The sequence below is a fragment of the Capra hircus genome, chromosome 17 (genome assembly GCF_001704415.2).
Source record: "Capra hircus breed San Clemente chromosome 17, ASM170441v1, whole genome shotgun sequence".
Taxonomy (NCBI): domain Eukaryota; kingdom Metazoa; phylum Chordata; class Mammalia; order Artiodactyla; family Bovidae; genus Capra; species Capra hircus.
The window spans coordinates 37902250-38046428 of record NC_030824.1 but is presented as its reverse complement, the minus strand read 5'-3'; the positions used below and the strand labels follow the sequence as shown (position 1 = coordinate 38046428).

The following is a 144179-nucleotide window of genomic DNA, read 5'->3' as shown; positions in this document are numbered from 1 at the left end:
TTCAGTTTAGTTCAGTTTCTCAGTCATGTCCAACTCTTTGCGACCCCATGAATCGCAGCATGCCAGGCCTCCCTGTCCATCACCAGCTCCCGGAGTTCACTCAGACTCACATTCATCGAGTCAGTGATGCCATCCAGCCATCTCATCCTCTGTCGCCCCCTTCTCCTCCTGCCCCTAATCCCTCCCAGCATCAGAGTCTTTTCCACTGAGTCAACTCTTCTCATGAGGTGGCCAAAGTACTGGAGTTTCAGCTTTAGCATCATTCCTTCCAAAGAAATCCCAGGGCTGATCTCCTTCAGAATGGACTGGTTGGATCTCCGTGCAGTCCAAGGACTCTCAAGAGTCTTCTCCAACACCACAGTTCAAAAGCAGCAATTCTTCGGCACTCAGCCTTCTTCACAGTCCATATGAGGTGCAATATGACATCTTTTGCTCTTTATAATCCAAAATAATAGAAGCTTTTAAAGGAGATTTTACTGATTTATGAGATTTTGATGTAGTATGTGAAATCTAGTTCATCTCTCCCTAAATAATCAAGAGTCTGGAGTGACATCAGTGAGACTGTGAATAGGAGATTTCTAACCAGATCTCTACCTCCTTCCCTACAAAAACCACCGATTTTGACAATCACCCCCAAAGAAGAGGGCTTCCCTGATAGCTCAGTTGGTAAAGAATCTACCTGCAATGCAGGAGACCCCAGTTCAAAAGATCTGTTGAAGAAGGGATAGGCTACCCACACCAGTATTCTTGGGCTTCCCTTGTGGCTCAGCGAGTAAAGAATCCGCCTGCAATGTGGGAGACCTGGGTTCGATCCCTGGGTTGGGAAGATCCCTTGGAGAAGGGAAAGGCTACCCACTCCAATATTCTGGCCTGGAGAATTCCATGGACTGGGTAGTGCATGGGGTAGCAAAGAGTTAGGCACAACTGAGCAACTTTCACTTCACTTCACAAAGAATACATTATAGGAGTCTATACATCCAGCTAAGAAGTTCTAGCACACTGTGAGAGCAAAAGAGAGAAAAAGAGACCTGGAGCTGGACCCATTAAAAAGGGTAAAGGAAGAATTTCAATTTACCCCTGTCATTTCTCCCCCAAGGAGGCACAACTCCTTGCCTAGAGATCCACTGACCTTCAGTCTCTCCTGGAGGTGAAAGGTGACAGTGTGTGAACTCCTAGCTTCCCTAGTTGTGTAGGATGCTGTCAAAGGGACCCAGAACACCGAGGGAATCTGCATGACTGAGGGACAGAGATGGGGAACACCACTGTAATATCACGTATCATCAGGAAAACCCGCATCAAAGCCATAATAAGACATCACCTCAGACGTGTTAGGATGCTATCCTCAAAAAGACAAGAGATAACAAATGTTGGTGAGAATGTAGAGAAAAGGCAACCCTTGTGCACTGTTGGTAGGACTGTAAACTGAGGCAATCACTACAGAAAACACGTGCAGCAATGAAGACTCAGTGCAACCAAAGGAAAAAATAAAAAGTTATCAATAAGAAAATTAAAAATAGAGCTGCCTTATGATCCAGCAATTCCACTTCTGGATAAGTATCTAGCAGAAATGAAATCACTATCTCTAAGAGATATCTGCATTCCTATGTTCACTGTAGCATTATTAACAATACCCAAAATATATAAGCAGCCTAAGTTCTGTTGAGAGATGAAGGAATAAAGATAAAATAGATAGATAGAGATATTACTCAACCTTAAAAAGAAGGAAATCTTTCCATTTAAGACAACACTAATGAAATAATAATTCAGAGAAAGATAAATACTATAGGATCTTATTTGTGGAATCTTTTTTTAAAAAATGTCAAACACATAGAAACAGAGAGTAAAAAGGATGGTTACCAAGGGTTTGGAGTGGAGTCATTGAGAAGATGTTGCTCAAAGGATACAAACTGTCTGTAATAAGATAAGTGTTTAGCATGGTGACTATAGTTGATAATACTGTATTGTGTACTTGAAATTTGCTGAGAGTAAATCTTAAGCATTCTTGCCACACACACATGAGGTGATGGGCATATTAATCTGATTGTGGTGATCATTTCACCTTGTATATTTGATATCAAATCATCACATTGTTCCTTTTAACTGTATACAATGTTATTTACCAATTATACCTCAATAAACCTGGGGAAAATATAGAAGGATAGAGTGATAGGGCTTCCCTGGTGGCTCAGATGGTAAAGAATCCACCTGCTATGCAGAAGACCTGGATTCGGTCCCTAGGTCAGGAAGATCCCCTGGAGAAGGGAGCAGCTACCTACTCCAGTACTTCATGGTCAACGGAGCCTGGCGGGCTAAGTCCATGGGGTCACAAAGAGTCAGACACAACTGAGTGAGAAACACTTAACAAACCTGGGGAAAATATAGAGGAGTAGAATGATAGTAACCTCAAAAAAAGGATCATGGTAGAGGCACAAAAAGTTCTCATAAAAATACAGGAGAGAGTAGAGAGGATTAGAGAAAATGTGATATTTTGTCTACAACTTAAATATTTGAGAACTTGTTGTTGGAAAGAATAGAAAGAGAGAAGGCAGAGGGTATTTTGGAAAATTAAACAACAACTAGAGCAAAAAGAGAAAACAGTTAATAAGGGAGTCCAGGAAGCAGTAGACTATAGCCAGATTTGCTGCTAAGTCGCTTCAGGCATGTCTGACTCTGTGTGACCCCATGGATGGTACCCCACCAGGCTCCCCCATCCCTGGGATTCTCCAGGCAAGAACGCTGGAGTGGGTTGCCATTTCCTTCTCCAACGCGTAAAAGTGAAAAGTGAAACTGAACTCTCTCAGTCGTGTCCGACTCTTGGGAGAGCCATTAATAGCACGTTGTATGGATTAGTCTTTATCTTACAAACTAGTGTTGGTAAACTTTTGCCCATGGATCTGATTTGACTTTCCTTCTGCTTTAGTGAGTAAAGTCATACTGGAAAACAGCTATGTTCATTGGTTTAAGCATTGTTCATGACAGCTATCAAACTATGCATGCAGAGTGAGTCGTTGCAACAGGCATCTCATAGGCTGCAAAATCTAAAATATTATCCATCTGGCTCTTCACAGGAAGAGTTTTCTGACCCTTGCTATAGACGATGGCATCCAAATGAAAACTTTTGAAGAGTAATCAAGTGGGCCTTAGGAAATATCACTATGAACTAAACTAGTGGAGGTGATGGCATTCCAGTTGAGCTATTTCAAGTCCTGAAAAATGATGCTGTGAAAGCGCTGCACTCAATATGTCAGCAAATTTAGAAAACTCAGCAGTGGCCACAGGACTGGAAAAGGTAAGTTTTCATTCCAATCCCAAAGAAAGGCAATGCCAAAGAGTGCTCAAACTACTGCACAATTGTGCTCATCACACACACTAGCAAAATAATGCTCAAAATTCTCCAAGACAGGCTTCAACAATATGTAAACAGTGAACTTCCAGATGTTCAAGCTAGTTTTAGAAAAGGCAGAGGAACCAGAGATCAAATTGACCACGTCCACTTGCTCATTAAAAAAGCAAGAGAGTTTCAGAAAAACATCTATTTCTGTTTTATTGACTATGCCAAAGCTTTGACTGTGTGGATCACAATAAACTGTGGGAAATTCTGAAAGAGATGAGAATACCAGACCACCTGACCTACCTCCTGAGAAACCTATATGCAGATCAGGAAGCAACAGTTAGAACTGGACATGGAACAACAGACTGGTTCCAAATAGAAAAAGGAGTACATCAAGGGTATATATTGTCACCCTGCTTATTTAACTTATACACAGAGTACATCATGAGAAACGCTGGGCTGGAGGAAGCACAAGCTGGAATCAAGATTGCCAGGAGAAATATCAATAACCTCAGATATGCAGATGACACTACCATTATGGCAGAAAGTGAAGAAGAACTAAAGGCCTCTTGATGAAAGTGAAAGAGTAGAGTGAAAATGTTTGCTTTAAGTTCAACATTCAGAAAACTGAGATCATGGCATCCGGTCCCATCACTTCATGGGAAATAGATGTGGAAACAGTGTCAGACTTTATTTTTGGGGGCTCCAAAATCACTGCAGATGGTGACTGCAGCCATGAAATTAAAAGACACTTACTCCTTGAAAGAAAAGTTATGACTAACCTAGACAGCATATTAAAAAGCAGAGAAATCACTTTGCCAACAAAGGTCCATCTAGTCAAGGCTATGGTTTTTCCGGTGGTCATGTATAGATGTGAGAGTTGGACTATAAAGAAAGCTGAGTGCCAAAGAATTGATACTTTTGAACTGTGGTGTTGGAGAAGACTCTTGAGTCCCTTGGACTGCAAGGAGATCCAACCAGTCCATCCTAAAGGAGATCAGTCAGTCTTGAGTGTTCATTGGAAGGACTGATGTTGGAGCTGAAACTCCAATACTTTGGCCACCTGCTGAGAAGAGCTGACTCATTGGAAAAGACCCTGATGCCGGAAAAGATTGAGGGCAGGAGGAGAAGCGGATGACAGAGGATAAGATGGTTGGATGGCTTCACTGACTTGATGGACATGGGTTTGGATGGACTCCGGGAGTTGGTGATGGACAGGAAGGCCTAGGGTGCTGCGGTTCATGGGGTCACGAAGAGTCGGACACGACTGAGCGGCTGAACTGAACTGAATAAGTAAAGTATTTGATGAGGTTTTTTACTAAAAATTATTTTTAGAAAGATAATTCATATAAATAGAAAAACATATTGAACATTGTGGTTTTATATATACTATTTTATTTAAAAACTATAGAAAATAAATGTTAATGTATAAATCCATTATTTTTTCTACTACATTGCCTCAATAAATATGTATGTTATCTAGGGGGAAGGGGTTGTAGCATGCCCATTTGCAATATATATATGTATATATATATAATTTTACTTTAGCAAAAATTAATTCACTGAAGAGTTGAAGAAGATAATTCATTTTAGTGGAAAATGAACTGGGGAGGTGACTGGATAAGAGATTTAGAAAATAAAAATTACTCTTGGGGAAGAGCAGCTTCCAGTGGAGTCCAGAAAGATGTCAATAGTATGCAAATAGGCAGAGGAATAAACTGAGAAAGAATTTGCCAATGGAAATTGGATAAGAGTCTTGAAAAAAAGTTAGGATGTTGAAGGAAAATCATCCCTACGACAACTTTTTCTAGAGTTTGCTCTGGATTTATTGAATACTCTGATGCTTGAAAGAACTGCTTGTAATAGCTGCAAAGTGTTAACATTAATTAAAATTTCAAGGGCTGATGGCTGATTTTAGTTACTATAAGGATTGCTCTAGTTAGCCTCATTGTCATGAGAAGAAGAAAGCTGATGAATCTTAAGCAATCTTTGACAGGAAATTTGAAAAGAATATTAGCACAGCTCAACAAACCATGATCATGAACAGCTTCCTCACAAACATCATCACAAAAACTGAGATGAATAAGATTTTGATTTTTAAAAAGATGTTTATACTTCAATCATATTTTATTCTGATAATAATAAATGCACATTGATAAAAAAAAAAGGGAATATGAGCAAGAAAGAATCCCAGGATCCAAAAGAACCACTGTTAACATTTTAGAGTATTTCTTTTCAAATACGTTTCTATTCATTTTTTGTTGACCAAAAAGAAATCATATCACACAATCAACTTGTATCTCACTTTCTCCACTTACGATTTTGCAAAAAAAAAGTCTCCAATTTTTTATTTTAAACTCTTTAATGATATTTATTAACACAATAGTCATCATTTCAGTGTACTATGACCTAATCATTCCCCTACTCTGGCTCATTTAGTTTGCTTTCAATTTTTGTAATTATACAATTGATGATGAACATTATTATGCCTGAATCTTTAATGATATTTAGAATTACTTCCTTAAGACAGATTTCTGGCAGTGAAATTATGAGATGAAAGGTTATGAATATTTTCAAGCACTGTGATCCTTTATGCCTTTAGTTGTGGTGGTGATTACATGGATACATTTGTCAATGTGGTACGATTACTATCTGTGCATTTTACATTATGCAAATTATACTTCATTCAATTTGACTTTTTAAAATAAAAGGCATAATTATCAACTCAGGAAAAATATTCAATAGCCTCTTGGAATAAAAGAGATCATTTCTCTTTGAATGAATGGTGTAAAATAGAAAATTCTTAACTATAGGAACTGGTGAAAAAGCAGGACATTTTCCCCAGGAACCAACTATGTGATAGCTCTTCTCATAGAAACAGACAATATTCCTCAGAAATAAATAATGACTGACTTACAAGGGGACTGAGCAAGTGAGGAGTCCTAAAGCCAAAGATTCATCAGCTTCGTTTTATATCCACCTGGTATTTACATTTCTTATGATTTGAAATTCAAATTCCACAAAGTTATATCCCATGAAATCTCATTTAATAAAACCCATCAAGTTCAGGTTTTATTTAAAATTTGCCTATGGCCTCATTTGTTGTCCAGTGAGAATTGTTTTAAATAATGATTTTAAGTTTAATTTTATTTGCAAACAAAAATGGGAGTTAAAGGAAGGAAGAAAGGAAAAGTTTGCTCAGTCACATTTGCAGTGTTGTGGTCTGAGAGTTACAATCAGAAATCAATGGAAACTGGTTTGTGATTTTTTTTCCCCCTTTTCCAAACACATTGCCTCATTCATTTAACTCCATTACTAATCCTATTTGAAGTTTTTTCTTGATGTGCTGCACCAAAGACTTTGGGTTTCTCTTTTCTAATCTAGAGAAGGAAAGTTCTTTAACAATGACGTAACTGAAATATTTTCAATGACGTTCTCAATACAGTAAGATAAATATAAGCACATTTTTCACAACAGAATCATCCCAACGTTAAGACAATTCCCTGGTGACATGGAAATTGCATTCAATGAAGTGGGAGATTGAGAAAAATAAGAGAATATGAACAGAACACTGTTTTAGCCTCTCTGGCTTCTTCTCCCCTATGTGTTCAAGTCAACTGAAGAAGAAAAACGAAAACAAAGAGTAAAAAGGGGTTTCAGCGCCATGTCTTTTATAAATAAGTAAAACAAGCTGTTGGAAACCAAGAATTGAGTGTTGATAAGTTTCAGATATGAACTGGTGTTTTATGATCTTTAAAATGCTAAACTGTATTGACTGTTCTGTATACAACTGGCAACAAAGGATCACTGCGTGCATCTGCATTTGAAGTCATTACTACTGAAGTTTAAAACTGCAGTACGCTAATCCTTCTCTAGGCAAAGTAGATGTTAAGGCACATCTTGGTCTTAGAGCATCCCCACCTACTTCATACTATTTTTAATTATCATTCTGATTCACTCAAACAACCTAGATGGCTGAACTGTTCTGTATTGGACTGTCAACATGGATGTATTTGAACAGAAGTTCACACACAACCACAAATAAAAGGTTTTTGCACCTTTTGGTTTCCTAAAACACCACTATACAAAATTGACACGTGTCACTGAGATAAAGAGAAATATAGTATGGAAACCCTGAAGATATTGTGTGCCTCTTAATTTTTAGCACGTTGACAGTAACATATTTAGTAATTTAAATGTTATTCTGACCATTGACATCCAGACCTTAAAGTTATTAATTATAAAGCAAATAGTTTACAAGCCTAGTTGAAAAGTACTTCTGACCTAGAATAGAAAGATAAGATTGTGGGCATCAGAGCAGCCTGAGAAGCTTCTCAGACCAAGAGGAAGGAGAGTCAGGGAGACTAAATGGAACCAGGCCGTGTCTTTACCTGAGTGCCTGTGCTTAGTGTTTATGAATGACGTCACTTTAAACGTGTTTTTGAATTTTAGCAGTGTTTATTGTGTGTGAGGGCTTCCCTGGTGGCTCAGCGGTAGAAAGTACCACCTGTGATGCAGGAGACTGCCTGAAATGCAGAAGACAGGGGTTCGATCCCTGGGTCAGAAAGGTCCCCTAGAGAAGGAAATGACAACCCATTCCAGTATTCCTGCCTGGGAAATCCCATGGACAGAGGGGCCTGGAGGGCTGCAGTCCATGGAGTCACCAGAGTCTGACACAACTTAGTGACTAAACCACCACCATAGTGTGTGGACCATACTACACTTATCTTTTTCTTTAGGAAAAAAAAAAAAAAAAAAGAATATTTATTGACTACATTGAAGAGAAAGTTCAAATGCAAGAATTTAAAAAAAAAATACTAAATTTATATTTTCCTATTTAAGAAACCAAAAATTGGAAACCTTCCAAAGGAGTCAGGAATTGGTAATATAGATTTAGGCATAATATTTTGAAAACATGGCTGTAACTAAAAGCAAACTGAACCTTTAGTACATGTCTTTATCACAGCCTTTACTGTGAAGAGTTGCTTTCATTATTTTATTTTCTAAGCCACTTATTTAATTAAATGCATCTGCCAAGCTAAAGAGAACTTTAAAATTGTAAATACAGACAAGGTTGAAAACCTCAGTTTTTCATCAGGTGTACTTTATCATTCTCCCCATATACAGGCTTTATGAAAAAACTGTATCTGGATGATTCATCCTCTAATGTCTTATTGAGAAATTACCTTTTCTTCTTTTTCGGAGAAGGCAGTGGCACCCCACTCCAGTACTCTTGCCTGGACAATACAAACACACATTTGTTAAAATATGTACAAGATATATTTTTCTAGGTACTTGTGCAAAGCTCTCACAATGAAGCTTAGTATCTTGTGAAACAGGTCACTAGAACAGTTCTTACAAGCTGCCCTTGTGATCTGAAATCCCTCAAAATGACTACACTTTAATTTATCCTGAATCAACATAGTTCACTGATCCCAGCCTCTTTTATTTAGCTAAATGAGATTTTCTTTAAAGATTGAAAGTCCTTTTTAAATTTTTTTTTCACTCATAGCAATGTATCAGTGGTCCTGAACAGGCCATTCTTGACCCATGTTGTACCACCATCTTTTGCAAGATACAGTCCATCAGGATGGAAAATTTATGCAGTAAAAAATTACAAGCTAGTCATCATAGATCCAATATTCAGTTCAGTTCAGTCACTCAGTTGTGTCTGACTCTTTGTGACCCCATAAATCACAGCACACCAGGCCTCCCTGTCCATCACCAACTCCCAGAGTTCACTCAAACTCACATCCATCGAGTCGGTGATGCCATCCAGCCATCTCATCCTCTGTTGTCCCCTTCTCCTCCTGCCCCCAATCCCTCCCAGCATCAGGGTATTTCCAATGAGTCAACTCTTCATGTGAGACGGCCAAAGTATTGGAGTTTCAGCTTCAGCATCAGTACTTCCAATGAACACCCAGGACTGATCTTGTTTAAGATGGACTGGTTGGATCTCCTTGCAGTCCAAGGGACTCTAAGAGTCTTCTCCAACACCACAGTTCAAAAGCATCAATTCTTCAGTGCTCAGCTTTCTTCATAGTTCAACTCTCAAATCCATACATGACTGCTGGAAAAACCATAGCCTTGACTAGACGGACTTTGTTGGCAAAGTAATATCTCTGCTTTTCGATATACTATCTAGGTTGGTCATAACTTTCCTTCCAAGGAGTAAGTGTCTTTTAATTTTAGGGCTACAATCACCATCTGCACTGATTTTGGAGCCCCCAAAATAAAATCTGACTCTGTTTCCACTGTTTCCCATGAAGTAATGGGACCAGATGCCATGATCTTAGTTTTTTGAATGTTGAACCTTAAGCCAACATTTTTACTCTCCTCTTTCACTTTCATCAAGAGGCTCTTTACTTTTTCTTCACTTTCTGCCATAAGCGTGGTATCACCTCCATATCTGAGGTTATTGATATTTCTCCCAGCAATCTTGATTCCAGCTTGTGCTTCCTCCAGCCCAGCATTTCTCATGATGTACTCTGCATAGAAGTTAAATAAGCAAGGTGACAATATAAAGCCTTGACCTACTCCTTTTTCTATTTGGAATCAGTCTGTTGTTCCATGTCCAGTTCTAACTGTCGCTTCCTGACCTGCATATAGGTTTCTCAAGAGGCAGGTCAGGTGGTTTGGTATTCCCATCTCTTTCAGAATTTTCCACAGTTTATTGTGATTCACACAGTCAAAGGCTTTGGCTTAGTCAATAAAGCAGAAATAGATGTTTTTCTAGAACTCTCTTGCTTTTTCCATGATCCAGCAGATGTTGGCAATTTGATCTCTGGTTCCTCTGCCTTTTCTAAAACCAGCTGGAACATCTGGAAGTTCATGGTTCATGTACTGCTGAAGCCTGGCTTGGAGGATTTTGAGCATTACTTTACTAGTGTGTGAGATGAGTGCAATTGTGCGGTAATTTGAGCATTCTTTGGCATTGCCTTTCTTTGGAATTTGAATGAAAACTGACCTTTTCCAGTCCTGTGGCCACTGTTGAGTTTTCCAGATTGGCTGGCATATTGAGTGCAGCACTTTCACAGCATCATCTTTCAGGATTTGAAATAGCTCAACTGGAATGCCATCACCTCCACTAGCTTTGTTCGCAGCGATGCTTTCTAAGGCCCACTTGACTTCACATTCCAGGATGTCAGGCTCTAGGTGAGTGATCACACCATCATGATTATCTGGGTCATCAAGATCTTTTTTGTAGAGTTCTTCTATGTATTCTTGCCACCTCTTCATAATATCTTCTGCTTCTGTTAGGTCCATACCATTTCTGTCCTTTATCGAGCCTGTCTTTGCATGAAATGTTCCCTTGGTATCTCTAGTTTTCTTGAAGAGATCTCTAGTCTTTCCCATTCTGTTGTTTTCCTCTATTTCTTTGCACTGATCACTGAGGAAGGCTTTCTTATCTCTCCTTGCTATTCTTTGGAACTCTGCATTCAGATGTTTATATCTTTCCTTTTCTCCTTTGCTTTTCGCCTCTCTTCTTTTCACAGCGATTTGTAAGGCCTCCTCAGTCAGCCATTTTGCTTTTTTGCATTTCTTTTCCATGGGGATGGTCTTGATCCCTATCTCCTATACAATGTCACGAACCTCTGTCCATAGCTCATCAGGGACTCTATTAGATCTAGTCCCTTAAATCTATTTCTCACTTCCACTGTATAATCATAAGGGATTTGATTTAGGTCATACCTGAATGATCTAGTGGTTTTCTCCACTTACTTCAATTTAAGTCTGAATTTGGCAATAAGGAGTTCATGATCTGAGCCCAGTCAGCTCCTGGTCTTCTTTTTGCTGACTGTATAGAGCTTCTACATCTTTGGCTGCATAGAATATAATCAATCTGATTTCAGTGTTGACCATCTGGTGATGTCCATGTGTAGAGTCTTCTCTTGTGTTGTTGGAAGAGGGTGTTTGCTATGACCAGTGCGTTCTCTTGGCAAAACTCTATTATCCTTTGCCCTGCTTCTTTCCGTACCCCAAGCCAAATTTGCCTGTTACTCCAGGTGTTTCTTGACTTCCTACTTTTGCATTCCAGTCCCCTATAATGAAAGGGACATTTTTTGGGGGTGTTAGTTCTAAAAGGTCTTGTAGGTCTTTATAGAACCATTCAACTTCAGCTTCTTCAGCATTACTGGTTGTGGCATAGGCTTGGATTACTGTGATATTGAATTGATTGCCTTGGAAATGAACAAAGATCATTCTGTCATTTTTGAGATTGCACCCAAGTACTGCATTTCAGACTCTTTTGTTGACCATGATGGCTATTCCATTTTTTCTAAGGGATTCCTGCCCACAGTAGTAGATATAATGGTCATCTGAGTTAAATCACCCATTCCAGTCCATTTTAGTTTGCTGATTCCTAGAATGTCGACGTTCACTCTTGCCATCTCCTGTTTGACCACTTCCAATTTGCCTTGATTCATGGACCTGACATTCCAGGTTCCTATGCAATATTGTTCTTTACAGCATTGGACCTTACTTCTATCACCAGTCACATCCATAACTGGGTATTGTTTTTGCTTTGGCTCCATCCCTTCATTCTTTCTGGAGTTATTTCTCCACTGATCTCCGGTAGTATATTGGGCACCTACCGACCCAGGGAGCTCCCCTTTCAGTATCCTATCATTTTGCCTTTTCACACTGTTCATGGGGTTCTCAATATTGGGTGAATCCAATATTAAGTATCACTAAAAAATCTCCAAAAGTATTGTCTCATAGTTCATGCAAAAGCTGATTCCCTAGATAATAGTAATTATGAAAAATGAAGTACCAAATTCTAAAAGGTGTGTCCTTGAGAAATAAATGAATGGATTTCTCTTTATAATAAACAAGAACACAGATTCTTTAAAATAGGTTATTTAATAAGATTTCCTTCAAAACTAGTTTATTCATACATTTTTAAAGCATATAAAGAACTTTATCAATCAGACTCACCCTATGAAATTATAGTTATAAATGGTTTTTGTTGCAGTTTTTTTTCCTTCAGTGAGGATTTTTAAGGTACTTTGGATTATTATCTAGGAACTCCTCCTCCTTAGCTGACTCACATACAAGCAAAATAACAATTAATGGGTTTTGACACAGAAGTAGGAAAGTGTTGTTGCTACAATTCCGCCTTGTACGTTTAGAAATCTACACTAAAATATTTCACCAGAAAGATTTGATCATCACACATCATCTAGGGCAGTGAATCCCAAGTTTCCTTTGATTGGTTTCTGCAGTTTATCTCTGCAGTAAAACCCAAGAACAGTGCCTCCTGCATAGATGATACTTGACTTAACGTGTGTTCAGGATATGAATAATCCAAGGATTTCCCCTCCCTATGCCTTCCTCATGTGTCATATCTGGGAGCAATCATATGAGATCTGGGATGGGTCTTAGACACCTCTTGTTTTGATATGTTAATGTTAAATGCACAAGTGAGAGAAATGTTGAAGTTCATGAGAAAAAGTTGGGAGATGATGTAGTGAAGTTCCTGAAAAGATGGTGTAGGAACTGGCTTTAAATAGAAGGAGGAAAGCCTGTTTCCACTGGGTAGTTGGATGGAGGTAAACCTTGACCTACTGGCAGGTTTTGTTGGGGGAAGGGACAATGCAGGAAAGAAAGAGAGTTGAGGCGGGATCCGGCTGATAATTTTTATCTGTGATGTATAAAGCTAGCTCATTCTTCTAAAAAATTGTTCAGCTTTGCTGTTGTTCAGTTGCTAAGTAATGTCCAACTCTTTGTGACCCCATGAACTGCAGCACACCAGGCTTCCCTGTGCTTCACTCTCTCCTGGAGCTTGCTCAAACTCATGTTCATTGAGCCGGTTATGCCACTCAACCATCTCATCCTCTGTCACCCATTTCTCCTCCTGCCCTCAATCTTTCCTAGCATCAGGGTCTTTTCCAATGAGTCAACAGTTCACATCAAGTGACCAAAGTACTGAAACTTCAGCTTCGGTATCATTCCTTCTAATGAACATTCAGGGTTGATTGTCTTTTGGATTAACTGATTTGATCTCCCTGCCGTCCTCCTTTCTTGATATATAATTGACAAAATTGTATATGTTCAAAGTTTACACTGTGACACATATATATACATATATACATCAAAACATCATATATATATACAATGATTACTACAATCAAGCCAACTTATTTATCATCTCATACAGTCACCATTGTGTGTGTGGGGGGGGGGGAGTAAAAATACTTTAAGATCTACTCCTCACCAGATTTTGAGTATACAATATACTGTTATTTACTGTAGTCACCATGATATGCATTAAGTCTCCAGAACTTTATTCATTTTTAAACAAAGTTTGTGCTCTTTGACTAATGTCTCTCTCCATTAACGTCTAACCTTCCTATCCCCTGGTAACCACCCATATACTCTTTGTTTCTGTGAGTTTACTCTTTTAAATTCCTCATGTAAATAAGATCATGCAGTATTTGTCTTTCTCTGTCTGGCTAGTTTCACTTACCATAATGTTCTCCATGTTCATCCATGCTGTCATTGTCACAAATGGCAGGATTTCCTTCTTTTTTAAGGTTGAATAATATTCCATTGTGTGTGTACATGTGTGACTGTGTGTACATACACATATAGATACACATATATGTATCACATTTTCCTTACTCATTCATCTACGAACAAACACTTTAAATGTTTCTGTATTTTGATTATTTGAAAAATGCTGCAGTGAATATGGGAATGCACTCTCTGGGATAGTTACTTCATTTCCTTTGGATATATACTCAGAAGCAGGATTATTGGATCATATGGTAGTTCTGTTTTTAATTTTTTGAGAAACTTCCATACTATTTTCCGTAATAGCTATACCAATTTACATTGTCACCACAGCATACTAAGGTTGCTTTTTCTTCACATTCTTAACAACTGATAATGAAGAAAGATGAAGTGATACAATTACTTAAGAATAGTGGAAAATATTTTAAACAGATTAGAAATAGATTGGGACGTGATTTTCAAGTATTATGAATAACAGTATAAAGACTTTGAATTTCTATAACCAAGAATGAGTCATTTCACTTGAGATCTGAATATCAACTGTGAGATTTGCAATTAATAAATCACTGATGATCTTGACAACCATTTTAATATGGGTGAAAGTTAAGTTGTAATAGATTGAGAAGTAATAGAACGAAAAAAAAAATGAGGTGAATTCAGGAAGTGAGGCTTAAATCTATGCAAAACTGCTTGATCTAGAATTTCCACTCCTGGGATATAACCTGAAATCTTTGAGAATTTGGAGTACCTCTCCTTTAATCTCCCCATTCAGGTCCAAACCCGTGGCGTATACTCAGGAAGATCATTAGCCAAATGGAAAGAGAAAACCAATTATATTAATCTGCGCAAGCGTAATATGATGGACGATGTGGGACTGCCTGGTAAAAGCTCAGCAGGAGAATATGACTTGACCTCAGGCCAAATGAGGCCTCCTTTCCTTACACTACATGTTTGTTTAAGGACCTGTATGTTCGGCAGTGCGCTGAGGATGGGAGAGGGGAGGTGCGGAGGGTTAAATAGAGTAAGTGATCATGATAAAGTGGGAACCAGCCAGAGGAAAGAAGAGAGAGACAGAGAAGGAGTCCCTGGGTCTCCAAAACAACCTCTTACCAAACAGGCTGACTGAAAGGACTTAACGAATGGTCAGGGCTGGCTTCTAGAAGCCTGGGAATCATGGAAGTTGGGCCAGAGGACTAAGAGCTTCCGGAAGACGAGAATTACACATAGTTTTGTTTACTCAAATCAATACCTGACACAATGACTATTCACTGAATGAATGAAAAAAAAAAAAAAAAAACTGTCAAAATAGCTATTTCAAGATGCCCCACTTTGACCAAGGAGATGGGAAATATAGTCGGTGCCGGTAATCAACAGAGATGGATGGGTATAGTTGAAGCAATTACTTTCAGTTGCCTTTCATTACAGGTATGACAGCATCTGTTCTGATTGGCCAATGCCTATATTCTGGAGGTTAGTAAATATTTCACACTGTTCTCCTGGGTAAGGGTTTAAGGGGGAAATTAAACTCAGAGGGAAAAATGTCACCTTTTCATCAATATCTCAATTTTTTATTAACATGAATTATCAAATTTGTTATACATTGATTTCTATAGTGATAGTGATATTTAATGTTTTTGAATATTGCTCATTATAAACTGCTTATTCCCAATCTTCAGAAAATATTATTGTTTAATTTTGAAATACAAATTTTAAATAAAAGTAGGGATCATATATACATAAATTGGAGAGTTTTTTTATAAAACCATTTACATTTAGAAATATTCAAGATACATATTAATCAAGATGTATGTTATTCTAGACAATTTATCCTTTCTGCTATATTTTTTAAAATTCTTCAAAGAATGCCTTGATATGTTCTCCATGACTCATAGAGGAGGAGACCTAAATTCATGTTATATTGTCATTTATTCAGCATACATTTTGAGCATTTACTCTGTCCTGCATTGCTAGATATGGAATTTTCCAGGCAAGAATACTAGAGTGGAGTGCCATTCCCTTCTCCAGGGGATCTTCCTGACCCAGAGATGGAACCTATGTCTCTTACATCTCCTGCATTAGCAGGCGTAGTCTTTACCACTAGCACCACCTGGCAAGCCCAATTGCTAGGTATAGAGGATACAGTGACGGCAAATGCTAATATGTTCTCATGAGTCCAATTTGGAAGAATGATGTAGTTCAGATGATTACATTATCAATTCTATATTTTTTGAACTGGAGAAAAGAAGCCTGATCTAAACTTCTGCCTCAAGGAAGGTTGACCTTGGAAGATGACAAGAGAACTGGGAAATAAGGGGTAAACCAGAGTGGAGGGAACAATAGTCCATGTGGAGGAAACAATCTTTGCAAAGACTTTTTGACAGAAAGAATTGTGGTGCTCGCCTTGACTGATGCTCCCCACTCCTGCAGGTTCTACAAATGGTGACCAGTGGCCACCTTTCATAGCTGACAGCAATGGTTCTGCAAGTATGACCCAGAGGAACAACAGGACTGCAAGGAAATGTTGGAATGGACAGACAAAAGTAGACCTATGTTGGGTTTATAAATCATTTTTAAGAGCTCTTGAACAGTTCAGAACTTTAAATTATTAAGTCACATAGATTTAGAAAATGGTTCTAACTGCAGTGTGGCAAATAGAGTGGAGTTAGAACAGAGTGAAATCAGAGACAGTAAGAAAGCAGTTGTCCAGCTAAGAGACTCTGGTGACAATGAAGGTAGACACAGCCCTATGGAATTATTCAATACAAGGAGAGAATCATCCCTACACTGTTTAATCCCGCTTCCGATCTATAACTCTTTTCTGCAATCACTACCAGGTTGCTATATACCTCTCCTCTTGAACATCTTCCAATATTGATCTAAAATAAAATCATATGTATGCTAGTATAACTGAGCCATAAAGTACACAGACTGGATTCAGACTATTAGGTTTCAAATCCACTATCACTTTGCTTGACCATGGGAAAATTTATTCATCTGTGCTTTGGTTTCCTCATTGGTAACATAGTACTAATAGTACCTACCTCAGATAGTTGTGATAATTAACTAAGATAATGTATTTTTAGGATTCAGCACACATCATTGCAGTAAGAGCTCAAGAATTAGATTTTTATACCAATAGATAATGAAGTTTGGTTTATAAAGCTATAAAACAAACATCTGAATCATTTTAGTATCATAGTCTTTCATGATCATTTTAAGAGGAAAGTGAATATTTTACAGTGTATCATAGTGGAATATTTCTTTTCAAACACTAAAACCAAGGTCTTTTCTTTCATTAAAAAAACATCTGTACATTTTTTTATTACCGTGTCCTTGGCATAAATTGTTGACACTGGAATATGTACTTGTATGCCAAAGAACCTGTCTTAACTCTGGATAATTAATGTATTAACATATCCTTGAAAGTTAATTGTATTAATTGTATTTAAAATTCTGACTTTCATCTCTAAAACAGAATGTGAAATGAATATAACTTTAGCTACAGTGGAGAAATAAAAGTTACAACTCTATGATAGTAAGATTATGGAGCTGATTAATTCTTTAGAATATTTGAGTATTTATAAAGTGGGAGCCATAGATAGGATGTTGCCCAATTCAATCATTGTGGTATTAAATGTATTCACTTTTTATTGAAGCAACATGTTTATTATTATTACATTATAGTTTTTGCTAAGGGCTAAAAAACTTCTGCATCATCCTAAGGGACACATTCCTTCATCCTCTCTCTTTAACTTTTATAGATTTTAAGGACCTTGGCATGATAAAAATGATGGTAATCATTATTGGAAAAGCCAATTCAATTATCCTCACCATTGAAAGTGAATGTATAGGTGTTTCAGGGTGTCCTTTAGGATAGTGCAAAATGTTGTACATATATGTTTCTCAATTTCATGAAACTAAATTTAGACACAATCTAGTACTTTATATTTAGTGTTGATTACTCATTTTTATTACTAAAGGAAATAAAATTTCTGGCTATATTATTGTTGATTAATGTTATAATTATTATTCATGACTGTTTGCTTGCTATGAACAGATTATGCCTAATGCTCCTTTAACAAGCCAAAAGATGATTTAACAATAACTGACAATACAATGTATAAATTGAAAGTTAACAAGTGCAGAGGTTTAATTTCCTATAATTTATATTAATTTATTTAAGTTTTTCACAAGAATTTAGTATATGACTATTGAATGACTGTATGAAATAACTTCCAGTAGATTCTAAAGGTACATGTTTAAAAAAAACAACAACTGTGTCCCCAAGGAGTAATTTAATGGCAAAGTACAAACACAACATGACAGCTTTAATGGAACAAGCATAACACGTTTAGTGTAAACACAGAGCAAGGAATAGCTGAGACTGCTGAAGGAGTTCAGGAAAGGTTTCACAAAGAAACTTTCAAACTGAAGGGTATGCAGGAGTGTTTCTGTTGAATCAAAGGTATATTGATAGGGTGCTTCCAAATGTCTGAAAATATCAATATAAAGAGCTCAAGTAACCTAGAATGCATAAAGTGTGTCCAGGGGGAAAAGCTAAGAGATAATTAAGAATGCTAGTGAGATGCCATGTTATGAAGAGTTGTACAAAGGAGCTCAGTTCTTACATAATTTAAAGGCAGTCAATGGGGAAGAAAAACATTTTTAACAAAGGAGCATGATGATCAGATTTTGTCTGTATTCAAGGGGCTACTTTTTCAATAGTGTAGAAGATGGATTGCAGAAGGTTGAGACTTGAAGTAGGAAGAGCAGAAGAGAGAGAAAGAATCTGAACTAATGAGCAATGAGGAGAAGGACGGACAGATATAAGAGATAAGCAGGAGAAAAAATAGAATTTAATATGAAGAGTAAAGAAAGGAAAGCTGGGTGGGGTGATTCCTACATTTCGACTTGGGCAACCAAGTGGATTATGTAGCCAAACAGTAAGAGGGAATCCAGGAGGAGGAACAGATTGGTGTGGGATGAGAAGATATGTTCATTTGAATTAAAATGAAAATATCATGTTGAGGGTATGTTAAATGAGGTTGTTTTTTTATAAAAGTAGTTCTGCGGCTCTCTGCATTAGTCATTGTGCATTTATTTATTCAACAACATTGCAGAGGAATAACAATGCCAAGACAGGGTGATGGGTGGGGGTGGATGGTGCAATAATAAATATGCATGGCCCCAATCCTTAAAAAACGTATAGTTGAGTAGGAGAGTGGCAATAAATTGTGCAAATGATCAGTTTGTGCCTTCAGAAATGTTCAAAAGGATTATCACGAGAATTCAGGAAAGAAAGAGATAATACTTAATGGCCAGTTCCAGTAAATATACTTGAAAAAAAGAAGATAAGATTTAAATTATACTTAAAAGAAGGAAAAGAAGTTTGATAGAAAATTTGGGGAGGGGATTCTAAGTAGAGAGGAGAGAATGAGCAAAGAGTGAAAAACCACATGGAAACATCTTGTGGTTACCCAGCTTGACTGATGTGGAAATTAAAGTAGCAGTGAGCAGTAATTTGGGCAAACTACAATTTGCCCTTGAAAGAGACCAGGGAATTAGGACTTAGTAACAATGGAGTCTACTGAGAATTTCTGAGAAAGGCAATACATGACCTACTAGAACTGTTCTTATTGAGAGTAATTTTGAAGCTGGCTTAGCAGGGAGGCTGTTAAACTGTCATCAGGGCTTACCTAGAAAGAGTAGCTATTACAGAAAAAAAGAAGAAAGAGGAAGACCAATCCATGGGACTTGTCTGATTGTTTGAGGTGAAGAACCGAAATAAATGATGATACCAGAGTGTCATCAACTAACTTTACTGAATGTTTCATAGGGACATTAACTAACACTGGGACTATAGAAATGTATATATATGTTTTAGGAGAAAACAATAAAAGGCCAAGGATGAATTCCTGGAAGCATTCAAATGATGTTGTCTAGCCACCTTTTGCAAAAAAAAACTCAAAGGAAGAGTTAAAGCCTGGATTTATAGATTTGCAGAGTGATGAAAATCAATAATATATGATCTCCAGTATAAAAATAATGATTTTATCTTTCCAAAATATTTTGAATCACCTCTTTATGTTCATCCCACTTCAGGTGCTGAATCCTATAGGTGCAGAACTATCTTTACATCTCAAGCACCTAGAAAGTGAAAGTGTTAGTTGCTCAGTGGTGTCCTTCTCTTTGTGACCCCAAGGACTGTAGCCTGCCAGGCTCCTCTGCCCACAGAATTCTCCAGGCAAACATACTGGAGTGGTTGTCATTTCCTACTCCAAGGCATCTTCCCAACCCAGGAATCGAACCCGGGTCTCCCACATTGCAGGCAACTTCTTTACTGTTCAAACCACCAGGGAAGCCCCAAGCACTTAGAACCACAGTATTAATAGGTGTCCTTGTTGACTCTTTGGTCAGACTCTTTTTGTTTCAATGAACAAAGTCATTTAAACATCCTCCAGAAATGGAAGTTTAATATCAGGCTCAGTAAGAGAGCTGAGGCTTACAATGAAATAGGTAAGAAAGATCCAGACTAGAATTAGGACATATGGGAACTGGAACTCAATTCGAGGCAGCAATGGGGACCTCAGAAGCAAGAACTTATGGCTGTTTCCTTTAGAGACAGGCAATGAATATGAGCCCACTACCTTCTTATCCATTTTTCCTTTTAGAATCATTTTTTGTCTCTACAACAAACTGACTTTATAGTTCTCTTTATACTTTATGCTTATTGATAATTTTTGAATTCTTATACATCTGCTTTAACATAACGCACGATGATCCGTGTTTGAGTTCTCAGGCTCCCTGCATCCTTTTATTTCTAGCTCTTGCTCTTACCTGCCTGATTTTATCTGTAGATCTTAATATCTGCTCCAGAATATTCAGTGTTATTGCCCCAATTATCCCAGTTTTTGCAGAGCTTTTAAGGCTTAGTCACCTTTTAGGCATCCTGGCTAATCGATAAATTTCCTGACTTGAGTTAGCTGCTCGTTCTTGGTCCTGTTAGCTAAGATCATATGGGGATCGGGGTGTCTCATGTGGAAAATGTGGCCACCTGGCGCAATCTGTTCATTACAAGCTCTGAGTGTCATCAAAGTGTCAGCACAAACACAATTTTCACGTTAGACATCAATTGTTCATAGTGCATATTTTTAATCCAAGATGACATATAAATAGCATTTCTGTAAAAGCAACATAGATACATAAAACCATAATTATATTAAATATTAATAATATGGAGGTTAAATAAATTAAAGCAAGACATTCTTCATTGAATACACTTGAAACTTTTAGAAAATTATTATAATGAACTGTTTATTGTTAAGAAACTGCTATGATCATATTGAATTTATAAAGTTAAATTGAATGCAAATTGTAGTGACGTACTCGTTTGATTTTAAAATTGTAAATTTTAAATTGTAAGAAAAGAGTCTTAACTCTGGAAGTTACTTTATTTCCTGTCATATTCTACAGATATTCTTTTATAATTTTATTAATACATGTTTTCTTTATTCATTTACCAAACTACTTCAAGTCAAGCAGTGTTTTCAATTAATATTGAATTCTCCCACAAAGTTTAACATAATTTCAAGTAGACAATTAAAGGATTATTATTGGATGGCTGATCTATTTCAGATTTTATGAATTCAGAGTTTTCAATTTAGATTTAAGAGATTTGACATTTATGTTCATTTATGTACATACATATTATATGTTTGGGCATGCACAAACATGCCCACAAACACACACTCACACAGATGTTATTAAATGCCTATACATTATAACTAATTAATGTTTCTTTCCCCCAAGCTCACTTAAATGATAAAGGAATTTCTGTGAGGAAATTTCACAAGCAAGTGCATATATTTGACCCATTCTTTGCTATCTTGTGCATGCATGCTCAATCATGCCTGACTCTTTTGCAACCCCATAGACTGTAGCCCACCAGGCTCCTCTGTCCATGGGATTCTCCAGGCAAGAAAACTGGAGTGGGTTGCCATTCCCTTCGCCAAGTGACCTTCCTGATCCAGGGATCTAACTCACCTCTCCTGCATTGTCAGGCAGATTCTGTACCACTGTGCTACCTGGGAGGTCCCTTCCCTATCTTGTGCTATTGGGCATTTGATGCTTTTTTCAAATACTTATTTAAAAGTGTTCAGTTCAGATCAGTTAGTCAGTCATGTTTGACTCTTTGCAACCCTATGGACTGCAGCACAGCAGGCTTCCCTGTCCATCACCAACTCCAGGAGCTTACTCAAACTCATGTTGATTCAGTTGGTGATGCCATCCAACCATCTCATCCTCTGTCATCCCCTTCTCCCACCTTCAATCTTTCCCAGCATCAGGGTCTTTTCCAATGAGTCAGTTCATCTTATCAGTCAGCCAAAGTATTGGAGTTTCAGCTTTCCAATGAATATTCAGGACTGATTTCCTTTAGGATTGACTGGTTGGATCTTCTTGCAGTCCAAGAGACTCTAATGTTTAATACTTATACATTATAATACTTATAAAAATGTTTAATTAATACTTATAAAAATGTGAAGATATATAAATAACAAAAGTGAGAGTAAGGTCCTTTAGGTATTTCTGCTGATTCACTCTTACAATATGAAGGAATCTAACTATATTGGTCATTATGCTTTTTTTCTTTTTCACTTATGTGGAATTGATTTATGTCTCTATTAATTAACTCTCAAAGGTGAATAGCATTCTCATTAAAAAAAAGCCAGTTTCACTGTCTACTTTCAGTATGTAAATATGGATACTGAAGATTAGAACCCAATTTTTGTATCATTAAAACATAATTACTTTTTCTTATTTTTTCACTTTTCTTCATGTTAGCAGTATAGTCCAAAAAATAGTGAAATGAGTGAACAAAGGAGATGAACATTATGTTTTTAAATCATTACAATGACCACTCCGAAATAGCTCCTGCAGATGGTGACTGCAGCCATGAAATTAAAAGACGCTTACTCCTTGGAGAAGGAAATGGCAACCCACTCCAATATTCTTGCCTGGAGAATTCCATGGATAGAGGAGCCTGGCAGGCTACTGTTCATTGGGTCACAAAGAGTTGGACATGACGGAACAACTAAGCACAGTACACTGCTGCTTAACAGAAGTGTTTGTTTTCTAAAGAAATTAAGCTTTTTTTTTTCTTTTAGCTTTATGTTTTTATGTATTTGTTTTTGGCCCCACTGGGGCCTTCTCTGGTTGCAGAGAGCAGAGAATGGGTGCCTCTCTTGCCGCACAGCAGGGGCCCCAGTGCACTGGGGGTGCATTGTGTCGTATGGACTTAGTTGTCCTGCGGCATGTGGAACCTTCCCGACCAGGGATCAAAGCCATGTCCCCTGCACTGCAGGCAGATTCTTCACCACTCGACAACCAAGAAGTTCAAGCTCAGAATGTCAGAGAATTTGGGATAGCCTCAGGAAACCTTTTGAATTGCCTTAGTCATTTCAGAATTTTCTTGGTCAGTTCAGAGTCCACCTTCCCACTGATCTTTAAGATTGCAGCTATGTTTTAAGGGATCTCTCAGGGCCCAGATACCATGGAAGAGGAGGCAGTGGGGAAGAGAAAGGGGACAATCTGATGAAAGGCTATCATCTTCTATTCATACCGGTCTTTGCTAAAATGTTCATATTCTCATTGGTTGTCTAGTTATTGGTACATGCATGTTTCTGCTTCTTTTCTAATCTTACTTGAACCCTAATCCAGAAGGCCAGTTATCTATTTATTTATGAACCCTTGTGAGGCATATAACAAACAACTGGTTCTTCCTCACACTACACTGTTCAGTCACTCAGTCGTGTCTGACTCTTTGCAACCCCATGGACTGCGGCACACCAGGCTTCCCTGTCCTTACCATCTCCTGGAGCTGCCCAAACTCATGTCCATTGAGTTAGTGATGCCATCCAACCACCTTGTCCTCTGTTCCTCCCGTCTCCTCCCACCCTCAATCTTTCCCAGCCTCAGGGTCTTTTCCACACCACAGTGGGTTCAAGCAAACTCTGGAGGCACAACACTCTTATTAATTCATTTTGTCTCTGCTACTCTCACCCCTCAGAGCTTCCACTCTGGCAGCCACATGCCCTCTCTGCTTTTATGATCCATCCTCCTCAAGCTCCCTAGGCTTTCCATTGTATTTTCCTATGAAATGAGGCTAAAAATATAGAGCTTAGGATTCACACTCAGGATGCACCCAGCAACTCATTCTCCCCACTTCCATTCTTATTCTCTCATTTCTCCCCAGTTCATAGAATATTTCTTTCCTCTAGAATGGGAAATTTTTCATGTCATCATACATTTTTCCAAGCCTAGGGGCATAAAATTGATGATCTGCATTTTTCAAGTGTTAGTTTCTGAATCTTTGATACCTAAGATATTATACATAGATGTTATACATCAAAAGCTTTTGTTTCAAAAATAAAAACTTTTTTCTCCTTTCTGGTGGAATCATTCCTCCCTGGAGGCAATGGATTTTCACTTTCTATTTTGAATAGAAAATAGGCTTCATAGATAAAAGAAATTACATAGATTGAAAAAAGAGAGAGAGAACAAAAGACACATCCATTGATAATCCATCTGAACTCCACCCTTGCCCTCTGTTTCAAACTGAGTTAGCCAAGGGAGAGGAAGGGAGAGAAGATGGGAGAAAGGAATAATAGGAGTTTAGGATATTCTTATAGTTCTTTTTCTTTGGGTTCAACACAGGCTGGCTCTGTCCTCAAAGCCAGTTTGAGACAGCCCTTTTCCTATGTTGCTAACTCTAGGTTCCGGTAAGTACTCTCTCCACCTGTCCCTTTCAGCCTAGGGAGATAACAGTATGCCATTGTCAACCTCAGGATTGTTGTTTTTAGTCACTAAGTCCTTACTGACTGCAGATGGTGACTGCAGCCATGAAATTAAAAGACGCTTACTCCTTAGAAGAAAAGTTATGACCAACCTAGATAGTATATTCAAAAGCAGAGACATTACTTTGCCGACTACGGTCCATCTAGTCAAGGTTATGGTTTTTCCTGTGGTCATGTATGGATGTGAGAGTTGGACTGTGAAGAAGGCTCAGCACCAAAGAATTGATGCTTTTGAACTGTGGTGTTGGAGAAGACTCTTGAGAGTCCCTTGGACTGCAAGGAGATCCAACTAGTCCATTCTGAAGGAGATCAGCCCTGGGATTTCTTTGGAAGGAATGATGCTAAAGCTGAAACTGCAGTACTTTGGCCACCTCATGTGAAGAGTTGACTCATTGGAAAAGACTCTGATGCTGGGAGGGATTGGGGGCAGGAGGAGAAGGGGACGACAGAGGATGAGATGGCTGGATGGCATCACGGACTCGATGGACGTGAGTCTGAGTGAACTCCAGGAGTTGGTGATGGATAGGGAGGCCTGGCGTGCTGCGATTCATGGGGTCGCAAAGAGTCAGACACGACTGAGCCACTGAACTGAACTGAGAGAGGAGCACTGTCAGGCTCCTCTGTCCATGGGATTTCCCAGGCAAGAATACAGGAGTGGGTTGCCTTCTCCAAGAGATCTTCCCAACCCACGGATCAAACCCACATCTCCTGCATTGGCAGGAGGGTTCTTTACCACTGAACCACCAGGGAAGCCTCAGCGTACTGTATTATATTTTCTTTGCTTCCCTGTATCTTGCCTACACATTTCTGGTTAGCCTCTTTATTATGATCTTTATGGATGACAGTTTGATGTGTCATCTTTTTTTCTTGCCAGGACCTTAACTGATAAGTGGTAGCTTTCCTGGTGGCTCAGAAGGTTAAAAGTCTGCCTGTAATGCAGGAGACCTGAGTTTAATCCCTGGGTCAGGAAGATCCCCTAGAGAAATAAATGGCAAACCACTCCAGTATTCTTGCCTGGAGAATTCCATGGACAGAAGAGCCTGGTGAGCCCCAGTCCATGGAGTCGCAAAGAGTCAGACATGACTGAGCAACTAACATTTTCATTTTTTTCACCATGAACTAAGACAGGGATTATGGAGAGAGGAATCAGTTTAGATAAAAATATAATGAATATAATGTCTATTCCTATCTTCTAGTATCATCTAATCTCTGGAGACACAAGAGTGATATAGTCTAGCCAGCCTCAAATATAGTTGAACTGTTCAGTGTCCTTAAGATGCTTTCAGGGGATTGTCTTGGTCAAAATTACTTTTATAAAAATAGTAAGAATCTCTTGGACTTTTCACTGTGTTGATATTTGCACTGGTAGGTCCAAAAGTGATAGTTAGTAAAACTGCTGGCATCTTAATGTGATTTAAAGGCCATGACACCAAATAGTCACTGCATTTTTACTGCTTCAAGGTATAGTTTAAACACACACAGACACACAGCCAATTTCACCTGAGAATATTTGTTATTGAGCAGTAAATATAATATTTTTCATTAAGTCTCATGGCTGAGTACATGCTGTACTGCATACCAAGTTATGGTGGTTAACTCAATGAAAAACACTTGTGTGTGGTATGAGCTGTAAGTTGAACTGGCCACTTTTTTTCATGGAACACCATTTTTAATTGAAAGAATGACTGACAGACAAGAACAACTGACAGGGTTATTTAGACTTGGATATGTGGCTAATATTTTTTCAAAAATGAATGATGTGAGCCTGTCACTTTAAGGAAACTGAAAAGTGAAGTTGCTCAGTCGTGTTCAACTCTTTGCGACCCCATGGACTATAGCCTACCAGGCTCCTCTGTCCATGGGATTTTCCAGGCAATAGTACTGGAGTGGGTTGCCATTTCCTTCTCCAGGGGATCTTCCCAACCCAGGGATCAAACCTGGCTATCCTGCATTGCAGACAGATGCTTTACTGTCTGAGGACTTCCCTGGTGGCTCAGAGGTTAAAGCATCTGCTTCTAATACGGGAGATCTGGGTTCAATCCCTGGGTTGGGAAGATCCCCTGGAGAAAGAAATGGCAACCCACTCCAGTACTATTGCCTCGAGAATCCCATGGACGGAGAAGCCTGGTGGGCTACAGTCCATGGGGTCGCAAAGAGTCGGACACGACTGAGTGACTTAACTAACTAACCTCTGTAAACTTGGTCAACTTCTGTGATGTCACTTGTGGTGACACTAACAAATTGATTTTTTTTTATGTTATATAACAAAATGTGTTTGCATAACTCAGTGAGTTAATATTTTCCAAATGATCAATTTATGATGTTATAAAATCATGTATGAATAAAACATTAATTCAAAGTTCAAAACAGACCAATTTCTATAGACTGAATGTTTGTGTCCCCTAAAACTGATATGTTGAAACCTAACTTCCATTGTGTAGGGGTGTGGAAGTGAGGCCTTTGGCAGATGATTAGATTATCTTTATATATTTGTGCCCTTATAAAAGAGACCCCAGAGAGATCCCTTACCCCTTATGATAGATAAGGACACAGAGAAAAGACTGTTGTACCAGGAAGCAGGCTCTCAGTTCAGTTCAGTTCAGTTCAGTCGCTCAGTTGTGTCCAACTCTTTGTGACCCCATGAATCACAGCACGCCAGGCCTCCCTGTCCATCACAAACTCCCGGAGTTCACTCAGACTCACGTCCATCGAGTCAGTGATGCCATCCAGCCACCTCATCCTCTGCCGTTCCCTTCTTCTCCTGCCCCCAATCCCTCCCAGCATCAGTCTTTTCCAATGAGTCAACTCTTTGCATGAGGTGGCCAAAGTACTGAGTTTCAGCTTTAGCATCATTCCTTCCAAAGAAATCACAGGGCTGATCTCCTTCAGAATGGACTGGTTGGATCTCCTTGCAGTCCAAGGGACTCTCAAGAGTCTTCTCCAACACCACGGTTCAAAAGCATCAATTCTTCAGTGCTCAGCCTTCTTCACTGTCCAACTCTCACATCCATACATGACCACAGGAAAACCCATTGCCTTGACTAGACGGACCTTAGTCGCAAAGTAATGTCTCTGCTTTTGAATATGCTCTCTAGCCTGCTCACAACTTTTCTTCCAAGGAGTAAGCGTCTTTTAATTTCATGGCTGCAGTCACCAACTGCAGTGATTCTGGAGCCCCCCAAAATAAAGTCTGTCACTGTTTCCACTGTTTCCCCATCTATTTCCCATGAAGTGATGGGACCAGATGCCATAATCTTCGTTTTCTGAATGTTGACCTTTAAGCCAACTTTTTCACTCTCCTCTTTCATTTTCATCAAGAGGCTCTTTAGTTCCTCTTCACTTTCTGCCATAAGGGTGGTGTCATCTGCATATCTGAGGTTATTGATATTTCTCCCGGCAATCTTGATTCCACTTGTGCTTCTTCCAGTCCAGCGTTTCTCATGATGTAGTCTGCATTTAAGTTAAATAAGCAGGGTGACATTATACAGCCTTGACGTAATCCTTTGCCTATTTGGAACCAGTCTGTTGTTCCATGTCCAGTTCTAACTGTTGCTTCCTGACGTGCATACAGGTTTCTCAAGAGGCAGGTCAGGTGGTCTGGTATTCCCATCTCTTTCAGAACTTCCCACGGTTTATTGTGATCCACACAGTCAAAGGCTTTGGCTTAGTCAATAAAGCAGAAATAGATGTTTTTCTGGAACTCTCTTGCTTTTTCCATGATCCAGCAGATGTTGGCAATTTGATCTCTGGTTCCTGTGCCTTTTCTAAAACCAGCTTGAACATCAGGAAGTTCACGGTTCACGTATTGATGACGCCTGGCTTGGAGAATTTTGAGCAGTATTTTACTGGCCTGTGAGATGAGTGCAATTGTGTGGTAGTTTGAGCATTCTTTGGCATTGCCTTTCTTTGGAATTGGAATGAAAACTGACCTTTTCCAGTCCTGTGGCCACTGCTGAGATTTCCAAATTTGCTGGCATATTGAGTGCAGCACTTTCACAGCATCATCTTTCAGGATTTGAAATAGCTCAATGGGAATTCCATCACCTCCTCTAGCTTTGTTCGTAGTGATGCTTCCTAAGGCCCACTTGACTTCACATTCCAGGATGTCTGGCTCTACATGAGTGATCACACCATCATGATTACCTGGGTCATGAAGATCTTTTTTGTAGAGTTCTTCTGCGTATTCTTGCCACCTCTTCTTAATATCTTCTGCTTCTGTTAGGTCCATACCATTTTTGTCCTTTATCGAGCCCATCTTTGCATGAATTGTTCCCTTGGTATCTCTAATTTTCTTGAAGAGATCTCTAGTCTTTCCCATTCTGTTCTTTTCCTCTATTTTTTGCATTGATCGCTGAAGAAGTCTTCCTTATCTCTTCTTTCTATAGCTGTGGATGTGACTGGTGATAGAAGCAAGGTCCGATGCTGTAAAGAGCAATATTGCATAGGAACCTGGGATGTCAGGTCCATGAATCAAGGCAAATTGGAAGTGGTCAAACAAGAGATGGCAAGAGTGAACATCAACATTCTAGGAATCAGCAATGGACTGGAATGGGTGAATTTAACTCAGATGACCATTATATCTACTACTGGGGGCAGGATTCCATCAGAAGAAATGGAGTAGCCATCATGGTCAACAAAAAAGTCTGAAATGCAGTACTTGCGTGCAATCTCAAAAATGACTGAATGATCTCTGTTCATTTCCAAGGCAAACCATTCAATATCACAATAATCCAAGTCTATGCCCCAACCAGTAATGGAAGAAGCTGAAGTTGAATGGTTCTATGAAGACTTACAAGATCTTTTAGGACTAACACCCAAAAAAGATGTCCTTTTCATTATAGGGGACTGGAATGCAAAAGTAGGAAGTCAAGAAACACCTGGAGTAACAGGCAAATTTGGCCTTGGAACGCAGAGTGAAGCAGGGCAAAGACTAATAGAGTTTTGCTAAGAAAATGCTCTGGTCATAGCAAACACCCTCTTCCAACAACACAAGAGAAGACTCTACACATGGACATCACCAGATGGTCAACACTGAAATCAGATTGATTATATTCTCTCCCGCAAAAGATGGAGAAGCTCTATACAGTCAACAAAAACAACACCAGGAGCTGACTGTGGCTCAGATTATGAACTCCTTATTACCAAATTCAGACTTAAATTGAAGAAAGTAGGGAAAACTGCTAGACCATTCAGGTATGACCTAAATCAAATCCCTTATGATTATACAGTGGAAGTGAGAAATAGATTTAAGGGCCTAGATCTGATAGATAGAGTGCCTGATGAACTATGGACGGAGGTTTGTAACATTGTACAGGAGACAGGGATCAAGACCATCCCCATGGAAAAGAAATGCAAAAAAGCAAAATGGCTGTCTGGGGAGGCCTTACAAATAGCTACGAAAAGAAGAGAGGCGAAAAGCAAAGGAGAAAAGGAAAGTAGGCTCTCACCAGACACCAAATCTGTAGGTGCTTTGATCTTGGACTTCACAGACTCCAAAACTATGACAAGTGAATTTCTGTTGTTTCTAAGCCACCCAGTCTGGTGTTCTATGCTGTGATTATTGCAGCCCAAACAGACTAAGATGCCAGTTAAATTTATTATAACAAAATATGAAAATTTTGTTGATATGGATTCAGATGCCATATTGAAACTAAAGTTTTAAATTGCCACCACATGCCAAGTTTTGGTATAGTATAAAAAGAATATTAAACATCTGAAAAGGCTATTAAAATACCTACTTTTCCCCCATCACTTATTTATGGGAGGCTAGATTGTTTTTACATATTTCAGCCAAAACAATGTGCCACAATAGAGTGTGGGCACAGGCAGATAGAAGAGTCCAGCTGTTTTTATTAAAGACGCTTGCAAAATGTAAACACTGACCTCCACCACCATTTTTTTGGAGAATATACTTACTTTTATAAAGTTATGTTATTTCTATTTCAATGTAATGGGTTTACACTGCATTATTTAAACATAGCATATTAACATATTTCATTTCAATTTCTAATAAAAAGATGCTTGCTTCTTGGAAGGGAAGCTATCACAAACCTAGACAGCATATTAAAAAGCAGAGACATCATTTTTCCAACAAAGTTCCGTATAGTCAAAGCTATGGTTTTTCCAGTAGTCACGTATGGATGTGAGAGTTGGACCATAAAGAAGGCTGAGCACCAAAGAATGGATGCCTTTGAACTGTGCTAGAGAAGACTCTTTAGAGTCCCTTGGACAACAAGGAGATCAAATCAGTCAGTCCTAAAGGAAACCAACTCTGAATATTCATTGGAAAGACTGATGTTGAAGCTGAAGCTCTACTTTGTTGAGCTGATGCCAAGAGTGGATTCCTTGGAAAAGACCTGATGCTGGGAAAGATTGAGGTCGGAAGGACAGGGAATGACAGAGGACAAAATGGTGAGACAGCATCACCGCCTCAATGGACATGAGTTTGAGCAAACTCCAGGAGATCATAAGGGACAGGGAAGCCTGGCATGCTGCAGTGCATGGGGGCTCAAAGAGTCGGACACAATTTAGCGACTGAACAACAACATCTGCAGATATAATCTACACAAACACAGTCCTTTAGCTGACTCAGAAGCTATTAAAAGTGCAAAGGTATCCTTAAACAAACAGACAAAAAGAATTCCCAAGAGCTGACACAAAAGTTTTAGAGGAAAAAAACACATGTAAGTGACTGATCAAAACAATCTACACTACAGTTTACTTGGAAACACTCAAGAGTGTCTGTCTGACCTGTCTCATAATATAAGGTATTATAATTTTAGTTCTGCCCCTGATAACAAGAGCGTAACAAAATCTAGAGATCACTTTAACTGACAGTCAACCAACCCTCCCACTTCTCCTGCAAAACTGCAGACTTGGATTTGCTGCCTTTTGCTGTAGCTCACTTTGTCTCTAGCAAAGTTGCATGGGAAAAATATTTACTCTAAGATCTACACATTATCTCCCTTCTATGTTCTCAGTGAGAAATTTCCTCTATTTAAAAATTATTATTGGCATTCCATTTTGGATATACTGACTTTGAAATCCTATGGGAAATCCAAGTAGAAATGTGCAGTAGAGAGCATGGTCAGATATGCGTGGGAGTATCTGTTGGGATGATCCTTCACATACAGACAGTAGCAAAAGTTGAAGGTCTGAATGGGAACATGTAAAGAGAGAAGGGCTTTTCTGGTGATTGAATGGTAAAGAATCCACCTGCCCATGCAGGAGAAGCAAGAAATGTGAGTTTGATCCCTGGGTCATGAAGACCCCATGGAGAAGGAAATCGCAATCCACTCCAGTACTCTTGCCTGTAGAATGCTATGGACAGGAGCCTGTGGGCTACAGTCCATGGGGTCCAAAGAGCTGAACATGACTTAATGACTAAACAACAAAAACAGCAACAACAAAGAAGAGGACAGTGAATAGAACCCTGGAGAACGTCCATGTTTAAAGGAAACACAGATGACAACATATGAGCAAAAGTTTATGAGAAAAAAACAACAGAGCTATAACTTAGAAATAAGGGAATGTTCAACTGTGTTGCTCTGACACGGTAGGACTGACTAAATGAGGAGTAAGGAACTGCTCATTAGGAAGTCATTAAGGGCATAACCAGAAGCAGTTTCGGCAGGGCTGTGAAAGTAAAAGCTAAATGACTAGAAATTTCAGAGAAAATGGAAGGTAGGAAATTGGAAACATTGAACCCAGCCTAACATTTCCAGAAGCTAGGAATTAAGGACAAAAGCTAACAATTCCACCTAGTTGGGCTTACAAGTGAATACTGTTGCTGTTGTATAGTTTCAGTCTTACTATTTGGAAAAATGAGAACTATCAGCTCTACACAAGAAGCTACACAGGCTGTATCAGTATGCTATGTACATATGTATTAGCTACTCGGTCATGTCTGACTCTTTGCAACCCCATGGACTATAGCCTGCCTGGCTCCTCTGTCAATGGGGATTCTCCAAGCAAGAATACTGGAGTGGGTTGCCATGCCCTTCAGGAGATCTTCCAGACCCAAGGATTGAACCCAGGTCTCCTGCATTGCAGGCAGGTATTTTACCATCTGAGCCACCAGGGAAGCCCGTATCAGTATGCTACAACTACTATAAATGACTACCACAAAACTGAAATTGACTTGCTCACAATTGTGGAGGCTCTCGAAGTCCAAGATCAAGGTGCTGACAGAATTGGCTCCTGGTGAGATCTCGCTCCTTGCCTTGCTGACGGACAGCTGCCTTCTAGCTATGTCCTCACAGGCCTTCTTTCTGTTCATACACATATACCTGGTTTCTTCCTCTTCTGATAGGTACAGGATTTGTATTGGATTAGGGCTTCACCCTTATGACCTCGTTTAACCTTAATTATCTTTTTAAAGGCCCTGCTGCTGCTGCTAAGTCACTTCAGTCATGTCCGACTCTGTGCGACCCCATAGACGGAAACCCACCAGGCTCCCCCATCCCTGGGATTCTCCAGGCAAGAACACTGGAGTGGGTTGCCATACTATCAAATAAAGTCAGACTGGGGATGAAAACTCCAACGTATGAACTTGGGGAGGAAGAGGAGACATAATTAGTCTATATAAAGCACACGTGAGGACGTGCTGAGTCACTTCAGTCGTTTCCGACTCTTTTCGACCCCATGGTCTGTGTAGCCTGCCGGTCTCCTCTGCCCATGGGATTTTTCAGGCAAGAATACTGGAGTGGGGTGCCATGCCCTCTGGAGAGCATGGAACCCAAGGATCAAACTCACGTCTCCTGCATTACAGATTCTTTACCTCTGAGCCACCAGGGAAGCCCTATAAACCACCTAGAAAGGTAACTTATATTAAGTGAAGTGTCAGAGATTTAAAAGTGCAGATGAAAACAGATGAAATTGCAGGGTGCAGTGCAGTGCAGAGTTCAGTCATGGCCTACCTTTTGCAATCCCATGAACTGCAGCCTGCCAGGCTCCTCTATCCATGGAATCCTCCAGGCAAGAATCCTAGAATGTGTTGCATTTCCTACTCCAGAAATTGCAGGATAGGAAAGAGTAAAAATTCAGGAAGCATGAGAGCAAATGGACTGTCCAGGAAAATACAATTGGGGTCATGATGAATGAGAGCTTTAAAAAATGTGGAAACTACTTTCATAACAGTAATAACAATAGTAGCAGCAGTGTTACAGAAATAGTATTTAGTAATAATACATTGCTTTGCCTTTATTTAGTAATAAGTTTCTAATGATTATTATTACAAAAAAGTTCCTCTGATGAAAAATGAATCCAATAATTTATTTCCTTTGCCCAAGATTAGAATTAGAAACCTGCTCTCTGGGTTTCTAACTTACTCTTCTGATAGGACTTACTCTTTCACAGACTGCTGCTGCTGCCGCTAAGTCGCCTCAGTCATGTCCTACTCCGTGCGACCCCATAGACGGCAGCCCACCAGGCTCCCCCATCCCTGGGATTCTCCAGGCAAGAACACTGGCGTGGGTTGCCATTTCCTTCTCCAGTGCATGAAAGTGAAAAGTGAAAGTGAAGTCACTCAGTCATGTCCTACTCTTAGCGACCCCATGGACTGCAGCCCACCAGGTTCCTCCATCCAAGGGATTTTCCAGGCAAGAGTACTGGAGTGGGACTAGACTGCAATTTACTGTGTCCTCTTATTTCACAACAAATTACAACTCACTATGTCATTTGATTTCATCAAGGCTCTCCAGATAACATTCAGTGAAGAGGGTGTGTCTGTAGGAAAGGACACACACAATCAAAGAGCGGCTCCTGCAGAGGCATTAGCTGTCTCCTGATGTCAACTGAGGGGACAGATTTGTTTGTGTCACTGTGGTATTGAAAGCTTCTGATGGCTTACAAAGGAACTGGAAACTCAATCCAGTATTCTTGCCTGGAGAATCCCATGGACAGAGGAGCCTGGCAGGCTGTAGTCCATGGCGTCACAAAGTGTTGGACATAACTGAGCGACTAGCACACATACACATACTCAAAGGGGCTCCCCAGCTGGCGCCATGGTAAAGAATCCGCCTACCAGTGCAGGAGATGCAAGAGACCCGAGGTCAATCCTTGGGTTGAGAAGATCCCGTGGAGGAGGAAATGGCAACCCACTCCAGTATTCTTGCCTGGAGAATTCCATGGGCAGAGGAGCCTCGCAGGTTATAGTCCATGGGGTCACAAAGAGTAGGATAAGACCGAGCAACTGAGCACACACACGCATATATACAAATTCAAATAACAGGATAAAATCTGAAATCAAGGATAGAAAAGCAGAGAGATTCAAAGCATATGGAGGTTTTGATGTCTTTGCTGGCTCTGAAGTGGGGGGGTGGTCACACAAAAAGGAATGTGGGTGGTCTTTAGGAGATAAGACAGGGCCTCAGCTGGCTGCTCCAAGGAAATAAGGACCTTCAAGGGACTGAATTCGGCCAACTATCTGAAGGAGCTTGAAAGCAGATTCTTCCTCAGAGCCTACTTCTGACTTAGAGAACTGAGAGACAATAAATGTGTGTTGTTTTGAGTTACTACGTTCAAGGTAATCTGTTACATGGCTATAGAAAACTAATACGGTTATAAACACTCTGGGCCCCAAACATAATGGAATCAGCTTTAAATTTTGTTTGGAAGACTCCATTAGCTTTCCAGGCCTGGAAATATCCCAACTGTGTCTTCCCTCTCTTACTTCGGGGGTCTGAAAGACCCCTTTTCATGAAAGATGGATCCTATTTGTATTTGAATAGTAACTCTGCTTCCTGCCAGGAGAACTTGGGGATGCGGAGAGTCTCCTTTTATTTTATATTCTTTCTGTCCCTTACAACGTCATCTGGCAGTGATCCTGCTGATTAAGTATTTCCAAGTACCTTGTGGCTTTATATGGATTTCTGGGGGATCAATCCATTGGACAAAAGGCTCATCCACAGATTTATTTTTTTTCCCTGAAATAATTCCTTTTCTATTTTGGGCTTCAGCTGAGATGGCTGAAGGATACTGCCAATAAGCTTCTTAGAGGCTTTCTGGTTTGATTGTGATCTGTGAAGCACACCTTTAACTGCTGGTGATTGAATACCCTGAACTTTTGATCTCCCAGGGTTGCAGCAAAAGATTGTACAGTTTTTACTCTCTCCACCCGTTCAGGAGTAATCTCTTAATTTTAGCATCTTTTGCCATCTCTGTTGGCTGTGTGAATGAGTACTCAGTCCCTCAGTCATGTCTGACTCTTTGTGACTCTGTGGACTCTAGCTCGCCTGGCTCCTCTGTCCATGGGATTTCCCAGGCAAGAACACTGGAGTGGGTTGTCATTTCCTTCTCCAGGGGATCTTCCCAACCCAGAGATCTGACCCACATCTCCTATATTGGCCGGCAGACTCCTTACCACTGCACCACCTGGGAAGCCTTCTATAGGCTGAGAACATCTTAAATCAGCACGCCTTGGTTCCTGTTTGCCAAACAATTTCAATTCAATATCCAAGTTTATTATTTACAAATTATACTCTCTATGTAACTACAGGAAACAATTTTCCTAAACTTCCCACTGCTACATAACAAGGATCTCTTTTCCTCTAAATTTCCAGTAATGTGTTCCTCACTCCCTTCCGAGTTCTTACCAGTAGCATTTTTAGTGTCCATATTTCTACTAACAGTCTTTTATCCAGCATAGCTCAGTCAGTAAAGCTTCTGCCTGCAGTGACGAGACCTCAGTTCAATTCCTGGGTAGAGAAGTTCCCCTGGAGAAGGAAATGGCAACCCACTGCAGTATTCTTGCCTGGAGAATCCCATGGAGAGAGAAGCCTGGCAGGTTATACAGTTCATGGGATCATAAGAGTTGGATGCCATTTGTCATCTTTCTTTTCAAGCAGTCTAGACTTTTTCTATCATGTTCTTCCCAATTCTAAGAGCCTCTCTTCACTGCCTCCTTTCAAAATCCCTTCCAAATTTTGGGGCATTTATTATTGTTACATTTTATTTATTTATTGGCTCTATTGGGTCTCCATTGCAGTATGCCAGCTTCTCTAGTTGTGGCAAACAGACTTAGTTGCCCTGAGGCATGTGGAATCTTTGTTTCCCACCCCCCCAGCCCACACGCCCCGCCACCATCAGGGATCGAACCCTGGTCCCCTGCTTTCGAAGGAGAATTCTTAACCACTGAACCACTAGGGAAGTCCCTTGGACATTTGTTACGGAGGCCCTTTTGGTAGCAAAATCTGTATTAGTTTCCTTTTGCTGCAAAATACATGATCACAAACTTAGGAGTTAAAAAAGCATCCACTTAGTATCTCACAATTTCTACATATCAGAAGTCCAGATAGGCTTGAGCAGGTTCCAGGGTCAGTTCAGTTCAGTTGCTCAGTCGTGTCCAACTCTTTGTGACTCCATGGACTGCAGCATGCTAGGCTTCCCTATCCATCACCAGCTCCAGTAGCTTACTCAAACTCATGTTTATAGAGTCAGTGATGCCATCCAACCATCTCATCCTCCATCGTCCCCTTCTCCTCCAGCCTTCAATCTTTCCCAACATTAGGGTCTTTTCAAATGAGTCAATTCTTCGCATCAGGTGGCCAAAGTATTGGAGTTTCAGCTTCAGCATCAGTCCTTCCAATGAATATTCAGCACTGATTTCCTTTAGGATTGACTGGTTGGATCTCTTTGCAGTCCAAGGGACTCTCAAGAGTCTTCTCCAACACCACAGTTCAAAAGCATTAATTCTTCAGCACTCAGCTTTCTTTATAGTCCAGCTCTCACATCCATACATGGCTACTGGAAAAACCATAGCTTTGACTAGATGGACTTTGGTGGCAAAGTAATGTCTCTGCTTTTTAATATGCTGTCTAGGTTGGTCATAGTTTTTCTTCCAAGGAGCAAGTGTTTTTTAATTTCATGGCTACAGTCACCATCTACAGTGATTTTGGAGCTCAAAAAGATAAAGTCTGTCACTGTTTTCATTGTTTCCCCATTTATTTGCCATGAAGTGATGGGACTGGATACAGTGATCTTAGTTTTCTAAATGTTGAGTTTTAAGCTGACTTTTTCACTCTTCTCTTTCACTTTCATCAAGAGGCTGTTTATTTAGTTCTTTGCTTTCTGCCATAAGAGTGGTATCATCTGAATATCTGAAGTTATTGATATTTCTCCCAGAAATCTTGATTCCAGCATGTACTTCATCCAGTCCAGCATTTCTCATGATGTACTTTGCATATAAGTTAAATAAGCAGGGTGACAATATACAGCTTTGACATAATCCTTTACTGATTTGAAACCAGTCTGTTGTTCCATGTCCAGTTCTAACTGCTGCCTCCTAACCTGCACACAGACTTCTCAAGAGGCTGGTCAGGTGGTCTGGCATTTCCATCTCTTTAAGAATTTTCCACACTTTGTTGTGATCCACATAGTCAAAGGCTTCGGCATAGTCAATAAAGCAGGAATAGATGTTTTTCTGCAACTGTCTCACTTCTTCAATGATCCAATGGATGTTGGCAATTTGATCTCTGGTTCCTCTGCCTTTTCTAAATCTAGTTTGAACATCTGGAAGTTCACAGTTCACATGTTATTGAAGCCTGGCTTGGAGAATTTTGAGCATTACTTTGTTGGCATGTGAGATGAGTATTTTGGGGTAGTTTTAGCTCCTTGCAGTCACTTTCTAGTCCTAGCACATGACCCTGTCCTTCTCCACAATGGTGGAGGCAACAATGATACATTAAATCCTTTTGACTCCAAGCTCTCTGTATCAAAAAAAAAAAAAAAAAGACAGACTCTATCTGAAAATTGCCATCTATTGTTGGCAATATTGTTTAGTTATATTGTGAGGCTTCAACTGTGATGTTTCATTTCTAGTTAGTGGATAATTTGTGGACATTGGTTCTGATATAACCTCCCCCCATGAGATTTTCAATAATCATTTCTGCTTCATCTGAGAGCAAACCTTGATTAAATATTTTCTTCTCTCCTGGCTCTTGCTGTTGTTATCAAATAACAGCACCTTGTTCCACTTGAATTTCAGGAACTGTGTGAGAATTTCCTTTATGTAACCTGTGTACCTACCTGAAAGTCTTGCTTTCATCTTATCAATTACAGATTATAGACTGAAATGCCAGGTTCTTACTTATGTAACATTTCTAAATTATTCTGGAAGCAAATAATGAATGCATATAAATAAATACAAGGAAAATAAATTTCATATTCATTTTAATTGGAAGTTAGCCAAATTAAACTACCATGTATTATAAGACCTGTTAACATTACAAAGGTTATATTAAATAAGAAATATATCTTGAGAAGACATTGCTGATGTCAGTTCACACCCATGCATGCTCAGTCATGTTCAACTTTTTGTGACCCCATGGGCTATAGCCCGCCAGGCTCCTCATCCATGGGATTTTCTGGGCAAGAACACTGGAGTGGGTTACTATTTCCTCCTCTAGGGGATCTTCCCAAACCAGGGATTAAACCTGCATCTCTATGTCTCTTGTATTGGCAGACAAATTCTTTACCATTGAATAATTACCTACTCAGTAACTATTCAGTAATTATTTTTGAAAAATGTTCACATTGATGTATCTTTCCACATACACCATTTAATTTTTTAATAATTAACTAAAGCTAAGCAAAGACTAAAATTAAGCAAAAATTCTACTTCACTTTCCTGTTAGAGGGAATTTCCTTCAACCACCATAACTAAAGAAGATATAAATAGTTCCTTTTAACCTCCTTAGTTTAAAAGAATTTAATTAGAGATAGAATAAGTTGATTAAAATAAGCAGAATATTTATAGAATTAGAAAGAGAATATTGTCTTTTGTTATATATTAATTTATATATGTAATGTTCCATTCCAAGTCAAACAAATCATCCATCTCTGTTCAACTCTGATATTCACATTTTCTGAGGATTAGCTCCTCGAATTCCTGTTACGTGGAGTAAAAATATAACTTCTTATAGCTACAAAAATTAACAGTGAAAAAATGTCAGAGCAGATGGACATATGCTTTTTATCTTTTGACTGTATTCTTGTTTATTCCTTTTAAGTGGCACATTGAATTTAGGGGAAGATGTTTAAATCAGAGTTTCTTAGTTTTTAATCTTGAGTCCTTGGACATGGAACAGCTTCATTCCTTTAAATTTAATGCAGACTTGGTGTGTATGTACATTTTTTTTTTCTTCTGGTGAAGAGCTTATGTTATTTGTCAAATTCTTAACGATTTTTGTTTGCCGTACTTAAAAGAACATGACCATCCCATCCAAAGAGTCTTTTACCCCACCCCCCTGAATCTGGCTTTGTGAATTTCTTTACCTATAAAATATGGCAGAAGGGACACTGGGTGTTTTCCAGAGCATGGCTTCAGAGGTATTCCAGATCCTGCCTCAGCTTTCACAGAACTCCATGGACATTTTGCTGTGAAGAAGCAATGGAGAAAGTCACTTCATTCTTTGCAGCCAACCTAGCTGGTGACTCAAACATGAGTGAAATCAGCTGAATGCACCTAAATGAGGGAGTGATGGCGATTTACTCCAGTTCTCTTGCCTGGAGAATCCCATGGACAGAGGAGCCTGGTGGGTGACAGTCCATGGGGTCGCAGAGTTGGCAGGACTGAAGTGACATAGCACACATAGCACAGCAGAGATCAGCAGAGGATCCACCCGTTAGATCCAAAGAATTGTGAGAAACAATAAATCAGTGCGATTTTAAGCCATCATTTAGGTTAGGGTATGTGATGTAGCGAAAGATGACTGATACACTGAAAATCTAACACTCCACAAAAAAGCTGGTTTAGAGGCAAAAAGCAAGTTCACCTACAAATCTTTTCACTTTACTACAGAGACTTTTTGAAACGTGCTAAAAAAGGAGGCTTTTAATCAACATTTGATGATGATATTTCTCTTCTACTCTGTAAGTCAAAAGGACTTAGCATTGACTTTCAGAAAAATGCATTACCTCACAGAACTTTTGTAATAAAATATTTTAAAATTAAATTTTATTAAATAAAACCTAAATGTAGATTTAATTTCCTTTGAAGAAGTCAAAGGTTTCCAGGATTATTTTACCAATACAAGAGTTCACAGAGCTGGACTTCCCTGGTGATCCAGTGATTAAGAATCCGCCTGCCAGTGCAGGGGACATGGGTTTGATCTTTCACATGGGAAGATTCCACAAGCCTGAGACCAACTAGAACCCATGCACCACAACTACTTATCCCACCCTCTAGAGACCTTGAGCCACAACTATGGCACCCAAGAGCTGCAACTGCTGAAGCCTGTGCTCGGCAATAAGAGAAGCTACTACAATGAGAAGCCCATGCACCGCAATGAAGAGCAGCCCCCACTCCTTGAAACTAGAGAAAGCCATCACGTAGCAACAAAGAACCAGTGCACCCAATTAAAAATAAATCAGTACGTCAATACAATTTTTTTTTTAAAAGTTCACAGACCTAAACCATACTCAGCTTCTCTGAATATTTGCTCTGCCCCATTATTGCCTGATTTCTCTTTTTTCTTGTTTTTTCCTCTTTGGCATAGAGAAGTAAAAAATCCTTTGGGGCCCAACTGATCTATACCAATCTAGGAGATCTTGTTTTCTAGATGAAGAAGCAATCCACCTGCTTCAGTTCAGTTCAGTTCAGTTGCTCAGTCATGTCTAACTTTTTGTGACCCCATGGACCTCAGTATGCCAGGCCTTCCTGTCCATCACCAACTCCTGGAGTTCACCCAAACTCATGTCCATTAAGTTGGTGATGCCATCCAACCATCTCATCTTCTGTCGTCCCCTTCTCCTCCTGCAGATTGAAAACCAGGATACACCTATGACGTTGCTTTCTTTAGGTACCTAGGAAGCACGTCTTATCATTTTTCTTCATCTCAAATACTTGCAACATTGTTAGTGGAATTTCCTGCCCTTCTTTAAGCAAACATATAGAATCTCCAATCTGAACTTTAAAAAAGTCTCTTAGGCAACGATTCTCCCTCTGAAAAATTTATCATTTTGTATTCACTGGGCCTTGACTAAAAATAATCATATATTTAGACCATCTGGTCTATATCTTCGTTGATCTGTTTATTCCTGATCTGAATACATGCATATAATATGAATTCAAATGTGGTCTAACTTAAATAGAAGGTGATCTCAATTCAGTTGTCATTGATGACTTACAGATAAATGGAGCTGCTTTTCAATCTATCATTTATTCAATTGTCCAGTGACATAAAAATGCTTAACTTAGCTTTTCACATGTATTTTCATTAAAATTAAAAAGGCTTTCAGTTATGAACTCACCATCTGTTTTTATATTCAATTTTCATTGTTAATATCTCTATTAATTTATTATCAGTGTAACAGAAATATTATAATTTTAAGATAAATTTAAGTAAAATTTCCTCCCTAAAGTTCAGAATCTTAAACAAAATAGAATGACTTGATGAATATTAATTTGAAGCAAAATAATCTGATGCCAATAAAATGAAAGAAATTATTGACCCATGTCAAAATTTTTTCCCTAGGATTTAAAAAAAAATCATGATATTTGATTCCAAATTACTAGTCTTCTATCATTTTTCTTAGGAGGTGACATCCTTCCTAGCTTTATTGAACTTCTTCCCCAATCTGCACTGCATAATGAGCCATTTCGATAATGACAGGCATACACCAAAATAATGTGTTTCCTTTTCCATCTGATAGTTTTCTTTGACAATCACCAACTTTGGTTTGCCCTCCTTGTCTGTTTTTTCATTCCTGCTCCAAGAATGCTGAGCATCCCTAGAAAAAGTCACAAAACTAAGCAGATACTACTAATTGTCTTCCTAATGAACTGTCTCTGCTTCTTAGAACAGAACCCTGATTTTCTTCAGGGCAGCAATGTGTCTAGCTAACACAATTTCCCAGCCTACTTTCTACAGTTCTGGTAAATTAGATGTGTGCTGAGAATTACTGGAAGAGTTTTACCTTTCTGATACAGGTGCCATCCATTTCTTATTCCTTAATTCTTCCCTCATTTTCTTCCTGGCCCCAGTGGATATGAGAAGCTGGAGGTAGAATGCCATCTTGAGCCCAGGTAGGCGGACCAACAGTCCTGGTTTACCAGGGAGTAAGAGGGTTTCTCAGCTGAGTATCTTTCAGTTTTAAAACCAAGACAATTTGGTCATCTTACCATGAGGTGACAATGAAGTAAAAGACACTTAGGATAGCAGAGAGAAAGATAAAAGGGTTGAGTACTGCTGAGCTACTTACTATAAGCCATGCTATCAGGCTTTTTATTACACAAGAGAAATAAGCCCTTATGTATCAAGTCATTGAATGTGGGTTCTGTTACATGTGCTCAAACATGATCTCTAACTGCACTCACTACTTTGACACAATCTGGTCAGTTTGAATTGGATCACAGTCCATTTGGATGGTGTCATCCCCAGTTGTGCAGTGAATAGCCTATTCAACTGTAAATGGTGACCCCAACCCAAACTATACTTCGCTAAAGCTGTGACCCTCCTAATGTTCCAACCACGATTCAACCTCACAGACAATGCTGATACACTTCTCAAAATATCTCCAAACCGTAGTCCCAGGATAAAAATTGGTCACTTCTCTTTCCACCTCCTCTGGGCTCTTAATTCACCTGATTTGATTGAAAAATATTCAGTTTTACTATTAAATTTTAAAATTGTTTAAATTAAAATTTTTATTAAAATTTTGAATAAATTATTAATGAGCTTGTTCATCCAAAACAGATATATCTTTCATCTGCCTAAATTTCTTAATAACGTGTTCTTTGCAAAGTATAGAATATCCTAAGAAAAAAGAAACAGAAATGAAACAAAAGCTTTTATTACTTAAGGCCAAGTCTAAACCCAAATGTTTTACTCTTTTTAAATTTTGAAGTAGTCAATATCTAGGCATTCAGAAATTAAATCAACATTATTGAGAGAATGTGCTTCTGATTCAGATCACCCCTGACACACCAGCCCAATTATATGTAAAACTATGCTGGTAAATTGAGAGCACAGCTTCTGATTCTCATTTATTATAAGGCACTTGGCTGGAACCAGATGTTTTTGTTTGAAAGTATTATATGACTGTCTGGCAGGCTAGAATCAGAGATGTTCTTATTGAGCAAAGGCCTCTAATGTGATAAGAAATATGCAGTGGAGAGAAAAGACACCTGGAAATAAATACAAATTCTCATTCAGTCTATATAATTTTAAAAGTCCACTTAACTTCTATCTCACTTCTTTCATTATTTCTCAAAAGGATAGTGTATAGAAAACTGGGATGGTATGAATAATGTTTCGGTTCTTCAGAACTATTTCAATTGCCCAAGAGACAAGATGAAGAGAGAGACAGAAAAGTAATAATGGCAGAACAATAGGATACTCCTTATTTTCACTGGATAGTGTTTTGACTGTGTATTACTAAATAACAAATGACTCTGGGACTTCCCAGTGGCTTAGCAGTAAAGAATCTGCCTGCAATGCAGGAGAGGTGGATTCCATCCCTGGGTCGGGAAGATCCCCTGGAAAAGGAAGTGGCAATTCACTCCAATACTCTTGCCTGCAGAAGCCCAAGGAGAGAGGAGCCTAGCAAGCTACAGTCCATGGGTTTGCAAAGACTTGGGTGCAACTTAGCCACTAATCAACGACAAATGACTCCACAATTTAGAGGCTTAAAACAGCAATCATTTTGACATTTGTCATCATTCTGTGGTTTGACTGGGCTCAACCAGACAATGTTTCCATGGGGCTCACTTGGGGTTCTTTGTGAGGTTGCAGTTAATGGCAGCTGGGGCTGGAGCCATCAGGAGGATCAACTAGATGCTAGCCTGGCTGGATCTCTTTGTCTCTCCATCTGACCTCAAGGTATCTCCACACGGCCTTCTTGTATGGTTTCTCCACATGGTTCCTTCAGTAGGGTAGCCAGACTTCTTCAACAGTGATTCCTAAAGGTGAGCATTCCAAAGTGTGACATAGAAGCTGCCAATTCTTTTCAGATCAAGGTCTGGAATGAATATAACATCACTCCTGCCACATTTTATTGGTTAATGCAAGTCACAGGTCAGACCAGATACAATGTGAGACACCTGTTTAAGGGTATAAATGTCATCAGGTATGGTTCCTTGGGGGCATCTCTGTCCTACCTAGTTTGGACTGGTAGCATTCATACTTGGAAAAAGACATAAAAACATTGCTTTTTTTTTTCAGTAGAGTGGGGATCTATACATGTGGCATTCAGAAAATAATTTTGGATGGTAATTTCAGTATATTTCTAGTATAGCAATATCTCTGGTAGGGTATTTGTTATCTTTCATGGTTAAAAGACTTGGTATATGGTGTACCTCAACCAATTCAGTTCCAGATTTAGGATGGTAGTTACATTTTTCTTTCAGAAGAATTTTTGAAAACAGAGGGGGGTTACTCAAAATTAAATGAAAATATAAATGAATGATCACATTTTAGGCTAACTGACAAGTGCTAATAAGAATTATGTTGTTGTTCTTGTTCAGTTGCTAAGTCGTGCCTGACTTTTTGTGACCCCATGGACTGCAGCACTCCAGGCTTCCCTGTCCTTCACTGTCTCCCCGAGTTTGCCCAAGTTCATATCCATTGAGTTGGTGATGCTATCCAACCATCTCATCTGCTGCTGCCCTCTTCTCCTTTTGCCTTCAATCTTTCCCAGCATCAGGGTCTTTTCCAATGAGAAGATCAACTATTTGCAGCAAGTGGCCAAAGTATTAGAGCTTCAGCTTCAGCATCAGTCCTTCCAATAAATATTCAGGACTGATTTCCTTTAGGTTTGATCTCCTTGCCATCCAAAGGACACTCAATAGTCTTCTCCAGCATCACAGTTTGAAAGCATCAATCCTTTGGTGCTCAGCCTTCTTTATGGTCCAACTCTCACATCCATACATGACTACTGGAAGAACCATAGCTTTGACTCTATGGACCTTTGTTGGCAAAGTGATGTCTCTGTCTGTCTAGGTTTGTCATAGCTTTTCTTCCAAGGGGCAAGCGTCTTCTAATTTTATGGTTACAGTCACCATCCTTAATGATTTTGGAGCCCAAGAATAGAAAAATCTGTCACTGCTTTCACTTTTCCCCCATCTATTTGCCATAAAATGATGGGACTGGAGGCCATGATCTTAGTTTTTCAAACGTTGAGTTTTAAGTCAGCTTTTTCACTCTCCTCTTTTACCCTCATCAAGAGCCTCTTTAATTCCTCTTCATATTCTTTCATTAGAGTGGTATCATCTGCATATCTGAGGGTGTGATGTTTCTCCCGGCAATCTTTATTATTATTATTATTATTATTTTTCCTCCCTGCGATCTTGATTCCAGCTTGTAACTTATCCAGCCTGGCATTTCGCATTAGGTACTCTGCATATAGGGGCTTCCTCAGTCCACAGGAAATGTGGGTTTGATCCCTGGGTTGGGAAGATCCCCTGGAGGAGGAAGTGGCAACCCACTTCAGTATTCTCACCTGGAAAATCCCATGGACAAAGGAGTCTGGCAGGCTACGGTCCATAGGGTCACAAAGAGTTGACTATGACTGAAGCAACTTAACATGCATGCACTCACTCTGGATGTAAGTTAAATAAACAGAGTGACAATGTACAGCCTTGTGATATTCCTTTCCCAATTTTGAACCAGTCAGTTGTCGTTCCATGTAAGGTTCTAACTGTTGCTTCTTGATCCACACACAGGTTTCTCGAGAGGCAGGTAAAATGGTCTGGTATTCCCTTCTCTTTAAGAATTTTTCAGTTTGTTGTGATCCACACAGTCAAAGGCTTTAGCATAATCAATGAAGCAGAAGTAGATGCTTTCCTTGAATTTCCTTGCTTTCTCTATGATCCAACAAGTGTTGGGAATTTGATCTCTGGTTCCTCTGCCTTTTCTAAACCCAGTTTGTACATCTGGAAGTTCTTGATTCAAGTACTACTGAAGCCTAGCTTGAAGGATTTTAAGCATGACCTTACTAGCATGGGAAGTGAGCACACCTATCCGGTAGTTTGAACATTCTTCAGCACTTTTGCCTACAAAAAGGCAAAATAAGAAATACAGATAGCCAGATAAAGCTGACTAGTAAGAAAATTATCAATTACCTTATGGAGGTTATTTGGCATCTAACCTAACAGAGAGAAAAACAAAATGAGCTTATGAGAAGTTAACCTCCCTGCTATAGGCCTCTTGCGCTGCTGTGTTGTTCAACTGTCTCTGCTTCCATCTTCATCATCAATATAATGAGTTCCCTGGCAACGTGCATGGGATGGGAAGTGCGGCATTCCTAGGAGCCTCTGTGACCTTAGAAAAAATGCCTTCCAAGATGAGGTACTCCCACAGACACTTTGTTCACTTTCTTTTTATGCTTTCAAGTATATAATATTTATCTTTCAAATTAATACAACCTACCTCCCAGAGGTTGCAAATACCAAGGCATGTTGGCCTCGTGAGTGACAAGACCTGGAAAAAGACAAAACAAGGTATGCTTCTAGATGACCAGAAAGACTGAGGACAATAAATAAAATAATCCCTCTTATTTACCTAGGAACCTAAGTCAATAACTATGTGCAGCAAATCAAGAAATTAATTGCACTTAGTATTTCATTGTAATTTGGTCAAAGAATGCATAGTGGACATAATAAAGTTACAGAAGTCAACTTCTTAAAATGACATTTAGTATTAGTTTCAGATTACTGTTATTACATCTAATTACTGGTATTTTGGGGGGCTTCCCTCGTGGCTCAGTGGTACAAATCCAGCTGCAAAGCAGGAGACACAGGTTCAATCCCTGTGTCAGGAAGATCCCCTGAGAAGGACCTTCGCAGAAGAAATGAGAAGGAAGACAAGGAAAGGGCAGCCCACTTCAGTACTCTTGCCTGGGAAATCCCATGGACAGAGAAGCCTGGCGGGCTACAGACCCTGGGGGTTGCGGAGAGTCGGATACAACTTAGTGACTAAACAACTGAACAATTGCTATTTTTACATATAAGGATGTAACATAGGAGTCAGGAAGATAATATTGCTGTATCAGTTTCCACTGTTTACAGATATTCAAAATGATGTTCAGAGAATACTTCATGAATGATCTTTGTCAGAAAGAAATATTTGATAAAAAGGTGATGGTGACTCTGTGTTTGGGCGTGGGCTTCTGGAAGAAAAAGTAGGAAAATGCAATTTTGAGAATCCATTAGAGGGACATATTTTAGAGGACCTTAACTTGCTTCTTTAAATTCCTTCTTGTATTGGAGACGTGCACAAGATGATGAATTTTGGATTCATTCTAGCATGTGGACTGCAGGTGTAATTTTGGAGCCTATTGAGAGTTTTTGTTCTAAAAGCCTGTATGATAAGGTGGAGCACTGTAACCACGGCTAGTGAGTCTGGATTTTGCTTGGCTGGGAATTCTGCAAAATACATCTTATTTTGGAGTTTGTTTAATTCTTTGAAGGAAAGGCCTCTACCTTACACATTTGATAAGCACAAAATTATTTTTAGGCTTGTCTTCAAGAACAGGAACAAATACAGCTGGCAACAGTAATTTAAACATGTAAGACTCAAATAAGCATTCTTTTAAGAAGGGTATTTAAGAGGGCAGCCACAGCCGGATGTTCCTATCATTATGCTTACTCTGTCAATCAAAGACTTTCTATAGTCTAGTACCACGTCAAGCCCAATTAACATAACTAACATAACTTGCGCAGGTTTGTGTAAACCAAGCACTGTTATTAATAGCAGTATTAAAATAACCTGGCATGGGTTTGGTAGACCTTCATATTTATTTCCAGCTTCTGCCATGGTCATGTTTAATAGTGTGTGAGATACATTAGCAATGAACAGAGTTCTTTAAATGTGTGGGGAAACCTGAAAGACGGCCAGCAATAACTTTTTCCGGATTCTTTCCAGATGCAAAATAACTTACCCCTTCCTTTCAGGGACAGTGAGCAGGATACTAGCTGAAAAAACAAAACTCAGCTTGATAGGAGAGACTGCTCATTTGCTTTAATTGTGCCCAACTCTTTGTGATCCCATGGACTGTAGCCCGCCAGGCTCCTCTGGCCATGGGATTTCCCAGGTAAGTATACTGGAGTGGATAGCCATCCCCTTCTCTGTCAGGGGATCTTCCTGACTCAGGGATTGAACCTGGGTCTCCTGCATTACAGACAGATTCTTTACTATCTGAGCCACCAGGAGAGTGGTCTAACTCCTGGTCTTGGGAGTAACCAGCGAAGCTTTCAAGCCTGCTGATCCTACCAGGTACTTGGTGTGCTAGTCAGGTGTGCCCTAGCCTGCTGCTGCCACCTTAGATGTTCATGAACCCCCCAGGCTGCCACTTCTGAGAATCAGTGGTAAATGCAGAAAAGTAAAGTTAAGGTATGTCTGAAACATGCGAAACAGAGACTGAATCACCCTGTAATAGAGCATATATCAAGACTGAATGCTCCTGTACAATCAAAGAGTTCTTTAAATTTGTGATAGAATCTGAAAGACTGCAGTGATGTTCTTAATTACTTTGTCACAAACTACTATGTATAAAATAGATAAACAACAAGAATATATTGTACAGCACAGGAAAATATAGCCATTTTTATGTAATAACTTTAAATGAAATACAATCTATAAAAATGTTGAATATTGTACACCTAAACTAAAATTACATTGTTATATTTAATATAACATTGCATAGCAACTCTATTTCAATTTAATAAAATGAATTACTCTGTAAATCAACCTGAGTGACCTACACTAATTAGAGGCCTAAAATGAGTCCTTTAAATTTTCACAGCATTTTATTTAAAATCACTGAAACTTTAAAATCAAAGTATTTGTCTTCCGCAGCTTTTTAAAGAATTGTAATTACAAAGATTTTAAATAGGAAGAACTGAAATTTTTCTCTACCAATCAAAGAAGAAATTAAATGTATTACATGACTGTACAAATATTGTAAAACACCTAGTTTTCAAATTTATCGATGGGCTTTGGAATATCTCAACTTGTAGGGAGAATCTTTTGATCCAGTTAAAAAGGTGCTGTTTTTAACTGGATAAAATTATATTTTGTATCCATATGGGTTAAAAACCAGAAGACTTATAATTTTGAGATATCTAAATTTAATTGAAGCCATCAACATAAACAAAATTTATATAAGGAGCTTCGTTTTGAGAAAATATTTGTTGAGAGATGCTACTGAAAGTTTTAAAAAAGACATACCTGTAAAAAGATTTTAGCTGAAAAATTTGTACATTTCAATATAAAGAATATAATAATAATATATTTTTTAAAATCAGAGCTTGCTTTGAACTTACTAGGTACCTTGGTACTTAGAAAATTTTCAACTAAAAACATTATGGTGTAGAGATTATCATTCTGAGTGAAGTCAGAGAGAGAAGCAGAATCATCGTATGACATCCCTTATGTGCAGAATCTAGAAAGACATGATACAAATGAATTTACAAAACAGAAACAGATTCACAGACTTAGAATGAGCTTATGGTTAGAGGTGGGGAAGGATGGGGGAAGGGTTAGTTAGGGAGTTTGGGATGGACAGGTACGTATTGCTATATTTAAAATGAATAACCGACAAGGACCTACTGTAAAGCACTGGTAACTCTGCTCAGTGTTATGTGGCAGCCTGGAAGGGAGGGGGTTTGGAAGAGAATGGACACATGTATATATATGGCTGACTCCCTTTGCTATCCACCTGACACTATCACAACATTGTCAATCAGCTATACTCCAATACAAAATAAAAAGTTAAAAAAATATGTTCTACAGAGAAGCATTCGTTGAAGATGGCAATGACATATTGTTTATGTAACCATGAAGATTTCAGGCAATTTTATGAATAAATTAAAAAAAGGAAAATTGTATTTAAGAAAATGTATTTTTTAGAAAAATACCAGTATTTGGTGGTGGAGAAAGTATGCTAAGAAATCGATTAAAGTATGTGAAAATGTACTGAAAGTAAGTACAAATGCTAAAAATAGCATTCAGGTAATTTATAAAAAGACATTTTGTAAAATCTGGTAGGTAAATACATATTTATGTTTTAATATATATTTTATTGTTACTTTTTGAAAAATAATGTTTAAATAGAACTATTTAGTAACTCTACCAAATATAATTGAACCAAATTTTTGGTCAGCAGATAAGTATACCTAAGAACTACCTAGTTTTGTTTTTATTAGTTCCTTCTGTTCTCAAAAAATATCCCAGCTGGGTCAATTAATAGGCCCACTAAACCATATACAAAAAATGAAAGTGTTAGTTGCTCAGTTGTATTTGACTCTTGGTGACCCCATGGTCAGTAGCCTGCCAGGCTCCTCTGTCCATGGAAGTCTGCAGGCAAGAATACTAGACTGGGTTGCCATTCCCTTCTCCACGGGACCTTCTGGACTCAGGGATCAAACCTGGGTCTCCTGCATTGCAGGTGGACTCTTTACTACGTGAGCCACCATATGACTTTTTTTTCAACAGCGGAGACTTCCACCTTTGGGTGACCAAGACAGTAATTTGGCCACGAGGAGTCTGAAAGAGCTTAAAAAACATCATTGCTTCATATAAAAACTGGTAAAATAAATGGATGTTCTGAAAAGCAAGAATGGCTAGAGTAGTCCCAAGTTACCTTTGCCTTGCGACAGCCTCCCAGACTTGAAGAAACTATGTCTGTCCATTTCTGTAAGTTATCATTATGCCCAACACAGTGGGAGAAGGAAATGGCAACCCATTCCAGTATTCTTACCTAGAGAATCCCATGGACAGAGGAGCCTGGTGGGCTGCTGTCCATGGGGTCGCACAGAGTCAGACACAACTGAAGTGACTTAGCATGCATGCATGCATTAGAGAAGGAAATGGCAACCCACTCCTGTAGTCTTGCCTGGAGAATCCCAGGGACAGAGGAGCCTGGTGGGCTGCTGTCTATGGGGTGGCACAGAGTCGGACACGACTGAAGCGACTTAGCAGCAGCAGCATCCAACACAATACCATGTGTGTAGAAGTCTCTATGTAAGTTGAGTGTGGAATAAAAGAAGAGACATGCTTTACATGCAGGGAAACTTGCTACAAACCTACAAGGGTGTGGAGCGCATAGTCCCTTCTTTTTCAGAAATTTTTCTATTAGGGAAAGCAAAAAGTCATAAAAATGAAATGTGCAATAAACGTTAAAGGAAAAAAAGTCTAAATGAGTCTGAGATTATAGCTTAGTTATTGCTGAAGTATTTAAAACAGCATTCCATGATAGTTAACTGAAAAAAACAGGCTCAGTAAACCAAAAGTTTGTGTAACTTCTCTATTGGACAGAAATTATTTTAATTAATATATTAACAAATAGTTTAATGGAAATGATTATACGATGTACATCAGTTCAGTTCAGTTCAGTCGCTCAGTCGTGTCCGACTCTTTAAATTTCCCCTAAACATATAATTTTACAACCATGAAACTGGAGTCATTATTCCAATGGCAATAATGTATGACAAGTTAAGCGGTAATTAAAACGGCTTAAGCAAAATGCATATCAAAGTTGTATCTTTTTAAAAATCATATTTTATCACTAATTCTGGTGAATTTATACTCTTTGCTTTGTTCCGGGGAAAAACCTCAGAATTTGCAACAAGTGCATTAAAATTAAAGGTCAACAAACCTCAACTGCCATAGATAGCCTGAGAATAAACAGAATGGAAGAGTAAGCATAAGTACAGTCCATTTTTCTAGTTAAGAGTGACAGCTATACTTCGAAATTCCTAAAAACAGATGGGAGACTGGTTCAGCATTTAAGATAGAAGACTATTTAAATTAATGGAAGCTGGGAGGAGAGCTGATGGTTTTAGCATAAATAATAAAAAAGTTACTACATTTCCTAATCTATTAGTTCACAGTACTTTCCCAGCAGAAATTTGGAATCTAATCCAGGTTCACGTGAATGCAAACTGGCTCATCTAGTTCAAAAGTAACTGCTTGTGGTCAGGTCCTCCAGGGCAGTTCATCTTATTCTGCATTCTGACCTCGATCGCGGTCTTTTTCTCCCGTAGAGGCCTCTGCGAGTAATCAATCTGTCCAGAAGGGAAGCTAGCTGCCTGAGATCCAATAGTGATAGCTTTCAACTAGATCTGATGGAGGCCATGTCCTTTACATGAGGCAAGTAGGAACATAGCCCCAAATCCCTACTATTTTTAGTTTTCACAACCTCCTTCCCCGTCATTACTTGTTTCTTTTAGTCCCAGATCGAGAAAGTTAAACCATCACCGGAATTTAATAGATTGAACGGGGACCGGGATGACTGAAGAAAAGGACCGGCCTGGAGTGCCCTTTGGGGACAAAAAGGTTAAGGGAGTGGCATGGGGCAACTCTCCCAGCTCAAGTGCCCCTCCTAGCAGCGGCCCCAAAAGCCAGCGAGTCCCTCAGACAGGAAGACAAAGGAAGGCTCAGGGCCGAGTGGTGACGGGGTGGGTGGGGGCAGCGACTCGCGTGAGCTCGGGGACGTGAGAACGCAGCCCCCGCCCCCTTCTCCGCCCCCATCCTCGAGAAAGGCGGAGCCGCCAGGCAGCCCTCAGAGAGGTCTCCCAGCGGTGCAAAGCAGCCGGTCCCCAGCGGCCGCACACACCCAGGCACAAGCGGCGACCGGACGGTACAGTGGGGGAGGGGCGAGGCAGGGGGCGGAGCCGGCGGCCGAAGAAAGGCCGGGCGGCCGGGAGGGGCGGGGCCTAGGCAGAGAGGGCGGGGCCGCGGGGCGGGGCGGAGCCGGCCGGTCCCGGGCTGCCTGAGACAGTCACTGCCCTGACGGCGGCGGCGGCAGCGGCGGCGGTTGGCCAGTGGGGGTTGGGAGGAGCACGGCGGAGCTGCTGGGGCAGCTGGAACTGGCAGTTGCCGGGGGCCAAGAGGAGGATCTGGAGCCGGGAGCGTTCTCCGGGCCGGGCTGAGGAGGCGGCTGCAGTGAGAGTTCAGGGAGCGCTGGCGGCGGTGGCTTCTCAGCAAAGCAAGTGTCTGAGACTGAGACTCCGCAGCGGCGGCGGCGGCGGCAGCAGCCGGGACCGAGGTAACCGAGGGGCGGCGGCGGCAGCGGCGGTGCAAACGAGGCCCCACCCTCAGGTCGGAATGTCGGGGGCTGTGGCTGGGCTCGGACCTCACCCACCCATCCAGCCTTTTCAGCCCCGGGCTCCAGACCCGACTTCTCGCTTCGTTCCGCGGCGGGCCGGGCGGGGGCGGGAGCAGCGCCCGAGGTTGGGGGCGCGGAGCTGGACACCGACCCGAAGCGACCCTACATCTAGGATTGGCGAGGACGTCGGGCACCCCTTCCCCCTTCAGAGGACACACCCCGATCTCGGGGCGGGGCGGGTGTCTAGGCGTTCCCAGCCTTCTGGAAGGAAGATCTCAGTGTGGAGGCTGCACTTCGGTCCGTGGCCTCTCCGAGGTGGCCCTCCTGTGGCTCCTTGGGGCCACTGAACCCGAAGGAGGTTCCTGTCGCTGGGAATCCCGGAGTTCCTTTTGTCTATCAGCTGAACTAGAGGCCGGAACTGTAGGCAAACACCCACCAGCTCAAGCCATCTATTCCTTATCCCTTTCCTGCCTGGAAGGATTTCTCCCCAGCAGCCTTTTCTCCGGCCACAGTAGTAGATTTCATGCCTCACCCCCTCTCCGAAACCTTCCTCTTTGGCGCAGAGGAAAGAAGGATTCGCGTAGTACTTGTGTTTGGATTTTATCACTCCTGTAAGCTCACCCCCTTCCCCTTTTTCTTTTTAACCCGTTCCCATTCAGCCGCAACCCTGATAATCATCCGCTAGATTTTGCAACCTATCAACAAAGGAGTGTGGCCAGTCAACAGAACCCTTTGACTAGCTGGTCAGTGCAAGTTCATAGAGCTTCCCTACCTGGCGCTATTCTGCCAAGCTTGTCGGAAAGACCTTTTTGGCTAGAGTTAAGGATGATACTGCATGTGCCTAAAGTCTTTATTTCTCCTTTCTACAGTGAGGTTTTAAAAATCCAGGGTAACTTGATTCAAATGTAGCTGTTTGGGAAGCCTAACTCTAGAGGAAGAGAAATACAGAAAGGAAAATGTAATTATGATTTTGGTGTAGTTATCCAACTTTTTAAAAGTGCCAAAGATGAAGTGTATGAGTTTTTGAGATTACTGTAACTGGATAATTGTATTCTTTGACAAATGAGCTTTTTATCATGTGATATTTTGCACGAAGGTATTTTTGTTTTATTTTAGTTGCTAGTGGGAATTATTGATTACCTAGACATCTTAAACGCAGAAACCTGTGAACAGGTTCATTAAGAATCTATCTTGAAAAATTCATTTTATGAATGCTTTGAATTAAGAAGATGTTAACAGTGGTTTGCCATTTTTGCCACATAAGAGACAGTAATCTGAAACAGTTCCCTCTCTGGCAGTTGTCCAGATACCTAAAACCTGCAGGGTCTAGTACTTTGACTATCCTTCAACCAGAAGTATAGCACTAACAATCTACTGTATAATTTTAATCCCTTTGATAGCATTTAACTGTAATGGATACGTTTTTCTGCATCTAATTTTCAGATACAGAGTTAACGCTGGAAATCTGGAGAAGCATTTTATACAAATTGAAAGACTGGGCTTTCTCTTCAGTTTTCCAGATGTATTGTCTCATCTGCATACTTGAAATATCCACAGTCACATAAACTCCAGATGTAACCATGGAGTTACGCGACCCATCAAGATATAGGAAAAGTGTGGCCAAGGTTCGGAAACAGGCAGTTTTCCACCAGTTCAACAATTAATATAAACATATATTCTCTGCTGATTATCAGGAATAAAGAGCCAAATAAAGTCACACACATTCTGTTGGCAGATGGACTCTGTGGCTGTTGAATTTTACTGTAACTGGTTACTCTGCCATTCAAAGTCAACTTAATATGCAAGTTCTGTCCAAATGGATGTAAAGACCTGTGTTGATGTACCCAGATGCTAGCAAATGTTAACGATAAGAAACCTATTATGACTAACCCTTGGGAAGAGAAAGTCTGCAAAATGGCTCAAACGAGTTTACTGCAGGGGAAGCAGTTTTACTGTAGGGAGTGGGTTTTCCACAAGCTTCAGCATTGCCTCCAGGAGAAGACTAACTGCTGCAACAGTGCTGTCAACACACCACCCCTTGTAATGAATTCTGGGAATAATGCTAGTGTTGTCTCTGGGAAAGGAGCTGCCTGGGGTGTGTTACTGGTAGGAGGGCCTGGCAGTGGCAAGACAGCCTTATGCACTGAACTCTTGTGGCCAAGTTCACCTACAAGCTTGCAGAGAGGTTTACATCGCCAGGCGTTGGCCTTTCATTTCTGCAAAGCTCAGGACTCTGATACTTTGTGTGTTGGAGGGTTTATTAGAGGTCTGGTTGCTCAGATCTGCCGTAGTGGACTACTCCAAGGATATGAAGACAAACTAAGGGATCCAGCAGTTCAAAGCCTCCTACAGCCCGGGGAATGTGAGAGAAACCCAGCAGAAGCATTTAAAAGGTAACAAATAAGTCATGGTCATGGTGTTCTGTTTCTTTGAAAAAATTAAAGTTTTTTTTTTTTTTTTTTTTGGTGTTTTGTATTTTTTCTTAACTTTGCCAGTACTTTTACTCTAATTGTGTATTTGGGGATAATCTGTGGTTGTGAAACACTTGTATACTTTGAATGTTGAAGGAAACAAAATTTAAGCTCTGTATTGTAGGGATATTAATTAAAAGTATTATCTTTTACTTATTTAATAACAGGTGTGAAGCACTGAAGAAACTTAGAGAGGTGTGATATTCTTGCAGACTTTTTAACATGTGAGTGCCATCCAGTAAAACTCAGGGCAAATCTGTTTTCTTCTGCTGTTAGCCATCAAAATCAGGGTCAGAACTGTTATATCATTCTGAGATTAATGAGCAAATCTGTTAGGCAATACCTGTATCACAAATTTGAGATGCCAAGCTTGATGGACAGTGTTCAATATGGAATAATCAATAATGCAAACCTGAATATTAAACTCTACTTTTTACGAGACTTAAGTGTGCACAAACAAATCTTTTCCTCTTGACTTACTACTTTTTCTGGAGGTGCTGTCACTCGTTGAAGAGCTGAATTTTCATTTCCGATAAGTAATTTCATGAATTGTGGATTTATTGAAATCTTAGAAAGTGTTTCGAAAAGCTTAGTCTAAGTCGAACTTTAAAAGTATGTAATTATGTAGTTTGATTGAAATTAGTTAAATAAATTATGTAAAATTTTAATACTTTAAAATATTTAAAATCAAGTCTAATAACTGTATATTTTTGATATATTCTGATCATGAGTAAATCTTTCTCTATAGTAGCAGAGATTTCTTTAAAAAGATCCTTCTACTCAGATCGTTTTCTACATTTTTCCCCCACTGGGTGAATTTTAGTTACTAATTGAAGGTGAATAAGAAGCAGATATACAGCTCTGTGTAAAAACCACATCAGTATTGGCTTTCTGATTGACAGAAGGATCTAATCATTTTGTATTCCCAGTCTGTACTTGGGGAGGGAAAGTCTAGTGTTTCTACTTGTACCATTCTGGTACTCTTATGGTTTTCTACTGGGTCTTTCAAAAACTTGGGTCACTTTCTTTTTCACTTAAGTAGTGAATCAGTGGGCTTCCAAGTGGCTCAGTGGAAAAGAATCTGCCTGCCAATGCAGGAAACACAGGAGACACAGGTTCAGTCCCTGGGCCAGGAAAATCCCTGGAGGAGGAAATGGCAACCTACTCCAGTATTGTTGCCTGGAGAGTCCCATGGACAGAGGAGCCTGGCAGGTTACATTCCATGCGGTTTCATAGAGTCAGGCATGACTGAGACTGAGCATGCACAATTGAGTCATTAAATAAACTAGGTAACCCCTTGGTGGGACTTCCCTGGTGGCTCAGAAGGTTAAGTGTCTGTCTACAATGTGGGAGACCCGGGTTCGATCCCTGGGTCGAGAAGGTCCCTGGAGAAGGAAATGGCAATCCACTCTAGTACTATTGCCTGGAAAATCCCATGGACAGAGGAGCCTGGTAGGCTACAGTCCATGGGGTTGCAAAGAGTCAGACTCGACTGAGCGATCTTCACCGTGACCCCTTGGTATTGGAAAAGCTGTTTTTGATCATTCGTAGAGCTGCATGTTTCTTTGAGACTGTGAAGCAGTAATATAACCATCGTCAAATGCAGACAAGAACATACTTAAAAGTTAAAAAGATAGTTTTACATAGTCTATGACATTAGATGATCTAGATCTCAGCTTTTGGACAAATAGTTAAGATTTTATTGTGGGTTTTACTGGTGTTTGATTGACTTGTTAAATAAATCCTTTGGAGAATTTTAATAGGCATATATTTTATTTAGGCAGGGATAGATGTAATTAAACAAGTAGACAATGGAGCAAAAGGTCCTTATTTTCAAAGAGTTAAACAATATTTTGAGGGAGACAGAGATGGATGTAGTTAATCATAACATGATGGGAGATAAAATGTAAACAAAGAAAAGTAATTGTTTTTTTCGGTTTTGACAAAAGCAATCTCCTAAACCAGGTTGTGTATTGTAACTTTCTTAACATTAACACTGGATAATTAATATTGATGACTTCATATATTTATGTGTGAAATAATTAAATAGAAATTTGATATAGTTCTTCACAGATCTATAAAATTGGGGGAATTTCAGAGTGATTCGGTAATTGATGCTTTTTATCTACTTTTCTTCAGTTTTACTTCCTAATTTTTTTATCCTTTACCTGTAATGATACTGGATACAATATGCAGTGCTGCAAACTAACTTCTTACATGGAGTCACATAGTTAAGTAGTAACTTGTTAATTACCAGTTTTTTGAAATCACATTTTCTTCATGATGAAAGTAACTTCATGTTTAGTTAAATATTCCTACTTTTTTTCTGACATAGTAGAGTAAACTCTGTTGATTCTGAGATTTAGTTGTCAAGAAATTTCTTCTGACATCCATTCATTCATTCTTACAGCAAATGTTTATTGAGAGCTTTTTATGTTTTAAGCACAGTTCAGCTACAGATATTTATTTCGAACTGTCTCTCTGTTAGGTAGAGTTCAGCTATAGATGAATTAGTGAGTAGAACAGACAAAATACACCATCTTCATGGAGTTTTAAGTTGTTAACGCTAACATTTATCTTATTTCTATAAAAAAATAATACTTTGGGTAAATACTTGCTATTGTATAGATGCAGCACACACATTTTAACACTGATGGGATTGGATCATCCGTTAAAGGGAAGGATGAAAGAAGACACATTAATTTCTTATTTTTGTTCTTTTCCATTTTTCTTTCTTCACTGGTTAAAGTGCAAAGCTGTTGTTACTACACTTAGAATATATATATTTCTTCTATTTCTATTGATGGAACTAAGATGACAACCGTTATGTTTTTACTTGTTTAGAGAACCAAACGCTGATTTATTTCGTTCTGCCTCCCGTTTCAGGCTCATATGGGAAAACTTTGCATTTTCTGTTGAGTTGACTTTTCTAGAGTTAGCGGTAGAGTTTCCTAGTAGTCCTATAACCGTAAAACAAATTCTAGTTGTTTTTGACCAAAGGATCAAGTTAAGGAATGAGGGAGGGGTTAGTGGTTTTAGATCCTGTGATTGGTTCAGAAGCACAATGAAAGATGGTTATTTTTTCAATCAGAAAACTTCTTTCTGAGCCTTACTATCATGGTCCTTGACATCCTCCTCCCCGCACCCCCCCCCCCCCACACACACACACAAGGCTAGGGTCTTTTTGGAGAGATAGATGGATGTGGAGTGGAAGTACAAAGCTTTGTTCCTAGTAGATATTATTTTCTTTTATTTCTGATTAACAATAGGCAAGGCCAGATGTGAACTTTCTGTGTGATGTCAATTTTCCAAGTTGGGTAAAAAGATTTTGTTCTTTGAAACATTGATAGTCGCAGTAGTGTTAGTCGCTCCGTCGTGTCCGACTCTTTGCGACCCTATGGACTGTAGCCCACCAGGCTTCTCTGTCCATGGGAGGTATCCAGGCGAGAATACCAGAGTGGGCTGCCATTCCCTTCTCCGAGGGATCTTCCCAACCCAGGGGTCAAATCTGGGTCTCCTGCGTCGCAGGCAGATTCTTTGCCATCTGAGCTACAGGTAATGTTGATAAGAATTATTGAACATCTTCAGTGGTACCCTCAAATTAAGTATAAATGGAATAAAGTTGTGATGAATTAAGGATGAACGACTCTAAACTTTGAGAGTTTAGCAGAAAAATTTTATGAAAAGTGCTGAAAGGTAACAATGGCTTGTTAGAAAAAGATTGGGAGCTAGAAGACTGGACTCTGACATTTGTTCCTTATGTTGAATAGGAATCCTTGAATAGTGGAATTTTCTTTCTAATTTTTTTATCTCCTTCTTAAACATTTTGTACTTCTTCCCTTATAGCTCTTCAGATTCTTAACTTCTTTTGTAATTACTTATGCATACATGTTTTTTTATCTCCTCTATTAGGCATATGTTTCTTCATAACATTATTCATGGCTGATTAATATTTTATGTTTAGAATAGCACTTTGAACGGCATTTTGCATATCGTAAGTGCTGTTTGAGTATTGTTTGAGTGAATAAATACTGCTACTTACGTATCTAGAATGTGTTTGAACCTGATTGAAGGACAGCTGAAGCTCTTGCCTAAGAAAGGAAATTGACATGTTACATCATTTAGGTGAGTGTTAAATGCAGACCAGGCTGGTATAGTGATTATTAATTTATTAACCTGATGTCTGCTCTTTAGCATGTATGACTGTGGCATTGGTCCAGATAGTTTTACATGGCCAGACGTCTATCTTCAGTCTCAACTGACTCCAAGTGTTTTTGGCAAACTCAACAAAGGGGCACAGGACGGAATGGGACTGGAGTGTGTTCTTCCTTCTTACCCTCAGTGGTGGGGTATTTTCAGGGCAAAATAGTTCCTTTCCATTATCTGTTTTGTATATCTAAGACTACTTATACTCTTAACTAATACTCTTAACTACTAAATCTGATATCTACATATTTACAGAAAGATGTTTAAGCCTAAAAGCTTCTGAATCCACTTTTAGTCTATCTTTAGCCTTAGATGATATATGTTAGTAATTTTTTTTCATTATTAGTGTTTTCTTCTATTCAGAATCCTCTGTCTGACTGTATTCTCTGATGGGACTTTCTCTAGGTTCTCTGTGGCTGTCCAGCAGAGCCTCTTTAGGTCGTCTCCATTGTTTATACTCCTTCAGTAATCTACTTACATGGCTACCAATGCTTATGTCTAACATGATAGCAATCCAGTCTACATCAACAGCCTTTCTCTTAATTCTAATCAACATATATCTTTTCACTGGAGTGTCCCTCACCTACCTTCCTCTGTTCAACCCATCACCTCTTTTAGCATTTCTATTCATAGACACCGATTTATTTCTTAAACAAAAAGTCAGCACCTGCTGTGTGCCAGATGCGTGCTAATGCGCAGATAATAGGACTGAAGTGGTGAACCAAACAGGACATTGAGAAGTGGGGAGAAATACATTGAACAAATAATCACAAAAGTTAAAAAATGCAGCTTTGCTAAGTGCTGAGAAGGAAGGACACAGGCCAGTAAGCAAACATACAATATAAGGCTTGATCGTTATCTAAGTTGCTCCGTAGTTACTCTTATTTTCTAAACCCTTTCTGTTTAAAAGTATGATCATGAGATCAACAATATTGGTGTAACCTGGGAGGTTATTATAAAAGCAGAATCTTAAATTACTGAAGTGAATCTGCCTTTTGAAAAGATTTCAAGTGAATTCTGTGCGCATTAAAGTTTGAGAAGCACTGCTCAGGGTAGACACTAGAGTTTTCTTTCTTTTTTTCTGTTATCTTATGGTATCTCATCTTTTTTTTGGAATGGTTCTTGAATTCTTTTACCCTAATCTAGAATTTTTATTCATCACCTCCTAGGTGCTCTTCTTAATCTTAGCATCTCTGTATTGTGATTCCTTTTGGTAATGGCCAATTAACCAAAGTAAAACAGTGCTTTCTTTAGGTCATTCCTCTGAGCCTGTGATAATGTAAACAACAAATTTAAATTTGTCTACTTGACTTTAAAAGTTCTTTACAATTTGGTTCTGTTCCATCTAAAGTATGTATTATGTTTCCAGACTTCACCAGAACACATTAAGCTCATTTATTCTTTCAGGAAATATTTTTAAGCTTATGAGACAATGTTAAAGTTGATAAGAGATATGAATAAGAATATTCTCATTTTTCTTATTGTTTAGTAAGAACTTAATATACTTAGTAAGAATATGGACCTTTTTGTTTGTTATAGGTTGCAGATTTTTTAAGTTTTAACTTTGTTTTTAGCAATTTTGCTTCAATGGTTTCTATACAATGAAATGGTTTGACTTTATAAAGTAAAATAAGTAAATACTCTTCTTGCCTTAAAAAAGATCTTTGAAGTGTGTTCTGATTGGTTGCCTGTCTTTATCCTCTAGTTATTTTACGACTTTCTTTGTGTTAGCGTGTTAGTCTCTCAGGTGTGTCTGACTCTTTGCAACCCCATGGACTGTGGCCCACCAGGCTCCTCTGTCAATGGCATTTCCCAGGCAAAGGATGCTAGAATAGGTTGCCATTTCCTTCTCCAGGGGATCTTTCCCACTCAAGGATCAAACCCTGGTCTCCTGCATTGCAGGCAGATTCTTTAGCATCTGAGCCACCAGGAAAGTCCTGTCTTGACTATACTATATATAATTGTTTTAAGTTTCAAACCAACTTCTCTTTCGTGTTATCTTAATTTCAGAAATATCCGTATTATTGTTTTCTTTTCTACAACACATGTAATGTAACTAAATGCTGTGCTCAGATGCTTGGTCGTGTCCACCTCTTTGCAACCCCATGGACTGTAGCCCACCACGCTCTTCTGTCACTGGATTCTCCAGGCAAGAATACAGGAGTGGGTTGCCATTTCCAGGGATCTTCCCGACCCAAGGGTGGAACCCACTTCTCTTACGTCTCCTGCATTGGCAGCCGGATTCTTTAACACAGGTGGCACCCAGGAAGCCCAGGGTAGCTAAATAATCTTTGATAATAATGTAGAATTTGAAAATGTTCATGCAATTACTTAATGAAAATAAGAATTAATTAAGAGAATTATATCTTATTTGTGGCTATCTTGAAAAACAATTTGGACTGTTTCAAGAACTTGTAACCTTTTTATAGTTGTGACTCCAGAAGTGAATACGTAGATTCCAGAAGTGAATACGTAGGTATTGCTGTGGATTGAATTATTTGCTTTTATTTGCTTTTGTTCTCTCTATGTATCCTTGGTCTTTCCCACATGATATTGCAGTGCTTCTACTAGAGAAGCATCCTACTCTGCCTTTTGATTTTGGCTCAGCCTTGTGATATGGGGGAAGTTAGTAGATGTGATTCAAACAGAGACTTAGCACGTGCCCGAGTGATTGGGCTGCTCCTCTTCGAGGCTCATCACCTTGAGAAGGATATGTTCTGGCCAGCTAGTTGGTCCCAAGAGGATGAGGGGGATGTGTGCAAACCTGACCCAACTCAAAGCTTGACTCTAAGCCTAGAATACAACAGATGCATGGACACAGGACAAAGTATAAATATTGTTATTTTAAGCTCTTGAGCTTTGAGGTGGTTGTGGTATACCACTCTTGTGGAAAAAACTAACAATCCAAAAATTAAGGAAATGATATTTCAAATAGAAAATCATTAATTTTCATAAAAAATCTGAGAGTCCTCATTGATCCCCCAATTTCACTCCTCCCCTTCCCCGATTCTGTCAGCTACTTCCGTTCTGTTTCCAAGATAAATACCTCAATTTTTCTTCATCTCCTTTGCTGCTACTCCCATATCCCTTGCAGTGATGTCCTAACTGGTCTTCTTGCTGCTGTTATCCCTCTTATCTTCACAGATTAAGGGTATCAGATCTTCTTATTTCTCTGCTTAAAACTTGCAGATAGCTTCTCATTACCTTTATAAGAAATTCTAAGCTTTACATGGTCTGGCCCTTGCCCTAGCCATTGACTTTGACCTGTACTGTTCTCAGCCTTGTTCTTTGTTCCTCATCCTCATTGTCCTTATTATTGTTCTATAATAGGTCACGTTCTGGCCAACCTGTATGGCCACTTGCTCAGATATCACTTAGGTGTACCAGCTTTAATGTTTCCTCCTTGGAGAGTTATCTTTGTCCAATGAGTCACCCCAGCCAATCATTTTCTTAAATCACATCATCCCACTTTGCTTTCTTTCTGTCTTAATTTCCAGTGTCTATCATGATTGGGAATTATTTTGTGCATACTTTGACTTTCTAGTTAGTTTCTGGAATGAGCAGAGTTCTTTTTTGTCTTGTACCTTTATGTCTCTAGGGCTTAGAATATAGCAGAGACTCATTACTTCCTAAATTAATAATTTTGTCACATTGATAATTTGCTCTGAACATATTCAGCTTTGAAATATTCTGTTTTCCTGTGGAATAATCTATACATAAAGATAAAATATTTATAGATGAAAAGTATTTAAAACCAGCATTTTGATGACTTTATATTAGTGTCTTTTATGGTTCATGTTGAAATTAATTTTTATCAAATGGAAACTTTTTAATAACATCAGGTTTATGTTACGTGATGTGAGTCATGTGATGTCACCTTTTGCCTCTCTTCTATAAATCCATAGTTTCATCTTGAAACTCTTATCATTCTTTCAGACATTGTCATTTAAAATTCATATTCACTTAGAAAGGAGAAAAAACTTCTGCAGTTTAAATCTCAGTTAATATGTTTGTTAAGTTGCTACTTTAGGGAGAGAAGCAACTTGCAAAATGGTGGACTTCATAGGAATTGAAAGGTAAACAATAATGTTGCTAAAAGGGAAGAAATTGTTGTAGAAAATAAATTACAGAGGAAATGATACATTGCTCCTGTCCCCAAAGCTTCAATGATACAGGAAAATTAATAAAATAGAAAGACAAACATGCATGTACCTAACTCATTTTGCTACATTTACTCTAAATCTGAGTTTTCTGTTTCTTTAAAAAAAAGATAATCCACATTTGAAGCCAGCAAAGCATCCCATTCTAATTCTGATCCAGGTGACCCCCCCATGTGTCCCATCTGTGAATTTACTTGTTATGCATATGTAGTATGACTAGTTTGTATACATGAGGAGATATATATGTATTTATACATACTTGTTACATGCTTTAGTTCTGTATATTTTTAATTCCATGTCAGCAGTTCTCAAACATTTTTATTCTAGGTCCCCTCTATACTCTTAAAAGCTATTGAGTACCACAAAGAATTTGTTTATGTGGATTATGTCTGTGTATCAATATTTGTTTATTTGAAATTTAAACTAATATTTAATATATATTAACATATTTAATAGTAATAGACATATATTAACATAATATTTTAATGAAAGAATAACTGAATTGTCCATGACAAAAGGAAAAAAACACATAGCAGCATTGTTTTACATTGTTTTGCAAATCTTTTTAGTATTAGGCTTAATAAAAGACAGCTGGACTATCATGGCTGTTTCTGCATGCAGCCTCTGGAAAAGTCCATTTATCCTTGAGAAAGAACAAGAGTGAAAAAGGCAAATAACATTTTAGTTTTATGATGACCCTGATTAGGGACTTCTAGGGATCCCATACTATACTTTGAAAAACATTGTCCTGTATAGATAGTGTTGTATTGCTAGTACTATCCTGCAATATTTTCTTTGTAATATTGTTTTTTGTGTGTTTAGCCGTGTTGTTACATATGGATCTACATGGTTCTCTTTATGGTACGTGTGCATGCGTCCCAAGTCACTTCAGTCTTGTCCGACCCTTTGTGACCCTTTGGACTGTAGCCCAACAGGCTCCTCTGTCCATGAGATTCTCCAGGCAAGAACATTGGAGTGGGTTGCTGTGCCCTCCTCCAGGGCATCTTTGCCACCCAGGGATGGAACCCATGTCTTTTAGGTCTCCTGAGTTTGCAGGCAGATTCTTTACCACTAGCACCACCAGGCAAACCCACTCTCTAGTATATAATTTCATTTTTTATACTATAATTCATTTATTGTCATGTTGATACTCATTTAAGATGTATAGCTTTACAAAACAGTTAAGAACATTCTTGGGTATTCTAGTGTGCATATATATTAAGAATAAAGAAATGAAGGGTGATTCCAAGTTGAATTAAATACTCAAGTATTAAGTGAAATTTTGGATCTTAAGGTGTGTATATCCATTTTCAATGTAGAGATAGTACCAACTACTCTTTAGAATTAAATCAGTTTACACTCTTCTAAGAGTGCATAATTTGAGTTTCCATTACTCTGCTAGATCTACGCTTGCCATATCTTCAGAGTTCTTTATGTGTCGGAAGGTGAATGTGAAACGGTATCTTACTATTTTAAATATCCTTGATCCTGTGCCTTGTCATTCTGCTTGTGTAATTTTTGTCTTGAAATGTACAAAATGAATATAATATCAGTCTTCTCATGATTTCCTTTATAGTTTGGCCTTTGGGGGTCTTAAAATGTAAAAACTTGTTTTCTGCTTGATTGTTCTAGTAGTGCTTGTTGAACGGCTCATCTTTCACTATTGATTTTACTACTACTGCAGTCGGATACTCACATACATACACACGCATGCATGTATTTCTGAGTTCTCTATTCAACTTTGGTTTATTCATTCCTTTGTTGTTTTGTCAAATATGTATTAGATAGCAGGAGTGTACCAGGTGCATTCTTAATACTGGGTTATATTAGTTAAAATGTGCCAAGTATCATTTGTATTTATTGAGCTTATATTTTGAGGGTTGGTGTGGGTAGTTGGTAGAAAAGTGAAAATTTAAGAAGACAGTATATAATATATAGCATATCACTAGATAATAGGTGGTATGTGGAAAATCAAAACAGAGTAAGGATGATAGGAGTGATACACTGAGTAGGTTGGGGCCAAAGAGTTGCTGTTTATATAGGGAAAGTTAGGGCATTCTGTAGGAAGTATCCAGAGTGAGGAAAATTCCAAGTGCAAAGTCCTGTGGTGGGAACCGGCTTGGTATTATCCAAGAAAAACAAAGGGAAACTAAGACACAAGTAGAGATGGAGTTAGGAGCCACGTAATACATGGACTTGGGCTTGGAAGCCGTTATAAGGATAGTCACTTTTACCTTGAGGAGATGAGAAGACATGAAGTCTTTTAAACAGGGTAGTAAAACATCATATGACTTACGGTTTTAAAGGGTCACACTAGCTACCGTGTTAAGAACTGGGGTGGTAAACATGCAAGCAAGGAAACCAGTAAGTGACGAGTGCAGCAGTTAAGGTCGAGAGATAATACTTGAACTTTGGTGAAGTGGTGGAGGTAGTGAGAACTGTTTAAATAATTTTTTTATCTAAGAAGCAAGGTCGGTAGTTGGGAGTAAACTTTGAGAAGAGGAAAGTGTGAAATAGTCCTCTAGGCAAGTGGGGCATGGATGGTTTAGTGCTTTGCCACGTGTGATGTAGGCCCCTGCAAGGGCAATTTTTTTTAAAAAAACAATAGTAACACGCAGCGCAGTATTTGCTTTTCACTCTCATTCTCTTTTGAGGGTATGATGAGGGCCACATGAGGGACTGAGTGCGTAAATGTTCTGACTGAGATTTTCATTAGGATTGCATTGAATTTTAGATTAATTTGTGGAATTTGACCTGTTTGCAATGTTGAATCCCCTAATCCATGAATATGGTACATCTTAACTTACTTAGATTTTTTTTTTTTTTTTCCAATTTTCCTCAGCAGTGTATTATAGTTTCTAGTATATAGGTCCAGTACATCTTGGATTGGATTTATTTTCAACTATTTGATTTTTTTTTTGGTACTGTTGTAAATGATATTATTTATAAATACTATTTTATGTGTTTTTTAAAAGTTAGTGTGTAGGGATTCAAATGATTTTTATATATTGACATTGTCACAAAGCAGTCTTGTGAAGTCCACTCATTAATTGTTATTCTCTAATCACTTTCACTTTTGAAGTATATTTCCTTTTTTAAAAAAAAATTTATTTATTTTAATTGGAGGCTAATTATAATATTGTATTGGTTTTGCCATACATCAACATGAATCCACCAGGAGTGTACACGTGTTCCCCATCCTGAACCCCCCTCCCACCCCATACCATCCCTCTGGGTCATCCCAGTGCACCAGCCCCAAGCATCCTGTATCATGCATCAAACCTGGACTGGTGATTTGTTTCATATATGATATTATACATGTTTCAATGGCAACCCACTCCAGTGCTCTTGCCTTGAGAATCACAGGGACGGGGGAGCCTGGTGGGCTGCTGTCTATGGGGTCTGCACAGAGTCGGACACGACTGAAGTGACTTAGCAGCAGCAGCAGCAGTGCCATTCTCCCAAATCATCATCCCACCGTCTCCCTCTCCCACAGAGCCCAAAAGACTGTTCTATACATCTGTGTCTCTTTTGCTGTCTCACAGGGTTATCGTTACCATCTTTCTAAATTCGATATATATGCATTAGTATACTGTATTGGTGTTTTTCTTTCTGGCTTACTTCACTCTGTATAATAGGCTCCAGTTTGCGATTGGTACAGTTAGAGGTTTAGAAGGTGTGTGTGTGTTGTGTGTGTGTGTGTGTGTGTGCACATGCTCATATTGCCTTCATCATTTTAAAGATACCTTTAGCATGTCTTTTACATCTTCATTTCTGTTGAAAAGTTTCTTGAAGACTTGTTTTTGCTTCTTTGATAATGCCTTCTCTCCCCTTTTTTTGTTTCCTTTCAAGATTTTCTGTATTTGTGGTTTTTTTCTTTGTTTTTTGGTAGTTAGACTTTGTCTTGCATAAGTGTGGTTTCTTGGTAGTTTTTCTGTTTTTGGATTTACTGAGTTTCCTAAATCTGGGGATTGATTTTTTTCATTAGTTTTAGAAAAGTCTCATCTGATTCTTTTTCTTTGCAGACCACAACTGTGTAAGTTGTACCTTTCAAATGAATTCCTCATGTATTTTCCACACTACTCTGTTCTAGCCTTCTTTTCTCATGCGTGGGTATTGTCTTTTGGCCTTTATTTTGAATTTGTTAATTTCATCTTTCATTGTTATCAGGATGGTGTTGAATATACCCAAAGAATTTCCGACATCAAATACATACAGTTTTTTAGTTCTAAAGTGGAATTTTAGTTCTTTGTTTTTATAGATTCTGAGTTTTTTTGGTTTAAATTCTTCATATTTTTCCTAATCTGCTTTTTAAAATATTTTAATTATGGTTAGTTTAGTTTATGCTAACAATAGTATCTAGATTTGAAATCTGTATTTATTGTTTCTTTTTCCTCTAAATTACCAATCACATATTTCTTCCCTTTTTCTGATGAGTTTTGATTGTATGTCAGATAGTGTGTCAAATACTGTAGAGTTCCAGACAATATCTTTCATCGGAGAAGGCTTGCTTTTTTTCTCATTTGGGCAGAGAGTGAGGGGCTGCTGTAAATAGAGCTTGAGCTGGGCTGAGGCTCCTTTGAAGTCTTACTGAGACTGCTAGTTTATTTCTGTCATTTTGTTGTGGACCTTCTCAGCTTTTGATTGAGAGCTCCAAAAGGACAGTTGTTAATTCACTTCTTCTCCAAGAAGTATCCATTTAGTTTTTCGACTTCCTGCCCTTTATACCTTCAAATTCTGACAAACGTCTTGAAGAGGGTGGGTTTTGTGTTTAAAGCAAGTTCCCTCCCTTTGGTAGAATTTTGTCTTCAGCATGCAAACGGTGGGGGACTTCTAGACACAGTAATCCTAGTTCCCCAACCCAGAATTTAGCAGAGATACCTTGGAGAAAACAGTCTGTTGTTAGGGACAATTCAGATTTGACTCTGCTCTCTGAAAGAGAAATGTCTGACCTCTAAAAGTTGGGGTGATGTTATTTCTTTGGCAGAGTCCCTCAGGGTGGCCCAAGTCTGATTCTTCGTCCATACCTAAAATCACTACATGCCCCAAATCAGCAAATGACCCCTTAGAAGAAATCAGCAGGTAGTTTCTTTTTGTTTTGTTTTGTTTTTTTTTTCCTTTTGGATGAATTCCTGTCCTCTGGAGTTCTAATTCATTTTGCTCTCTTGCTTCAACAACCTTCTCATGTCTTTAAAAATGTAAATTTTGTAATGGATAACATTATTTTCTAGCTGTTGCTGTGGGAATTTTGGGCTGCTGCCACCTACTGCGTTATATCTGGCAGTGAAAGTCCCTATGAGGAAAATTTCTCTGGTTCTCTCCTGTTTTACTTGATTTGTGCCTTTGCTTGTTAAGTAACTTCTTTTTAAAATAAATAAAATAATCTTTTATTTATCTGAACATCACAGATTGGTTTTCTTTAAATTCTTTGGCAGTTTTATAAGTTACTTTCATTTGGACATGAACCTATATTCTGATTGTTCCATTTGCTGCTTTTTTTCAAAGCGCTAAGAATTTTGTAATTTTTTCACTCTCCTTTCTGAATCACCATTTCTACCTCTGTTCTCCTTGCTCTAATTGCTGATTGCCCCCACCACTCCCTACCATCAGTGCAGTCTAGGATGATGGTCAATAATTGAGATATGAAGCTCCTACTCCAAGCCTATACAAGTGGTTTTGTAGATTTAGTCACTGACCCATGATCTTTTTAGGTTCAGTTCCTGTCTCCTTGGAGGCTGATTTTTCGCCCTCCCTGCTGCTTCTTAAAAGCCATAGCCCTAGGCGGTAGTCTGTGCTTTTTGTTTCCTTCTTTCATTATTCTTAGGGAGAGCCCCTCTTCCAGCCCCTGGTTTCAGACAGTGAGTCTGAGTCCTATTAGTAGAGGCAGGAGAACTTGTCACAGTTTTTACTTCCACCATCTAATCTCTGGGCTGCCATTGCAGACTTGTTTGACAGGTTGAAGTTTTAGGCTCATTTAGGCTTATAGCATTTTGCATCTTTTCTGTGTCTGATACTTTGAAATGTTTATTTTATTTTTGACTGTGGTATTTTCCTTTTATTTTAATATTTCATAATTCCCTGCTGTATTTTAGCTAATGGGGAAACAGTTCATGAAGTCCCTACAATATCCTGGTCAATGTTTAGAGAGAAATTTCACCCTATATTTTGGCTAAAGTCCTGACCTGATTTTAATTATCAGTTATACTCATGAGATTTCTTAATGAATATATAACATGTGATCCCTAACTGGTTTGAGGTATCAGTTATACCCTATTCCACATTTTCACATGCTTTGATTTATTGGAGGGTAATTTCATTGCTAAAAGAACATAAGGAACAACCTAAGTGTGCATCAATTTAGATAAATGGATAAAGAAATTGTGATACACACACATACTTATAACTCAGCCATAGAAAATCTTTGTGGCAACGTGAATGGATCCTAAGGACATTATGCTGAATGAAATAACTCAGACACAGAAAGACAAATATTGTATGTTTTCACTTACATTCAGAACCTAAAAACCAAACTCATTGAAATACAAATGATCATATTTGTAGTTCCCAGAAGCAGGGATTAGGAGTTGGGGGCATTAGATGAAAGTGGCCAGAAGGTACAAACTTCCAGTTATAAGATAAATAGGTCCTGGGAGTGCACACGCAGCATGGTGACTGCAGTCAGCAATAATGTATATTTGAAAGATGCTAAAAGAATAGATCTTAAAGTTCTCATCACAAGGAAAAAAGATTATAACTGTGAGATAGTGGGTGTTAACTGATCTTACTGTGGTAACATTTTGCCGTATGTACATACATGTGTTATAGTCCTTAAACTTACAAAATGTGGTATGTCAAGTATATGTCTTAATGAAACTGGAGAAAAAGAAAAGTAAGAACCTGGGTCTGTTTTCCTAAGACAAGATATGTTAAGTGAGAATTATTAGTGATTTAGTTTTTCTATTTCACATGCTTTTAAAACATTTGTTTTAAAGCATAGCCTTTTGAAAGAATTTAAGATTCCATTAATAAAATGACAGGCTGTTATGTCAGCATTGTACTTCCAGATGATTTTGGAAAGGTGCTAGGTATATAGGATTAACCTTCTAGGTAAACTTAAAATGTATAATATTTTGATGACGGATTTCACCAGGTAGTACTAAATTTTTATCTATTTTTATTTTTTTTAGCGATTTGGCTATGTTGGGTCTTCGTTGTTGCATGTGGGCTTTCTCTGGTTGCAGCGAGTGGGGGCTACTCTTGGTTGCAGTGTTCCAGCTTCTCTTTGTAGTGGCTTCTGTTGTTGTGGAGCAGAGGCTCTAGGGTGTGTGGGCTTCAGAGCTTGTGGCTTGAGGGCTCTAGAGCACGGGTTCAGTAGTTGTGGTGCACAGGCCTAGCTGCCTCATGGCATGTGGGATCTTCCCAGACCAGGGATCGAACTGGTGTCACCTGCATTGGCAGGCGGATGCTTAACCAGGGGGTCACGAGAGAAGCCTAGCAGTAAGATCTTAGACTTCAGAATTCAAAATGGGTAATTAAGCAATATTGTGTATAATTTTTTAGGTTGAAAAAAACTCCTTCCTCGATTGAATTATCTTTGCAACACTGAAAAATCAGCTTCCTATATTTACACTGGTCTGTTTTTAACTTAATGTGTCATTATGGTATTCTGCAAATACCATACTATTTTTTTTTTAACTTGTAAACTTCATTTTTTAGAGCATTTTTAGGTTCACTGCTTTCTTCTTAAGTGGAAAGTGCAGAGAGTTTCTGTTTATCCCCACACCTTCACACACACAGCCTCCTCCACTATAAACATCCTGCATCACAGTGGTGTGTTTGTTATAACTGATCAGTCTGCATCGACATATCATTATCATCCAAAGTCCATAGTTGACTTTAGGGTTCACTCTTGGTATTGTATATCCAGTTGGTTTTAAGAAATGTGTAATGATATGTATATACCATTACTGTATAGTTTTGTATGGTAAAACTACACAATATTTTACTGCTCTAAAAATCCTCTGTCCTCTGCCTACTCATCACTGCCTCCCTATTCTCTGGCAGCCTGTGAGCTTTCTGCTTTAACCAGTTTTGCCATTTCCAGAATGTTTGACAGTCAGAAATCATATTGACTTTTTTCACTCGGTAATACATTTTAAGATTCAGTTCAGTTCAGTTCAGTCGCTCAATCATGTCCAACTCTTTGTGATCCCATGGACCACAGCACGCCAGGCCTCCCTGTCCATCACCAACTCCCAGAGTTCACCCAAACTCATATCCATTGAGTCAGTGATGCCATCCAACCATCTCATCCCCTGTCGTCCCCTTCTCCTCCCGCCTTCAGTCTTTCCCAGCATCAGGGTCTTTTCAGAAGAGTCAACTCTTTGCATCAGCTGGACAAGGTATTGGAGTTTCAGCTTCAACATCAGTACTTCCAATGAACACCCAGGACTGATCTCCTTTAGGATGGACTGGTTGGATCTCCTTGCAGTCCAAGGGACTCTCAAAAGTCTTCTCCAATACCACAGTTCAAAACCATCAATTCTTGGGTGCTCAACTTTCTTTATAGTCCAACTCTCACATCCATACATGACCACTGGAAAAACCATAGCCTTGACTAGATGGACCTTTGCTGGCAAAGTAATGTATCTACATTTTAATATGCTGTCTAAGTTAGTCATAGCTTTTCTTCCAAGGACTAAGAGTCTTTTACTTTCATGGCTGCAGTCACCATCTGCAGTGATTTGGGAGCCCCCCAAAATAAAGTCAGCCACTGTTTCCACTTTTTCCCCGTCTATTTGCCATGAGGTGATGGGACCAGATGCCATGATCTTACTTTTCTGAATGTTGAGCTTTAAGTCAACTTTTTCACTCTCCTCTTTCACTTTCATCTCTTTACTTTTTCTTCACTTTCTGCCATAAGGGTGGTGTCATCTGTGGTTATTGATATTTCTCCCAGCAATCTTGATTCCAGCTTGTGCTTCTTCCAGCCCAGCATTTCTCATGATGTACTCTGCATAGAAGTTAAATAAGCAGGGTAACAATATACAGCCTTGACGTACTTCTTTCCCTATTTGGAACCAGTCAGTTGTTCCATGTCCAGTTCTAACTGTTGCTTCCTGACCTGCATACAGGTTTCTGAAGAGGCAGGTCAGGTGGTCTGGTATTCCCATCTCTTTCAGAACTTTCCACAGTTTATTGTGATTCACATAGTCAAAGGCTTTGGCATAGTCAATAAAGCAGAAATAGATGTTTTTCTGGAACTCTCTTGCTTTTTCCATGATCCAGTGGATGTTGGCAATTTGATCTCTGGTTCCTCTGCCTTTTCTAAAACCAGCTTGAACATCTGGAAGTTCACGGTTCATATATTGCTGAAGCCTGGCTTGCAGAATTTTGAGCATTACTTTACTAGTGTGTGAGATGAATGCAATTGTGCAGTAGTTTAAGCATTTTTTGGCATTGCATTTCTTTGGGATTGGAATGAAAACTGACCTTTTCCAGTCCTGTGGCCACTGCTGAGTTTTCCAAATTTGCTGGCATATTGAGTGCAGCACTTTCACAGCATCATCTTTCAGGTTTGAAACAGCTCAATTGCAATTCTGTCACCTCCACTAGCTTTGTTCGTAGTGATGCTTCCTAAGGCCCACTTGACTTCACATTCCAGGATGTCTGGCTATAGGTGAGTGATCACACCATCGTGATTACCTGGGTCATGAAGATCTTTTTTGTACAGTTCTTTTGTGTATTCTTGCCCCCTCTTCTTAATATCTTCTGCTTCTGTGAAGTTCATACCATTTCTGTCCTTTATTGAGCCCATCTTTGAATGAAATGTTCCCTTCTTATCTCTAATTTTCTTGAAGAGATCTCTAGTCTTATTGTTTTCCTCTATTTCTTTGAATTGATCACTGAGGAAGGCTTTCTTATCTCTCCCTGCTCTTCTTTGGAACTCTGCATTCAAATAGGTATATCTTTCCTTTTCTCCTTTACTTTTTTGCTTCTCTTCCTTTCACAGCTATTTGTAAGGCCTCCTCAGACAGCCATTTTGCTTTTTTTTACATTTCTTTTTCTTGGGGATGGTCTGATCCCTGTCTCCTGTACAGTGTCACGAACCTCTGTCCATAGTTCATCAGACACTCTGTCCCTGAGATGTAGTCCCTTAAATCTTTTTGTCACTTCCACTGTATAATTGTAAGGGATTTGATTTAGGTCATACCTGAATGGTCTTGTGGTTTCCCCCACTATCTTCAATTTAAGTCTGAATTTTGGAATAAGGAGTTCATGATCTGAGCCACAGTGAGCTACCGATCTTGTTTTTGCTGACTGTATACAGCTTCTCTATCTTTGGCTGCAAAGAATATAATCAGTATGATTTCGGTGTTGACCATCTGGTGATGTTCATGTGTAGAGTCTTCTCTTGTGTTGTTGGAAGAGGGTGTTTGCTATGACCAGTGCGTTCTCTTTGCAAAACTCTTAGCCTTTGTCCTGCTTCATTCTGTGCTCCAAGCCCAAATATGCCTGTTACTCCAGGTGTTTCTTGACTTCCTACTTTTGCATTCCAGTCCTCTGTAATGAAAAGGACATCTTTTTTGGGTGTTAGTTCTAAAAGGTCTTGTAGGTCTTCATAGAACCGTTCAACTTCTGCTTCTTCAGTGTTACTGGTCAGGGCATAGACTTGAGTTACCGTGATCTTGAATGGTTTGCCTTGGAGACGAACAGAGATCATTCTGTCATTTTTGAGACTACCTCCAAGTACTGCATTTCGGACTCTTTGTTGACTATGATGGCTACTCCATTTCTTCTAAGGGATTCTCGCCCACAGTAGTAGATAGGATGGTTATCTGAGTTAAATATACCCATTCCAGTCCATTTTAGTTGGCTGATTCCTAAAATGTTGATGTCCACTCTTGCCATCTCCTGTTTGGCCACTTCCGATTTGCCTTGATTCATGGACCTGACATTCCAGGTTCCTGTGCAATATTGCTCTTTACAGCACTGAATCTTGCTTCTATCACCAGTCACATCCACAACTGGGTGTTGTCTTTGCTTTGGCTCTGTCTCTTCATTCTTTCCGGAGTTATTTCTCCACTGATCTCCAGTAGCATACTGAGCACCTACTGACCTGGGGAATTCATCTTTCAGTGTCCTATCTTTTTACCTCATCATTGCCAGATAGCTCATTTCTTTCTCAGAGCCGATGATATTCCATTGTCTGGATGTTTATTAACCGATGTTTTTTAACCTATGATTAACGTTCACAGAAGGACATCTTGGTTGCTTCCAAATTTTGGCAATTAGGAATAAAGCTGTAATATACATCTGTGTACAGGGGTTTACATGGACATAAATTTTCAATTCATGTGGGTAAATACCAGAAGACACAATTGCTGGTTTATGTGAGAGTATATTTAATGTTCTATGAAACTGCCACTCTGTCTTTCAGACTTGCTGTACCATTTTGCATTCCCACCAGCAATGAATGAGAGCTCCTATTGCTCCACATCCTTGCCAGTATTTGGTGTTATTACTGTTTGGATTTTGGCCATTCTAAAATAAATGTAGCAGTGCTTTTTTGTTTTAATTTGCAGTTCCTTAATGACATATGATGTTGGACTTCTTTTCATATGCTTACTTGCCACCTGTATAGCTTCTTTGGTGAGGTGTCAGTTCAGGTGTTTTGCCTATTTTTAATTGAGGTCATTTGCCAGTGTCTAGGAGGATCTGCCCAGGTAAGCAGAGGTGTCTTCTATGCCTGCCTGCAGATGTCTGTGTCACCTTCAATTTGGGGCTAGTTGGTTTCCCTCTGACCTAAGCTGTCATGGGTTCAAGAAAAGTCTTGAACTTGCAGCTTGTCAGGCTAATTTGTTGTAAGGGTGGAAGAAAGACTTTTATTGTAAGACTGGAAGGTATAGCTAGTTGTCTACATCTGAGAGAGCAAGCCAGAGAAGGAGATGAAACCCCATGTTCAACAGTGAAAACCTTAAGAAACTATTGTACATGTGGTATCTATTAGTATATTCCTTATAATACTTATAGCAGCTTTTAAAAGTTAATTAGCCTCCTGAGAAGGGGCAGTAGGTAAATTCACTGTTTTGAAAACAAAAAAGAGTGAATTTCATTTCAGAATTGCCCTGATAGTCTTTCAGCTGCTTTTTGACCTGGAAATGAGAAGGCCAGCTACAGAAGCATGGTGCTGCCAGTGCTTACACTCAAGATAGAATTGCAAATGGGAAAGCTGTGCAAGGACTTTAAATTAAACTCAACAATGTTAAGAATGTAGTATATATTTTCTAAATTTTAATAATGTAGCTAAGAAATATAGGACATTTAATCACATACATATACAAAGTAAAAACCCTGTAGCTTGCTGGTGCTTTTAAAGATGGTGGTATTCTTTGGATGAATGTGATAACCTAGTACCATTACATTATCTCATTTTGAAGGTTATAAGTATATACATATATAATCACAAACAGAGAAAAATCTGTTTTAGACTATCTAAAGTACTCTGGGCTTTGTGTGTACATACTTTGATGGGATTGTCATTTTATAAACCTGGTAGAAAAAGTGGGTCTGTGTGTCACTTCGTGGTGTAGGTATCTCCATATGGTGCTTTTGTTGAACTAAATGAAAGGAAACTGAAGATGGGAATTTTGAGTCTAGTAGCATTTTTATGTAGTGTTTTGAAGTAGCAGTTTTCCTATTAATTGTCATTCACTCATGAAGCAAACTTTACTGAGTGTCTGTGATGTGCTAATAATGGTTTTGAGTACTGGGCATCTGGCGGCACAAGAGAGGCGTTGTCTGGGGCAGGGGGCAGCATGGAAGTAGAGGAGCTTCACTCCAGCCTTACAGTGAAACCAGTGCATAAGTAATACAGTAAGTTCCTTTGAGAATATGATCAGCAGAGTGTGCAAAACAGGATCAGGTGTTAGGGCGACGGAAGTACATGACAAAGACTATTTAAGACACGGTGATCAGGGAAATGGAGAAGGAAACGGCAGTGTTCTTGCCTGGAGAATCCCAGGGACGGGGGAGCCTGGTGGGCTGCCATCTATGGGGTTGCACAGAGTCGGACACGACTGAAGCGACTTAGCAGCAGTAGCAGCAGATCAGGGAAAGCCTCTTCAGGAATAAACTTTGTGTTGAAACCTGAAGGAAGAGCAGTTCTGCCTGGGGGAGCTTTCTAGGTGGAGGGAGTACAAGTACATAAGACCCTGCCTGGAGGAAAGCTTGGTGTTAGAAGTGATAGGAGAGCAGTGTGGCTGGAACAAAAGGGAGATCTCAGGAAAGAGTCCTAGAACTTTAACTTAAGAAACTAGGGGGGATGGGATACCACTAATTGACATGGAGAGATGAGTGGGGAGGAACTTATTTAGGGTGTAAACTGAAAGAGAATACTTTTTAAAACATGTTAAATCTGAGATACCTGTAGGACATCCATAAGGAGATGGCACCTTTGAGTTTAGGGGTGAGGGCAAAGCTAGAAAAAATTGCTCAACGTTTTTAATGCCATAGATTGACTTCTGGTTTTAACATAACTGAGTGAGTCCTGGGAGACAGTCAAATAACAAGAAAGTAAAACTATCAGAGACCTGTAAACCTCAACCTCAAGATAAATGTAGACGTTAATGCCAAGTGGTGATGCAGACCAAACTGACGGAACATTTTTATCTGCATACCATGAACGTTATCGAGAAGACAAAGGCTCTCCTTGGAACTGGAGACAGGAGACTTACACTGGAAGTTTCCCTGGACCCAGTTAAGCAGAAAGGGAGAATAAAGAGGGCAGGGAAGAATGAGTCACACATGAGCTGTATGTGAGAATCAGACATTTGAGGATTGTGGGGAGGGGATTGTGGTGAGAAAGGCTGCCTTCTGTACATCCCCACAGCGTCTCATCTTAAGTGGCTGGAGAGAAGTTAAAGCACAAACAAGTTGTTCATGCCCATAACTCTTGAGTCATAAGGAGATTTCTTAGAAACCTAAACAGTGGATACACTAGCCCGCAAAGGAAAGTTCTCTTATTGAAGAGCTGTCACAAGACATATACAAATATATCTCAAAAACGGTAGGGAGAGGGGTCTGCAAAAGAAAGCTAGAATGGCTGGAGCAACCTTGTAAAAGGTTTACTCTGCCACCATAGGAACTCTGGAGTGAGTGGGTGAAGACGTGCGTTGTCATGGTTCCCGGGTGAAAGACATGACTGTGGTTTTTGGAATACAGTGATAATACAAACCAAGGTGGGATTGAAATATTTTTATAAAGAAATATTGACAAGACTTAGTGATAAATTGGATCTTGGTTGCTACTGGAATTGAAAGATTAAGAGGAGAGTTGTAGAAAGGATCCTCTGTAAATTTCTGGTGTTCAAAATTAGATGGAGTTTGTCCTCTTCACCATTGTATCTTTTAGAACTTCATTGAGCACATGGAATGCTCCTATACATATTTGTTAAAAATGAATGATATTATTTTAGTTATGAAAAAGTTGCATTCAACTTCAGTATAAACAATCTGAGTAGGAGATGTGTTCCGCTGTGGGATTAAACCTAATAATTTATTCTTTACATTGAAATTTGAGCATATATCAAATGGGACCTAGACTGCAGTTTCTTTGAAAAGTCTTTTAAAATAAAATTTCTGTGTGACAGACTAGATCAAGTGCAGTCTATTTGTGAAAGACATGATGATAAAATCTTCTATAAAGAAACTGATTTTTTTTATATTATGGAAGTGATCGCCGGTTTATTTTCCTTTACATTTTAGCTTTGTTATAAGCATTTCAAGCTTTTATTATTGATAAAAAATCAGAAAAGGAATAGTGAAGTCTTGTTTTCTCAAGTTCCTACTGCCTTTCTGAAGTATACTGAATCACTGATTCACCCACACCCTCATACACTTTATTGTCAAGGAAAATGTTGTTTTTGAAAAAGTGAACTATTTAGGACCAGTATTCATATTAAGGTAAGGAACTGAAACTTGTACAGTATTTTTATTCTAAAACTTTATCTTTCTTCAAACAATATTTATAACCTGTAGTTCTAGTGTTCGGATAATAAATCTTAATATCATAGCCAGTAACGCTGAAAGTGCTCATATGGATGTGGTTTACAGGTGCGTCCTGCTCCCTCTTTTGGGAATGAAGCCACCCCAGCAAAGCCTCTATCTTCTTGTGGATTCTGTGGACGAAGGGTGTAACATTACTGAAGGTGAACAGACGTCCACCAGCTTATCTGGGACTGTGGCAGAGCTTTTGGCTGGTCACCACGAGTTCTTTCCACCGTGGCTATTGCTTCTCTGTTCTGCCCGAAAACAGAGCAAAGCTGTTACTAAAATGTTTACTGGTAAGTGTAATTCCTACCATCTGCAAATGGTTTTCATTGCTGAGCTTAAGACTTGTATTTCTTTCTTAGAGGAGAGTACTCCGTTAAAAATTGGGTCCTTGCTTCTGCTGTTCTCTCAGCTGTTCTGCTCTGTTAGCGATTTTCAACTTTTTAAAGTGGTATTAAAAACAGGCCATAAAATATTTTAAGTTAATTTAATAGTAACTTTATTTTTTCAAGATTCTTTACCTATAACTTCCTTAGCAAAGGTGAGGGCTGCATATTTATGCTGATGTTTCCTGATCGGCTTGTATTTCTTCTAGCTAGACTGCGCATCCTGAGAGTACGGAAAATGCCTCCTTAAAAATCAATGGCAGTTTGTCTAAGACGTTTTTCCTGGTTTTAGAGGAGAGACAGAGTCGACAGCTTTTTAGGGTACCTCTTGAAGTAGATCTTTTATTTTTTTAAACCCTTTTTCGATGTGTGAGAAAGCAATCTATGTAATGTTTAAAAGTACGTGATCAGGTTTTTTTTTTTTCTTTTCTTGTTTCCTGACTTTTTTTTTTAACTACCACAGGAAATCGCTTACTCCTATTAGATTATGTAAAGCACTTTTTTTGTGTGCTGTGGGAATGAAAAGGAGCATAAAACAAGGACCACTCATAGGATTTATAGTGTAATTGGGGAGATAGTAGTTATTGGTTAATTAGCTATATCACTTTAAGATAGTTCTGTACATCTTACATAAGGGTGAAATCTTACTAATTTGCTAAAACGGCCTCCTTTAACCACATTTATTCCCTCTCTTTTCAATTGCCTTGCTAATAATACCTTTTGATTTGGTTTCCATTATGCTATTCTATTTTGTTGTTATTGGAAATTGAGTTGATAAAAGTCAGGAAATTAATAGGATGAACTTGGATATCTGTTAGTATGTCAGGTACAGGTAAAGTTGAAGCCTCTTTTGGTCTATGTCATCCCATGTCTTTCCCTTCTTCATTTGAGGCAACCAGTGTTAGTTTATTTTTGTCCTTTTATCTCATATTTTCATTCTGTCTATTTTTATAATTTACATAAATGAAATGCTGCATACACCATCCTAGCTCTTCCCATTCACTGGCTGTGTGACCTTAGGCAGCTTTCAATACAGTCTGTGCCTCAGTGCCCTCATCTATGAATTGATAGTTATTACATGTTTCTATTACTTTCCTCATAGAGTATTTTTGTGTGTGAGTCTAAGTGACAAGTCTTATTATGTGACTTAGAATAATTCCTAGTACATAATAAGTGCTTCATAAATGTATCACTACTATTGTTATCATTTCACTATATTAAAAAAAATCAAAAAACTAAAACAGTATATCAGAAACAATGTTTTTGAGCCTTGTTTCTATTACTGCTTTTAAACCCAGTTCATTGCTTTTAACTGCTGTATATTATTCCTTCCCATGAATAACTCTCTAGTTTTTCCATTATCCTATTTATGGACATTATTTCAGTTTTTCATTATTACATGAAATGCTTCATGACTGTGCTTAAACATACCTTCTGGCACACATGAGCTGTAAGTTTATATTATAAAAACATATAGAATTACTAGAGAACAGAGTGTGTATATTTTGAGCTTTAATTTTGACAAACTGCTATCTAGTGTGCTTGAAATAATTTGTATTCCTGCCAGCAAAACATGAAATTTCCCTTTTCTCTATATTTTTGTCAGTTAACATTTGTTATTTTCAGATCTGTTTTTTCTGCTATAGGGGATTGTGCTTGATGTTCCCTCTGACTGGAATGATCTTCTGATTCTCAAATCTAACTTTTATTTATCTGCTGCTGCCACTGCTTAGGTTGTTGCAACTTTTAGTGATTCTCAGGTAGACTTTACTAAATACTCTGTGAAAAGTTTTACCCCAGGTGTTGACTCACTCTAGCTATTTGTCTTTAGTGATGTTAGAATAGTCTTTCAGAATACAAATCCACTCGCATTATTGTCTTGGTTCTCACTGACTTCTGATCACAAAATCGAAGTCTCATTTCTTCACATAGTACCTGGAATATAGTAGGTTTTATATATATATATGTGTGTGTGTGTGTGTGTATTCATATTTGTTTTATTCAATTGAGTGAGAATATTTTACTCAGTATTAATTGACCATCACTGATCTTTGCTGCATTTCTAGATTTATTCTTCGTAAGAAAGTTCATTCACTCAGCAGTTTTTTCTTCCAGAAGATGAATTACACAATTGTCTAATAAATCCATATCTATAAAACAGGATATCATCTCCCTTCCAAAAATGAAATTATAATTCCTTTCAAAGAACTTAAAGTGAGTTTTGAATAGCTGTTAACTAGTATGTTTTTAGGTTGGTTTGAATTTTATTAAGCTGCTTTATTTTAACAGTGCTGAAGTTTTGTTAACGTGGTTTAACCAAGTTGTATCTTCAGATTGGAGCTGTTTTGACAATCTAAGATTTAATTATATAAATTTGGTAACATGTAAAATAATGTGATTTAAAGGTGGTGACAAGCATTATTCTAATTGTATGCAAATATTCAATTCCATAATTAAGACTAGTGTACATTCGGTTATGTGGAGAGAAATATGTAAATTTTTCACATGGAAAAGATCAGCTTATAAAAACAAATCTTATTTACGTCTTCTGCACCTTTTTTTCCTAATCATTTGAGAGGGACCAAAAAAACTTCCCAGAGTGCTGGATATAGCTAAAGATGCCTAATGCTCTAATGATAAGAGTTGAGTTGAAGTTGAGAGGAGTACTGAACCACTAAACAAATAAATAGTTCCCTTTGTGGTTAGTAAAATGAAATCATTTCTGTCATCAGCGTGTTTTTCCAAAGGGGGGAAAAAAAAACCTGTTCATTATATTTCTAGGTATTGATTGACTTGTTTATTAGTGTTAATTGACTTACTATTAATTTGTTTGATTATTAGTTTGTCCCATGTTGAACACATTCTCTTTGAAATATGGCAACTTTGATAATCATTTTCAATTGACACCTACTCTTTTGTCCTTAGGTTTTCGAAAAATAAGTTTAGATGACCTTCGGAAGGCATATATCGTTAAGGATGTTCAGCAGTACATCCTTCATCGTTTAGATCAAGAAGAAGCTTTGCGACAACACCTCACGAAAGAAACTGCAGAGATGTTAAATCAACTGCACATTAAAAGTAGCGGATGCTTTCTTTATCTAGAACGAGTTCTCGATGGAGTTGTAGAAAATTTTATTATGTTGAGAGAGATTCGTGACATCCCAGGAACTCTAAATGGTCTATATCTCTGGCTGTGTCAAAGACTTTTTGTAAGAAAACAGTTTGCAAGGTTCAGCCTATCTTGAATGTGATTCTTGCAGCCTGCCGGCCTCTGACCATAACAGAATTATATCATGCAGTATGGACAAAAAATATGTCATTAACCTTGGAAGACTTTCAACGCAAGTTAGATGTCCTCTCCAAACTTCTTGTTGATGGACTTGGAAATACTAAAATACTGTTTCACTACAGTTTTGCAGAGTGGCTCCTGGATGTGAAACACTGCACTCAAAAGTATTTATGCAATGCAGCAGAAGGACACCGAATGTTGGCTATGAGTTATACCTGTCAAGCCAAGAATTTAACACCATTGGAAGCACAAGAATTTGCATTGCACTTAATTAATTCAAACTTACAGTTAGAGACAGCTGAGTTAGCTCTGTGGATGATATGGAATGGCACACCTGTCAGAGACTCCCTGTCTACTTTAATACCCAAGGAACAAGAAGTGCTGCAGCTGTTGGTAAAAGCTGGTGCTCATGTCAACAGCGAAGATGATCGCACATCATGCATCGTCCGGCAGGCCTTAGAAAGAGAGGATTCCATTCGGACATTATTAGACAATGGAGCTTCAGTGAATCAGTGTGATTCAAATGGGAGAACATTACTGGCTAATGCGGCTTACAGTGGCAACCTCGATGTGGTGAATTTACTGGTCTCTAGGGGAGCAGATTTAGAAATAGAAGATGCTCACGGACACACACCGCTTACCCTGGCTGCTCGACAAGGACATACCAAGGTGGTTAATTGTCTGATTGGTTGTGGAGCAAATATTAATCACACCGATCAGGATGGCTGGACAGCATTGAGATCCGCAGCTTGGGGTGGTCACACCGAGGTGGTGTCTGCACTGCTTTATGCTGGCGTAAAAGTGGACTGTGCAGATGCTGACAGCCGAACAGCTCTGAGAGCAGCAGCCTGGGGAGGACATGAGGATATTGTACTGAACTTGCTCCAGCATGGTGCTGAGGTCAACAAAGCTGACAACGAAGGCCGAACTGCTTTGATAGCAGCTGCCTACATGGGACATAGAGAGATTGTGGAACATCTGCTGGATCACGGAGCAGAAGTGAATCATGAGGATGTCGACGGCAGGACTGCACTCTCTGTGGCTGCACTTTGTGTTCCTGCAAGTAAAGGACATGCATCAGTCGTTAGCCTTCTGATTGATCGAGGTGCTGAAGTGGATCACTGCGATAAAGATGGCATGACGCCCCTGCTGGTGGCTGCCTATGAAGGACATGTCGATGTGGTTGATTTGCTTCTAGAGGGGGGAGCTGATGTTGACCACACGGATAACAATGGGCGTACACCCCTCCTAGCTGCCGCTTCTATGGGTCATGCCTCAGTTGTAAACACGCTTTTGTTTTGGGGTGCTGCTGTGGACAGCATTGACAGTGAAGGGAGAACAGTGCTTAGCATAGCTTCAGCCCAAGGAAATGTTGAAGTAGTCCGTACTCTGCTGGACCGGGGCTTAGATGAAAATCACAGAGATGATGCTGGATGGACACCTTTGCACATGGCAGCTTTTGAAGGCCACAGATTAATATGTGAAGCACTTATTGAACAAGGTGCTAGAACAAATGAGATCGACAACGACGGGCGGATACCTTTCATATTAGCTTCGCAAGAGGGTCATTATGACTGTGTTCAAATATTACTGGAGAATAAATCCAACATTGATCAGAGAGGTTATGATGGAAGAAATGCTCTGCGGGTTGCTGCATTAGAAGGACACCGGGACATTGTTGAACTGCTTTTTAGCCATGGAGCTGATGTTAACTACAAAGATGCTGATGGTAGGCCAACACTTTATATTTTGGCCTTAGAAAATCAGCTTACAATGGCTGAGTATTTTTTGGAAAATGGTGCAAACGTGGAAGCAAGTGATGCTGAAGGCAGGACGGCACTTCATGTCTCGTGCTGGCAAGGCCACTTGGAGATGGTGCAGGTTCTGATCACCTATCACGCTGATGTCAATGCTGCTGACAATGAAAAGCGTTCTGCACTGCAGTCTGCAGCCTGGCAGGGCCACGTAAAAGTGGTGCAGCTTCTCATTGAGCATGGTGCTGTGGTGGACCACACGTGTAATCAGGGCGCCACCGCGCTCTGCATTGCGGCCCAGGAAGGACACATTGACGTCGTGCAGGTTTTATTAGAGCACGGTGCTGATCCAAACCATGCTGATCAATTTGGACGTACTGCTATGCGAGTTGCAGCCAAAAATGGACACTCTCAGATAATTAAATTATTAGAAAAATATGGTGCCTCCAGTTTGAATGGCTGTTCTCCATCTCCTGTTCACACGATGGAGCAAAAGCCTCTACAGTCAGTGTCTTCAAAGATGCAGTCCCTAACAATTAAGTCAAACAGCTCGGGCAGCACTGGTGGCGGGGAAGCGCAGCCTTCGTTGCGCAGTTTACCAAACGGGCCAGCTCATGCATTCAGTTCTCCTTCAGAATCGCCTGATTCGACAGTTGATCGGCAGAAGTCATCATTGTCAAATAATTCCTTAAAAAGCTCAAAAAATTCATCTTTGAGAACTACTTCATCTACAGCAACGGCTCAAACAGTGCCAATCGACAGCTTCCACAGCTTGTCATTTACAGAACAAATTCAGCAGCACTCGTTGCCGCGCAGTAGAAGTCGCCAGTCAATTGTCTCCCCGTCTTCCACAACACAGTCCTTGGCCCAGAGCCATCATTCACCGAGTAGTGAGTTTGAGTGGAGTCAAGTCAAGCCCAGCTTGAAGTCAACGAAAACGAATAAAGGGGGGAAATCAGAAAATTCCAACAAATCTGGGTCAGCTGGGAAAAAAGCTAAACAAAATAATTCTTCACAGCCGAAGGTCTTGGAATATGAAATGACTCAGTTTGATAAAAGAGGACCCGCAGCCAAATCTGGGACTAGTGCACCATCTAAGCCGATGCCAGCAGATTCACAGTGTAAAATCATGATTCCTTCAGCTCAGCCAGAAATAGGTCGATCTCAACAGCAGTTCCTTATTCACCAACAAAGTGGGGAACAGAAGAAGAGAAACGGAATAATGACAAATCCAAATTATCATCTGCAGAGCAACCAGGTTTTTCTCGGTAGGGTTTCAGTCCCACGGACAATACAAGACAGAGGGCATCAGGAAGTGTTAGAAGGATACCCTTCCTCGGAGACGGAATTAAGCCTTAAACAAGCTCTGAAGCTTCAGATTGAGGGTTCTGACCCTAGCTTCAACTATAAAAAGGAAACACCATTATAAAAGGTAACATTTCATCAAACATAAAGAAAAAACATCCAAAGTATGGTTCCCTCCATATATTGTTCCCTTAGAATGCTCTTTTCCCTAATCCACATGACCTGCCCCTTCACCTCATCACTGTCTGTGTCCTCTTCTCAGCAAGACCCTCCCTCCTACTCTTCGGAATTTGAATTCTCCCACCTCCATCACTCCCTTTCCCCCTTTTCTGCTTCCCATTAGCCATGGTACTTATTTCTTAACATGGTTTATATGCTTTATTACGTAACAGGGGTGGGGCTATTTCTCTTTGGGGTTTGAATAAAGTAGTGTATGTAATGCTTAATAGGTAGGTAGTGAGTGTTAATTTCCTTCCTTTTTTCACCCTGGAAGAAGTAAAAATTTAATCATAGAAGGTAATTTTTATTATGACAGATCTCTTAAGAATCTTTCAAGTGAAATGTACACATATCAAAAGTAGATATTTAAGGTATTCAGGGCCCAATATTTAGGTGTAAGAATTCTTTTAGACCTCAAAGTTATACTTATTAAATAAAAATTTTTTTCTCCTTTCTACTACAGTGGATGCTATTATAATTATAGAGGGGAAGTTAATGGGAAAATCGAATTATAATTTTATAGATACTTTTTCAGAAATACATTTCTCATATTTGAGATAAATTCAAGATTTTATTAGGCATTTTTGCTAAGTTATACACAAGTATGTTTGTACATGTGCTAAATTATACATATGTATGTTTATACATGTGTATAATTATACACAAGTATTTCCTATACATTCTAATAATAAACACCCTTCAATGTGAATCTATGGAAGACTGGTGAAATATTATTCAAACATAAGTTGTATAAAAGTAGTTAATTCATTCTCCAGTGTGATTTATTTTTAAAATAGTTAGTTCTAATGGTACAGCCCTCTAATTCTCATGATATCTTTTGTAAATATTAAGTGTGGGTATATATTTTACAATAAAACATACAAATTAAGGTGAACCCTTGTGGAATATTTAAGTAATTTATACTTAGTGAATCTCTAATAGGTCTACTTTTGTGCTTTACATAGTAAATATATATATATATATATTCTTATGTGAAAGTGAAAGTCACTCAATTGTGTCCGACCCTTTGCGACCCCATGGACTATACCGTCCATGGAATTCTCCAGGCCAGAATACTGGAGTGGGTAGCCTTTCCCTTCTCCAGGGGATCTTCCCAACCTAGGGGTTGAACCCTTTCTTATGTAGTTTTGAAACTATATGTAGTTATATTTAATAAGTATAACATAGAAATTAATTTTTTTTTTAACTTTTGTATTAGTTTCCTATTCTGTGAAACAGAAGACATTGTGATTGGAGAGATTCTTCAGCTACTGGATGAAAACATAAAATGCCTGTTGATTTGTTGGAAAAAAAAAAAAAGAAGAATGTGATACCTGCAGTACAGTTACCTTAAATGCTGTCATGTGCCTAAGTAGTAAGGCTGCCTTCTCAATGTAACCCTCTGTGCTCAAAAAATTTCATTTTGTGTGCTTTGTATTCACTACCCAAGAGTAAGCACTTTTTTTTTTAATGCAGATATATACTGCAATTCCCTGATAAAACATGAAAAATATTTTGAGTATTTTAAGTTAATATTTGATAAGTGTGCATGTGCCATGATCAAATATATATGAAAAGGCAGTGTTCCTTGTATTTATTTTTTTCTTTCTGTGGCAAACGAAACTTAAGCATACTGCTTCAGTCACATTTACCTTGTAGTGTATGGTTTGTTTCCTGTATCCTTAAAAATGTCACTCAATAAAATAAATCATGCAATTCTTTTATGTTCACTACACCTTCAGCATTGGTTTAAAATGTGTTTCTATTTAATGCTACATCAAGGTGAAAAAATAGTTTCATGAAAGATTTTTTAAAAGTCTAGTATTTTAGAGAGCTGCTCTAAGTAGTTGAAATTTGGATTTCTCAGTGGAATCCTCCTAATCTTCAGCTAAAGGTGTGAAAAAAAAAAGAAAACCCACACGCAGACTATAGGCAGAACAAAGTTCTGTTTCATTGACCGGGATGCAGTTTCACCTTCCTCTCACTTGTCGTTCCACATCCAAGAAGACAGGCGATCATTCCTGAGGCCTGAAAATTCTCAGGGACAGAGCCGGGCCTCAGTGGCATGTGTGTAGAGGGGGATGCACCTGTCTGTCTGAGGGTGCATTTGTGATCCCTGAACAATTCACTGACTACCCTCTTTCTCCCAGCCAGTTATGTAAAACATCTGCCGCTATAAACTTTGATGCCGGCTTCTCTCTCAGACGTTTCTATTTTGTAAATCACTGCATGTCCAAAATAGCCCCCCACTCAGAATCAATTGGATCAATTTTAATGATTAGTTGGATGAGTATTCTTGATGAATATGTGTTTTCCTTCTCAGATGACACTACTAACCTATCAGCCATAGCACAGGTGTATTTTTTTATTGCTTTTGCTAAATAGTAGTAATGGATTTGCACTTTTCTGTCCACATACTCTTTCCTGTTTTACTCTTTGGACAATCACTTCTAGAATGATAGATGCCAGGGTTACGGGTGAAGTCAGTAACCAAGGAAAATAAAGTCAACTGTTCAGATGAGCATGTGACCTACCGCCTTGACCTCCTAGATGGACACTTTAACCAGTTGAGCTAGCTTGGTGGGTTGTATGCATGTCTGGAGAGGGTCAAATTTATTGTTTAGAAACCAAGGTTGCAGGTTTGATCTTTGCAAAAGCCCTGGGATCTTGCAAAACCCAGAAATTCTATTTCTTCCATGTGCTGTTGATGAAGAGGAATAGGAAAGAGAATTTGGAGATTCAGCACAAAACCATTGCGACTACTGGAAAAAATCTTTAGAAAATGTCTTAGTATCTGAGGTCAGTAATGTCATCTTCATATATGAAAGACACATACATGATGCATTGTTCACAGAAACAGAAATATGTAGTTGGTCGTGATAAATGTTTCACTTGATCTTCCTGTAAGGCTTTTGTGTTTGCTTCTGTTTTTTAAAGTCAGCAAAACTTGGGTGTTTATATCATCAATAAGTCATAATCAGAATAGGAGATAAGTTCAATCAATATTAAGGTGACATGGCAATATTTATAACTCAAATGTGAATGTTTCAAGTGTTGGATTTTTGTCCCTATGGGACATTTATTAAATACACTTAATAGGACTCTTGCAAAGTAGCCTTAAAAGTGTTAATGATTCTGTTAATAACTATGAACACATCCTATTATTAGAACCAACTCTACTCATATCTCAAATACAGTACATTTACATAATTTAGAAGAGGAAGCTCTAATTTCTTATTAGGTGTATTTTTCTTTAGAAAGAGAATCTTGAAAGCTGCCAGTTTTTCTATTAAACCTTGAATTATTGGAATTGTATTTATTTAATTTTATTGTTTTTACAAAAATGCACCTTGTGGCCAACGGGCAAAGATATGACTCGTGACACAAGGGATTTCTGTTTTCTGAAAAGCTCAGTGTTTTCATATCCATACTATATTCACTTGAAACAGTTGGTAGGAAGAGAACCTGTTGGAGAAATATGCTTTTCAGAAGTAAATATTCCTCTGGATGTTTTTATATGAACTAAGTTTTGGAATAGAACAGCAGTGGCTTTCAGTTAGGATAAGGCTAATATGGGGGTGGAAGAAGCCCTGCTTTGCTTATTGGTTTCTGTGGGGATTTATTTAATACCATGACTGAAAATAGCTTCTGCTCCATTGAGAGTAAAAATAGTCCCATGAATAGAAAACTCCTAAGTAACTATTTTTTAAATAAAAAACGTTAAATTTTGTAAATCACCTGCTGCCACAATACAACTGTGATGCCATATGCTTTTAAACAGTTTTATACCCTTCCATTTGTGTTCCTTTCCTAAAAGTCATGAGTTGATAGCAGAGGAAGTGATTAATATATATATATATACAGTAATGAAAAATAAAGTCTCCATGTGTGTAGGAAAGGTTTTGGAAGGAAAATGGACCAGAACTCAGTGTGTTCTGCACAATACAGCCAGTAATGTTGTGTCCCTCCCCCTCACCCCCCATGTCTACCAGAATCCTCACCAAAAGTAGTTCACTGCTCAAAATACGAGTAAGTACTTTTTCCAATATTGTTTGCCTATGCAAATACTTGTTTTACTTTAAATGTCCTCCATTTACACCTTGCAGCAAATGTAGTTGCAGACATGCTTTTTCTTCTTGAATTTTTCCCTTGGTTTGGGGGTATGTAAATAGCCTAAAAATGTACATTGAATTTCACATTGTAAAAGTTTTATTTTATTCCTTGTATTATATTAAGCGAAAATCCCTATGTAAATGAAAGTGCATAATAAATATATTTGCTTTACAGAGAATACCTTGTTTTAATTTTATCCTTGAATCCACAGAAGGTGCATGACATGCTTACAGTAGAAACAACTGTCTGTTAACTTCTTTTAAGTACTGAGGAGATGAATTTGGAAACATTTTACAGAGAAAACAATGAGAAAAACTTTCAAAGGAAGGTAGAAATTAAAAAGATCTAGCCTTAGTATCTTCCTAAAGCTTTTTTAAGGACTTAATATTCTCTACCCTTCCCCCAGTAACATACCATATCTCTCACTATGTCAGGTTTCCCACCTCTGAAATCACAGTAATCCAGTAAATTGGATGCATGTATCCTCCCTGATCCTCAGAACACTGTGGGCATTTTAAATTTGATAGATTGGCGATTTTGTTGCAAAACTTGTCATTCATTTTCAAAATAAGTTTCTATCCTTCACTCAGTAAATTTAAGTCACTTCATGACTTTCTGCTTCCTCTTGAAGAACACAGCATGTGTGTGTGTGTGTGTGTACTCCAAATAGTTTGTAAAGTCAGCAAGGCATGTTCTGATAGGTAATTCTACAGTAATTACAGGGTTCTATTGTAATTATCTTACATTTTTTATAAAGTTGTTAGAATAGTAAAAGTCTTACTCTAAAATATTTTAATAATTTTTAACAGAGATGGTACTGTACATAGAATAATTTTAAACTGTCTGACTAAATAAACATACATGGAATTTTCTAGCTGGTGGTCCAAGGAAATACACTGGGAACTTGGCAATGACTAATGTTTTCGTTCCTTTACCTGAAAGTTGGAGGGAATCCAGCTAATAGTAGTGAGATACATACCAAAGACATAGATTCCCGAGTTTCTGGGAAAATTTTATTCATCATGCAAATATTAACCACTAACTCATCTTTAAGATAGGATCTCTGCATTGTGAAGCAGTTATCTTCCAATTAAAAAAACAATGAGCACAAAGCACACGCGAGCGTGCACACGCACACACACACACACACACACAAAGATAGGGTCTCTGCCTGTCTTGCTAATACAGTAAGGCATCCTAAAATATGTCCCAAAAGAACTGATGCTACATTTTTAATGAGTGTCTGTTACTCTTATTTTGTTTGTAAATTTAGGTTGAACTATATCGTATACAGGAAAATGCACAGGTTCTAAGTAACTGTCCTATACATTTTTATACAAACTGAACATACGTGTTGAACCATCACCCTGATCAAGAAGTTGACCACTTCCTGGACATAACCTCCAACAAAGAAAAACACTATTCTTCACCATATATTGGTACTGATTGTTTAAATTTCATAGAAATAGAGTCAAACAATGTCTTTTTTTGTGCTATTTTCTTGCCCTTAATGTTATGTTTCTAAAACTTAAACACACTGTATATATAATAGTTTGCCCCTTTTCAATGCTATATATTACTGTCTTTTCAAACTTTTATAACATTGCATTGTGTGAGTTTACTATACTCTCAAAAATCCATTTTATTACTAATAGGCATTAGGATTGTTTTGGCTTTGGGCTCTTAGAAATTCTGCAGGCAGTAACCTTTTTGTGGATATTTTTGATGTCTACCTGTAAGCATTGTTTTCATGATGAGTGAAATTACTGGGTCTTATGTGTATAATTAGCTTTAATAGACAATGTCACACAATTTTCCCAAGTGGTTGTATCCATTTTTATGCACTCCAACCGTATACAATAGTCTCTTATTGCTTTTCATCTTTGTCAACCTTGGTATTGCTTAGTTGTTTTCTTTTTTGCTCATTGTGTTTGGTTGTATACTAGTATTGCATTTGAGCTTTGAATTGGCATTTCTCAGATGATTACAGAAAGTAGACACTTTTACATATGAATTTCATTTGGCACCCCACTCCAGTACTCTTGCCTGGAAAATCCCATGGATGGCGAAGCCTGGTAGGCTGCAGTCCTTGGGGTCGCTAAGAGTCGGACACGACTGAGCGACTTCACTTTCACTTTTCACTTTCATGCATTGGAGAAGGAAATGGCAACCCTCTCCAGTGTTCTTGACTGGAGAATCCCGGGGATGGTGGAGCCTGGTGGGCTTCCGTCTATGGGGTTGCACAGAGTCGGACATGACTGAAGTGACTTAGCAGCAGCAGCAGCAGCATTGTCTTGTGAAGTTGTCATTCAGTCACTCGGTTGTGTCCGACTCTGTGACTCCATGGACTGCAGCATGTCAGACTTCCCTGTCCCTCACTATCTCCTGGAGTTTGCTCAAACTCATCCTTGAGTCAATAATGCCATCCAACCATCTCACCCTCTGTCACCACCTTCTCCTCCTGCCCTCAATCTTTCCTAGCATTAGGATATTTTCCAGTGAGTCAACTCTTCACATCAGGTGGCCAAAATATTGGAGCTTCAGCTTCAGCATCAGTCCTTCCAGTGAATATTCAGGACTGATGTCTTTTAGGATTGACTGGAAAGCATCAGTTCTTCAGTGACTACTGGAAAAACCATACCTTCGACTAGATGGACCTTTGATGGCAAACTGATGTCTCTGCTTTTTAATACACTGTCTAGGTTTATCATAGCTTTTCTTCCAAAGGAGCAAGTGTCTTTTAATTTCATAGCTGCAGTCATCATCTGCAGTGATTTTGGAGCCCAAGAATATAATACCTTTGTTTCCATTTTACCCCCATCTATATACCATGAATTGATGAGACTGAATGCCATGATCTTAGTTTTTTGAATGTTGAGTTTTAAGCCAGTTTTTTCACTCTCCTCTTTCACCTACATCCAGAGGCTCTTTAGTTCCTCTTTGCGTTCTGCCTAAGGGTGGTGTCATCTGCATATCTGAGGTTATTGGTATTTCTGGCAATTTTGATTCCAGCTTGTGCTTCATCCAGCCTGGCATTTCAAATGATGTACTCTGCTCATAAGTTACATAAGCAGGGTGACAATTACAAACGAGGTACTCCTTTCCTAATTTTGAACCAATCTGTTGTTCGATGTACCATTCTAAATGTTGCTTCTTGACCTGCATACAGGTTTCTCATGAAGAACTTTACTGTTTTTCCTCCTTGGTTTTCTTGGTTCCTAGAAATTTTTTGTATTTTGGATGTAAATTCTTTTTATAATATGCACAATGCAAATATCTGATTCTGTGCTTTGCCGTTTCACTCAAAATGGCACGATTTAATAGAGGTTCTTGTTTAATATTTTTTAAGAAGCTATGCTTTTCGTGTCCTGTTATGTAAGTATTTGCCTGGTGCAAGTCATGATGATAGTCTCCTATGTTTTCTTCTAATCAGTTTTTGTTATACCTTGATGAAATAGCAAATTAACCCAGCATCATCTATTTCTCTCCCTGTATTTTAGTATCTCTTCATCGTAAATCAGATATTCTCACATGGCTGGATCTTCCTGTTCATCTTTGAGCCAATATCAGACACACTTACTTACTATGACTTTGTAAGTTTTAATATACAGCAGTGTGAATCTCCACACATTTCTTCAAGACTGCCTTGACTCTTCTTAGTGTTTTGCATTTCCATAGAACTTTTAAAATTGGCTTCTCAATTGTCATTTTAAGAAGAAACTTGGTGAGATTTTGACTGAGATTGCATTGAATCTGCAGATCAATTTGGAGTTGGATGAATTGACTTGTTTATACATTTAGTCTTCCAATCAATGAACCTGAATATCTTTCATTTGTTTTGATCGTTATTTGCAGTAATGTCTCTCCGTTTTCTGTGCAGACGTATGTGCATCTATTATTCTTAGGTAATCTGTTGCTTCTTGCTTCTGCCGTGAATGGTATTTTTATTTTCTATTTGTTGCTATATATAGAAATAGTTGTATTCATAAGTCTTGCTGAATTTTTTATGTGGGTTGTAACTTACATACAGTAAAATTCATCCTTTAAGGATAGTTTGATGAGTTTTGACATACAATATCAATACCACCACAATTGAGACATAGAATATGTCCATCATCTCAAAAAGTTCCTTTTTACATGTCCTTTGGAAATCAATTTTCTCCTTTCACCCACCAGCCTCTGACAGCCACTGGTCTGATTTCTTAAGTTTTGCCCTTTTAGAAATATAAATAAAATCACATAGGTATAGTTGTGCCTGGTTTATTTCACTTAGCCTAATGGTTTGCAGTTCATTCATGTAGTATGCAGCCTGGCTCTTAATGCTGAGTAGCGTGGCTTTTAATGCTGAGCAGTATTTATTCCACTGTAAGGCTATAGCACAATTTTTTTTTTAATTCATTCACTAGTTAACAGACTTTTGAGTTGTTTCCACCTGTTAGCTATTATGAATAATGCTCTTATGAGTATCTGCATTTAGATATTTGTGTCAACATATGATTTAATTGGTCTTGGGTAAATATCTAGGAGTGGTATTGCTGAGTTTCAAGGTAAGTATACCTTTGCATTTATAATAAACTAATAAAATCTTTACGAGTTGGCTGTGCCATTTTACATTCTTATCAGCAATGGATGAGATTTCTGGTTTCTCCACATTTTCACCCAGACTTGGAATTGTCAATCTTTTTGACTAAAGTTTTTATTGAGGTGATTGTAGAGTCATGTGCAATTGTAAAAAAATAATAGATATCCTATGTACCTGTTCTCTAATTTCTTCCCATAGTAGAATCTTGAGAAACTGTAGACTAATATCATAAGCAAGATATTATCATTGATAGTGGTATCTACTAATCATTCTAATTTCTCCCATTTTACTTGTACTCACTTGATTTCCATCTGGTCCCATCCCTTCATGGGAAACATATGAGGAAACAGTGGAAACAGTGTCAGACCTTTTTTGGGCTCCAAAATCACTGCAGATGGTGATTGCAGCCATGAAATTAAAAGACACTTACTCCTTGGAAGGAAAGTTATGACCAACCTAGATAGCATATTCAAAAGCAGAGACATTACTTTGCCAACAAAGGTCTGTCTAGTCCAGGCTATGGTTTTTCCAGTGGTCATGTATGGAGGTGAGAGTTGGACTGTGAAGAAAGCTGAGCACCGAAGAGTTGATGCTTTTAAACTGTGGTGTTGGAGAAGACTCATGAGAGTCCCTTGGATTGCACGGAGATCCAACCAGTCCATTCTAAAGGAGATTAGTCTTGGATGTTCATTGGAAGGACTGATGCTGAAGCTGAAACTCAAATACTTTGTCCACCTCATGTGAAGAGTTGACTCATTGGAAAAGACTCTGATGCTGGGAGGGATTGGGGGCAGGAGGAGAAGGGGACAACAGAGGATGAGATGACTGGATGGCATCACTGACTCGATGGACATGAGTTTGGGTGAACTGCGGGAACTGGTGGTGGACAAGGAGGCCTGGCGTGCTGCCGTTCATGGGGTCGAAAAGAGTCAGACATGACTGAGCGACTGAACTGAACTAAACTGAACTTGATTTCTCCCGGTTTTCATGTTCCCATGTGTGTGCCCATAAGCCCAGACATGTGGACATTTAGTTCTATTCAATTTTATCAGTCAGATTCCCTGGTGGCTCATATGGTAAAGAGTCTGCCTGCAATGGAGGAAACCCAGGTTAGTTCCCTGTGTCTGGAAGATCCTCTGGAGAAGGGAATGGCTACTCACTGCAGTATTCTCTCCTGGAGAATCCCATAGACAGAGGACCCTGGCGTGTTACAGTCCATGGAGTTTCAAAGAATCAGATACGACTGAGCGACTAATTTTCATAGGTTCTTGTATCCCGTATAATAGTCAAAATACAAAACAGTTCCATGCCTCCCATGTGTGACTTGCTTTCTTCCAAGTCCCTCCATCCTTAATTCCTGGCAACACTAATCTAAGCTCCATTTTTGTAATTTTATTATTTTAAAATTGTTATATAAATAGAATCAGAGTATATAATGTTTAGGGATTGGCTTTTTTTTCACTCAGCAGAGTTCCCTTGAGGTTCATGTTTCTTTTTACTTCTGAATAATATTTCATGGTATCTATATCTCACAATTTGGCATGTGGGCTGTTTCTTCTAGTTTTGAGTTGTTATAAATAAAGCTGCTATTAATATTTGTGTATAGATTCTTTGTAAAGATAGAGTATCATTTCTCTGGAATAAATGCCCAAACTTCCATTGTTGGGTCACATGGTAATTGCATGTTTGATATTGTAAGAAACAGCTAAACTTCCAGAGTAACTAGTGGTGGTGGTTTAGTCAATAAGTCATGTTCGATTCTTGTGACCTCGTGAACTCTAGCACATCAGGCTCCTCTATCCATGGAATTTTCCAGGCAAGAATGCTGGAGTGGGTAGCCATTTCCTTCTCCAGGGGATCTTCCTGACCCAAGGATCAAACCCTGGTCTCCTGCATTGCAGGCAGATTCTTTACCATGGAGGGACCAGGGAAGCCCCCAAAGTAACTATATTGTTTTACATTTTTGTCAGCAATGTGAGTGCTTCAGTTCTCACATCCTTGCCAGCCTTTCATACTGTCACTGTTTTTCTCTTTCAACCATTCTTATAAGTATATAGGAGTAACTCATGTTTTAATTTGCATTTCCCTAATAACATCTCTTCGTGTATCTATTTGCCATCTGTATATTCTGTTCAGTGAAATGTTTGTGTTGATTGCCTATTTTCCAATTGGATTTGGGTTCTTATTTTTAATTTTGCTTTTTGAGCTTTTCATTTGTTCTAGATACTAGTCCTTCGTCAGGTACATGGTTTGCAAATATTTTCTCTCTGTAGCTTGTGTGCATTTTCTTCATATGCTCTCTTGCAGAGCAAAAGTTGTAAATTTTGATGGATTTCAGTTTATCAATTTTTAAAAAAATTATTGATTGTGCTTTTTCCATCAAATCTAAGAACGCTTTTCTTAGTCTGAGACCCTAAAGATTTTTGTCCTTTTTTTCTAAATGTTTTACAATGTTTACATTCCATATTCAGGTTTAGGTTCAATTCAGTTCAGTTCAGTCGCTCAGTCGTGTCTGACTCTTTGCGACCCCATGAATCACAGCACGCCAGGCCTCCCTGTCCATCACCAGACTCACGTCCATCGAGTCAGTGATGCCATCCAGCCATCTCATCTTCTGTCGTCCCCTTCTCCACCTCCCCCATCCCTCCCAGCATCAGAGTCTTTTCCAATGAGTCAACTCTTCGCATGAGGTGGCCAAAGTACTGGAGTTTCAGCTTCAGCATCACTCCCTCCAAAAAAATCCCAGGGCTGATCTCCTTCAGACTGGACTGGTTTAGGTTAGGTTTTATTTTTTTGACCAATGAAATCCAATTACTTCAGCAGTTTTGTTGAAAAGTTTATTATTTTTTCACCACTTTTGCACCTTTGTCAAAAATCAGTTCTGCATCTTCGTGTGGGTCTATCTGTGGGTTCTCTGTCTTTTGATCTGTGTAAATCTTACACTGCCAGTACCACTCAATCTTGATTGTGGTAGATTTACACTAAACCTTAATATGAAATAGCATGATTTCTCCCATATTACCTTTTTCAGTTTTTCTAGGGCCTGTGCCTCTCAATGGAAATTTTAGCTAGACTAGAGCTAAATAAATTTTGGAGTATCATTTTATGGTCCCATGTTATTCCAACTATTAGCTATTATTTACAGCTCTTAATTTTGTTTGTTAATGATTGCTCTAGGGTCTACTGTACACATCCTTACCTTATCACTGTGTTTCTTCAGATAAGATTACACTTTACATATAACATAATTCCACTTTCTCTTTCCCATACTCTTATTGTTATCATATTTTTATATCTAAACATGATGTAAATCTCACAACGTATTCCTAAATATTTTCACTCTAGACATTCAATTATTTTTAAAGATCTTTTTAAAAATGAAGCCTTTATATTTACTTCCGCTCTCCCCTTTATTTCAAATCTGGTGGTGGTGTTAGTCAATCAGTCATGTCCAACTCTTTGAGACCCCATTTCCTCAAGGCTCCTCTGTTGATAGAATTCTCCAGGCAAGAATACTGAAGTGAGTAGCCATTCCTCTCTCCAGGGGATCTTTCCAACCCACGGATCAAATTCAGGTCTCCCACATTTCAGGCAGATTCTTTACCATCTGAGCCACCAGGGAAGCCCTTTGTCATATCTAGCACTCTTCATTTCTTTGTTTTCAGATTCAGTTTCCTATCTATTGCCATCTCTCTTCTGATCAAGAAGTCCTTTAACAGTTCTTATAGCCCATATCTACTGGCAGTGATTTCTTTCACCTTTTGTTTGCTTGAAAAGTCATTATTTCACTTTTATTTAAGTTTTTTAAAACATTTTTTCTGAGTATATACATCTGTGTTGTTTATTTATGTTCCTCCATTGTTCTCTGGATTCCAAAGTTTCTAGTGAGATAAACACTGTCATTCTTTGTATTTAATCCCTCCTCTGACCTCCGCTACCATTCTCCCCCACCCCCACAACCCTTGGCTGCCGTCAGGATTTCCTTTTTATGTATTACTTTTAGTGGGCTTTCCAGGTGGCACTAATGGTAAAGAACCTGCTTGCCAGTGCAGAAGACATAAGAGACATGGGTCCGATCTCTGGGTTGGGAAGATTGCCCGGGAGACTGTCTCTAGATGTGGTTCCCTTTCTTGTTACTTGGAACTTTCTGAGATTTTTGCATATATGATTTGATTTTCTTCATTACTTTTGGAAAATTCTTGACTATCGCACCTTCAAATTAGTTTGTTCCCCCTTCTCTCTTCTCCTTTTGAGGCTTCAATTTTATATACATATTAGACTGTTTGATATTGTCCCAGAGTTGGATCCTCTATTCTGTGAGTTTATTTTCACTAATTTTTTTTCTGTATGTTTATAGTTTGGATAATTTCTATTGAACCATCTTCAAGTTCATTAACTTTCTTGTGCAATGTACAGTCTGCTGATAATCCTATTGAAAGTGTTGTTCATTTCTAATTATAGTTTTTATTTCAGGAGGATCTTATAGGTTTTTAAATATTAAATGTGAAATTTCAACTTGTTGCTTGGCTTGGATATTTTATATTATATACTCATTAAGTTTCACAACAGAGGTAAGCGTTAGTATCATCATTTTACGAGTGAGACACCCAAGGTTTGTACTGAAGTTTAAGTAATTTGCCTAAGAGCATATAGTAGATGAGTCAGAAAGGTAGGAGTGAACCTCAGCAGTCTAGCTTTGGTACATATATGACTAATCACTGTGACTATCTTGCTGTGACTGAAAAGTAGCTCTATCTTTATGTATCATGAAATGTCCAAATGCTAACTCAAAGGACACTCTAGACCTAAGATTTTTAGCAGCTACCAAAAACACTTGATAAATACATCATTATAGCAAATGGAATATTGTAGTTAGGTTTTCTCAGTATATTAGGCTAAAATTCTTAGTAAGTAATTGTTTAATAACTTGCATGCTGCAATCTATTTAAAATGTCCTAAAGATTCCATTCAATTATCCAATTATCTTAACATAATGAGTCTATTTTTAACTTCTATGAAAATACTTATATTTAAATCTGCTATTTAATAATGTGCTATGTTAAAGACAATAACATACTTTGTTGGGGGGAAAGTTTAAGGAGTATTTATAGACTTAGTCAAAATCCGATTTGTGATAACAGTTATGAGGAGTTAGAGGTGCATATTACATTAAAAGATTCTTAGATTTTGACTATTATCACCACTCTGTAGTAAAGATAAACCATGCCCAGACATTATAAGAATTATCACATGGAAATAAATGGCGCAGCAAGAAGTTCCTTATACTAAGGTAGATCACTGGCTGAGGGTGTGACTCTCTGCTAGACCAATATTGTGAAACTTGTGTAGCTCTGGGCATCACTAATAGTGCAAAACACCCTCCTCCCTGTGAGCTACACAAACCTCATCAGTCTTGCTTTTGTAAGAGGGAAGAGAGATGCTGGGAGTCGTGTCTGTTCATATCCTTGGTGGACATTTTGTCAGTCTGTGCCTCCACCTATTTGGTAGTACTTGAAGAATTATACACATGTATTTATGAAGAATATAAGGGCTTCCCTAATAGCTCAGCTGGTAGAGAATCCACCTGCAATGCAGGAGACCCTGGTTGAATTTCTGGGTTGGGAAGGTCCCCTGGAGGAGGGCATGGCAACCCACTCCAGATTTCTTGCCTGGAGAATTCCATGGACTGAGGAGCCTGGTGGGCTACAGTCCATGGGGTCACAAAGATTGTCGGACACGACTGAACGACTAAGCACAGCACAGATGAAGAATATACAGGAACATGTTGAGATCAGCCAGAGCTCAGTTTGGGATTCAAGCAAGAGATCAGCTTTATGCCATTGCCTAATGACAGATCACTTGCCCATGATGCTGCACTGAATGACCTGTTCTTTGGTGTTAATTCCCAGAGTAACACTGGGCCTTTCATAATTTCCTAAGAAAGAAGAAGACTGTGGTCATTGTGCTTTGACATGTTTTCCTCATGGAGCCTAACTGTATATGATTCAGATGTCTTCTCTGCCCAGGCTTACAGGTTCCTGGGAGGAAAAAAGCCATTCTCTGTCAGTGCAGATCTCAGTCCTTCCCACAGGCAGTGAAGAGAGTCAAGTGTGGGACTTGAGCCAGGAGTGACACCCAAAACCTTCATGGGAGAAGATGGGCAAGTATGGGCAACATCTCTCCTTATCCTGCACATCTCTCTTGTACTGTGCCCCTTAGGGATATTTGAAGAAACATTTCTTGGTTTCTATTTTTAAAATATGTCAATGGCTTAAGGGTAAAATATAGTATTAAAGGAAAAACAATTTGAACGTAAACTTTTTTAAACTGAAGCGAGCAGTAATATAGATTGAAGAGTCAGGATTTAAAGCAGTTAGGTAGATTCTTCTACCTAAACTATTTAAAATTGTTCTAGTTAAACAGTATAAAGGGCTTCCCTAGTGGCTCAGATGGTAAAGAATCTGTTTGCAATGCAGGAGATGAGGGTTCGATCCCTGGGTTGGGAAGACCCTCTGAAGAAGAATGCAACCCACTCCAGTACTCTTGCCTGGAGAATTCCATGGACTGAGGACCTGAAGGGCTACAGTCCATGGGGTCACAAAGAGTCAGATGTGACAGAGCTACTAACACAACAACACAACAAACAATATAAAACATATATTTTTAGGGGGAAAAAAAGTCTTAGTCAATGTTGAAAATGAGGCAAAGAAGAGTTAATGAGAATATAAAATAAAACTTATGTTAAGCAAGAAATGTGTAATCACTCATAAAGTCATATAGAAGCTTTATCAAAGTATTTCTCCTTTTTTGGTAGTGACCCTATTCAAATCTGGAGTATGATTTACTCACAGTACATTATAATATTTCAAAGAGAATTTGACTTCCTTGCAATAAAGGTGCTATTTATATTTCAGTCAAATACACTCTTCATTTAAGAATGAAGATTCGAAGGTGATGCAGAATTTCCAGTGGATAAAAACCAATTTTTAAATAAGTCTGGAAATGCACATATGGATTAGTTTAAAAACTGTCACATTTTTTCAATTAATTGGTTGTTAGTTGGGAACATTATCTCTGCAATGAAAGTTGTTATAGTCCTGCTTAAAAGAATACTTTTTAATGTATAATTTATCTTGGATCAAAGGCTTTCCAAACCCAGCTGGCCATCAGAATCACTTTAGCAACAGCATTTTCTGGATTTCAGCCGTGCTTGTGAAGCACTGCCTTGGGTCATCTAGTTCAGCTTCCTCCTTTAACAGAATGACTCAGAAAACTTGGTCTCAGTCATATGACAGATCTTCCTAAGCCAAGCTGAATAGGTTCCCATCCCCACCCCAACCTCTGAGATGTTTTGTTCCCCTTTTCACATTGATTGTTCCGACATACTTCCATTTCCACAAGGGGATCCACTGTGAACTGGGATAATTCCAAAGGACAGTGGATCGTATTTCCTTTCTCAGCCTGCTATGCTATGAACAGAGATGCTCCTGTTTTCCCGTCAGCGATCAGCATAGAAAACAGCAGTGTATAACCCAGTTGTTGGCAATCTTTTTTTTTATCCAATTTTTCAAGTGAGAGACAACCGTGCTATATGAAAATACAACCATGATGCATATGAAACACATTATAAACCTTGAATGAGCATAGACTAAACAATATTATTGAGTTTCCTACTATCTACAATCATATCTAACTATCTAAAAAGTTTATGTTTCTGTATGAGGAAATCGATCAAAGAATTAGAGCAAGAATTTGCTCAAATGCAAGCAAGCTTTCTATTTTGCTTGCAAAAATGGTTCAGAGTTCCTGTGTATTCTTTATCTGGATTCTCCCAATGATAACGTATTACATAGCCATAGTATACTTACTAAAACCAAGAAGTTGATATTGGGACAGTTATAAAAAGCTGTAGAACCTCTTTGTATTTCACAAGTTTTTCATACACTCTTCATGTTTTAATAGTTCTGTGAAACTTTATCACACACATAGATTCATATAACCACCACCACAATCAGCATACAGAACTGTTTCATCACCCCCTCAACACTCCCCCACCTAAAACTGTCAGCTACTCTTTTATAACCACACTTTTCTCACAAACCAAGCCCCTAGTTGCTACAATGACAAAAGAATTCATAAATAATTTCAATTTAAAAACTCAATGTCATTGATTAGATATATATATTAATTAATGAAATTATCTAGCTTTGTGTTGAAAAAAAAAAAGCCAATGACTACTTTTACTGTAATCATTAAATGTTAGGCAGCAATTTCCCTTTTCTCATCTGAATATTATGTAAAAGTTACAAGATGAACACTAACAAAATCTGCATGCTTCATTTTCAGTGAAATGAGAAGACAGGTAATTCAGACTCCTTTAAAAAGGTAAGGTCTGCCATGACAAGCAAGAGTGCCTCCATTTTTTTTTGCAATGAACAGCAGCAAATATTGTTTCAGGGAAAGTAGATAGCAGGATGGTCCAGTGACAACAGATCCCAGATAACAACAGCAACAACAATAATAAAAAACAGCAAAAGTGCACTTTCTTAAGGTAAGGGATCAAACTGAGGCAATCAACTTATATCTGCTATATACCCAGAGAGCTAATGTTTAATGTTATTTTTAAAAATTTAGAAACCTGGATGCAAGTAGTCATTTCCTTTGTTGTTGTTGTTGTTGTTTAGTTGCTAATTCATCTCCAACTCTTTGTGACCCCATGCACTGCAGTACACCAGACTTCTTGTCCTTCACTGTCTCCCGGAGTTTGCTCAAATTCATGTCCATTGAGTCAGTGATACCATCCAACCATCTCATGCTCTGTTGCCTTCTTCTCTTTCCCAGTATCAGGGTTTTTTCCAATGAGTTGGCTCTTTGCATCAGGTGGCCAAAGTATTGGAGCTTCAGTTCAGCATCAGTCCTTCCAATGAATATTCAGGGTTGATTTCCTTTAGAATTGACTGGCTTGATCTCCTGGCAGTCCAAGGGATTCTCAAGAATCTTCTACAGCACCACAATTGGAAAGCATCAATTCTTTGGTGCTTCAGCCTTCTTTAATGACTCCAGAAAATTTTTTTTAAAATCTAAGCATCTGATTTCCATGGAATAAATATAGCTATCTTGGGAAAGAAAACAAAAAGGAGGCAAGAATAGATCATTTTACAGAGAAATTCTATCTGACACTAAGCAGAAAAGTCTAATGTTTTTAAAACTGTTCTAAAATGCTATTTAAAACTATTTTCAGATACTTTACATGTAATCTTCACACTACATGTTTCCAATATACATGAATTTCAGTGATTACAGTTTAGTTAAAAACACAAGTTCCTCAATAGCAAGGTTAAACTTTCAGTCACCATGATGTATTAACTATGAGTAATTATAGGTAGAAACTTCATGGACAGGACTTTAGTCCACAAATCAACATAACAGATATGCACTGTGATCAGTGACCATCATATCCTCTCTTTCAAAGTCTGTTGGTAGTTGGTCAATTGGTCACTATCTGTTACTCATTTCATACACAAACAGCAACTCATGAAATTGGGTTGCTTCCTTATCTCCCAGTGATAAACCTATAAGACACTTTTCAAAATTGGATTATGGAAAGAAGAAATTGGTGAATAAAGATTTCAGTGTGGCAAAGTCACACCATGGGAATTGATGATGTTAGAGTAGATTGGATTAGAAGATGTGAAAATAGCAACATTAAAGCAAAGATAGAATGAGATCTAGATCTGCATGATGTTATGGAACATACCACGTTGAAAAAGTTTGATAACTATACAAACCAAGCTAAACTTTCTTGAACATCCTTTCGTCTAAATGTACTAGGGGCTTCCCTGGTGATCCAGTGGTTAAGATTCCATGCTTCCACTGTAGGGAGCATGGGTTTGATCCTTGGTTGGGAAACTAAGAGCCCATATTCTATTCCTTGATACCAAAATGGAATAAAATGTACTAAGCACACAGAAAGCCACTATGATTTAAACATAGCATTTACATCTACTTTTAAGTGGAGACTGTATAGAAAATCCCAACCGGTTTAGCTAGGGATTCAAGCTAAAAAGCTAGAGTTAGTTGCTACATTGAAAGAAAACAGGGATCATGAGGAGACTGAAAATAGACCTTTCACAGTCAGTAAAGGCTTCTTTTGGTCATCTCAGCAGTCAGTGTGAATTGACTTATATGAAGTTATCTGGTGAAACTGTTAACACAAATATTTACATTGCTGTGAAATTTGCACCAGATTCCAAGAATTATTAAGATCACTGTGTAAGGTCTCAGTATGCATGGTAATTTTTACAGTTTCACACTGCAGCATAAAGTGAGGACTGCCTGTGTAAACCTATCCAAAATCACATCCCAACCTATCCCAAATTTCTTATGTGAAAAAGAAATTAACAGACCAATAGACTGATCTCACTTATGAATTTTTGACACAAAAGATCTTGAGTAAATATTAGCAATCAGAAGCCTGCACCACATTAAAAAATATTTTATTATAACCAGTAGGGTTATTCCAGAAATTCGAGGAGCAAGATTTAATATCCAGAAAGCTATTAACTTAGTAGTTCTTCTCATTACTGCTACTGCTGCTAAGTCGCTTCAGTCGTGTCCAATCTGTGCAACCCCATAGACGGCAGCCCACCAGGCTTCCCCGACCCTGGGATTCTCCAGGCAAGAATACTGGAGTGGGTTGCCATTTCCTTTTCCAGTACATGAAAGTGAAAAGTGAAAGTGAAGTCACTCAGTCGTGTCCGACTCTTAGCAACCCCATGGACTGCAGCCTACCAGGCTCCTCTGTCCATGGGATTTTCCAGGCAAGAGTACTGAGGTGGGGTGCCATCTCCTTCTCATTACATATCTAAAAAGAAAAGCATGTATATTTCATGGCTACTGAAAAGGCAGATGACTCATGACAATAGTTCTTTAGAAGAACACTACAGAAATAGAATAAAATTTGTTTCTTAGTATACAAGTCAGCTTTATGCTTAATAAATATGAATTACTTTGCCACTAAAGTCAGAATAAGTCAATAAAATTCACTATCACCACCATTATAAAAGTTATTCTGAGGTTAGTACCAACACAATTAGAAAAAGAAGGTTGAGTTTGTAAAGAAGGTAAAGCTATTACTGTGTGCAGACAATGTCATATGCTTGGAAATACTCGTGAATCAACTGAAAAGCTACCACAGACAATTAGAGATTTTAATAAAGCAATGATGGACACAATTAATACATACTTTCAGTAGCTTTCACATATACAAAAAATAGCCAAGAGGGACAGATAATGAAAGAAGTGCACTAAAATGGCATTTTATGGGTCTTTCAGAATGGCTGAAATCCCTCAATTTGATATTTTAAACATCTTTTCAAGTCCATGAGAAAGTAGGCATGCTCCTGTATCACAGATAGGCATAAAGCTGTGGCAGTCCCTACAGAAAGCAGTTTCCTAGATAAGAAAACTGTAAACTCTGACTCTTTGATCCAACGATCCCACTTCTATCTGCAGATATGTCTCTACATGTTTGAACTGATGCAGGTACATGTTTATTCATTGAAGAAGCATTGTTTGAATAACAGAAAAAGAGTTGGCAGACAAAAATGAAAGCAAAGCAAAGAAATGAACATTGAAATGGAAAAGAAGTTTGGAAAACATGTCCAACGGTAGAATAAATAATAAATTATTGCCTATCCATACAAGGAACACTGCAGCTAAGAATGAGGCAGTTCTATGCAAGGAATCGCCAAGATATTTTGTCCTGTGAGGAAAACCTTAGTGCTGAACAATGTGCCTGCTTTGTGGCTGTTGTTTGGTCCCTAAGTCATGTCCAGTTTTTTTGCAACCCCATGGACTGTCACTCGCCAGGCTCCTCTGTCCATGGGATTTCCCAGGCAACAATACTGGAGTGGGTTGCCATTTCTTCTCCAGGAGATCTTCCCAACTCAGGGATCAAACTGGCATTTCCCGCTTGGCAGGCAGATTCTTAACCACTGTGACATCTGGGAAGCCCTGTAATACCTTTTAGTTATTTATCAAGTGAGCTTATTCCCAATTCAAAAAGAAAAGCCAAGGAAACAAAAAATACGTTTAACCTACCCTTTAGTTCAATATTTTAAAATATTATTCATTCATCGTAAAACCATCTCTTCTCTTTCCTGCAAGTAAGTAGGCTCCATTTGCCAATTTGTACATCAGGAGGAACATGCCATAATGACTCATTAGGACATCACTTCAGTGTACCCTGGTTGCAACCCCATGAATTAGCTAAGGATGTAAAACTGTTTCCTGCCTGGGCTTCAGGCCTGGAGAAAGGTGTGAACTTTTCAAGTTGGCCTTAATTTCAAATCCAGAATCTACTATTTCCTAGCAGTATGACTGTAGGCAAATTACTTAACCTCTCTTAGCTTCCATTTCCTTTTCCCCCTCAAAAAGATAATAATACCTTCACTAGAAAGATGAAGGGAGTTGGAAAGATGAAAGGAGTTAATATGTAAAACCCTTGCTAAGGTACAAAACAAATGTGAGTGCTTTTTCCTTTTTTCTTTTCCCCTTAAGACTTGCCAAATTTAACAAATGATATTCTAAATTAACTGGCTTGAATCAAATAACTGTCCCTAATGCATTCATTAAAAACTTTTATTGTAACTGATGATGACTGAATGTGAATAGTTCTGATTTAACCCTTAGCCATATCTGATTTTTGCTTTTTCTGGTATTGTGACTAAGACCAGAGATACAGCCTATGCATGTTCAGTCTTGGTAACTAATTAAAATAAACAGCATATTCCTTCATGAAATGTTGACTGATTGCTAGTTTATGGATTTTGTAGGACAAGTTAATTCCATCAAAATAGCTAAATGGACTTTTGTGTGCAGACTCTTTTTCCCCCTGACTAATCAGGATTAATCGTAGTGTATACAGCTATAGACTTTGATTTAGTTACTAGGGCAGCACAAAATGTTATACTTCATAAATGTCATGTTAATAATGAATGTAAAGTAGAGATAAATAAGAAATAGATAAAAGCAGATTAAAAGCCATAGTGGTATTAGCAATAAGCTTTCTCTTCAAAGACTAATAAATATTCTGAAATATTCTACTTAGGAAAATGAAACCTCAGGTTAGGTCCTTCAGCGGGAACCTGTGATTTATTTGGGAATCCCCATGAACAGATTGCTGAGACTTGCAGAAACTCGTGATGAAACTTACAGCGGTTAAGTTGAGATTTACAGATGAGGCATAGGTACACACTGCTTCAGAGTGATAGCACTTGCTCCCCCAGTTAAATTTCTCAAGTATTTTGAAATTTCAAGTCATAAGTGAATAGTTATCTTTGAGAACAATCTCTAAGGAAAATAGTATTGCAAGATTTGTGTTTGGTTTAGCATAGTACCACAATTTGAAAAAGCCAAAGGGCAATGCAGGTTGTAATATAGACCAAATGAACAAACTTAAAATTTCTCTTTCTTTCCTTGCCTTGCCTTTGTTGGATGAAGGCACTTTTCACCAAGTTCTGAGAAAAAAAAAAAGGTCTTTAGAACCACACTGACTGATAATAAGGTCATAAATGTCCCACTTGTCCCTAAAAAAATTATTTAAAAATAGGATATATAGAAAGCAGAAAGGATCACGGTTATTATTTTCAATTTTATTTGCAATAAAAGCTTTTTTTTTTTCTTTTTCCCGATGAAAAGAGGCTTCCCTTCATGTTCATTTACCATTCTTATTAGCCTTTTATAGGGAACTTGTGCCCGCAGTGAAGGTGAATTCTTTAAATAAAATTACAAACAGAAAAGCCAGACTAAAAGAGGGGGAAAAAAAGTCACAGTAAAAATCATGTAAGAGGCATGAAGTCTTTTACAGAGTAGGTAGTTGTAAGCATCATTTGTATTTGTATTCTCTTTCAATCCGAAAGCAAAATCCACCAGCTACCTTCACAGATTAAAATGTTAACCCTTTGGAATCATTGGAAGGAAAATTAAACTCTACCTATCAGTTTTCTGCAGCAAGGGACTGAGCACTTTTCTTTTCCTTCTTCATTGCAACAAATTTTAATATTTTTCCCAATCAAAGGAGAGTTCTTTTGAAGACACAGAGTGAGTTGGTTATCCCAGGAATTTGAGGAGCTAATTGGCAGGAGATGGCACCCTTGCTGCTCCCAAGATTGTGGGGAGTTAACCCTGTAATGGCTTCAGGGGATGGAACCATCTGGTTTTACAGTTCATTACGCTTTCACTCCCAGGAGCAACACATTCTGTAAGGAGTTGCTCTTCGCTTGCTGAGCAGTTTAGAATAGAAACTAACAATGGGATTAAATTCATTCTGCTGCCCTGTAGGTTTCCATCCTCAGGATGCCCTCAATTTGAAGAATAGTAACATCAGTTAAGGAGTTGGGGAAATGAGAATGAAGAGCAGGCAGAACACATGGGTGTGAAAGCAATCAGAGGATGAATTTGCAAAGAAATAGCCTACTTGGGACAAGGCCAGTCAAAGCCTGAAACACAGCCACTGCCCAGTGAACCTCAGATTCACAGTGGATAGTTAGAAGACAGTCAACACTTGGGAAGTGACCAGAAGGGAAGATCTTTTCCTTGGGAATTCATGAATTTTGGTTAAAGGCTAATTTAGTGGTTTTCTTTCTTCTTTAAAAAAAGAAATATCTTGTAAGTTATGGAGTCTCCGGGTACTCTCTTCCTCAGCGTAGGAGCTCTGGAGAGTATACTGTTTACCAAGTGTTTTTCTGGCTTTGTGCTAAATGGATTGGATGCAGTTAACTTTGCATTTAATCCTTACAAAATTTTATGAAATACATTTCACTACCCACATTTTATGAATTAAGGAAATAGTTTTAGAAAGGTTTAGTAACTTGTTCATTGTCAACAAAATAAGTAAAAAGACAGAGCCAAGAGTTTGTATGTCACTATTGAATATTAAACTTATTGAAGGAAAAGTTGAAGAAATAGATGACAATTTAGTGTCTATGGACAATAGTCAAGCAAACCAAGACTGTGAAATGTGGGGAAAAAAGTTCAGGGTGACTTAATTGTGGTCTTCCCCAGTGGCTCAGATGGTGAAGAATCTACCTGCAATGCATAGTATCTCCAAATTCATAAAATCCACAAGGAAATGTTCTGTAGTTATACTATAACTTTACATAGAAAAGAAGAAAAATGGATATAAATTGCATTAAACATGTTTAGTATTAATAAATGATTTTTGTAGTAGGAGAATTTAAGGCTGATAATCCTTAGAAAATTTTAAAAAATGAAAATATATTATTTTGCTGTAAAAGATCTGCCTGTAAAGAGGATTTGAGAAGAAATGATCTCTTAATTATTATCTTTTAATTGTGAGATGGGCTTTCCTGTTAGCTCATTTGGTAAACAATCCCCCTACAATGCAGGGGTCCCCAGTTCGATTCCTGGGTGGGGAAGAGCCGCTGGAGAAGGGATAGTCTACCCATTCCAGTATTTTTGGTCTTGCCTCGTGGCTCAGCTGGTAAAGAATCCACCTACAATGTGGGACACCTGGGTTCGATCCCTGAGTTGGGAAGATCCCTTGGAGAAGGGAAAGGCTACCCACTCCAATATTCTGGCCTGGAGAATTCCATAGACTGTATGGTCCATGGAGTTGCAAATAGTTGGACATGACTGAGTCACTTCCACTTTCACATTCAATTATGAGGTGGGAAAAGTGGTGAAAGTGAACCATGGGCCAGATGATCACATGATTTTTTTCTTGGTTTCTCAGATATGTAGGCAGAGACCTTCAGTCCTCAAGGAAACCTCCAGAAGGATTCCCAGCAAGTTTTGGAAAGTGAGAATCTGGCTGGCTGTCAACAGGGCTTTGAATGTGGAGGGAGAGGAACAGTTACCAATAGGCATTAGGTTGTCTTTGAATATAGGCAAGAACGAAGATGAAAAAATGATAAGCTATTATATATAAACTGATTTTGGAACAGGGCCCTGTTCCACACTCAGTGTCATTTACCAAGACAAAGCCAAACAAACAAAACACCAACTAAAAAAACCAATACACAATTGAAAGTGTTTTCATTCATTAAAACTACAACCAAAATATGTGGTCCTGCCTTTTCACAGCAATCCACCAATTAGCAACGATAAATAAGGTGTTGTTAATTGCCTTTTAGTGACACTTAAGGATTAATGGTGGGCTTCCAAGGTGGTGCTAGTGGTAAAGAACCCACTGCCAATTCAGGAGACAGAAAAGACATGGGTTCAATCCCAGGAGATCCTCTGGAGGAGGGCATGGCAACTCACTCCAGTATTCCTGCCTACAGAATCCTGTGGACAGGGGTGCACAGTCAAGCACGACTGAAGTGACTTAGCCTGAAAACACGGATTTCATTATATTCCCAATCATCAGGTGACATGAAATCTCAAACATTTGTAAGGAAGAAAACAATCAGGCACAATGAAGAGAGAAAAATTTTAAACTATATTCAAATATTGAAAGAGAATTTAATTTTATGACAGCAGTTGATAGTCTGTTTCCATTTTGTTCAGGTCAGCCTTCTTCTAACCTTGAGCTGTGACAATATTGCTTTGTGTTTTCCATTCTGTAACTCAGTCTTTTATTGATCTGGGGGAGCCCTGATCATTTGGATCCCTATAGTTAACTTGTCACTTCTTTCTTTTCTCCCAGTTTAAACTTGAGGACCACACCTGCCCTTCACATTCACTAGGTACTAATAAATAGTTTCAAAGTGTTCCTTAATTTTGTTCAGCCTGGAAAAGACATATGTTCCCTGAAGATGCTCAATCAAAATAGAAAAGCCAAAGGTTTAGACATGTATTTTCCCCCTACCCAGAATATGCTTGTACCTCCTTTAGTATGAAATAGTCTATTTCAATTAGTAACTGACACAGGATTCAAGAACAAATTCCCCCTGTAGAAGGTTCCAATGACATTCTAGAATTCAGTATTGTTTTGCATCCCTGCCCCCCATAAGCATTTTCATATTGTTAAGTTTTCTTTACAGTAAATACATTGCAGGCAACTCAGACATAAAAGAACATTAAAGGAAAAGACATACATTTTGCCCAAGGCACTTTAATTGATCTAAACAAAGGCTGGGCTCCAAGCAAACCTTTGGAGATCAGAAGACTGTTGCAGCTGTTGGCAAATAAGTAGGTTTTGGGAATTCACACATGGAGAGGCCTGCTATGGGTGTTCAGGCCCCTTGCATTTTGTCAGTGGTTATTGAGAAATCAAAACATTTAAATTCTCATGGAAATTTGCCTGAAGCAGGCATGAACATACTGAGGTGTAAAATAATGATTAGTTCATGACTAGAAGTGTTGCCCTGGGATTTTTTGGTCTGTTTTGGATTACCCTTAATGGGAGCAAAGAATACAAAGGATTTTCTCAACATGTATAGAGTTGTATTTCTCACAGAATATTCAAACTATCTCCTTCCATCAGAACAAGGGCGTGGGCTAGGCAGTGAGGCTAGAGCTCTGTGAAAGGAGCAGCTTAAAGCCCCTAGGTTGTAGACTCTTTGGAAATAAAGTTAAGGCCAGTGAGTGATTCAAAACTTCCCTGAAACTCCTAGTGTTTTTTTTTTTTTTTTTGCTATTTTATTTTATTTTTTATTTTTTTAAATTTTAAAATCTTTAATTCTTACATGCGTTCCCAAACATGAACCCCCCTCCCACCTCCCTCCCCATAACATCTCTCTGGGTCATCCCCATGCACCAGCTCCAAGCATGCTGTATCCTGCATCAGACATAGACTGGCGATTCAATTCTTACATGATAGTATACATGTTAGAATGTCATTCTCCCAAATCATCCCACCCTCTCCCTCTCCCTCTGAGTCCAAAAGTCCATTATACACATCTGTGTCTCTTTCCCTGTCTTGCATACAGGGTCGTCATTGCCATCTTCCTAAATTCCATATATATGTGTTAGTATACTGTATTGGTGTTTTTCTTTCTGGCTTACTTCACACTGTATAATCGGCTCCAGTTTCATCCATCTCATCAGAACTGATTCAAATGAATTCTTCTTAACGGCTGAGTAATACTCCATTGTGTATATGTACCACAGCTTTCTTATCCATTCATCTGCTGATGGGCATCTAGGTTGTTTCCATGTCCTAGCTATTATAAACAGTGCTGCGATGAACATTGGGGTACATGTGTCTCTTTCAATTCTGGTTTCCTCGGTGTGTATGCCCATCAGTGGGATTGCTGGGTCATAAGGTAGTTCTATTTGCAATTTTTTAAGGAATCTCCACACTGTTCTCCATAGTGGCTGTACTAGTTTGCATTCCCACCAACAGTGTAGGAGGGTTCCCTTTTCTCCACACCCTCTCCAGCATTTATTGCTTGCAGATTTTTGGATCGCAGCCATTCTGACTGGTGTGAAGTGGTACCTCATTGTGGTTTTGATTTGCATTTCTCTAATAATGAGTGATGTTGAGCATCTTTTCATGTGTTTGTTAGCCATCCGTATGTCTTCTTTGGAGAAATGTCTATTTAGTTCTTTGGCCCATTTTTTGATTGGGTCATTTATTTTTCTGGAATTGAGCTGCAGAAGTTGTTTGTATATTTTTGAGATTAGTTGTTTGTCAGTTGCTTCATTTGCTATTATTTTCTCCCATTCAGAAGGCTGTCTTTTCACCTTGCTTATATTTTCCTTTGTTGTGCAGAAGCTTTTAATTTTAATTAGATCCCATTTGTTTATTTTTGCTTTTATTTCCAGAATTCTGGGAGGTGGATTACAGAGGATCCTGCAGCCTCAGGGCTGGCAGGACATTCTGCTGGATCTTAGAAGAACTAAAGACTGTGGTGTTACTTCTACCTCAAGTGAAGTGAAGTCACTCAGTCGTGTTCGACTCTTTGCGACCCCATGGACTGTAGCCTACTGGCTCCTCCGTCCATGGGATTTTCCAGGTAAAGGTACTGCAGTGGGGTGCCATTTCCTTCTCCAGAGGATCTTCCTGACCCAGGGATCAAACCCAGTGCAGGCAAACGCTTTACCCTCTAAGCCACTAGGGAAGCTACCTAAGGGAGCCATAATCACCTAATCAAATCAAGCTTAGGTCAGGTTTTATTTTCTGCAAACCCAATTGAATGATCAATACACAATTCTTTTCCTTTTCCCTTTTTAATCAGTTAGTTGTTGTTGTTGTTTTAGTCATGTCCGACTCTTTGTGACCCAGTGGACTGCAGCCCACCAGGCTCCTCTGTTTATGGGATTTCCCAGGCAAGAATACTTGCCTGGGTTGCCATTTCCTTTTCTAAGGGATCTGAAGACAAAATAAAAGGTAAAACAAAACAAAATTTCACAAATTCCTTCTATTCTGATGTTGAACCTAATTACCCCTGATTTTTTAAAGACTATTTATTTATTTTTATTTTTTGGCTGTGTTGAGTCTTCATTGCTGCACGTGGACTTTCACTATTTGCAGCGAGCAGGGTCTACTCTCTTGTTACCGTGCACCAACTTATTGTGGTGGCTTCTCTTGTTGGGAAGCATGGGCTCTAAGAAAGTGGGCTTCAGCAGTTGCAGCACATGGGCTGAATAGTTGTGGCCCATGAGCTTAGTTGCTCTGTAGCTTGTGGGATCTTCTCAGACCAGGGATGGAACCAGTGTCCTTTACTTCGCAAGACAGATTCTTAACCACTGGACCACCAGGGAAGCCCAATCCTGATTTTTCGAAAAAGAATTTCTTCTGTCTTTTGTTTAGAAAATTTAGTGAATATATGAGGCTGATTAAAAAAAAAAAAACCACAAAACTCATATTTAGGCAAAAGATCTGAATAGATATTTCTCCAAAGATGATATACAGATGGCCAACAGGCATGTGAAAAGATGCCCAACATCACTAATCATTAGGGAAATGCCAATCAAGGTGACAATGACAATGACCTCACACACATTAGGACAGCTACTATAAAGAAAAGAAAATAACAAACTTTGTCAAAGATGCAGAGAAATTGGAACCTTTGTATATTGTTGATAGGAACGTAAAATGATGCAGTTACTATGGAAAGCAGTATGGCCATTCCTCAAATAATTAAAAGTAAAATTATCATATGATTTAGCAACGTCACTTCTGGGTATATCCAAAAGAACTGAAAGCAGGAGTTGAAGAGATATTGTACTCCTATGTTCACGGCATCACATTCTCAAGAGCCAAGAGGCAGAAGCAAACCAAGTGTCCATTAACAGATGAATGGATAAACAAAAGGTGGTATAAACATACAATGGGATATTATTTAGTCTTACAAAGGAAGGGAATTCTTACAAAAGTCAAACTATGAATAAATGTGTCCCAGTGGCAAAGCCAAACACAAAAAGGACAAACAGTATGTGATTCCACTTAGATGAGGTGTCTAGAGTAGTCAAATTTATATAAACAAAAAATAAAATGATGGTTGCCAGGGGCTTGGGAGTTGATGCAGAAATGAGGATTTGTTAAATAGGTAGAAAGCTTTGATTTTGCAAGATGAAAATGTTCTGGGCTTTGTAAACTCCAGATATAAACATGTAAACGTACTTAACATGAACGGTACACTTAAAAATGGTTAAGGTGGTAAATTTTATGTTACTTGTTTTTCAACCACAATAAATATATTAATTATGATTAGAGTGTGTCGGTATACAAATGTTTGGGTTATTTATCTAAATAGAAATACTTCTGTTATGAGATGATTTGATATAAACAGGTAGATTTTTTTTTCTTGTAATTTTTAGAGCCTTATAGTGTATGCTATTTTCTGTTTAAATTTACATTTAGGCAATGCTGATAACTATAATTACTGTATTAACATTAAAAAATTATAATATGATGTTTGTAAACACTACTGATTCTAAGACTGAATTTTTCCTTCTGTAATTCAGCTTTTAGAAAATGAAGAATAATGCACTTTAAACAGTGTTTAAATAAATCATAATTAATTTTGTTTCTGGATACATTGTGGGCCTGACAATTAAAGAGCTAATTATGTTGAAAATGCAATTCACTTTCCCCCTAGGCTTGTTCAGTTATTTCTGTTCTCTAATTTAGACAGGCAAGTGTTTATTTGCCACTAGGCAACACCTGATAAAAATATTTAAGTACATCCAAGGACAATTATATACCTATGAAGACATGTAAAAAATAGTTTTATGTGAGAAAGATGATTATCTGCTTGAAATTTTGATTTTTTTGTCTTCAATTTTTTTTTCTATGTCTCTATCACAACCAGTTAACAAAGTTCTTACTATAAATCTAGATTGCATAAAACACTGGTTTTGGAAAAGAAGTTATAGTCACGTTTCCCCGGTGGCTCAGATGGTAAAGCGCTTGCCTACAATGCGAGAGACCGGAGTTCAATCCCTGGGTCAGGAAGATCTCCTGGAGAAGGAAATGGCAACCCACTCCAGTATTCTTGCCTGGAAAATCCCATGGATGGAAGAACCTGATAGGCTACAGTCCATGGGGTCACAAAGAATCGGACACGACTGAGCGACTTCACACAGAAGTCTTATAGAGAGGTGAAATTTAATACTGAATGTAACACAAGTTTCCCTGGTAGTTCAACTAGTGAAGAACCCACCTGTCATGCGGGTTCAGTCCCTGAGTAGGGAAGATCCCCTGGAGAAGGAAATGACAACCCACTTCCGTATTCTTGCCTGGGAAATCCCACGAACAGAGGAGCCTGGTGGGCTACAGTCCATGAGGTTGCAATGAGTCGGACACAAAGGAGCAACTAACCACATGACATGGAGCAAGCAAGCTTTCCAGGAGGTGGCTTCATGTCTCTGATTTTTCTTCTGTGACAACACATTAGAGAAGTCCTTTACCTTTTTGAATTCCAGTTGCTTCAAGCATTCAGTACAGCTAACACCTGTTCTTTCCACTCCTCTAAAATCACTGAAACAATGACAGCAATAATAATACAAGCAAAACTCTTTTGTGTGTCTCCTCAGCAGAAAAGAAAGTTCTGTTGCAAATATGAAGGATTCCTTTCTCTTAGCACAGAGGCAGTGATCTGCTGTGTAGAGCCGTGCTTTCAGTGGAATGGCAAGAATTGTTTCTTTCATGGTGTATTACAAAGAAGCTGGCTGTTAAAATATCACAAGCATAAAGAATTTCTTCATAACACTTGTGTAAACTGAATTTTTGTACTGTAGTTTCTGAAAGTCAGAACTTCTCATCCTTGTGTTTATACAACTTTAATATAAATGGGCTTAGATCTAGTAAAGCAGGATGAAGAAACACAAAAAATAAAAACAAGTAAAAACATGCATAAATATATACACACACATCAATATAGGAGGAGGAAATGAGGCAAAAAAATATATTCTTGAGCAACAGCACTTGATAGCACTCACTAAAGTAGAAAGAAAAGCAGTGAGTTCCTCAAAAGCCAAAAAAAGAATGTATTTTGGTGGCTTCTAATGTGGCTAAAGGGCTTCCCAGGTGGCGTCATGGTAAAGAATCGCCTGCCAATGCAGGAGACACAGGATAAGGAAGTTTGATCCCTGGGTCAGGAAGATCCCCTGGAGAAGGAAATGGGAACCCATTCCAGTATGCTTGCCTGGAAAGTTCTAGACAAAGAGCGTGGTGGGTTGCAGTCTACAGAGTCACAAAAGAGTCAGACGCTACTGAGCACCCGATGTGGCTAAGACATAATAAGTACAGTTGGGACTGCAAGAGACTAAAAGGATGACACGGCAAGTACACCTACTTTCTGGAAAGACTTAAAATGGCTATGGACTCAAAGCACCGCCAATCCAGTGTTAAAGGGATAGTTAAAGGCTTTAATCATCTGCTTTGGTTTGAAATGTATTGCTACTGTATACAGTTTAGATTCTCATAATAAGCTGTCATTTTATCCACAAAATTTAATCCACAAAATTCAGATGTTTAAGAAGGAGATCAAAACTTTTTCCTACAACTGATAAATCTACCATGAGCTCTTATCACACTATATAGCCATCCCTTCACCAACTTGCAACATCACCCACTCCCCCTTCCCTGGGCTTGCAGCTATACTATTTCAAGGAGCTTACATTATGCCATGCAGTTCCTGAGGACATCTGTTCCAGGTGGCCAACCTCTCTCCACCCTAGCCTCCCCCGCAGCCGCCTTGTTTAGTCTGGTTTTTGTGTGTTTGCCCATGCAGATGGCTGCTGTGACACCCTTTAATCTTGTCCAGAGGCTCCATGGATCATGTGGTGACTCAGAGCATGGGCCCCTCTTGAGTGCACACAGTCACTCTGCTATTCTTGTCTGTGTTGAGATCACAGAAGCTCAGTGAGGCTTCATTCATATAGCTCTTTACCCCTTCCTGATTACCAGGGAAAAGGAAGTCATCCAGTCCTCAGTTCAGTTCAGTTCAGTTCAGCCACTCAGTTGTGTCCGACTCTTTGCAGCCCGATGGACTGCAGCACACCAGGCATCTGTGTCCTTCACCAACTCCCAAAGCTTGCTCAAATTCATGCCCACCGAGTCAACGATGCCATCCAGCCATCTCGTCCTCTGTCCTCCCCTTCTCCTCCTTGTCTTCAATCTTTCCCAGCATCAGGGTCTTTTCCAATGAGTCATCTTTTGCATCAGGTGGCCAGCAGCTTCAGCTTCAGCATCAGTTCTTCCAATGAATATTCAGGACTGATTTCTTTAGAATTGATTGGTTTGATCTCCTCGCTGTCCAAGGGATTCTCAAGAGTATCAAGAGTCTTCTCCAACACCATAATTAGAAACCATCAATATTTCGGCACTTAACTTTCTTTATGGTCCAACTCTCACATCCATACACTACTGGAAAAACCATAGCTTTGACTAGATGGACATTTGTTGGCAAAGTAATGTCTCTGCTTTTTAATATACTGTCTAGGTTGGCCATAGCTTTTCTTCCAAAGAGCAAGTGTCTTTTAATTTCATGGCTGCAGTCACCATCTGCAGTGATTTTGGAGCCCAAGAAAATAAAGTCCGTCACTGTTTCCATTGTTTCCCCAACTATTTGCCATGAAGTTATGGGACTGGATGACATGATCTTTGTTTTTTGAATGTTGAGTTTTAAGCCGACTTTTTCACTCTCCTCTTTCACTTTCATCAAGAGGCTCTTTATTTCCTCTTTGCTTTCTGCCGTATGGGTGGTGTCATCTGCGTATCTGAGGTTATTTATATTTCTCCCAGCAATCTTGATTCCAGCTTGTGCTTCATCCAGTCCAGCATTTCTCATGATGTATTCTACATATAAGTTAAATAAGCAAGGTGACAGTATACAGCCTTGATGTATTTCCTTTCCAATTTTGAACCAGTCTGTTGTTCCATGTTGCTTCCTGACCTGTTGTAACTGTTGCTTCCTGACCTGCATACAGATTTCTCAAGAGGCAAGTCAGGTGGTCTGGTATTCCCATCTCTTGAAGAATTTTCCAGTTTGTTGTGATCCACACAGTCAAAGGCTTTAGCATAGTCAAAAGAAGAAGTAGATGTTTTCCTGGAATTCTATTTGCTTTTTCTATGATCCAATGGATGTTGACAATTTGATCTCTGGTTCCTCCGCCTTTTCTAAATCCAGTTTGAACAACTGGAAGTTCTCCATTCACATGCTGTTGAAGCCTAGCTTGGAGAATTTTGAGCATGTGAATTTTGAGAATTTTGAACACTTTGCTAGCATGTGAGATGAGTGCAATTGTGTGGTAGCTTGAACATTCTTTGGCATTGCCTTTCTTTGGGATTGGAATGAAAACTGACCATTTCCAGTTCTGTGGCCACTGCTGAGTTTTCATCCACACCTAGTGTAAAGAAATTGAGAAGGCTTCATGGATTTATTTGAACCCAGTCTGACTCAGAAATTTCCCCTTTCTTCACCTCTATTAGGAAAAATGAAGCAAAGGTTCCCTCTCCATTTGTTTTCTACAAAATATCTGGAGTCCTTCTGTCCCTCAAAACAGAAAGCCCCTTAAGACTTTGCTCAGCAGAGCATGGGTATCTTCACCTCAGACCCCACTATGTCCACTCACTCTTACATCTCTTTTTCATTCTTTTTTTTTTTTAACATTTTTTTTTAATTTTTTATTTTTTTTAAATTTTAAAATCTTTAATTCTTACATGCGTTCCCAAACATGAACCCCCCTCCCACCTCCCTCCCCACAACATCTCTCTGGGTCATCCCCATGCACCAGCCCCAAGCAAGCTGCACCCTACGTCAGACATGGACTGGCGATTCAATTCTTACATGACAGTATACATGTTAGAATTCCCATTCTCCCAAATCATCCCACCCTCTCACTCTCCCTCTGAGTCCAAAAGTCCGGTATACACATCTGTGTCTTTTCTTCCCTCCATCTTTTGAAGGTAACTTTTCATCTTGGGGTGGGGAAAGTAGAGAGTAAAGGGAACAGAGAAGTAAAATTTCACTTGAGTTATCCAGTTTCTTTGTGCCTTGAGTTTACTTGTTGGATAGATTTTGCCCATAAAAATATGTCCATAAGCTTCTGATCCTCAACAGACTGTTCTTTGATTCTACAAGTACACTTCTTCCAGAAGATCTATTGCTGCATTTTAGCTGCCCAAATGCCAAAGGTCCACAAGGTACCATAAATATAGGGGATATATGTTGGTTAATACTTCAAAATATTATTCCATCACAACACTGAGTTCTCCAACCTGTGGGCAAGCCAACTTTATGTTTTAATGTAATAAATATGGTGGGAAAAACATTAGTTTTAGTCATAGGAAACTGCTAGTTGACCATTTTGACTACAACAGCGGAAGAAAATCTCAGCACAGAAGTATGATGTCTAGAATATTTTTTCTCAAGGTCTGGTTCATGTACCATCTGCTTCAGAATAACATGTGGTGGATGCCATGGGGAGTAATACATTTATTAAAGTGGTGTTAACTGCACCCTACTCCAAACTTCCTGACCAGAAACTCGAGAAGTGAGGTCTTTGAATTTGTATTAATATTTAAAGCCAGCATGCCAGGTGATTGGTTATCCTGCCCATATACCAACACCCTGTTGGAAGTTTTCATTTGGGGATGGTGATAATGAATTAGCTACCTGAGCCAGCAGCAGTAAGATGATAGATCTTTCTCAGGGAGCCATCCCTCTGTATCACTGGCCTCAGCCATGGTGGGCTTGTGTAACTTTGTCATGTTTTCTGACTGAAAACTTACTTCATATTTTTATGTCATTGCTGAATGAGTGATTCATTTCACTCGCAGGAAAGGAAAACTATTTTTCCTTAGTAAAGCATATTTTATACTAAAGAAATACACAGCAGAATCAAAGAGAAACTCAAGACTGTCTTCTTAACCACTGTTTAAATAAATAGGAATGTGTCTACATTTAGCATAAGAGACAAAGAAAAAGAAAAATTGGAAAATATAGGTTGTATTTCTGTAAAATAACACTAGGATTGGAATTTCTGTCCCTAAAACTGAAATTACTTACATGGCATAAAATAAAAGCTATAACTATTGGTAAAAGGATTTGAGTTTACATTAAGTGATAAAATAATAAAAAGTCTATTATTATTTAAAATAACAAATTAGACTTTTAAGAAATAGACTGCTAACAAAATTTTTATATTAAGATTTTTAAAATATAGAAATATAACTAACAGAGAATTTCATATACTTAGCTATTACTTATAAATTGTAGGCTGGGGGGTATATTTACTTGAATTAAATTATGGGCAAGAGAGAAAACCAACATATTACCTGGGACAGCAAACCAAGGTGCTGGGTGATTTGGCCTCATACCAACAAACAAAAAATGTTGAAGAAATTGGAACTTACAATTAAAATAATGTTGGCAAAAGAAAACTATCATTTATCATGGATGGGTTATATAACTACTAACTTTAAAGCAATATGTGGCCTCAAAAGAAACAAGTTAACCAAGTTTGTTGGTCATTTCAAAAATTTCATTCCAGTATAGTCAGTCTTGATTAACTTTAACCCATCTAACAGGAACCCTTAATTAACTTTCCCCCCCCCCAAAAAGCTGGAAAAAAAATAAATAAGGCAGCATACAAAAAATAAGCTTATAACAAAACTTTACTTTAAAAGCTTTCAGTAAGAACTTTCAGAGAATATTTTCACATCTGCACCTATTCAGAAAACAACTTTCCAACCTACTAATCTCTTTACCATACAATTTTATATATGCCCTAAATATGTAAACTTTAAAAAAATCTGTCATATTTAATATGACCTACTTCCTAAAGGCAACAAAGCAAACCAATCTTCAATATGAAAAAAAAAAAGAATATCAAGAATTCTCATATTTTCAGTTAATGAGAACACTGAATTAATCTGGAATAATCCATTTACAGAACATTTCTATTTATTAAATTTCAGCTTTAATAATGGAATTTTAGTTTAATAACTAAACAGAGTTTCAGTTTAATAACTGTTAACTCTGAGATAAGTGCCAAGAAGAACAAGAAAAGGTGATCTAGAAAATGGACACTTAACCTGGGTGTCCACAACCTCTGGCCCTGAGCACATTAATTAAAGGACCTTTAGGATACTATCAAGAGTATTGCTGAAGTGATGGATCATGGAATCCAAAGGGCATAAGGCCCCTGGGACACGGATTGGGAAAGAGTAAAGGAATCAAAAAGTTGGAGGACTCAATTCACATCCAGTGCTCATGGTAGGACCTGTAAGTGGAGGTAGGAAAGGGATGATCTGAATGGGCTTGTTTGACTGAGGGGTTTGGGAAGTGGAACAATTATTGAGGATGAGATCAAAATGGGATCACATGTACCTCAAGAAACTGGGAAGAGTGAAGAATGATGAATGAGGAAACTTCAAAACCACCTCATATTAATCTGTTCTTGAGATTCTTAAGGGCTTACTTGGGTTTACAAAAGCCTCCCTAACATAAAGAAGGGCATATGTACACATCCATGCATCCAGAGCAATAAGGGATAGGCCAGCTTGGCAGCTTGCCAGGCTTTAACCTATAAAAGTTGCTAAATCATTGTTGGAACACTAATCATTGGGCATGTAAGGGTGTTAAGGATTTCCTATTACCTGTAACACTTCTCAGAAGGCAGGGCAGTGGGAAGAGGTTCTCCCAGCCTCCTCTCCGCTGAGAGGCTATGAGCTGGTAATCTATTATAATCAGCTGGTAAACATTCAGCAATCTATTGAGTTAGATCAATTTAACTACATTTTGCTGAAGGAGGCATCTAAGTTTGGGGTCAGGATTTCTCCAGAAAAAATAGAAGAAAGGATGAATGTGCCCATAAACTCTTACCCCTTCTGGTGTTTAAAATTATTAGTTTTAAGGATCACCAAAAACAGAGGATGAGATGGTCAGATGACATTACCAAATCAATGGACATGAATCTGAGCAAACTCTGGGAGGTAGTGAAGGACAGGGAAGCCTGGTGTGCTGCAGTCCCTGGGGTCACAAAGCGTCGGACAGAACTGAGTGACTCAACAACAACAATGAGAAATTCTATGCTGGCTCCCATCCTCAGCCCTGTCAACATTTGTTTTATACCAACAGTGTTTCTGGATTATGTTGTCTCCCTCTAGGTCATTCTCTCTGAAAAGACTTAAATTGAGTTCCCAGGGAAAATCAGATATTCGCTAATGTCCTAGTGAATGATATGAGAAGGCCCAGTTCATGAAGGCTCCGGAGAAGGTGAGAAATGTGGGATTACTCTGGAAGTCATTTCTGCCACCTCTTAGGACAGAGAATGTAGATTTCCCAGGGAGCACTTCATCAACAACCTTCAAAGCCAGCAAACTGAAGCAGACTATGGTAGGAAAGAAGGACTTTTGCTTTTAATCCTCTCGTCCTTCTTAGTTCTTAATGAGGAATAGTTGCCATCACACTTCAGACTAATGTGAAAACACCATTTTAACTTCTTTTCCAAGTTTGGATTTTCCTGATCTACAACTTTTGTTTACCTTTTGCTTTTCTGCCTTTGGCTTCCTCTACATTTCTTTCTTTCTTTCTTTCTTTTTTTTTTTAAGGTCAGACTACCTGTATAAGACTCCTATCTAATCATCTTACCACATCCGTGTTTAAGCAACAAAGTCTAAAGCATACTATTTGTCTAAGTTGTGTCATAAAAATATATCTCTGTTTTCTCTTGAGGCAGCTGTGATTATTATGGAGAAGTTTGAGCTTGGAGTAAAAAGTACAGGCTTGAATCTCAGTTCCTATTACTACCATTGGCATGAGTGTGGGACATTTTGTAACTTGTTTTTATACTTTGGCCACCTGATGCGAAGAGCTGACTCATTTGAAAATACCCTGATGCTGGGAACAATTGAGGGCAGGAGAAGGGGATAGCAGAGGATGAGATGGCTGGATGGCATCACCAACTTGATGGACACAAGGTTGGGTAAACTCAGGGAGTTGGTGATGGACAGGGAGGCCTGGCGTGGTGTAGTTCATGGGGTCACAGAGTCAGACACGATTGATTGACTGAACTGAACTGAACTGAACTTATCACTTGGAAAAGAAAAGTGGCAAAATATTCTTGACGGCTACTGAGGAAGTTAGCCATTCAAAAATATCCGTGATGTAGAAGTGTTCCTTAAAATTATTTTTTTTCTCATTTTATACAGTGAATTTAGAAAACTTACTTGCTTTTCTCATTTTATGTGATATTAATCACATTGTGTGCATGTAATAGCTAGAGTCTCTTATCCAGTAGTAGAGATTGAGATGATATGGGTCTTGTGCAATCAGTCAGCAAAGTCATCGGAGAAAATAAATACTTAATGAGCCTAGAAGAGGGAGGATGATCCACCTTGCAATGCAAGGGTCACCAGTTTAATTCCTGCTCCGGGAAGTTCCCACATGTTGTGAGCAACAGTCCGTGCACCACAGCTACTGAGTCAGCACTCTAAAGCCCGAAGCTGTAACTACTGAGCCCAGTGCTACAACTGCTGAAACCTGTGTGCCCTAGAGCCTGTGCTCCACAACCAAAGAAGCCACTGCAATGAGAAGCCTGCACCCCACAGGTAGAGAAACCCGTGTGCAGCAAAGAAGATCCACCACAGTCAAAAATTAAAATCAAATGTATCTTAAAAAAAAAAAAAAAAGAGGAAAAATGATATGGCTTGAGAGAGGGATTTGCAAACAGGACTTTTGGGGAAAAGACTGAATGTATGGGAACTTAAGTAGATTTGTTTGCAGGCAAAGAGAAGTAATGAGAGAGAGACAGAGATAGAGAGAGAGTCAAAGGAGTGATGTGACCGGGAAGCTAGAGAAGACACAGTTGGTGTGTTCAAGGTGTGTTCCTGACCTAGAAGGAGGCAATCAATGAACCTGCTGTTTGTGAAGCTCTTGCCAAGCTCTTCCCCGGGGAACATCATCTGGGCTCAGCTCTAGGGTAACTACAATGCATGATGCTACCCACTTGCCTAGTGCAAGTGCTTACAAATGCCAGTTGTTCCCTGTGTTAGACCACACAAGGTAGCATGAGTACTGTCAATTTATTATTATTTTTTTCCTCCAAAAGGGAGAAGCCAAAGTCTGGGAAACCTCCTAGTCCAATGAAGCTGCTGAATTGTTTTTAAAGAAGAGTGTGCAAATTGTGTCTTCAGCTATTTCTTGCACATGGAAAATATTATATTTTACTGGTGATTAAGTTTGCTATCAGCAAAATATCTATGAAGTACATGTCATGGAAAGATGTGGAATAATCTGCACTGACACTAATGAAAAGGTTTCCTTTCTCCCAGATCATCTGCCTTTACTCAGCATTTCTCTGTAGGCAAGGTGCTCCCTGGCAAGTGTTCTTCCATAGCCAAAGCATGCTACAGTGCCAAGCTATCTGCCAAGCCTACTACCTTTTCTTTGTCTTATCTCTCTCTCTTTTTTTCTTTCTCTTCCTCTGTCCCTCCCTCCCTCCCTCTCTCTCCCTTCTTCCTTTTTCCTTACAAATTATTCAGTCTTGCAATTTTGCACTTTTCTGCTGCAGACGTGGCTCTAGTGGGAGACAGAGAAGTCTGACTCCGGGTTTGTAAAGCTTTGGTCCTTTTGAATTAAACCTTTTTTGGATACTCAGCTTGATCTATTGATATATTTCCACTTTAACTGATGCCTTTTGTTTCTGCAGAGAAGCAAAACAAATAGGAGATAATTCATTTTATCTAAAGATTTATTATGATGAACCAACTCACTCAGTTTGGAGGCTAAAAAGTCTCAAGATTTGCCATCTGCAAGCTGGAGATACAGAAAAGCCAGGGGTATGGTTCCAGTTTAAATCTGAAGGCTTGAAAACTGGGGGAGCTGACAGTTTTAAGTCTCAATCCTGGAACAGGAGAAGACAAAAACTGAGGTCACACCTTAAGCAGGAAGGCAGAGAGGCAAATCCTCCCTTCCTCTGACTTTTATTTTATTTAAGCCCTCAATGGATTGGGTGGTGCCAACCCATAGTGGGGAGGGCCATTCACTTTACTCAGTCTACTGATTCAAATGCTCATCTCATCTGGAGACACCCTCACAGAAACACCTCAAAATATTTAACTGAATATCTGGGCACCCAATGGCCCAATCAAGTTGACATATAAAATTAACCTTCACACTTTCCTAGTTCTGGGTCAGTCCCACACAATCCTGCATCCTGACTTGGCTCCTGAAATTTCAACCCAACATAGTTGTAGTTACTTCTCCCATTTTTCTGGGTCCATAATTTAAAGGACATTGAAGGTGCTGTCTGACCTAGGTACAATTCACTGGGGCTGTTAAAACCATTCATATCAGAGACTTGCACCCATGTTCCAGGACTCCAACCCAATCAAAACTGAGTCTTCCAACTGAGATCACAAACCCAGTTTCAGCACCTAATGAAGCTCAGTTTCTTGATGTCTCATTGCAAAGAATTTAGTGAGAGACAAAGTGATAAGTAAGGAGTGGATTTGTTTAGAGAAAACACACTCCATAGACAGAGTGTGGGGCACCACAGAAAGTGAGTGCAGCCTCAAAATGTGGTGTGGTAGCTTTTATGGGCTGGGTAATTCCATAGGCTAGGGTGACCAAGGATGAGATGGTTGGATTGCATCACTGACTCAATGGACTGAGTTTGAGGAAACTCCAGGAGATAGTGAAGGAAAAGGGAAGCCTGGTATGCTGCAGTCCATGGGGTCACAAAAAGTTGTACATAAGTTAGCAACTGAACAACAGCAACAATGAGTAGGAAGTGAAAGTGTTAATTGCTCAGTCATGTCCTATTCTTTGTGACCCCATGAACTATAGCCTGCCATGGATCTCTGTTCATGGGATTCTCCAGGCAAGAATACTGGGCTGGGTAGCCATTCCCTTCTCCAGGGGATCTTCCTGACTCAGGGATGGAACCCAGGTCTCCTGCATCTGCAATGTGGATACAGCGTGTGCAACTGAGCCACAAACAGCTGTGTGAGTGGGAGGACTATTCCAAATATTTTGGGAAGGGGCATAGATTTCCAGGAATTGGGCCACCACTCACTTTTTGGTCTATGATGGCTGGCCTAGAATCCCATGAAAAGAGGAGCCTGGTGGGCTGCAGTCATAGGGTGGCAAAGACTGGGACACCACCGAGTCCGCATGCACTTGGAACTGTCATGGCACCCCTGAGTGTGTCATTAGCTTGCTGATTTGTGACAGTGAGCCTATAGTGAGGATCAGTGTCTAGTGAAGGTTGACTTGTCTGCCATCTTGGACCCATTTGATTGTAATGTTTATGTTGTGTCCTTGGGCTATGTCATTCTTTCAAAGGTTGTGCCCTGCCCCCTTCCCTCCTGTTTCACTACCACTTCTATTTTGTGGACACACTCCAAATTAACTATAAATTTGCTAATTTTGAGCAATAAGATTATACCATTGACTCATATTATACTTGTGATTACATAAACATCTAAATTTCTTTTCACCAGTATAAGTATTATACATAAGTTTTAAAAAATGATAATTTATAGAACTATTATGACAGGGAATATTAATAAATATTATTTGACAACTTATTTAATGCTATCATTCCATTTTATTAGCCTATAAACCTCAGTGAACTAAGATCATACTTTGTTATTGATGGAGCCTTTGTTAAAATCTAGTTTTCTAACTTAATATGTTTTATGGACTATGTAGCAGACTTTGAAACTTGCTTCCACTTTCTCTCTCACTGTCTGCGTTCAGGGAGAGGTACCAGTTTCCATAAGAAGCATTCTGGAATAGTGGTTACAGCTGTGGGCTGTGGAGTCAAATCAAATAGATTTCAACCTTGCCATTTGCTGGTTGTATGATGCTGGGTATCCCAGTTAACTTAGCTGACTTAGTTTATATATATATATATTTAACTACAACATAATAAGACATCTAATATTATTTTTACAGAGATCAATTGAAATAAAGTACAGCACCTAATATACAGGGAACAATACAATGTTGCTGCTGCTGCTAAGTCATTTCAGTCGTGTCTGACTCTGTGTGACGCCACAGATGGCAGCCCACCAGGCTCCCCCATCCCTGGGATTCTCCAGGCAAGAACACTGGAGTGGGTTGCCATTTCCTTCTCCAATGCATGAAAGTGAAAAGTGAAAGTGAAGTCGCTCAGTCGTGTCTGACTCTTCACAACCCCTTGACTGCAGCCCACCAGGCTCCTCCATTCATGGGATTTTCCAGGCAAGAGTACTAGAGTGGGGTGCCATCACCTTCTCCGACAATACAGTGTTCAGTTCAGTTCAGTTCATTTCAGTTCAGTCGTTCAGTCGTGCCCGACTCTTTGCGACCCCAAGAATTGCAGCACGCCAGGCCTCCCTGTCCGTCACCAACTCCTGGTGTTCACTCAAACTCATATCCATCGAGTCGGTGATACCATCCAGCCATCTCATCCTCTGTCATCCCCTTGTCCTCCTGCCCCCAATCCCTCCCAGCATCAGAGTCTTTTCCAATGAGTCAGCTGTTCGCATGAGGTGGCCAAAGTACTGGAGTTTCAGCTTTAGCATCATTCCTTCCAAAGAACACCCAGGACTGATCTCCTTTAGAATGGACTGGTTGGATCTCCTTGCAGTCCAAGGGACTCTCAAGAGTCTTCTCCAACACCACAGTTCAAAAGTTAGCCATTATTATATGCATCATCTCCAAGTTTAGTAAACATTTCAACTACAAACTCATCTAAGTTCTGTTGAATAAGATAAAACAAGGGGCCCATTATTACTGTTGCTGTTGTTCAGTTGCTAAGCCATGTCTGACTCTGCAGCCCCATGAACTGCAGCATGCTAGGCTTCTCTCTCCATCACTATCTCCCTGAGTTTGCTCAAACTCATGCTCCTCGTGTCGGTGATGCCATCCAACCACCTCATCCTCTGTCATTCCATTTCTTTCTCCTCTTGCCCTCAGTTTTTCCCAGCACTAGAGTCTTTTCAAATGAGTCAGCTCTTCCCATCAGGTGGCCAAAGTACTGGAGCTTCAGTTTCAATGTCAGTCAATGGACTATTCCAATGTTCAATTCATTGGAATAGTCCAGTCAATATTTAGAGTTGATTTTCTTTAGGATTGGCTGGTTTGGTCTTCTTGCTGTACAAGCAACCCTCGAGAGTCTTCTCCAGCACCACAGTTCAAAAGTGTCAGTTATTCAGTCCTGAGTCTTCTCTATGGTCCAACTCTCACATCCATACATGACTACTGGGAAAACTATAGCTTTGACTAGCTGGATCTTTGCCAGCAAAGTTATGTCTCTGTTTTTTAATACACTGTTAGGTTTGTCATAGATGTTCTTCCAAGGAGCAGGCATGTTTTAATTTCATGGCTGCAGTCACCATCCACATTGATTTTGGGGCCCAAGAAAATAATCTGTCCCTGCTTCCATTGTTTCCCCAAATATTTGCCATGAAGTGATAAGATTAGATGCCAAGATCTTAGTTTTTTGAACACTGAGTTTTAAGCCAACTTTTTCATTCTCCTCTTCCACTTTCATCAAGAGGCTCTTTAGTTCCTCTTCACTTTCTGCCATTAAAGGGGTATCATCTGTGTATCAGAGGTGGTTGTTATTTCTCCTGGCAGTCTTAACTCCAGCTTGTGATTATAGTTTTCAGTAAAACATTCCTTTCTGTTTAACATAGAAGGTCTAAAGTGACTATACCTAGCTATCATAACTCACAAAATCTTTTTCATAATTATGCCATTTAGCTGTTTTATCAATTCATCTGTAGGTGGGCTCAGTTGTACTGGACTCTTTGAGACCTCATGGACTGTAACCTGCCAGACTCCTCTGTCCGTGGAATTTCCCAGGCATCTACACTGGAGTGGGTTGCCATTTCCTTCTCCAGGGGATCTTCCTGACCCAGGGATCAAGCCTGTATCTCCTGTGTCTCCTGCATTGGCAGGTGGATTCTTTACCACTAGTGCTACCTGGGAAGCGTATTTTTGTTTAAGTGACATACAGTAGCTGGCACTAAGACATAGTTATCTGAATGCCAATAAAATCTAGTATAATATATAGAACAAAAGCAACAAAAATCCAGAATTCATTACTATTGTCAAAAATTTAAATTATATTTTAGAGTATAAACCACAGAAAAAAGATACAAACAATTTCAATGATATTTATTCCACTTTCATTTTTATTTCACTAAAATAATTTTTAGACTATCTACTTAGTTTTTTGTATACAAGTAAATTGTCCAGTAAAAACCTTTATACAGATCCAACTGGGAAATTTACACAGCTATGTGATATGCTGTGTTGTGCTTGCTTTAGTCATGTCCAACTCATTTCGACCCAATGGACTGTAGCCCACTAGGCTCCTCTGTCCATGCGACTCTCCAGGCAAAAAATACTGGAGTGGGTTGCCATACCTTTCACCCGGGGATCTTCATGACCCAGGGATCAAATCCACATTTGCTACATTGCAGGCAGATTCTTTACCACTGAGCCACCAGGGAAGGCCCTTACCTAGCTATATACTATGTCAATAATCACATATGGAGGAAATTCTTATTATAGAATTAAGCTTTCCTAGGCTTTACCGGGGGCTTCCCTAGTATTAAAGAATCGGCCTGTGATATAGGAGACCTGGGTTCAATCCCTGTGTCAGGAAGATCCCCTGGAGAAGGAAACGGCAACCCACTCCAGTATTCTAGCCTGGGAAATCCCATGGACAGAGGAGCCTGGTGGGCTACAGTCCACGGCATCTCAAAGAGCCAGACATGACTGAGCAACTAACACTTTCACTTCCAGGCTTAATATATAAAACAGTATCAGTTCAGTTCAGTCGCTCAGTCGTGTCTGACTCTTTGCGACCCCATGAATCGCAGCACGCCAGGCCTCCCTGTCCATCACCGTCTCCCGGAGTTCACTCAGACTTGTGTTCATCGAGTCCGTGATGCCATCCAGCCATCTCATCCTCTGTCATCCTCTTCTCCTCCTGCCCCCAATCCTTCCCATCATCAGAGTCTTTTCCAGTGAGTCAACTCTTCGCATGAAGTGGCCAAAGTATTTGAGTTTCAGCTTTAGCATCATTCCTTCCAAAGAAATCCCAGGGCTGATCTCCTTCAGAATGGACTGGTTGGATCTCCTTGCAGTCCAAGGGACTCTCAAGAGTCTTCTCCAACATCACAGTTCAAAAGCATCAATTCTTCAGCGCTCAGTCTTCTTCACAGTCCAACTCTCACATCCATACATGACCACAGGAAAAACCATAGCCTTGACTAGACAGACCTTTGTTGGCAAAGTAATGTCTCTACTTTTGAATATACTATCTGGTTTGGTCATAACTTTTCTTCCAAGGAGTAAGCATCTTTTAATTTCATGGCTGCAGTCATCATCTGCAGTGATTTTGGAGCCCAAGAAAATAAAGTCTGTCACTGTTTCTACTGTTTCCCCATCTATCTCCCATGAAGTGATGGGACCAGGTGCCATGATCTTCGTTTTCTGAATGATGAGCTTAAAGCCAACTTTTTCACTCTCCTCTTTCACTTTCATCAAGAGGCTTTTTAGTTCCTCTCCACTTTCTGCCATAAGTGTGGTGTCATCTGCATATCTGAGGTTCTTGATATTTCTCCCGGCAATCTTGATTCCAGCTTGTGTTTCTTCCAGTCCAGCATTTCTCCTGATGTACTCTGCATATAAGTTAAATAAGCAGGGTGACAATATACAGCCTTGACATACTCCTTTTCCTATTTGGAACCAGTCAGTTGTTCCATGTCCAGTTCTAACTGTTGCTTCTTGACCTGTATACAGATTTCTCAAGAGGCAGGTCAGGTGGTCTGGTATTCCCATCTCTTTCAGAATTTTCCACAGTTATTGTGATCCACACAGTCAAAGGCTTTGGCATAGTCAATAGAGCTGAAATAGATGTTTTTCTGGAACTCTCTTGCTTTTTCCATGATCCAGCGGATGTTGGCAATTTGATCTCTGGTTCTTCTGCCTTTTCTAAAACCAGCTTGAACATCAGGGAGTTGACGGTTCACATATTGCTGAAGCCTGGGTTGGAGAATTTTGAGCATTACTTTACTAGCATGTGAGATAAGTGCAATTGTGAGGTAGTTTGAGCATTCTTTGGCATTGCCTATCTTTGAGATTGGAATGAAAACTGACTTTTTCCAGTCCTGTGGCCACTGCTGAGTTTTCTAAACTTGCTGGCATATTGAGTGCAGCACTTTCACAGCATCATCTTCCAGGATTTGAAACAGCTCAAATGGAATTCCATCACCTCCGCTGCTTTGTTCATAGTGATGCTTTCTAAGGCCCACTTGACTTCACATTCCAAGATGTCTGGCTCTAGATTAGTGATCACATCATGATGATTATCTTAGTCCTGAAGATCTTTTTTGTACAGTTCTTCCGTGTATTCTTGCTACCTCTTCTTAATATCTTCTGCTTCTGTTAGATTCATACCATTTGGTCCACTGGAGAAGGGAATGGCAAGCCACTTCAGTATTCTTGCCTTGAGAACCCCATGAACAGTATGAAAAGGCAAAATGATAGGAAAAGAAGAACTCCCCAGGTCATTAGGTGCCCAATACGCTACTGGAGATTAGTGGAGAACTAACTCCAGAAAGAATGAAGGGATGGAGCCAAAGCAAAAACAATACTCAGTTGTGAATGTGACTGGTGATAGAAGCAAGGTCCGATGCTGTAAAGAGCAATATTGCATAGGAACCTGGAATGTCAGGTCCATGAATCAAGGCAGATTGGAAGTGGTCAAACAAGAGATGGCAAGAGTGAACGTCTACATTCTAGGAATCAGCATACTAAAATGGACTGGAATGGGTGAATTTAACTCAGATGATCATTATATCTACTACTGCGGGCAGGAATCCCTCAGAAGAAATGGAGTAGCCATCATGGTCAACAAAAGAGTCTGAAATGCAGTACTTGGATGCAGTCTCACAAACAACAGAATGATCTCTGTTCGTCTCCAAGGCAAACCATTCAATATCACAGTTATCCAAGTCTATGACCCAACCAGTAATGCTGAAGAAACTGAAGTTGAAGGGTTTTATGAAGACTCAGAAGACGTTTTGGAACTCACATCCAAAAAAGATGTCCTTTTCATTATAGGGGACTGGAATGCAAAAGTAGGAAGTCAAGAAACACCTGGAGTAACAGGCAAATTTGGCCTTGGAATGCGGAATGAAGCAGGGCAAAGACTAATAGAGTTTTCCCAAGAAAATGCACTGGTCAGAGCAAACACCCTCTTCCAACAACACAAGAGAAGACTCTACACATGGACATCACCAGATGGTCAACACCGAAATCAGATGGATTGTATTCTTTGCAGCCAAAGATGGAGAAGCTCTATACAGTCAACAAAAATAAGACCAGGAGCTGACTGTGGCTCAGATCATGAACCCCTTATTACCAAATTCAGACTAAAATTGAAGAAAGTAGGGAAAACTGCTAGACCATTCAGGTATGACCTAAATCAAATCCCTTATGATTATACAGTGGAAGTGAGAAATAGATTTAAGGGCCTAGATCTGATAGATAGAGTGCCTGATGAACTATGGAATGAAGTTCGTGACATTGTACAGGAGACAGGGATCAAGACCATCCCCATGGAAAAGAAATGCAAAAAGCAAAATGGCTGTCTGGGGAGGCCTTACAAATAGCTGTGAAAAGAAGAGAGGCGAAAAGCAAAGGAGAAAAGGAAAGATATAAGCATCTGAATGCAGAGTTCCAAAGAATAGCAAGAAGAGATAAGAAAGCCTTCTTCAGCGATCAATGCAAAGAAATATTGGAAAAGAACAGAATGGGAAAGACTAGAGATCTCTTCAAGAAAATTAGAGATACCAAGGGAACATTTCATGCAAAGATGGGCTCGATAAAGGACAGAAATGGTATGGACGTAACAGAAGCAGAAAGAGCCTTATGTACTGGTAACTGTGGGCCAGGACTGCTTACATCCAAATTGGGACTTCTATTTTCTATCTTGGCTTCCCCTGGTGGCTCAGTCATTAAAGAGTCGGCCCGCAATGCAGAAGGCCTTGGTTCGATCCCTAAATCAGAAAGATACCCCTAAAGAAGGAAATGGCAACCTACTCCAGTATTCTTGCCTGAAGAATTCCATGGACAGAAGAGCCTGGTGGGCTATAGTCCATGGAGTCACAAGCAGTCAGACACGACTAAGTGACTGTTTCTCTTTCAACTTTCATCTTGTTCAAGCTGCTGCTATTTTGAACTTTATATCCTTTGTAGCTGAATCTAGTCTTACCTGATACAGACTGTCACATTAAAGAATAAAATTTTCCATGGAACAGTCTTAGGACTGACTATTCTTTTAATATTTTAAATTGAGTTTGGTCTATTCTGTGAAATCTTGAAAGATTCCAATTTTGTAAAATAAAATGTTTTTTTATAAAATAAAAAATTCAATATAGATCAATGATAGACTCTTTAGTGTAAATTAAAAAGAACTGTAATATGAAGTATTCTGATAAAACTGGATGCTGATTCATCAGTCATCATCCCAGAAAACTTCATAACCAGTTGTGGTTGACTGTAAAATACCCTTTCTAGTAACTAAAGGGTTTGGAGCTCTACATTGTGAATTCCAGCTTGGTAATTAGTATCTTCTTAAGTGAGCATACATTCAAAGCATAAATATACTTTCTTAGATCCATAACTGGTACACTAATAGAGTCAATTATGTTTACTTTTCCTGTTTCTAAGGAGATTCCATCTAATTTTTTCTTTTCAATTATCTCTGAACTTCTGAGTCCAAAGATTAAAGGTCATTAAAAATTCACTTAGCTCATTCATAATAGCTCTCTTAAAGTAAAAAGATGTCAGCTGAGCAACCACATTTTAAGGTAAAAATATTACAGTGTTTTAAAATAATTAAATTTGAGAGGGAAAAGAAAAAACAATTTTTGTTGCTATCTTTGGACTCGTTCTAAAAAAAAATGTGGAAAGATTAACTATTAAATAATCTGGTTCCTAGTTCTCATCTGTATTTCTAGATGAAAGGGCTTGATACATTTGAATAACCAATAAGTTTCTCATGCTTATTCTTAATAACCATTTGAGGCTATTCCCACAATTCCATTTATAACCCTATAATTAAAAATCTAGATGAAGAGAAAAACTTCACTATAAATATACCCACTTCTTTCTGTATGCCTTGGGTTGCAATTTTTCCATTAAATGGTGTGGGAGATTTGAGCTAGAGGGCATAAAAGCCTCATGACTTTGAAATTACCGTTAAGTATTATAACTGCTGACTGTAATTAGAAGATAAATGCCAGGTAATAAAAATGTAAACATAGGACAATTTCTGCTGTTAAATTAGAATTTGAGCTATGCTATTTATAATCTTTTGGATCGACTGTATTAGCCGAGAACTTCGAGAAAACTTTATTATTCTATTATTCTGTCTCATGTGCATCCCACAATCACAAACTTAAACAAAGGCACCCAACAAACTTCAGCATAGAGTTCAGTTCAGTTCAGTTCAGTTCAGTTCAGTTGCTCAGTCGTGTCCGGCTCCTTGCGATCCCATGAATCGCAGCACGCCAGGCCTCCCTGTCCATCACCAACTCCCGGAGTTCACTCAGACTCGCATTCATCGAGTCAGTGATGCATCCAGCCATCTCATTCTCGGTCGTCCCCTTCTTCTCCTGCCCCCAATCCCTGCCAGCATCAGAGTCTTTTCCAATGAGTGAACTCTGCATGAGGTGGCCAGAGTACTGTAGTTTCAGCTTTAGCATCATTCCTTCCAAAAGAAATCCCAGGGTTGATCTTCTTCAGAATGGACTGGTTGGTCCTTGCAGTCCAAGGGACTCTCAAGAGTCTTCTCCAACACCACAGTTCAAAAGCATCAATTCTTCGGTGCTCAGCCTTCTTCACAGTCCAACTCTCACATCCATAGTAACACAAAATCACAGTGACTCTTTATGGTTAAAACAAAATTGTTAACAATAGTGCAATAAAATTCATGCACTAAATAGGAAATGGTTTCCATCTAAAGTATTTGATCTATGTCAAAGAATCATGTAAGTTAATATAATAAAGTTAAAATTATTAGAGAATAAAGTTGGGCAGTACACATTGGCTGTACTAAAAGGGAATAAGCCTTATATCACATGAGAGATGAGAGCAAAGACTTGTCAGAAAGACCTTGGTCAATTTTTGGCTTTAATATTTGCTGATTTTAATATCTTGTGAAAGCAACTTAGCTTCTTTAAGCTTTCAGTTCAGTTCAGTCACTTAGCCGTGTTCACCCAGACTTTAAGCTTTAGTTTGGTCACACTTTGTGACCCCTCCTCCCAAGACTTTAAGCTTTAGTCCTCATATATAAAATTTTCTATATCATGAGCATGTATATGTGCTTACTCCTGTTTAGTTCTTCTTTACTTTCAGGATTTCCTATACCCCTAGTTTTCAGCACTACAGCATCAGTATCCATAAAAGTGTGATAATCTAATAAAAGGTTATAAATAATATTTATAGAAAATAATTTCAATTTTAAACTTCAAAACAATGTAGATTGAATAAAAGGGAAGAAGACTGTAGAGTTGCTTTTCTTTCCTTTGAAGCAGTGAATTATTATTTTATGGGTACACACAGGTAAAATCATCAGTGCTTTTAGGATTCTTTTTCAGTTTTATCAAGATGTAATTGACATAATACTGTATTAGTTTTAGGTGTATAATATAATGATTTAATCAATGTATATGTTAAAAACAATTACAGTAAGCTTTTCCAATATCAGTCACCTCACATAGTTATAATTTTTTTCTCAGTTTTAAGATCTACCCTCGTAACAACTTTCGCATATACAGTATACAATACTTTCACGTATACAGTATTGTTAACTCTAGATACTATGCTGTATATGGTTTCATCTTTTCAACTCTCAGCTGCTGCTGCTGCAAAGTCACTTCAGTCGCGTCTGACTCTGTGCGAACCCGTAGATGGCAGCCCACCAGGTTCTCCCATCCCTGGGATTCTCCAGGCAAGAACACTGGAGTGTGTTGCCATTTCCTTCTCCAATGCATGAAAGTGAAAAGTGAAAGTGAAGTCGCTCAGTCGTGCCTGACTCTTAGTGACCCCATGGACTGCAGCCTACCAGGCTCCTCCGTCCATGGAATTTTTCAGGCAACAGTACTGGAGTGGGGTGCCATTGCCTTCTCCGCATCTCTCAGCAGCTTTGGTGTAAAAATAAATGCGTTGGGTCGTATAGTGCTTAATATGAAAATAAGTGAAAAGATTTGATATTGAGACATTCCTCCTACCTCCCCCCACCATATTTAAAAAGTCATTATGCTTTTTTTTTTAACAAGGAAAAGTAGCTTTTTTCTTTTCTTTTTTTTTTTTTTTTGCTAGCTCAGGAAGTAGTAGTACACATTCTATCGGTTACAAAATCGATCCATCCAAGTCCAGCTACACACGTTCAAACAGCTTCAACACCTTCAAACAACTTCAACTCAGTCAATGAGACAACATTCCTCTTTTCTAAAAAAAAAAAACAAAAACAAAAACAAGAACAATAATAAAATTTGGTTTGCATATATGTATGAATATTCAGCTTAAATCATATGAGATGATATAATGAAATCTAAGTGTGTGTTTTGTCTCTATAAAACCTGAGTGTCATTAATTTAGTTCAGAGTTTGCTCCATCTTTGCTATGATCAAGAAACAATATCATAGTTCTATCATAATAAACTGCCTCCAGACCAATTTATGTTCGGTGGTGCTCAATTTCAAGAGTTCTGCAAGATGTTAGAATTGATTGAAGCTGAAGTTGTGTGGACGGAAAGTGCGGAAGAAAGACAAAAGGGGAAGGAAACTCCATGTGTTTGCAGACATAAGTGAGGAGATGGACCACAGGAAAAAGCTTAGAACGTGACGTCACAAAGAGAGGTTCAGACAGTAAAGAGGAGGATTAGACGTTTAGTGAAATATATGCAAGAAACCGGGCAAAAGTTAACTGAATTCTGACAAGAGAATGCACTGGTCATAGCTAACACACTTTACATGGATATCTCAAGTGGTCAAAACCAAAATCAAATTGATTACATTCTTTGTAGCTGAAGATGGAGAACCTATATACAGTCAGAAAAAACAAGACCTGGAGCTGACTATGGCTCAGATACTCAGCTTCTCATAGCAAAATTCAGCTTAAATTAAAGAGATCAGAGAAAACCACTAGGCCAGCCAGGTATGACTGAAATCAAACCCCTTATGAATATTCACTGAAGGTGACAAATAGAGTCAAAGGATTAGATCTAGTAAACAGTGTGTAGTAAACAGTATGTCCGAAGACCTATGGATAGAGGCACATAATATTGCACGGGAGGCAGGGAACAAAACCATCCCAAAGGAAAAGAAAAGCAAGAAGCCAAAGTGGTTATCTGAGGAGTGGTTACAAATAGCTGAAGAAAGAAGAGAAGTGAAAAGCCAGGGAGAAAGGAAAGGTGCACCAGTTAAACACCGAGTTCCAAAGAATAGCAAGGAGAGACAAGAAGGCCTTCTTCAATGAACAATGCCTAAAAATAGAGATAAACAACAGAAAGGGAAAAACAAGAGATCTCTTCAGGAAAGTTGGAAATACCAAGGGAACATTTTGCACAAAGATGGGCACAATAAAGGACAGAAATGGTAGAGGCCGAGTAGAAGCTGAAGATATCAAGGAGATGGAAGGAATACATGGAAGTATACAGAAAAGATCTTAATGAATGAACCATGGTACCAGTTCCCAAGAAGGAGTACTAAAGAACATTCAAACCACTGGACAATTGCACTCATCTCCCATGCTTGTAAGGTCATGCTTAAAATCTTACATGCTAGGCTTCAGCATTACAGGAACCAAGAACTTCCAAACTGTCCAAGCTGGGTTTACAAATGCAGAGGAAACAAAGATCAAATTGCCAACATTTGCTGGATCATAGAGAAAGCCAGGGAATTCCAGAAAAACATCTACCTCTGTTTCATTGACTATGCTAAGGCCTTTGACTGTGTGGATCACAAAAACTGTGGGAAACTCTTAAAGAGATGGGAATACCACACCATATTACCTGTCTCCTAAGAAACCTGTATGTGAGTCAAGAAGCAACAGTAAGAACCCTGTATGGAAATGGCAACCCCAATCTAATATGCTTGCCCAGAGAATCCCATGGACAGATGAACCTGGTAGGCTACAGTTCATGGAGTAACAAAGAGTTACATGACTGAGCAACTAACACACACATGGGACAACTGATTGGTTCAGGATTGAGAAAGTATGACAGTCCTGTCTATTGTCATCCTGTTTGTTTAATTTATATGCTGAACACATCATGAGAAATGCCAGGCTGGATGAGTTACAAGCTGGAATCAACATAGGCAGGAGAAATATCAACAACCTCAGATATGAGGATCATACCATTCTAATGGCAGAAAGCAAAGAGGAACTAAAGAACCTCTTGACGAGGGTGAAGGAGGAGAGTTAAAAAGCTGGTTTAAAACTAAATATTAAAAAACTAAGATCATGGCATCTGGCCCCATTACTTCATTGCAGATAGAAGGGGGAAAGGTGGACACTATGACAGATGTCCTCTTCTTGGGCTCTAAAATCACTGTGGATGGTGACTGCAGACGTGAAGTCAGAAAATGATAGCTTCTTGGTAAGAAAGCTATGACAAACCTAGACAGTGTGTTGAAAAGCAGAGACATCACTCCACCAACAAAGGTCCATATAGTCAAGGTTATGGGTCTTCCCACTAGTCACATATGGTTGGGAGAGCTGGACTGTAAAACAGGCAGAGCACCAAAGAACTGATGCCTTCAAACTGCGGAACTGGAGAAGACTCCTGAGATTCCTTTGGACAGTGATGAGATCAAACCAGTCAATCTTAAAGAAAATCAACCCTGAATACTCACTGGAAGGACTGATGCTGAAGCTCCAGTCACCTGATATGAACAGCCAACTCATCGGAAAAGACCTTGATGCTGGAAAAGATTGAGGGCAGAAGAAGAAAACATCAATGGATGAGATGGCAGGATGGCACCACCGATGCAACAGACTTGAACTTGGTCAAACTTTGGGAGATGGTGAGGGACAGGGAGGCCTGGTGTGCTGCAGTCCATGGGGTCACAAAGAATCAGACATGACTGGGTAACTGAACAACAGCAAGGCCCCTTTGTAACAATTAATGAACCAATATCCATACATTATTATTAACTAAAGTCTAGAGTCTATTCAGAATCCCTTAGATTTTACTTAACATAGTTTTCTATTCAGGATCCTATCTAAGATTCCACATTATGTTTAGTTATCATGTCTCTTTAGGATTGTGCTTTGGCTGTGATAATTTCTCCTTAGAATGTGACAGGCTGTGACTTTCCTTGGATGCAAGCCCATATTTAGGGAGTGTAGAGTAAGGCTCTACCTTCTCTACAGTGAAGAAGTATCTATATAATTTATTTGGCTTTTTCTGCATAGGCTATTTGACTTGTCTCCCTCATTTATTAATTTATTCATCTGTATGAACTTATAAATATTTGTATTTCTCATTATAATACAATAATACTTTATTGCTCTAATTGTTGCAGCTTTGGCCACTGGGAGCTCTTTCAGTTGACTCTGTGCCCTTTTACATACCCCATACCAATATATTTTTAAAGGACCCCTTTTCAATGTAAGCTCAAATGCTAGAATATGCCTAATTTTTCTGGAGGTGAACCGCTGTGAAAAGACAATGTGAAAAAAAAAATCCTAACTTTGCAGTGTTAAAAGCAAGTGATGATTATTCCAATAGCCAATGCTGAAGATGTGAGGTAATAAGAGGACAGAGGAACTGGCAGAACACTACCCAAAGCATTATGGGCACAATAAGGATCTTTCACTGGCAGAGAGCTTGATAATGGGGTCACAAAGTTCTCTCTCAGCCTTTTACATCATTGTGCTGTCCATATTTAGCAAAACAAGATAGTATTACCTTTTGTCAGATGTACACATTAAAAATCCTGGACACTGTGTTCATTATTTTAGTTTAATATGAAGCAGGAAGGCACCTGTATCACTTTGGGAAAGTCACAAGAGTCCAGGTTGTTTACTAGATTCAGATTCAGAAATACTTCCTCTCTTTGGGAATTGGACTACCTCAGTTTTGCAAACTGAAGCTGAAGCTCCAATACTTTGGCCACCTGATGTGAAGAGCTGATTCATTGGAAAAGACCCTGATCCTGGGAAAGACTGAGGGCAGGAGGAGAAGGAGGCACAGAAGACGAGATGGTTGGATGACATCACTGACTCAGTGGACATGAATTTGAGCAAACTCCAGGAGACAGTGAAGAACAGGGAAGCCTGGGGTGCTACAGTGCATGGGGTCGCAGTCAGACACAAATTAGTGACTGAACAACAAAATTTTGCAAAACTCTGTTAAGTAAAATTCTTTCCTGACTTGTAGGTGACATTTTTAAAGAAATTATGGGCTTTGTTCTTCCACTGTTCAAAGAGTTGTATTGAAAGAAAATTCCTAGGTTTTTAGGAAAACAGGTCAAAGGTTCAGTGGGGACAAATACTAGAAGAAAGAAAATGATTTCTTGTACTACCCAAACCCACAAACACAAAAATCTTCCAGCATTCTTCTTTAATCAGTACTGTAAAAGTGGAATCATGCTATTACCAAAAGAAAACAAACTAAGAAACAAACAAACAAAAGAATCAGATCTACGGGTAATCTTTCAAGCCCATACTCGTGTATTGAATCATCGCTCACTCCACTATGAACACCAATCACCGCGCCACTTCTTAGGAACAAAAGTGTCATATAAAAACAGACAATGTTGAAGTTAAGATCGTTCCTCAGATTATACTGATAATTCTGTTCACTTACTACTTTTTAAGATTGATACACTTGGAGGAAATAGTTGTAACTGCCAGTTGCCAATTGTGAGACTTGAACAACCATTGTCTCAGAGTCTCACTTTTTCTTTTTAACCTAATAACTTAGTTCTTTAGGTTGTGAGAATTAGAAGAGGAAAAATCCTGCATGAAGGTTAAAATTAGGGATATCAATATCTACGTATAATACAAGTCATCAGTTACAAATGCCAACTGATTCAACTCTCTAACATCTAACCAGGACTTAAAACATCTGGAGATTAAAATCTCCTAAATGGTGTGCACAATATTTCCTTCACCTGTAGCACATCTTAGTGAATTCAAAGTGTTGCTCATTTTTTCATTAAATCTTCTTGATAATTCTGTGTGGTCAGTACATTACAAGGCTTATTATCTACTTTCCAGTGGAAGGAAATTGATGAGAGAAAGTTGTGAGTCACCCTGGTGACTCATTAATTGAATGAAATATTACCATGTTTCTTCAGTTGTACTAGAGGATTCTGATGGTTCTTCCTTTTTAAATTAGTACAACTAGAAAAGCAGAAAATTAAAGTAGAACTAAATGCTTTCTAAATCACTTCCCTGGTCATCGCATTCCTACTCCCCTGTTTTTCAATAGTGAATAACACAAAACACTATTTTTTGAAGTTCTAACTTGCTGCAGTTTAAATGTTATCAAAGCCAGTTTATGTAGCTTACCATGTCTTTCTACTGCTTGTTCAGCTATGCACTGAATTTGCTTCAGTTCATGATTTGTGTTTTAATGCCAAGGTAACATGGGCTGACCTTTGGCTCATAATGTGGTAAATGGAATTCCCTCTGGGCAATAGTTCCAAACACATCTATTCTGTTATCATCAATTGTCTTGATAATAAAATATGAGCCTAAATTGGTAAATTTGTAAAAACAAGATTTTTTTCCTTTTATTTTCAAACTGTAAGTATAAGAACGCTGTGACATAGACAGTGGGTATAACTGTTAATTAAATACCAAGAAAACAGTGGGTTTTATTGCTTTTCTTGGATCATAAGAATAAAACACAAAAACAGCCTATGGGCTCATAAGGGCTTGAGATTTCTTTCTGAAAAGCTGCGTGCAGAGAATATATTTACAGGAGAGAAAGACAAAGAGAAATGCAGAGAATGAGAGAGAATCAGAAGAGCATTCCTAAGGGATAACTCTGTCTCAAATTTGGAAACTAAAAACAGTGGAGGCTAATGGACCATGCCACTAGCAAATCTGAGTGTAAATGAGGGGGATTAGTGAAAAGCGGGTTTGAATTCTAAAAGACTGTTTCATACAACTTCATCATCATTACTGTTAATCTCCTATCTTGTTATTTTCAGCACCAAATAACACAAATTATAGCCCTGTTCATTTATGCCTTCTCTCATTGATTCGTTCGTTCACCCATTTATTCTTTCACCAAATAATTTATTGAACGTCCAAAACAAGCAGAATCTTTTCTTTCCCTCTGATCTGTGGTTCCAGAGAAAGACACTTACCCAAGTGCTTCCTGTTGATCTCATTGACTCACAGTACTTTTATTTCTGTTAGCAAATGAGTCTGGAAAAGTGCACATGGTCCTGAGTGGGCATCCGAAAGCTTTAGGCTCCTCACACAACTTTGTGCATC

At 38.8% G+C, this 144179-nt stretch overlaps 1 protein-coding gene across 1 annotated transcript; it reads left to right on the top strand.

The window, feature by feature from the left end:
- Positions 53354 to 90876, top strand: ANKRD50 (ankyrin repeat domain 50). Its single transcript, XM_018061515.1, is given in 6 exon segments — positions 53354 to 53685; positions 55189 to 56138; positions 79696 to 79925; positions 82944 to 83240; positions 83243 to 86493; positions 87805 to 90876. Coding segments are annotated over 4 exon segments (4320 nt in total). The 5' UTR covers positions 53354 to 53685; positions 55189 to 55593; the 3' UTR covers positions 86491 to 86493; positions 87805 to 90876.